This window comes from Terrapene carolina, unplaced genomic scaffold, assembly GCF_002925995.2.
Source record: "Terrapene carolina triunguis isolate 2854851 unplaced genomic scaffold, T_m_triunguis-2.0 Scaffold67, whole genome shotgun sequence".
Lineage (NCBI taxonomy): Eukaryota > Metazoa > Chordata > Testudines > Emydidae > Terrapene > Terrapene triunguis.
Window position 1 is genome coordinate 33,386,732 of NW_020664418.1, and position 110,039 is coordinate 33,496,770.

A 110,039-nucleotide genomic window follows, 5' to 3' on the forward strand; every position below is an offset into this window, starting at 1 on the left:
CCTGAATGGTGTTTGTTAAACTCATCCATTTTAAAGGGGTTTGAACCCAATCTATAACATTGCCAAATGTTTGACTATTTTTCTAGAGATAAGCATTTGTATTCAATGCAGCTTTTTTACCAATGAGTTTTCTAGCAGTCCATTTTTGAGCATGGGAGGCAAGGCCATCATCACCCTTTGGACAGTATTTTCTTTGTTTAAAACGAACTCAAAGTAACGTTATGCTTACTTATTTAATCACTGCTCTGCCTGTGAACTAGGAAACTAATCAGGGAGAGGGAGAGAGATTTTTGCCATTGACCATCTGTCCATTAATAGTAGCTTTTTTTTCTTTCCCGACTAAGCATTTTTGAAATTCAACAGTACTTTCAAAGTAATTAAGCTGATGGTGTAGACAAGAAGGAAGCCAAGTGGTGGCACAGGTCTATGGAGACACAGGCCTCAACTTTCTTATGTGCTGATCACTCCTGATTGTGAAGATTTTCTAGGAGACTGTTTATTCCTTTAGATTTGGTCATATTTCCTTTGGGATGTTGGGAGATTATATCTCTTACATTATAGACAGCTGCCAAACCATTCTGGGATTGCACTGGGACGACCAAACATGCAGCTGGAATGGCAACACTTGCTGTCTACATTAGCACTACATCAGTGAGGGTTGATACATGGAGGACAACATGGTGGTTAACCTTGCTGAGAGCAGGATTAATGCACATAGTGAAGCAAATGCCTGTGCACTACAAGCAGTCATGTTGTGTGTAGACCTGAGGTGTGCTACAGGCATCTATGCCCAGAAATAGGATAGTGTAATTTTTTTAACACTTGTTGCATAGCTACATGAAAGGTTATAAACAATTGGCTGTGTAGACAGTGTTCAGGTCTTGCAAAAGGGGGGCTACTCCTTTCACTCTAGTGTATATATTGGTTTTTGGTTTGGTTTTTTTAATTGGTAACAGACAGATTAGCCCAAGGAGCTAGGGAACACACATTAACTCCAAAATATTTCTCAGATGATTCAGTGATATTCTTTTTCTAGGGAAGACAAAGCTAGTCACTTTGATAATTAGCGAATGAATGCCAATTGGCCATAAAACCAGGCCTTTTGTAAATAAACACATGACTGGAAAAGGAGGTGGTCTTTGAGCTATATGCCAGCTCATTTAAGGACAACAAGAAAACCTTTGTCAGAAACCGGCCTTTCTTCAGAAAGAAAAACTACCAGCTACAGTAGCACTGCAGGGGAGCAAAGAGAAGTTGTAGAAAGTAATTCAAATTCACTGCTGTCATGAGTGGGCGCAACTCCATTGAAGTCAAGGGAGTTGTTCTTTCCTATGCCAGTCACGAATTTGACCCACAAACTCATCCTTTTATAAGCTTTATCATGTTCTTCAGTTTTGTCAGGCCTAAAAAACATGATTAATGGGAAACCTGTGCACAATTAATTGACACTTCAGAAAGCAGAAATAGATCTTTGAAGAACAAAACTTACTTTCAATTTGAATGAAAGAATACAAATGTATTAGTGTGTGTGGCGGATTGGGAAAGTATGGGCCAGTAGCTGCAAGTGTGGCAAAACACAACAAAAAAAGTGGCTCTATAAAAAGTGAGGCAGGAGGAGATCAACTTTGTTTTGGGACAATGAAGTGATAAGGCTGACCCATCCTAGTTCCATTTGACTTTCAAACAGAATACTTGTTTCCCCTAAGAGTGATAACTACTTGGCAGGAAATAAATCGATCTTGCTCACTCTTGCTGTAAATATGGATGAACCAATAATGCTTTTGGAAAAGATAGCAGCTAACTTAAAGTGAATCCTTTGGAAATGCAGTAAATTGACTCAAATATTTCAGCCTTTGACTGCATGTATGTTGGATTCAGTGGGGTCATCCAAGGTCAGGTTTTACAAAAATAACTGAATGGAAAGAGTGAGTGTATAAATGTTTCAATCTATGGGTCAGATTAATGTCACTTTGTTTGTTTAAGATCTGATTCTGTCTGACTTTAATTTGTTTTCACTCTGAATCTGGTAATATTTTCTAAAATGGAGAGGGAGAGGACTGGGGTAAACTATTAAACTGTTGTATCTCCAGAAATAACTTTATCTGTACTTTTTTAAACCACTTAAAGTAATATCTATCTTTTTGTTGAACATATTTGAGTTCATCTTTAGTTAGGTTACTTTGTATTCAGAACATGCTATTAATATAATTTGTTCAGGAAAAGTGGAGGAGAAAAATAAAAATGTGTTTAAAAAACAACAAAGCCACACATAGGATTATGAGTTTCAAAGTAAAAACCAGGTTCTTTCCAAATGTTTTTTTATTATTTCTGACCATATAAGCTTTTATTGAGATGACTTTTTTCCCCCTCCCTCCTAATATGGCAAAAATCTGAGTGTCTAGATATTTATGGATGAGCTTTTTTAATATATAAACCACCTGTTATTTCTTCTTTTACTTCAGAAAGGTGGTAGGAGTTAATTTATCTATGATTATATTGATAGAAAACAGTTAAATCAACAAAAATAATGGGAAATTGTTAGGGTGACCACTTGTCCCTTATTGTAAGGGACATCCTTTGGTTCCCTTATTTCACTGATTTATTGCATGAGTAAGGGAAGGCTGAATCAAACCTTTGCAGAGCAGCACTAAGCAATGTAACTGTTGATTTAAACCTTGTTTTCAGTGTAGAATTCAGCCTGAAGAAACCTAGTCTTTTAACAAAACCTAACCACAAAGCAAAAAAAAAAAGTTCTCCTTTTGTGTCATGCTAAGACTGCAGTGAATTGCACATCTGAAATAAAAATCATGGATATGGTCTCTTGTTTGAGACGCTACCTGTTACTTCTGAATATATAATATCACATTTTATCTCCACCCCAGGCCTCTGTTTTTCCACTTCTAACAGAGATAAGGGAATGCTAGGAAGAATTTAGAAAACTTCTGGAAAGGAAAAAGTTCATTGATGAACCAAGTAAACAGCTAATGCTTGCCACATATGGGCACTAATATGTTTTATTGCAAATGGTCATTGAGTACTGTACACAGGGGAAGGGGTGGGGCTTTGAAATATGGTAACTTCTGGCAGGGCCAGGCAGTTTTAAGCTGGAGGCTTTAAAGTTACCAGAGCTCTCTGGAAATTTCCCTTCAGGCTCAGCAGCCTATAAATCAGGGGTCGGCAAGTGGCTCACCAGGATAAGCACCCTGGCAGGCCGGGCCGGTTTGTTTACCTGCCGCGTCCGCAGGTTTGGCCGATCGCGGCTCCCACTGGCCGTGGTTCGCTGGCCCAGGCCAATGGGGGCAGCGGGAAGCGGCGGCCAGCACATCTCTCAGCTCGTGCCACTTCCCGCCGCTTCCCCCGCCCCCATTGGCCGCAATCACTTTTCCTCCTCTGCCAAGAGTTTCCAGACTACAGGAGATATTTCATTTTGTTACCTCAACATTTCCATTATTCAATACTATGTCCCCACAAGATGTTTAATTACCTACCTGTAGTTGAAAGGATCTTAAAAAGTTTTCCAGCTATTAGAAGTTACTTGTATAGATTTGGTGAGGATTGCCCAGTTACAATTTTGAAGGATGATGAAGATGGGGATGATGAAGAGATATTTAGTGACTAAATACTACTTATATTTTTTCATCATGTTCTTAAAACTTATTTTTTATGATACAGTCTTAAAATTAGAACAATCTGGTCATGTATGTGCTGGAGTCTGACATAACTTACTCTTCAATTAATGCATTATAACAAAGGATCGACGACAAATTCTTTAGTCATAAATGTAAATCTTATCTAAAAACAAATCATGGTAAAGCAGAAAGAATGGAAATGGATTTCATTCAGTGGTATATATTACCGGGGTACTTCATATTTTGATTTCAGTGAACAAAACCACCTTAATCTGATTCAGCCACTTTCTCAGAAAAAATGCTGACTTTTTCCAGGAAATTGTAAGTGTTATTGAAGAGTTGAAACTTGACAAAAAACTTGATATGGATTGTTTGTACAAGGAATATTGTGCACGGAGAGATTAGTGGAGTGTGTGTGCATGCTTCAGGAGTCTGATTGTATTAGAGCATTAGACCATTTCCTATATTCAAATTCTAGTTCTCCCAGTTTCTTAACTTGCAGAACTTACGTCCATTTCTACTTCAAATGCAGTAGTAGAAAAAATATTTTCCCTGTGTGAACAGACTTGGGCAGATTGAAGAAACCTGCTAAATATTGAGTCTGTTAAGGCTGAGCTTTAAATTAAAGTTAATTTCAATTGTGTATATATATAAATGTTTTATTAATTGATTTCAGAAAACAAAAGTGTTAAACTGATAAGTACCATTTTAAACATTAAATCGAAGCTTATGATAATTGCATTGTATAGACGAGGGCAGTAGAAATGTACATGTGAGAGAAAAATACATGATATGCTAAGGGAAATGGTGTGTCCCTGAAATTTCCCTTAAAATAAAGCATGGCCTCACATTTCATGTGGTTTCCCCTTATCTCTATCCAACAGACATGGATTGTACAGATACCATCATCCACCAGATTTTTCTGATTTAGTTCCAAGAACACAATTTGTCAAAGGAAAGAAAATATAGTGTTTGCTTTAGAGCTCAAGATAACTGCTCCAGTCTTTCAGTCAGAGTGTATGACTGCTCCATTCTTTCAGTCGGTCCTTTTTGGGAAAGTTACTGTAATTCATTTGTGCATAGTTATGTATAAAGTAAAACCCAGAATCTATAAGTAATGTAGATACATGTAAACATCTGAACAGAAATTTCTATGCAGGTGAAAAGCTGAGTTAATGTTCTGTTGTTGCACTGACAAATATGTAAGCATTTGTGTGGCTAGCAGTCTGAAACATGCCAGTGTTCTAACAGCTGAGGCCCTGCGCACCTGCTGGAGAAGTAAGAGATATAAAGAATTGTGTGTGTAGATCAAGAGAGATACTTACATAGTATCACATCCCTTGGGCAGGGATCTGGTGGTACAGAGGGGAATCTGGGATTGTAATAAGATCTGGTGGTGCAGGAATGGCCAGGAGGTATAGAGGATGGGAAATGGGACATGGAAGATCATAATTTTGTGTGGAGAACAAAGGGAGGGAATGTAAGACCTCTGGACATGAAATACAGGGGTCAGGCTGGAACACAGTTGTTCATGGGCTTTTGGAAGAGGGATCAGGTTAGGATTCAGGACTCCTTGCAAACCTATTTATGTTAGCTGTGCTGGTGTAAAAGGGCCACAAATCCAACTGAACTGGAAACCTAGGAATTCTCTCAGCATAGGGAAATTCCTGTATGAATCACAAAGGGGGGATAATTGTGTGGAGTCACTTGCAGGATAAAAGCCTAATACTATGTGTTATATTTTTGCTTCTTTAGCAATGAGTTTTTAAAATGTTTTGTTTTAAATGCAGAATATTTTTGCATAGCAAAATTAATTGTTGAAAATGCAGCAAAACATTTGACAGAAGAAAGACATGAAGAGCTATGAATGAAATTGCATCTACAACAGGATCTGAACTCATTATGTTTAGTGGCAGACACAGAGCCAACTCCTCATTCCTATTGAAGCCAATGTTAAAACTCCCAATTGGCCAAATCCTGAAGACTTTGCTCAGTATATACTCACCAGTCCTCACTCAGGCAAAATTTCCAGTCAAATCAAAGTAAAATGTAGGGACTTTGAGAGTTGGACTCACTGATTTCAGTAGGAGAAGAATTGAGCTGTTTAACCTAGTGGTTAACATCCATGAAAATTTGGCACTTTTGCCATCAGAAGGAGCCTATATTCACTACATTAAATTAAAACATATTAAACATTAGAAAAACTATTTTTCTCGAAAATAAGTACTACAGAGTTTGAACAAAATGTGTTCCCAAGCTATACAAGTATGAACACTTTTAATAAGGATTATACTTAATTTAATCTGTCATATGCCTCTTCAGTAAGTGAGATGAAAAGAACAAGATTTTTCCTACATTTTAGCTAAAAGGGTCTCCCTACACAAGGCACCTTTTGAGGTGAACTGTATGTTTACAACATTTGAGTGAGGTGGACTGTATTAAAAAAAAAAAACCACACACACACACACAAAGATCCTTCACTGTTGTATGTAACCTGAGACCATGCCTTCATAATATGAAACAGAAAAGAACTTTGTGTGTCATGGGGAAGGGGGTTGGTATTTTTGCATACATTTACTGATCCTCAAATTCAGTCTTGAATAGATAGTAATGGTAGTGCTCTTACTAAATTTGTCTCAATTCACTCGTTAATAACTCTGTCCTTCTGAATGTCTTGTAGCAACTTTTGGAATTGGACAATCAAGCCAGCAAGTAATTGTCCTTGTTAACTTTATCTAAGAAAGAGTTTAAATTCCAAGCTGTAGGGTTCACTTAACTTCACTTTCATGCTTTTGTTTTAGTTGGAAGAAAGCCTTGCCTATTCCTCCCATGGAACAATGATTTGGTAAATCTTTGACAGCAGTAAAACTAACTTGTTTGTTTAATCTTTTAAATCATATAGTTCACTTGGCTTCGGATGAGATTTCAGGTGTTGTCTTTCAGGTCTCTGGGACTCCTTTTGAAGCACAAAGGGGAAAGTTTTTAATTTGAGGACATAACAATACTTAATAGTGATCTGTAAGTGAAGACAAATATGTAGACTATTTTACCATTATTAATCACCAGTGCTGTTAATAAAAGTAATATTAAGCAACATTACATTAGAATACAGCACAATACATTAAAATAGGGGTGGGCAAACTTTTTGGCCCAACAGCCATATCTGGGTGGAGCAATTGTATGCAGTGCCATGAATGTAGAGCTGGGGCAGGGGGTTGGGGTGTGGGAGGGAGTGCGGGGTGTGGGGGGGGGTGCGGTGTGCAGGAAGGATCTCAGGGCAAGGCGGTGTGCAGGAGGGGTGCAGGGTGCAGGAGGGGGCTCAGGGTGCAGGCTCTGGCCCAGCATCGCTTACCTCGAGTGGCTCCAGGGTGGCAGCGGCATGCAGTGGGGCTAAGGCAGGCTTCCTGCCTGCCGTGACCCCGCGCCGCTCCTAAAAGTGGCCAGCATGTCCAGCAGTGGTGCCTTGGGGTGTGGTGGGGCAGGCGGCTCCTCCACACGCTGCCCTCACCTGCGGGTACCACCCCCAAACCTCCCATTGGCTGCGGTTCCCCGTGTCTGGCCAATGGGAACTGCGGGGGGTGGGGGGGTGCCTGCAGACAAGGGCAGCGCATGGAGCCCTCTTTCCCCCCCCCCCCCGGCCCAGGGTTGGCAGGGAGGTGGTGCCGGCCGCTTCCGGGAGCGGTGCGGGGCCAGGGCAGGAAGGGAGCCTGCCTTAGCCCCGCTTCACCATGGGGCTGGCAATCCCACAGGCTGGATTGAAAGCTCTGACGGGCCGGATCTGGCCTGTGGGCCATAGTTTGCCCTCCCCTGCATTAGAAGCAAGAGGAAGACCAAGGACAGGGTAAGTCCATTATTCAACGAGGGGGGAAATAGTAACAGAAAATGTGGAAATAGCAGAGGTGCTTAATGACTTCTTTGTTTTAGTACTTTGCCTAGGAAGGAGTACTTGGTGTCATAGTGGACCACAAGCTAAATATGAATCAACGGTGTAACGCTGTTGCAAAAAAAAGTGAACATCATTCTGGGATGTACTAGCAGGAGTGTTGTAAGCAAGACAGGAGAAGTAATTATTACACTCCACTCAGCGCTGATTAGGCCTCAACTGGAGTATTTTGTCCAGTTCTGGGCGCCACATTTCAGGAAGGATGTGGACAAATTGGAGAGAGTCCAGAGAAGAGCAACAAAAATTATTAAAGGTCTTGAAAACATGACCTTTGAGGGAAGATTGAAAAAATTGGGTGTGTTTAGTCTGGAAAAGAGAAGACTGAGGAGGGACATGATAACTGTTTTCAAGTACATAAAAGGTTGTTACAAGGAGGAGGGAGAAAAATTGTTTTTCTTAACCTCTGAGGATAGGGCAAGAAGCAATGGGCTTAAATTGCAGCAAGGGAGGTTTAGGTTGGACATTAGGAAAAACTTCCTGACTGTCAGAGTGGTTAAGCACTCACTGGAATAAATTGCCTAGGGAGGTTGTGAAATCTCCATCATTGGAGATTTTTAAGAGCAGGTTAGACAAACACCCATCAGGGATGGTCTAGATAATACTTACTCCTGCTATGAGTGCAGGGGACTGGACTGGATGACCTCTCGAGGTCCCTTCCAATCCTATGATTCAAATACCCAACTTTTTCCCTCGGCAAGTTCCTGAATGGCATCGGTGGGATAGGTACAGAGGGGCAGATCGGCTTCCCCTGGCGGAAATTTAAAGGGCCTGGGGCTCCCAGCAGTGGCTGGAGCCCCAGGCCCTTTAAATTGCCACCAGAGCCCTGCTGCCGGAGCCCTGGGGAAGCAGCGGTGGGGCTCCGGTGGCTATTTAAAGGATCCGGGGCTGTGGCAGCCGCTACTGCCCCAGCCCTTAAAATAGCCACCGGAGCCCCACTGCCGCCTCCTCAGGGCTCCGGCAACAGGGCTCCAGGAACAATTTAAATGGTCCGGGGCTCCGGTACCCGCTACCACCCTGGGCCCTTTACATTGTCCCCAGAGCCTGCCGGAGCCCTGGGGTAGCGGCGGCGGGGCTCCAGGGCTGCCCAGAGGATTCAGGGGGCCTGGGACAAAGCAATTTATGGGGCCCCTTCTATAAAAAAAAGTTGCAATACTATAGAATACTATATTCTCATGGGGGTCCCTGTGGGGCCCGGGGCCTAGGGCAAATTGCCCCTCCCCCCCCCCGGGCAGCCCTGTGGGGCTCAGGTGGCGATTTAAAGGGCCAGGGGCTCGGCCACCGCTACCACCCCGGGCCCTTTAACTTGCTGCCGGAGCCCCGCCGCTGCTACCCCAGGGCTCCGGCAGCAGGGCTCCGGGGACGATTTAAAGGGCCCGGGGTGGTAGTGGCAGCCAGAGCCCTGGACGCTTTAAATCACTGCCCAAGCCCTGCTGCTGGAGCCCTGGGGTAGCGGCGGCGGGGCTCTGGAGGTGATTTAAAGGGCCAGGGGCCCCCAGCTGCTGCTAACACAGCCCCGGCCCCTTTAAATCCTGATTTAAAGTGCCTGGGGACTTAAAGGCCCCGCCTCTTCCAGTAGAGGCCCCGCCCCCTCATAAGGACTCCGGAGTACCGGTAAGTCCTTTAAGTTATTTTCACCCCTGGATAGGTACTCATTGAGCCTCGTGGTAATCCGTACTGTGTGGTCTTAAAAACTTGTGGGTTGATTTGCAGATATAAGGACTTGTATAGCAACCATCGATCCGCTGGACCATAGTATACATGTAAGAGGTCTAGTCAGGTCCTGATGAATCTGCTTATGGCTGAGAAGCCCAATTTGAGACCAACACAGATTGTTACAAGTTTTACAGATCCATACATTGTCTGAGTTGGAATTCAAGATTACGGCACACTGCTTTCTTCTTTCTCACTTTGCTTTCATCCTCTGGATCAAAGCTGCTTCATGCTGAACTGCATCCAGTGCCAGGTGTTCCTTCCAGATTGAACAGGATTCTGTGCACTCCTCCCAGCTTTCTACATTGATGTTAAACAACTTCATATCACTTTTACACATATCGTGGTACTGCCATAAGATTCATGACGGCTCTAGAAAGCGGGATCACCCTTTATGAGGGTATAAGGAATTAATCCTTCCCAAAGATCCAAAGGAGATAGAGGCAGGACTCTTCGGGTCACTAGGGTCTTATTAGGAAGGAGTGGTTTCAAATAGCGTATTCAAAGCCAATAAGTGATTGATTAGATTGATGAGGACAGGCCACACTCATCCCACTCCTGGAAGGCTCTCTGCCTGCTCCTGACACACTCTGACATGTCCCCTGTAAAGTGCTTTGAAGCTGAAAAGTGTTGTATAAATGCAAGGTACAGTGGTCAAGCTTTAAAAAATTTGAAAAATTCGCCCATTTGAAGATTATATAAAATGGAGAATATGGCAGAAACTGCTAATAGCTTTCAAACCACAAGAAACTTTGTAAGTGCACCAACCTTATTATGACTTGAAATCTCTAATTAGCAATTCATCAATTTCTCAAAAGCATATGCCGTTTTAAGTGCCAGAGAGAGAAATTTACCTGTTCGTTGCCAGTGATTTTATCACAGGAGATTAGATCAGGCTTCTGCAAATTTTGTTATAACATTGGTTCCTTAACATATGGAAAAAAATCAAGCCTCTCCTGATGTAAATTGGAAGACTCTCCTGCCATATATATTCATATGTACTGTGTGAAAAGGCTAAATGGAGCGTTTTAATTTCTTATGCAGTCATTTGAACTTAGAACGCAGCAAAAGCTGCACTATCAATTGAATAGTCACAGTTCAGAATATTTCCTATTCATGAGATGACTTTTCTTTAATGAAAACAATCCATGAAGTGACCCTGGATGGAATTCATCCTTGTGTTGGTGCAGAGCATGAGGGGGGAGGGGAGCGGGAGGCAGTGGATAAAGGAGGCTTGCACCCTGCTGATGCTGGAGCTGCTGGGAGACATTTTGTCCCCTGTTGGTTGGGACAGCAATAGGGACAGCTGGCAAGGCTGTTTTAATTTGTGCATGACTGCTATGTTTCCTATGGGTCTTGTGACAGCTGGAGAATAGGCAGTTGGGGCACAGGAACACCCAGGCCACACTCATCCCATTCCTGGAAGGCTCTCTGCCTGCTTCTGACACACTCTGACGTCCCCTGTGCAGGGAGTATACGGAGCTAGGTCTGTGCCGCTTTAGGCCCCTAAGTCCAAAATCCAGATCCCCAAAACCCCTGCTTAGTGTCACCTAAACTTGTAAGTGCCTAAATTCTCTGGGTGCCTAAGTTTCCACTAATAAAGTCTCTTCAGCCACAGACTTTGAGGTGTCCTGGCATGTGCACAGCCATCTCAGTCCAGATGCCTAGCTCACACCTAAACCCCAATGGGATTCTCAAATTAGACATTGCCCCACCTGTCTCCTGCAGGGCCTGATCCAGTAAGGCATTCTCAGAGGCTGCCTAACAGATCAGGTCACATGTAAAATGCCATTAGTGGTGGTGCCAGTGTACATGCCCCAGGAGTTAGACCAGTCCCACAGGATGTGGGAGAACTGGGTTCAAGTCTCCCTTTGCCTAATGTGCTGTCGTCAGTTATCCCTTGATACAAGGATGATGTCTGCCAGGGAAAAGTTCATTGATGAGACTTAAGATGGCTGAGGAGTCTAATCTGTGCTCTGCAGGTTTTTCCACATATATGACCTTTAACTTTATGCCCCCCCCCCCCCCCCAAAAAAAAGTTATATTTGAAATGTTCTTACTGTTGCACTTTGATTTGTGTTTGATTTTGAAGGGTTGTGTATAGCTGGTTACTTAAGAATACTGGTTTGTTAAACGTACTTCCAAATACAAAGATTTTTTTCCCTTTGGTTTAATTAACTTTTTTTTTTAATTCTTTCATAATAATGGATGTATGGCAAATGGTTTTGTGAGTCATCATTGCATTTAACACAGAAAATCCTTTAAATAATGCTGAAATCATTCATAGGGTTTTGCAGAACCACATAGGGAATGTTAAATTTCAACCACCCACACACAACACTGCAGTGCTCGCAAAGTCTGTATCCCAACACTGCCAACCCCCTGCCCATGAGCGAACATCAAAATATGAACAGTAGGTATCCCTGACAGCATTCCCATGTGTTTGTGTTCTTTATGGGAGCTTTGCTGGCTGCTCAAACCTCTGAGCACGTCTCCACACCTCAGCCTCCCATAGGGTGACCAGATGTCCCGATTTTATAGGGACAGTCCTGATTTTGGGGTATTTTTCTTATATAGGCTCCTATTACCCCCCCACCCCCGTCCTGATTTTTCATACTTGCTGTCTGGTCACCCTAGCCTCCCACCCATTGATAAGGTTTTCCCTTTCGCGCTCATAAATATTGTGCAAAACACAACATGCAGTTATAATGGTTGGAACATTTTTTTTCTGTTGCTTCCAACCTATTCCATAAACAGAGCCATTTGCCTTTCAAATGGCCAAATGACTTAACTACCTTTCTGAAGCTATTCAGGTGATAGTTACAATGTTCCTTCTTTTTGTTCAAGACACTGGTGTATGGCTTCATTAGCCAGGGCATCAGGGGATAAGACAAGTCTCCCAGTATAACTGGACCAACCTCCATACCATTAATGTCTATAGTGCTCCTGCGAGCAAACAGTCCTTTCTGCATTAGTTTAAATAGTATTGAGTCCTGAAAGTTCCTAGCATTGTGGACCTTCACAGACCACCCTGCATTTGTTTGTAAACCTGCCATGGTAGTCAACCTATCTTTGGAGCACCATGGAGAAATAACCCTTTCTGTTTATAAATTAGGTGCCCTGACTGTATATGTGGGGAAAATGATAGGCACTGAAGATCCATCAGTTGCCACAATACAGTTTGGGAACCCCATACGTGCAAAGCCATCAATAATCTTCTGAGCCTTGTGACCCAGTTAGACAGCATCTTATCAATGGCATAGCAGATCTGCATGACAATAGCCCCAATAGTTGACCTCCCCAGGCCAAACTGGTTGGCTACAGACTGGTAACGTTCTTGGGGTGGGGGAAAAACTTCCAGATGGCAATGGCGACCCATTTTTCCGTGCGTATAGTGCATCACAGGTTGCTATGCTGTCACTGAAGCCCCGGGGTCAGTTCTCCACAGATCTCAAGGAAAGGTAGCTCTCCCCATCTTGAAGTTCTCTTGCCACTAGTGGTCACCCTAGCTCTCCAGAATAATCCTTTCCCACCAATCCACACTGGTTTCTTGGGTCCAGCAACTGTGCTGAATGGTGTATATGTGATCCAGGAATCAGTCCTCTTGTTCCAACAGCTCAGTGTTTCCTGCCTCATTCTGCTGCCAGGACTGCAGAGTATCCTCCTGCTGCCCAGGAGGAGCTGCTGCTGTAGAATATTTTCCTGTTCCCACATCATTTGCTCAGTGGTACAACAGGCCAACTCCAATGCAGAATTCATCCAGCTCTGAGTGTTGTAGTACCAACCAAGCAGCATATTTGCACTTGTCACCATAGCAACATGGAGCATTGTTGGATCCATACTGGCTGACAGCAATTTGAAAACAGCATGAGCCAGCCCAAAAAGGAAGTATGGGGCAGAGTATGAGGTAGTATGGTAGAGATATGGGATTTTTCTTTTAAATTTGAACCTGCCTAGCTTTGCACAGTTCAAAGCAAAAACAGTCCCAGGAGGATGCACACTGCTCAGCACTGAAGCAAAGGACAATGGGATGCCCCTGGAGAATACAATGCCCTCAGTTTGCAGCAAACACCTCGTGTTTAAGTGACGCAAATTGCAAATGGAACAAGCATTCTGTGGGAACACAATTAGTGCAACTTGCGTACCGCAAGTTACCTGATGTGCATCAAAAAGCTTTTGATTAGCAGCCGCCCCTCCCATGTAGCCATGACCTAAATCCCCTTTGTGGAGCTAGCCCTGGGGCCAACCACGCATTTAGCCACCTGTTCCTCATTTCCTTTATTCGAATTCCATAATGGTTGTACCTGACATGGCAATTTGCTGATATTACTTTTTTGAACAAACAAATTTGCTTTCTACAAATAATAATCTCAAAATTTAGTTTGCATTTGTTTTGGTAATTACAAATAGAAGTTTGTGAAGAGAATAGTGAGTTGGGAGAAAAATCTTAGGCCAGGACTACACTATAAACCTATATCGGTATAACTTCTAGTTATACTATATGGATGGGAGAGCTTCTCTTGTTGACATGGCTATTGCCTCAAGGAGGTGGATTAACATTTAACAACACCATGTAGTAGCATCTTCATTAAAGTGCTCCAGCAGTGTAGCCGTAGCACTGTACCTGAAGACAAGCTTTAGAGCAGTGATACACAGATTGTGTCTTGAGCCACAAGCGGTTCTTTAATATGTCTCTTCTGCTCTTTGCAACACATGATATTAAAACATGGTGTGATTTTAATTATTAACCAATCAGGATGCTTTTACTGTTATTAACCAATTACACTAAGTTACTAATGTAAGTTGATAACTTATTTGCTGTGAGACTATATAAAAACCTAAATATTTCCCCTGTCATTCATACTAATGTGGCTCTTCTTTTGAGCAATGTTGATTGCTAATTTGGCTCCTGAACCACTGTCTGAGTATCCACTGCTTTAGAGGACGCCATAGAAACCTATCCCCGTCTACTGAGAAAATAAATAAAGGATTCAGAAGACTCTCTCTATTCCCCATTGCACTTTGTTTGTTTCTGTTTCTATGTGGAGGTCTGTGATGGTTCCACTACTTCGTCTTCCAGGGGGCAGAGCATCCTGAGCTTCCACTGCAATAAAATGGAGTCTGAGGGGATGCCTGCAAGACTCATGTACAGGGCTGTACAGCAAAGGACTGTGCTGCTGACATTTGAAAACTGGACCTTCCCCAAGACCTGCGATACCGTCAACTTGAAACTCAATGTGTCTGAAAACTGCATCTGCTGTAGTGACAGGCGACACCCACTCTTAGTGCTGGGCCTTGGACCACCCCATCTCCCGCTGTTGCTAAGGGTCCCGTCCTAGCAACCAGCAGCGTCAGGTGACTGACTACCTCTCTGGGAGCGGGGTCACTTCCGGGCTCGGCTCCCATCTACATCCGGGGTAGTGGACGGTTCCCCTCTCCGAGCCCAACTGCGGTGTCGGGTTCTGTGGTCAGGAGGGGCCGAGGCGCGGTTGCCTCAGCGGGTCGGAGCGCCGCGGTGCCGGACTGCCCCCACCCCACAATACGCGAAGGCGCGTTAGGTGGGCCCAGCCCCCGCTGCGCTCCCGGGTCTGCTGAGAGCCTCCCCTACCCCCGTCCGCTTCGCCTTCCCCGCGCCAGGCCCTCCAGGGTCTAGCCGAGGAGCCGCTTCCCACCAGACACCGGGGCCTGCCCCCCGCCGCACGCGACTCCTAGGGGCGGGCCGACCCCCGTGGAGCCCCGCCCCCTCAGCCAAATTCCGGCCGGACCAACCTCTCTCCACGGGGCGCGAGCGATGGGCTCTGCCCCGGGGTAGGGGCCGCGAGCAGCCGGGCGGGGAGCCTCGGTGCCCCCCCTCGGGAGGAGGCAGCGGCGGCCGGGGATCGCGCTCATGCTGCTGTCGCTCTGTGCCCTCAGCTGGCAGCGGCGAGGAGCGCCATGGAGCAGCCCGAGGGGAAGGAGGGGTTCCTGCTGGAGGCCGCCGCCCCGAGGCAGACGGGACCCGCGCTGGGTATGTGAGCAGCGGCCACACGGAGCTCGGCTACTAATCGCTGGCATCGTTCGCGGTGGCCCCTGTATTGTATGGTGCAAACCTTGTTATTCTTGTCATGGAGATTGGGGGAGGAGGGGTCTTTTTGCCTGGCTCGTCTCTAACGTTTGAGCGTCCAAATTGGGAATTTGAACTCGGGAAGCTGCACTCAAGTGGATATGCTTCCATTTCTTGTGTATGTTTGACTTCTGTGAGGGAAGAGCATTTGGCATGTCTGAATTGGTTTACCTGATTTAGAGCGGCTTGTATGCACAGTGTACATTTTTGTTGAAATCTCACCCCTCTGCTGTATTCTGTCATGGCATGATTTTGCAACTGAAACCTCATCATGTAGGGAGGTGAAAGGAGCATTGCTCACTTGATGAAGTGCAAGGAACTGCAATTTACACTCCATTGCTGAGACTCCCAACTTTTATTTCAAAATAGAAAATCCGTTAGTACTAACAGATAAAGGGATTGCAATAGTTCTTAGCAGTTTAAGATTGCTACTTCTTGTTACAGATTCCTGTGAGGCATCTCCAGATGAGGGACTAATAGAAGATTTGGCTATTATAGATAAGAAAGCTGTGGAGCAACTAACTGAAGGATTGATTTCTCATTATTTACCTGATCTTCAGCGATCAAAACTAGCCCTCCAAGAGCTCACGTAAGCAAACTGAAAAAAGCAACGCTTTCTAATATATGCATTTCCTCTCTAGAATTTCTTCAGTCAAATTCCCTTCTTCTGTGTAAGTGGAATATATTTTCCTGTAGTATAGTTTACATATAAAATAGACTTTTCTGTGCTTTGAGTGCAGCACTTTGAACAGTGAGTGTATATTCTGCAGATTATAAGTATAATTTTAAAAGAATTGCCAGCCACGTAACCTACCAGCCGTTAAGATGGACAATTTTAAAATTAAAGCGCTGAAATCCATGCACCCAGTCACAGCAAAAGACACATCAACTTTCTAAGTGCTCATTCTTTTTCTGGAGAGATGTAACCTTGTGTTGTACAACTTTATTTGGAGAAAAACATCCAGAATTTGAGATGTTCTATTAAAACGGTGATTGCAAGAAAGATATTTTTAAGATTTTTCTTGCATGTATGAAACTCCCAGACTCTACTTTTAATTAGCACACACTGTTCTGTTTCATTGCTTAACATTTATAAGGGTCCCCTCTGTGTGCATTGCTCTAAGACACTGTTGGGATTTCCAGCAAATGTCTTTGCTGTGCTTAGAATTTTCCAAATAGTGCACAAGAACATTTTAGTAGCAGGAAGAGAGATAGCAGAGTCCTTTATAACTGTTTAATTAGAATTCATTTAAATATCAGTTTTAAAAAAAAATCTGCAAAGACTCAGTTCCTTTATCTACTTCTGTAGGTTTCCTGATTATTCCTGATCTACTAATATGGGAAAAAAGCTATTTAGTACAACCGAAATAGTTAATCTGAAAAAATTCTCTTGGAATGTTGATTTTTATACAACTTATTTCTGGCATTATATCCTCATTAACAATCAGTATGTTAAGATTTCAGTGAAGAGAACAGTAGTAAAACTCAAAATTGTGAGTACTCTTTAATAAATCCAACACAGTCTATTTAATCCAGTGGTTCTCAAACTGTGGCCGCCGCTTGTGTAGGGAAAGCCCCTGGTGGGCCGGGCCGGTTTGTTTACCTGCCCCGTCCGCAGGTCCGGCCGATCGCGGCTCCCACTGGCCGCGGTTCGCCACTCCAGGCCAATGGGAGCTGCGATCGGCCGGACCTGCGGACGGGGCAGGTAAACAAACAGGTCCGGCCCACCAGGGGCTTTCCCTACACAAGCGGTGGCCCCAGTTTGAGAACCACTGATTTAATCTGACTTCTTAAGTGTGTCTTAAAGTCTTTGTATTTTTGTTTCAGACAGAATCAAGTAGTGTTACTAGACACATTAGAGCAAGAAATTTCAAAATTCAGAGAATGTAATTCCATTCTTGATATCAATGCTTTGGTAAGTGTATTCTATTATAAGTTTGCCTATGTTTTAACAAAAAATTTTATATGCACATGTATTGTTTTTCATCCCCAGAGAAAATGTTATAAACAGACTACTAATAATCATTACATCAATAAGTCTGTTCTTTGTAAATTGGAAAATACAACAGAACCAACGTGATTCTGTTAAATGGAAAGAGGAGAACATGGAGGACTACTCAAGTCTGTACAGGTATGTATACACTGCAATAAAAGACCTGCAACATGGCGACTTCTGGCCTGGGTCAGCTGATGTGGGCTTGCAGCGCTTGGGGTGTGAAGCTATAAAATTGAAGTGTAGACTTTCAGGCTTGGCCTGGAGCCTGGGCTCTGAGACCTGCCCCCTCACTGGGTCTCCGAGCCCAGGCTCCAGGCCGAGACCAAGTGTCTACACTGCAATTTTATAGCCACCAGGCCAAGCCCTGTGAGCCCAAGTCATCTGACCCAAGCCAGCTGCGGCCCTGCCATGGGTCTTTTACTGCAGCGTAGACATACCCTTACTGGCCTGCAGATGAGGGATTAGCAGGCATAGACAGTGGGTCCAGCTATATAAATCTAGAAGCCAAAATCAGTGCATAAAGATTGCATATGCTACTGAGGCTCCAGGAGCAGCCATTGGGTACCCATGGTACTTTGTGTCCTACTCCCCAGGTTGGTGGAAGGATTCTGGTTCACTCTCGTACATTTACTCAGGCTGTGCACAGGGACCGCATTTGGTCCTTTAATTTAGTTGCATATTTTTTGAGTTTGAGTTTGTTAGTGGTAACTTGAGGGAATATTCTAACAACAACAACAAAAATTCACAGCTGTACTTCATGATTGCCATAGTTTAAGGCAAATGACAGTGTCTTACAGAAATTGCATATGCAGTTGTGGCATATGAAGCTAACTTTGTGTTTGTAAGAACTTTAGGAAATTATAAGGTAGGCTTGAGAATTAAGTGTGGAACCATATAAGAGCTTGAATTTTATGACTAGCGCTTGCTAAGCTTCAGCCACATTGGGATATAAAACTGAAAACTAATGAGCATGCAAGCGATAAAATGCTTTCTTCTACCTTAATGAATATTTAAATACTTATAGTAATCTGTACCCTTTGATACATAGTAGTTTTATTAAAATTGTTTTAAGTGTTTAGAATTAAGACCCTAAAATATTCAAGCCAGTCTCAAACTGACTGGTCTTCAGCCTGTTTTTGAAGTTGCTGTTTTAGGGCATAGCTTTATACTCCAGGCTAAGAAACATTTTGATCCACTGAATCTTACTATTCAACTGTCTTGTGTTTTTAAAGTTTTCAGAAGCTAAACATTATCACAGCAAGCTAGTGAATATTAGAAAAGAGATGATGATGCTCCATGAAAAGACATCAAAGTTAAAAGTGAGTGGAGTGAGTTTTGCTTCCTTGTTTCCGCTGCCTATCAATGTAGAATTTTAACAGCATACTATCACATACTCTTAATCAGTATTTTTAATATGTTAGGAATTTGTAAGAAAAACCTGGTTCTTTATATCCCCTTTCTTTGTGTAAACTTGTTTACCTTGTATTTCCAGTGGCATTGAAACTAACCATGGCTGTTTTTAACCTTCACTTAAATTTCCTTATGTTAAAATATATTTGTACACTGGCATCACTGGTGATGTTGAACTATTAAGAAAAGCTAGATTCTGTCTTAAAGCTGAGGCTGAGAATTTCTTCTGCCTCTCCATCCTTTAGTATAACACCAACAATGGCATAACTTCTACCAACCTGGTGGGCTGCTGTATATAGCATGTCTGACTTCATTCAGCTGTTAAATTTGGTCCCTTAGTCCTTAGCCAACAAAAAATTAAGTCCTCTGTGGAGGCAACAACTTGCATAGTATATACTCCTCTGGTGTTCTTAAAGAGCAGTGATAGTGGGATTTGGAGGAATCCGGTTCGTCCCTCCCCTAAATACATCATCACGATGCAGGGCCTGGGGTAAAGGACAGGGAAAGAAGATAGTAAGAAAGAGGGAGGTGTCCTCTGGATTAAGAGGGCCTGAGAGGGTTTTGGCAAGATCTCAGTCATGTGTGCATGTGTCTTGCATTTAAGTTAGGTTCCAAAAACCACAGAGCTTCTGATTAATTTTGTTTTTTTTCTGGTTCAGAAAAGAGCACTCAAACTGCAGCAGAAGAAACAGAAAGAAGAACTAGAACGAGAACAGCAACGTGAGAAGGAACTTGAAAGAGAGAAACAGTTAACAGCAAAACCAGCTAGAAGGACATGAAAGCTGAGCATACATCAACTTGTCCAAATTAATTATTTTTAAATTCTCTGGACTTGTTAAGACAGACTCTGTTATACTGGTGAGCTAAAGTTGTTACTGGGGAAAGAGTCTCTTGTACAGTATTATAAACTCCAGAATGCTAAGAACCAGTTGGTAAATTGCCGCTTTTCCATTTCAGCCATTCAGGATGCCTTCTTTTCTAATGCTATGCTGTTTGATATTAATCATAATGTAAATTTAGTTTTGATATATGCAGGGGAATTTAAACGTCATAATTTTAATTACATATCTGTTAATTTTCCATTTGTTTTTTCTGATGTTTGAAATATTGGCTAAGAAATAGTAGGCTGTGTATTCTTTCAGACAAAATGTTGAATGTGGTTGGTGCAGTTTGGGAGTTCAGTTATGATCCATGGACATCCGCAGCTCTGTACCCTTCTGAGGTTGCTTCAATCGGATGTCTTTGTCTTCTTGTTGAGTCCACAGGTCACAAATATCTGTGCCAGTTAGGTATAGTGGATCTCCCTCCCCCAATTGCTATATAACTGAGTGTTAAAGCCATATGATATTACTGATCATGTGTGAGAAATACAAATGACCTCCTTATGTTGGGACTCTTTCCTCCTTTCTTCCCTCCTCCCCCCACTCCCTCCACACACTTAGGCTGATGGCCCCAGTTTATTTGCGTGAAGCTCCCTTTATTTCAGCAATCTTCCTTGGATCTTATAACTACATGGTTTGAGATGATCACCTCTGACTATTCCCCCAAGCCCGACAGAATGAATGTGAAAAACATGTTAAATTAAGATTGGCATAACTAATGCATGCATGGTACAAGAGTGATCCTATAATGGAATTGCCAGCCCTTGTGCTTGGATAAATGCTTTCTTGGATGGCCGTGATTCAGACCAAAATAATTGAAACTAAGGTACGGGTTAGAGAGGGAGATTATGAAGCCAAGTCAGTTGTATTGTTAAACAGATCTCAAAGGATTCAAAAGCTGTAGATTTCATTGCTTTCTATGTAATAGACGCTATTTTAAATTCATTTACATCTTCAGGAAAAATTCTTGCAGTGTAATATTATTTCATGCAATTGACCCAGTTTTAACTCTTAGACTTAAATGAGAGAAACTGCTTCACATGGTTAAATTTTTTCAGCAGTGCTGATGACAACTAGTACTGAAAAATTGTATCGGGGATGCTCTTAAGTAAATGTGGGGTGGGGATTAACTTCTCTGAATGTGTAACTGTTTTCTTATAGAATTTGGTACAGCCTCCTGTTCAAATGAATATATACACTGTTTAACAGTCTAGATAAGCTTTTAACTATTTCATTTCTGCAGTCTGACAAAATAGTTATTTTACATCTGTACCTTTTGAATCAATATTAGTAAAATAAATGTTGTCACCTGAGCTGACATGCTTATCAGGAAGTAAGTAAGATTAAGTGTAAACTTTGTGTAAGCTATTTATAAAAATGGATGGCAAGACATTTAAAGGGACGCCAACTTGAAATTGAATTGGTTTTTAAAAAATAATTAAAAGTAGTTTCAAATGCTACATACGCCTGCCCTGATTCCTCAATATTTATGATGTTACAACTAAATTTTCCTATTTTTTAAATGGTTTTCCTTTTTCTTATGTGAATGATATTCTCAAACAGGGAAATAGCAAAACTATATGTAAAGTGCCATCCAATTCATAGTGTAAACAGAGGAGGTGAGGGGACAAAACTCTCTTAATTTTTCAGTTGCAGTAATTAAGTAGATACTCGTAGCAATAATAGATTAAAAAAATTCAGGCAGGTGTTTTTGTTTGTCTTTTTTTAATTGACTTTGCAGGAGAATTGTTGACCTATACTGTGTGGGTTTTTTTAATGCATTTCTAAAAAAATATGTACAAAAATGCTAAAATCTGTTTTTGAAACAGAGTGTAAATAAATTAAGTAATTTTAAATATTAACCTCTTTTTTTATTTTGTAATTAAATGTATTGCATAATTAGATTTTGAAAATATACTTTAATAAGAACTATTTTTATAGTAGGAAACTAGATGCGTCAGTCACACATCCAAATCAAAATTAACTTCCTCTGCTAAACATTTTTTTTTTTTTTTTTGCTCTCTAGTAGAGGGGAAAAATACATTGTTTCAGGCTATGGTAGCTTTCTAATAGTGAAGAATTGTTTAAAAAATTGTGATTGTTCTCTATTATGCAGAATAGAGAGATCCAAACATTGAAATTAATGAGTAAGCAATTTACATGGTTCATCATTTTGGATTAACTTGTCATCTGTTGAAGAAAGTTAACTTGACAGTGCTTTATTGAAGAACTTCAATTGCACTTGGATAGAGGAAAAGTAAAAATGTACTGGACATCCATCCACTGCCAAAAAGGAAAAAAGCAGCAAATAAGTAGCTGAAACTTTTTTTTTAAACAAAGAACCCTGATCTAGTGGGGTAAATAGGATAAATGGAAACTTTGAAAAGTGTGGAATTTGATATAACTTTGGTTACATAGAAATTAAAAACAAATAAGATCCTAGTCAGAGCTGTAACTCCGATCCTGTAGAGCAGAGAATTATGCCTCACAAAATTGCATCTTTGCAGGGAATATAATAATTTTTGCCCAGACTTCTGTAAAATCTCTTTATTAATGGACAGGGTTTTCTTTTTCAAATTGTCCTGTTGCAGTTAAACCAATATGACAGAGAGAGGAAATATCCAACCTAACCATTTTTTCTAGAGCTCAGCCTTGCAAAATTCTACTTGGCTGGAGCAAGAAACTTTCTTTCTATAAGCAAGTAAAATTCTAATTAGTTTTTTCCATCATCCTTATGGTAAGAGTGTGTGTGCTGGGTGTCTTTTTTTCTCAATTGCATCAATGGGGATCATACTACTTGACTACCTCACAAACCTGTTGAGATTAACATTTGTGAAGCACTCTGAAGATGTATAATTGCATGTGTTGTGGACATTGTCTAAACACAAAGTTGGACTGATTTGTAACTTTTGATTTCTAAATCAATACAACCCCATATTGTGTATGCAGTTATACTGATTACTTGTTTATATCGAGTGTGTTTTGGTAAAATCTGTATTGATGAACACCTTTTTATTGGTATAAATGTGAACCTGCTATGCTAGGGGGATACAACCAATTTAACTATCTTTTTAGAAACCCATACTGTTAAATTGTTGCAACTTGTGTGTATACAAGGCTTTTATTTTATTACTGGCCCCAAGTATCCAATTTGCTTTTTAAACTGCTAATGCACATCAGGTGCATGTCTTCATTCCGCTATTCAATTGCTCTTTAGCCTTTATCTTCTGAGGAGTCCATACATTTAGAGAGTATCATCACAGAAGCGAATGGTAGACTTAAAAAATTCCCTTAACATTGCTCCTATTTACCAATCCCTAGAGTACCCCACTATTCTCCTTTTTTGCTCAATTTCTTTTTTCTTAATCAATTTTTAATTCACAACTAGACTTTGCACTTTGTCTCCTTTCTTTCCTTAAAGATAATTAAGGGAAACTGATGCTTTTTTAAAATTTAGGTAAATTATCCTCACTTCTTTCCTCTTAATTACAACTTTGATATTAATGTAACATTTGTTTGCAAGGTTTCAAATAATTTTTTTTAAACTGCTCAGAATTTCAGTATCTGAGAAGGTACTTAATTCATAATGCTTCTGTAAACAGACTTTACTGCGACGTAGTGAGCATATGTAGTACTTCATGTCCTACCATTGCTGTGTCTTCTGTAAGTTCGTTCTAAAATTCAACAGCTAGGGCCCTGGTCCTGCAAAAATCTATTCAGATGCTTAATTTTACTAATGTGAGTAGTTTCATTGACTTCAGTGAGTAAAATTAAGCACATCAATAAATCTCTGCAGAATTTGAGGCTAACAGTGTGTGCATGCAAGACCGTAGGAGAGAGAGTAATCAGATAAACTAATGGGACTATCCATGCCAGTAAGAACGGTTTAGTAGTAAGTGTTAATATAGAGCCTGATCCTGCAAATAATGTCACCAGACCAAGGAAGAGAATAGAAAAGGTGTGAGTTGGCAAAAGAAGAGGAAGGAAGAAAAGCTCTTACGTGAGTGGTTATTTTGGTATAGCTCCTTTGACTAAATGCATGTATTGTATTTTTACATAAATCAAAATAGAGTAACTGTCTTTGGCTCTAGGGAGCTGTAATTTATATATATTTTAAAGTACACAGTATTTTAAATTCCCGAAAATCTCCCCTTAGCCAAAAATAGCCGAGCAACAAAAAGAAACCATAAATACTTTTATAAACCTGCCAATTTCCCAGTGTTGCCTCTCAAATAATCAGAAACCATGCATGAGGCATGTGCAAAAATCATGAGATTTAAAAAATAATAAAGGGGGTGTGTGTGAGGGGGTGTTCTGGGTTTTGATCTAAGATTTATATTTTTAAGTTTTCCTCTACAACTATCAGAGCTAAACATCTTTTTTTAAAATGCTGAAAATTTTACAATCCCATGACTCTAGGAGCTGGGGTTTCATGGAAAACACCAAATATCATAAGATTGTGATACAATTACTGAATTTGTAAATTTTGACTTCCATCATAGTTATTTGGTAAGTTGGGGTGAGTGGCAGCTGACAATTGAGGGTGGTGGAAACTAGCTGAAAGAAAATGAGTTTTGATGATGGATTTGAAGGAAACTGATGAAGCTATTTACTTTCTAGGCATATAGGGTGGCATGGGGGAAAAAATTACAAAGGTGTGAGTGAGTAAAAGAGACTAAGACCATCCCCAACAACAGGTTCCATGTGGGAGCAGGGGCCCTCCCACACAGAACCAATTTCTGAATAAGAACTAAAGAGAGCTGTAATGGGAAGGCTGGGGGGAATACTACGGGGTGAGGACTGAGATGTAGGCAGGGACAGAGTTTTGAAAGCCTAAAGAAGGAGTCAGAATTTGGAACAAAAAAGAAAGGATACCCGTAAATAGGTTGGGATAGCTAGATAATTTGTGCTGCAGCATTTTGGATGGAAGGATGCATGGTGGGAAACTTGGAAGCCGGAGAGGAGGAGATTGTAACACTTGAGGTGAAAAATGACTGAGGTATGGACAAGAAGGGATTGTAAAGGAAGAACTGATGGGAGCTACATTGGTATTGTTTCAGATGAGTTAGAGATAACAGAGAGAGAGAAACATTTGACTCCCCCCATAATTCACAGCAACATTTCCCCCCAAAATAGTGTACTTGAAGGCAACATGGAGGCAGTGGTATGCCTGCTCACAATGCAGTGTGCTTTTGCTGATGCAACATGAGCTGTGTGGCCACAAGGGGCAGAGTATGAGCGCATTCTACCAAAATAGGTTTGTTGTTCTCTGGTACGGTGCCACTGTTCTGTTGTCATAACTTTCTAGTGTAGACAAGACCTCATTATCATTCCAAAAAACTTGTGACTCTAATAGTCACTGTCTAATCTCAGATCCCCTGCCTACAGTACATGTAATTGGAAAAAGCTGTTTACACATCAGCCATAATAAAGCACCCTTCCTTGGGTTTTTCCTCTTTCTAAAGTGGTATCTAAGTTATTCATAAATGTACTAATTCACTCAGTTCAATACTGAGGTCATTCCTCAGTAATATGTTTTTGCTATAAATGACTGGTATTCATTATTACTATGAGACCTCCATCATGACGGTTTGCCTTTGTCCTGACTCTGGCTCCCTCTTGCAGTGTTTTTCAAAGGGTTTCATATGTTGATTCTAGAACAAACGTCTGCTAATAATTGGAGTGCCTCAAACATCATTAACAGGTTTTCTTTTCCAACTTTAGGTGACTTATGTGGCACCATTTGGTCTGAATTTCTGGGCCCAGATCCACAGAGACACTCAGGCACCTAAGGCCCTGTCTACACTTTTGGTGGCATGTAGGGTACACGTAGCTACATTCTGCAGTGAAAAGCAGCCTGCAGCCACACTGCAGTGTGTAGCTACACGCTGCAGTGAAAGGCTCTGGCAGGCAGGAGGTAGCAGGAATCTGCCAGAGCCTTTCCCCGCTTCCTCCCCCCACCCAGAGCCTTTCCTGGCAGCTGGAGTCTTTCACTGCAGTGAGGGATGTTACACTGCTAAAAATAGCAGTGTGAATGGGGGAGGTATTGCTTGGGCATGTAGAGAGACATGAAGGGTATATACCTAGGGTTGTGGTGTGCCTGTACTCTACTTGCCTAACCAGTGCATCATCAACTACAGTGCTATTTATGCCCATGCTAGCTGAGCATCCAGTGTCTGTACTCTACATGCTACTGTAAGTGTAGATCTACCCTAAATCCCAGTTTTGGCCCCACAGCAATCCACAAAACTCCTGCCAAACTTCATAGGCATCTAAACTCAGCCAGTGCCCAGGTTTTCAAAGTAAAAGTTCCCTAGGTATGTATGTTTCCAAGCACCTACACTGCTGCCTCCCTCAACACCTATCTCCTGCCTAAGCCCAGGCCCTAGAGTGATTCATGAACTAGGGGAAGAAAGGCATTCAGCTGCCTAAATTGTGGGCAGGGCCCAGGCTGGTAGATATGCTCAGAGGTGGTCTACCAGATTGGGTCCATTCAAAATCTAGCTGGTGGAAGAGGAAGAGAAGGCACTGCCCACCTTATAACTTTTAGCCCAGTGATCATAGCACTTGCCTGGGATAAGGGAGACCCAGGTTCAATTTCCACTTTCCTGTGAGAAGGGGAGAAAGGATTTGAACTGGGGTTTCCCTCTTAGCAAGAGAGTGAGTCAGACCAAATCAGTCTTGCTTTCTGGCCCAATGACTGTTTCAGTGTGGGTAAATACTTAAATAGTCATTGAGTCAGAGAGCAAGACTGATTCGGTAGTCCAATGGTTAGGGCACCCCCTGGCTGGTGGGAGACCCTGGGTCCAGGACCTCTCCAAAATGCTAAATACTGTACTTAGGATGGAAAAATCAAATGCACAAATATAAAATGTGGGCTAATTGACAAGGCAGAAGTACTGCTGAAAAGGATCTGGGTGGATATAGTGGATCACAAAGTGGCTAGGAGGCAATGATGCAGTTGCAAGAAAGGCTAATATTCAGGGCGGGGGAGAGTGTTATTAATAGGAATGTTGTATGTAAGACATGGGAGGTAATTGTCCCTCTCTAGTCAGCACTGGTGAGGCCTCAGCTGGAGTACTGTGTCCAGTTCTGGGCACCACACTGTGGACAAATTGGAGAGAGTCCCTTTTGAAGTCAGTGGAAGTTGACATGATTTGGCAAAGTCTAAAGGACTTGGCCTGGGGAAAAGTCTCCAGGATTTGGCCTGGAGTCCTGTGTCCAGTTCTGGGCGCCACACTTTAGGAAAGATGTGGACACATCAAAGAGAGTCCAGAGGAGAGCCACAAAAATGATACAAGTTTTAGAAAACCTGACCTATGAGGAAAGGTTAAAAACCAAACAAACCTGGGCATGTTTAGTCTTGAGAAAAGATGACTGAGGGGAGACATGATAAGTCTTCAAGTATGTTAAGGGCTGTTAATAAAGAGGTTGGTGATCACTTGTTCTCCATGTCCACAGAAGGCAGGACAAGAAGTAATGGACTTAATCTGCAGCAAGCAGATTTAGGTTATATATCAGAAAAAACTTTCTACCTATAAGGATAGTTAAGTACTGAAATAGGTTACAGTGGAGGGTCCTAGATATACTTGGTCCTGCCTCATCACAGGGGGCTAGAATAGATGACCTCCCAAGGTCTCTTCTAGCCATACATTTCTATATAAAAGGCACTGTTTGTTACGTGAACACTAGGATGCCAGCAACTTGAAGCTAATACCCCAATGCGTAAATGTGAAATCTAAAATATGTTGTTTGGAGATTACCCTGCTCTCTCATTTACTCTTCCTAATTATGATTGATTTTACTGAGATTTTAGTAGCTCTTTTTCTCAGATGACCCATAAGCATCAGCTGATGTAATAATAACCACAGTCTCCATTTAAGAAAGTGATGGCTACAATTGTTTTTCAGCAAATACAGTCATCATACAGGCCAGTATGTGGGCAGATAGGGTGTAACTATAGATTTTAGGGGTTCAATAACCAGGGCCAGAACTTGAAACTGAAGCCCTTCCCTAAGGTTAAATATTTAATAGAGTTAGAGATCCTCAGGCTGCTTAACCTCATCTATTCCCACAGCAGGGATTTTATATTTTGCTGAGTCCAGAATTGTGAGTTCCACAGCTTCAAGATATATTAATTAGCTGCTCCGCATATAAATACTTCTGTCTCATGGCATGTGTCTGGTTCTCAACAGATTCAGACCCTGCAGTAAGCCCACTTGTATTACCAACTGCCTCGTACTACTAGTCACGTAAGTGCATTGATCAGTCATTTGTATTTATGTGATGTTGACATCACATGTTCAGACAAGTTAGTTGAATATCAACAAAATTATTACATGTTGGACTTGACCCTAATCTCATTTTAGTCAATCAGAGTTTTGATATGGATTTAAGTGGTAACACGAGCAGGCCTATACTGCGCTATTAATGAAATATGAGACATGAAATTTTAAAACCCACTAAAGCTGTAGTTAATCTTAAACCAAGTTCTGATTTCTTTGTGTGTGTTACAATAGTCTCTAGTTAATGAGCATCAAATATTCTGAAAAGCCCAGTAATTGTTTATTTTAAAATTATGCAAAACTTGTTTTATCAATGAAATTTTAATAGATTAGTTGATCTGAGGTTTGTTGTCAGTTTGTTACTTTTGTGTGATATAGCATTTCACACACTGTATAATGTGGACCACATGGTTAGAGGTAAAAGGAAATGATTTCTGATCAGATTACTCTTCAGTTACTAAATATGCGTGTATAAGTATTCTGCAGAGAGATAGATTCTGGGCCTTTTTTTTCCTTGTGGAGTTTTTTGGTTTTTTTGATGTTTAATTTGTTCTGATTTCTGCTTTATAATTGCAGGTTAAAATGATTTATAGATGGTGTAGAAAAGAGATGTCTTAGTTAATCTTTTCTTATAGTAACTGTAGGACATGAATGATTTTTCAATATTTTTAAAGTGCAGTTTAGAGTGCAAGTTCTGTTTTATTGGTGGGAAGAGGGTGGCTCACATGGAAGAAATTCCAGTCAAAGTCTAAGTGCTTAAGAGATTTAAATTAAGGAAATGACTCACAATTGTGGCAGATATGGTGGTTTTACTACTGGCAATCTCTCTAATTGCTCCTGAGTCTAGTTACAAATTTAGGAAAAATAACTACAAATAAAATATACCTCACATGATCTTTCATACCTGCATGGAGAAATTTAACTGCTCACCCTTGTTTGTTGCCCTCCTAAGCTTCAAAAGTGGATGGAGGATGGCATTGGTAGCCTGCTTGGGAACATATTTGTTACTATATTTTATGTATTTTCCTGATTTGTCTGTTTTGTTAGTTCTACTTTTGATGGGGAGTTGCTGCAATTTAGAGGCCTCCAGGAAGAAGTGTATTTTAAATTTCTCCATAAAGAAACAAGACTTGAAGAAATCAGACATGACTTCACAGTTGCTTTTCTTCTCCATTGCCTATCTCCACCTGTTGTTGTAATCTGTTTATGGTAGTGCTTGCTTTCTGCTAGGCACTTTCCAGAGCTCACAATTTAAGCTTAGACTGACATATACACAAGTAGACATATTTAGGAATGGGAAATAACACATACTTTTCTCTCCCACTTCTGTATTATGGACTGGCACAATTTATAACTATTCATGTTAGAAAATTATACCACAGGGATAGGCACATGTTGCTGAGAGATATTTGGCTGTGCAGATCCTGAGCTGTCCCTGAGAAGGTAGGACTAAAGTGGGATGAATGAGCCTCCTGTGCTCAAAGATTGCATACTCCTATGGGGCAGCATCTCAGATCCAACAACATTTGCAACAGGTGGTTGCAAATGTAACCTACCATCTGTTCATAACTAAATTGAAACCCGTTTTTCCTAAACCTCACCCAGTTTTTCTATGGAACGGGGTAATACAAACATCAGGCCAGTCAGTCTCTTTGGGGTGTGTGGTCTGGACTCCCTAGGAAGGCAGAAAAGGGATGATGAACATAGTCTTAGCCCTCACTTGCAGCTTTAGTCAGGGGACCAGTCTCTGTGAGGGAGTTGTCCAACTGCAGCCAATCAGGTGCCCAGACAATGTAGCGGTGTGTTAAGGCCAGACATACATCAGTCTTTCCCTCTCCAGCCTGCACACTAATCCTGCTAGGACACTACAACTGCCAGCCACTTCTGGCAACACTGACTTGCTGCTGGAAGAGTTTCCCTTTACTGCTAGAGGTAAGTGTTTTCTTCATGCTCAGCTTACATCTGCTGCTTCTAGAAATATTTTGATCAATCAGAATAATTAACATACCAATTTGAAATAACTTGTTTGTTAAGATAGTAAAATGCCCAGTGGGAAAATCTGTGGGAAAACCCTCACCCAGGTATGGGGGGGGAGGCACAGAATAAAAGACTTAATTCTCAAACTATCCTTGTATTGGGGAAATTAAGTCTTTTCCCAATAGATACAGTTGAAGATCAGTCCTTTCGAACCAGAAGGCAGAGAATGACTACCTTTTCAGTGACAAGGTGGGTGAGGTAATATCTTTTATTTGAACAAGTTCTGTTGGTGAAAGAGACAAGCTTTTGAGACTTATAATTGTGTCTAAGCAGACACAGGCATCTTACATTCCTAGTCTAAGGGAGAGGATGGGTGTGTGTGAACATTTCCTCTCTCTTTTTCTCAAGTGTCTGTTAATGAAAAGAGTAAAATTAGTGAAGGCATAATTGATAAATTCTGTAATAATCATTCATTTTACATGTACAGTGATTCCACTGCAAATGGTTAAGGGTACAAGGTGCTTAACCAATTTTAAAAAAAAACTGTCAAAGGTTCTTTTTTGAATTTATCACAAGGAAAGGCTTAGAAACTTGTGCTGCTAAAAATGTTCATTTTAGACTAAAAAGGGAGCAAGGGGAATGCATGGGGATAGAAAACTAAAACCTGTAAAGTTTAAAACAGATAATATATCAGCAAAGTAGAAGAGATTACACCGTCTGATATTTTGGGGGCAGGCGATACTTTTGTAAGCATTGTATTGCTCTTATCAAGAAGAGTCATGCATTGGCTAGAACTAGGGATAGTTCAATCAGCTGAAAAAAGGAGCTTATTGTGCTTAAAAAACAAAAAGCCCTGCAAGAATTTGCTCTGGTTCTAGTAGGTACCTGAGGGAATGCACACTGACTATTGGGGGATAAGGGTTTCATATGGGAATCATACACTGTAGTCCTACAGTTTAATAGAACCCCAGAATCTTGCAAAAGATCAAAGAAATACAAAATACAAAGAAGGATGGTCAATTGCAAGTACAACTTGTATTCCATCAAAATTAATAGCAACTTGATATAAATAAAGATGTTTATTTCTTTTAGTTTTTGCTAAAAAAAATCCCATTTACTAATTTTGTACCATATGGGTTTATAAAGCAGGCAAAATTGCAGCATATCAACCAAAATCTTTAGTGTTACAGCTAATCACAGACGTCCTCTGTACCTGGCAGAGAACATTCATGAGAAGAGGAGTACGCTGTTTTACTTAACTTTGCGATAACTGGTTGCAGCCATTAGCTGTGACAAGCATCTGGAGCCTCCTTTCTACAAGTAGAAGCTCAAAGTTACCAAAAATAAGATACAAAGTACAAGAAAGGTATATCTCCATAGTGTTCTGAGCTCTATCTCATAGAACTGGAAGGGACCTTGAAAGGTCATCGAGTCCAGTCCCCTGCCTTCACAACAGGACCAAGTACCATCCCCGGCAGATTTTTGCCCCAGATCCCTAAATGGCCCCCTCAAGGATTGAACTCACAACCCTGGCTGCCCACATGGGAGTGACACAAACTGCAGTACTCCTATGTACCAGATGTAGTTCTGAGATGAAAAGGTTATTCATGTCCTATAGCAAAAGCTGCGTCTAAATATGCATAAACCACAGATAATCGGGACATGTGCCTGGCTCCTTTTTAAAATGCCCTGAATTTACATGTACAGTGATTCTACTGCAAATGATTAAGGGTAGAGGGTGCTTAACCAATTAAAAAAAACACCTTTTTTTCATACTCCTCTCCTCCAGCTCTTAATCTACCCCTCTTCCAGAAGCATGAGTAAACTGGAACAGCCCTATGATCTCTGACCAGTTGAGGCCTGCCTCAGTGTTACATTCGCTGTATCTCTCCCCAGCCACGCTTTATTCATCTCTAGGCTTCAATGCAGCAGTTGAACAGACTCTAGACAGAGGGCAAAAACCTAGCACCAAGAGGGGAAGGTCAGAACAATACTGAGGAGACAGACTGACATCAGCTTAGGGCCTGTTGGTTGCTTAAGGGGTATTTTGCTCTCACATGCTGATGAATTATCACTTCCTTACATATTAGGCCTCCCCTAAACTTTTCTGGCTTCCTTTTGCCCATACAGTTAAACACAACTGATTGATTATTATAATTTCATAATGTCTTGACACTACAGAGGTATACAGAAGCAAGTCAAAGGAGACAATGGGGCAGAGGGTAAGAGAAGAGCTTCCTTCAATTTTAGAAGGTGTCTTTTTTCAAATGTAGACATGCCTGGCAATAATGGGCTTCAGTAAAATGCAATGTCAGCTTACAAGATGCATCCTCCCCTCAGCTCAAAGCTTCACAGTACAGTTTTTAACTTAACAGGGATTCTGGTTAATTACAATTTAGATCTTGCTTTCCCTTAGGATTGTAGTTTCTTGACACTTCTTATCAAGCTTAATTCATGTATTTTACCAAAAGGCATGATGGGGTGATTCATTTAAAGGTTAGAGCCAATGCAAGACTGAGGAGACAACAGCTCCAGCACAAAGGAGCGTCCAGGATCGTTAGACTATAGACCAGCTGGGAATAACCTCTCCAAAGCTGAAGTGAGTTTCACCGTTGAAGCATTTCAAAGCTGTGTGGTTGTAAGGGCAAAAGGAAGCCATGAAAGCAGGGGCGGAGGAGAGAATAACTCCGATCTGCTCCTGAGAGCAAAACCCCTCCTCCAGTGATGGTCAGTTGTATTTTATTTAAGCACTTGCAGGGGAGAGGGGAGGTTTTTCGCAGGAGGCGGCGTGCAGCGGTACTGGAGAGCACGTTGGTCAAAGGCTCAGGGAGGCCCTGGCAGTTGCTCGCGCTGCAGCTCTGCTCTATTACCCTGCATTATACTCCTTGCCTCCAGCTGTCGCACTCCGTGGGTCGCACCTGCCACCGCGGACCCCAAAGCACTTGACAACTGCTGCGGCTGCCCGCCCCCACGGGCTCGCTCCTGGCTTTGGGGCCGCTTACCCGCTCCCTGTCAAGGGCCCGTGGGCTGAGCCAGGTGGACGCGCTGGCTCGGGGCCTGGGCCTGTTGGATTCACGTCCTCGCCACCCCGTGCAGGGCCGGAGCGTTGGCAGGCAGCGCCGCGGCCCGGGTATGAAATGCCTCCGCGCACCCGGGAGATCCTGGCCCGGCCCCTCCCAGCTGATCGCACCTGTTGCGCAAGAATAAGAGGCGATCGCCGCTGGCGGCAGCGGAGAACGAGGTAGAAGCTTGTCGGCGCTGCGCAGCTGGGGCGGGCATCCAGGGCTCCTCCAGTGCCATAGGCAGGCGAGTCCCGGGTGCGGGGGGGCAGGGCGGGGTCAGTGCCGCTAGGCCAGGGGCTGATGGGAGCCTGTGTCCGGCGCTGGCCGCGCTCCAGGACTTGGCCCCGAGCGAGCGAGCGCGCAGAGCTGCGCGGAGCGCCCCCGGCCGGGGCTGGCGGGGTTATCGCCACGGGGGGCTCTGGCTGCAGGGGTCTGTGCTGCCCCGTTCGCAGCTGGGGGAGCCCCGCTCTGCCGGCCGAGCCCGCTAACGCTGCCCTGGAGAAGGCTGTAGTCCGGGGAAGGGCTCCGCTCGCTGGCACCTGGAAGTTGCCCAGGGTGGAAACTGGAGCTGCTTCCTCACCCTCCCCCAGGGCGCCGGGCTCCTTCCCGCTCAGGCCGGGTGGGGTCGGGCCCCTCGCCCAGCCCTGCAGCCGCTGAACTCGCTGCCTGACTTTGGAGGAAGAAAGCGGCTGCGCCACCCCGGCCTCCTCCGCCCGCCGTGCCTTGAGTGGCCGCAGGCTCCGGGGGCGCTGCGAGGCGTGCGGCGCACGCCCCTCGCCTCCCCACGGGACCCGGCCTGAGCTGCAAAGGAGCAACCGAACTGCCTGGGGAAGACCTGACTCCGCAGAGGTCATGGCGTGCAGAGCCCCGTGTGCCACTCGGCCAGCGCCCTGCCCTGCCCTGCCCTGCCCTGCCCTGCCCTGCCCAGCAGCGTTTGACTCCCAGCCTGGGGCATTAGAACTGTTTGAGTCAGAGGAAGCGTTGGCCAGGATTGTATCTCCTCCCCCCAGCCTCAGCAAAGTATCCCGGGAGGGGTAATTTATTGTGAAATAACTGCCAGCCCTGGGCGGGCGGGGACTAGGGTTGCCAGTTTGGGTAGGCTCTATTCCTGGAGGTTTAATTACACGACCTAATATTTAATTAAAGATTTATCTTTAATTCCTGGAGACTCCAGGACTGTCCTAGAGGCTTGGCAACCCTAGCAGAGACCTTGGTGTGTTGGCTCATTGGGAGGTTGTGGCTGTGAGATTATTACACACTTTGAATGTGTAATATCCCTATTCAGGCCCATAGCTCCTGAATGGGAGGGGGGGGGGGAGTCAGTTATCAGGACTGGAAGAGTAGCTCTGTTGTTCATCTTTAGCCTTCCCCGGTGCTGGCTCTTTCAGACTACCACCCATAAATGTTTATGATGACCTGTATGTGACTAGGGTTAAGTACCCCAGCTGTAGAGAAAACTCTCACATAGAGCCAGGTTTTAGTATGCACAAGGTTAATGAATGTTGATAATAGGAGTGTGCCATGTACAATTCAGTAATCTGAGCTGAGTGTACAGTGTAGAATCAGCATTCTGTCCGAACAGGGTTAATCAGTGGCCAGCTGTTAAGAGAGCACTCCTTTCTAGCAGGCTCTTCATTGTGCAGCAGATCTTTTCATTTTGTTTCTGAATCAAGCTAGTGCTTCTATTTTTTTTAAATTGACCTTTGGTTGCCCAACATAAAGTAGTAATTCTTCTGGTGCATAGTCATCCCTGAGTTTCCCTGGATTTCACAGCTTGCTTCAGAAGTATTTGTTCTGTGATGGTGTTTGTTAGCTGTTGTGACAGACAGTGCCCACGCAGTCTGTTGTGAAATTTATCCACTCTATAAATATGATGATTTTACGCATTTTGTATTCTGCATGTTCTGTTTGTTGCTGGAAGATATTCCTCGGTCCTGAGATAGGACTCCTCTAGCAGGGTTTCTCAACCACTGGGCCATGGACTGGGGCCAGTCCCCGAGATTTCCTTGACAGTTTACATTTCTCGGCCTTTTTGATACCAGGGACCGGTTTGCTGCCTTCCTAAAGGACCTATCTCTGTTTATTATCAGGGGGTAGCCGTGTTAGTCAGTATCTACAAAAACAACAAGGAGTCTGGTGGCAGTCTTTAAGGTGCCACCAGACTCCTTGTTATCTCTGTTTATATGATACTGAATTAATACCAAACATGTTGTTTAGAGTTGTTCGCTCTTTGGTGGATTAGCTAGTGCATATGGGGTGGTGGTGGAGTACTAGGGTATGTCTACACTACAAAATCACTCCGATTTTACAGAAGTTGATTTTTGGGAACAGATTGTATAAAGTCAAGTGCACACATCCACACTAAGCACATTCATTCGGTGGTGTGTGTCCATAGAACCATGGCAAGCGTCGACTTTTGGAGCGGTGCACTGTGGTAGCTATCCCACAGTTCCCGCTGCCCATTGGAATTCTGGATTGAGCTCCCAATGACTGGTATGGGGCCAAAAACTTGTTGCGGGTGGTTATGGGTAAATGTCGTCAGTCAACCCCCACCCCACCCACCCCCGTGAAAGCAACGGCAGACAATCATTTTGCGCCCTTTTCCCTGGATTGCCCGAGCAGACGCCATAGCACGTCAAGCATGGAGCCCGTTCAGCCTTTTTTCACTGTCACCATATGTCTACTGGATGCTGCGGACAGACACGGTACTACAGTGCTACACAGCTGCAGCTTCTTGCCGTTGCAAGTTAGCAAAGACAGTTACCAGTCATGCTGTACCATCTGCTACTGTCATGGGTGCTCCTGGCCAGCCTCCGTGAGGTCGGTCGGGGGCGCCTAGACAAAAATGGGAATGACTCCCCAGGTTATTCTCTTCTTTAAGTTTTGTCTAATAGAGATTCAGTGCTGCCTAGAATATCGGGCAAGCCTACTAAAGAACCACAGATGCAAGCGGCTGCTCCGGGTCAGAGCCCCAGACATCCAGCAGAAATGAGCTGCATGCCATTCTAGGGGGTGCCCGTACAATAACCCCACCCGTTGCTTCCCTCCTCCCCCACCCCTCCCAGGCTACCTTGGCAGTTATCCCCCCATTTGTGTGATGAAGTAATAAAGAATGCATGAATTTGAAACAACGTTGACTTTATTGCCTCTGCAAGCAGAGATCAAAGGGGAGAGGGGAGGGTGGTTGAATTACAGGGAAGTAGAGTGAACCACCATTCTGCACTTGCTCAGCCTATAGTCTGTCCATCATGGCCTTGGAGATTTTTTTTTTTTTTGAAAATGTTTTGGCATTCTGTCTTTTGGAACGGAGTTCCGATAGCACAGATTCGTCTCCCCATACAGTGATCAGATTCAGTACCTTCCGTACAATCCATCCTGGTGCTCTTTTTCGATTCTGGGACTGCATGGTCACCTGTGCTGATGAGCTCTGCATGGTTACCTGTGCTGATCAGCTCTCCACGCTGGGGAAACAGGAAATGAAATTCAAATGTTCACGGGGCTTTTCCTGTCTACCTGGCCAGTGCATCCGAATTCAGATTGCTGTCCGGAGTGGTCACAATGGTGTACTGTGGGATAGCTCCCGGAGGCCAATACCGTCGAATTGCATCCACACTAACCCTAATTCGAACTGGCAATGTCGATTTCAGCGCTACTCTCCTCGTCAGGGAGGAGTACAGAAATCGATTTTAAGAGCCCTTTATGTCGACAAAATGGCTTCGTTGTGTGGACGGGTGCAGGGTTAATTCGATTTAATGCTGCTAAATTCGACCTAAACTTGTAGTGTAGACCAGGCCTTAGATACAGTATTCAGAATACCTATTAAATGGCTGCATATGTCTGCAAGGGGCAGACATAATGTTTAGCGTAAGCTGATAGTATTATGCGAGTGTGAATATGTCCCTTGATTCACTGTTAAGATAGCATTTGTGCCCTCTGCCCCGCTTACCTTTCGTAGGCCATGCTTTTGCCTTGCAAAACGATGGAAGGAAGAACTGCTAGGGCCCAATCCTGTAAACCTCTGTTCCTGTGAATGACCTCGGTGGGAGTAGTTCTGAGACTACCATACCGTAAGGGTTATTAGAGCACTGGTTTTGTAAACCAGGGGTTCTTTAAATAAACAAAAAACAAAGAAAAAGCCACACACCAGTGGGGTCTAGATAATTTTAATTGGAAGTGTTGCCTAGTGAATAGAGCACTACACTGGGATTCAGAAGAGCTGGGTTCTGTTCCTGACTCTGCTGCTGGGTGACCTTGGGAAAGTCACTGCATCTCCGTGCCTCAGTTTCCCCATCTGTAAAATGGGGTTAATGATACTGACCTCCTTTGTGAAGTGCTTTGGGATCTTCTGATGAAGGCCTAGGTATTTTTATTACTCCCATGAGTAAGTTGTATCTACACCAATAAGCGTTTGCAGGATCGATTGTTTAGTCTGTTTCCTCTGAAAACCAATTGCTGCAGCACTAAGAGGCTACCTCCGTTTCTGTTGTGTTGATAGCAAACCTTGTCAGGCAGCAGGAATAGGCCTAATGTTAAGACATTTTTGGGGTGGCCAGACGTGGGATCATTTAATCGGAGCAATTTTAGAGGAGCTTGAGATGTAACAGTTTGGGAGAGATGTGGGTTGGCATGCTGTAGCCTTGGGGAGGCCCATACGGTAACAAACCCCTTTTCCTCCATGGCACTTGTGAAATCTGCAATCCTTAGAACACAGAGCGACTTTTCTAATGGCAAATAGAGTCCAATTCTCACAGTCATGATCTTATTTTCCCAGTAACTAAAATCCTGAATATAGATCAATTGCCCCTTTCTGCTCCTCTCAAGACCTGAAAACGCATTGCCGTTTAACTATTCATACTGTCTTAGCTCACCTGTGGGGCTTTCAAACATTAACTTTTTATGGAAGTTCAGCATATCCACTGAGCTCTACTGTCTTCTGGTGGTCAGTGCATTCCAAAAGCCTGTAGCTATTTAAGCAGTGCAGACACAAATGTCTTGTTTCCATCAGTCATATGAACTAGCTTCTCTTAGACTCATCCCTCTTGTTTAATTTTGTATCATAAAATTGGGAAACAAAATACAAAACTGTCAAGGGGAAATTTATTATGGTACATCAGCAGCATAATTAAGCTTTAAGGAATACTTACTGTTTTGAGATTTCTAAAAGTCTGTAGAAAAACATTCCCAGGAGCACATGCCAATGCTGTTTAAACATTTTTGTTAGTACAACTATAGTAGAGCTTACCAGAAAATGAAGTTTTAGTATACAATTCAGATTGTGACCCAGATATTGTAATGGTTCTAAATGTGCTGTATTTGAGTAAGTGACAAAAAACATGTCAGCAAAATGACAAACTACAGAAAAGGCAGGAAAGACATTCTAAAACCTTACTAAAAACATTGTTAAAATAGATCTTCATTTTTCTTAGAGTGACAGCTACTTTAAAACTGGAAGTATAAAGCAATGAGTAGTTTCTTTTACTAGGCAGTTTTGCACTATAAGGTGCAGAAATAGAATAGCTTTATCTAAAATTGAGTTTGAAATTAACTTTTAAATATTTTAGATACTGCGTTCTTGAAGGTGCAGATTAAATTCTGGTGGGGTACATAAATCGTAGCTTTCTTGATGTGTTGTGCAAAGCTGTTTTAAAGTTGAATATTTTGTTTACAGTAGCTTATTTCAAATTGTTTTTAAAACACGCAGATTAAAGGATATATTACTATTTGCTGAAGTGTAAATTTCCAGCTCAGTAGGTTTTAAGTAGTCTGACTATTATTGCTTTAGTTTCATCTGTCTTATGTGTTGTGCAGTTCCTCTGTTTCGTTGTTCACCACTAGTTTCTGCCAGTGTTCTAATACTAGGGTTGATATGTTATTAGCCAAGGTCTGTTTCTGCAGTTCCTTCTGGAATTTCTCCCACATTCATTTATTCATGAACTCAAATCTTTTTAGACTCTTGATCACAAATAGCATCAATGGATTTGCACTTGGTAATACACAGTACATACCTATGGAATCCTCTTCTATTTATGGTCTCTATAACAATATGAAAATATATTAATATTACATTTTAATCTAGTAGGACATGTGTGACTAAAAGTAAAACACTTTTTTTTTCTTTTTTTAGAGCTAGAAAAGATTTTGGGGGGGGGGAGAGATTTGCTTCTCCTCCTAAACTTCATTCAGCTAAATAGAGGGTAACACTATCATTACATAGCATCTTACATAAATTGATCTTTTCCCTGATGGAAATCTATATATTGTATATTACCACTTAACAAATATATCCAGCAAACCCACAGCTACTATTTGTGTACAAGGATCCTAAAAAATGTAGAGAGTCTAAATATGCTGAGTTCATGATGTTCCAGAAACAGGATTCCCAGTTTAACTTCCTGATAGAATGCATTTTACAACTTGTTTTCCCTGTAATCCTCCTTGGTGACTTGGAGAGAACAGGAACTGCCACTGCCAGGTGGTAATCCCTTTTTTTTTTTTTTTTTTTTTAGGCTTAAAACAATTTGTCCCCTTTACTTGGGTTGTTAGTCCATTTTTTTTAAAATTTGTTATTTGTGCCATATGCACAGGAAATAGTCCTGTAAAATGAAAGTAGGGTTTATTATTCCAGTGAATCTCTCACTCTCTGAGGCCTGAAAATCTTCTGCAAATCAGACTCCTAAAATATACCACCCAGTAGTAACTATGTAGTCCCTGAAATCTCCCAAACCGAGATCTACAGTACTTAAAGTGAAAATCTGAGATAAGATTTTGTTATTCATGGGGAAAATCTCAATTTCCTTCAAAAAAGTAGCATATTTTCAAGGGCAAATAGATCAGTGAATCTGTTTCAAAACTATTAGCACGCGGTGTTATCTCTTGCAGACTGTGACTGGATCAGTATTGCCAATTCCAAGCATTTGAAAGTCATGAAATATTAACCCAACATTTATTATATTTTTTTCTATTTGCTTTCTGGGTTTTGAGCCTTTGGGGTTTGTATTTTCAAGCTTTTCTCTGCAACTCTGAGTGGCCAGAAACATACTCCTCCTGCTCCCCAGCCCTCCCCCCCCCCTTTTTTTTAAATGAATGCTGAGATTTTCATCTTGCGACATGACTTCAGGAGCTTTTGCTGAGGCCGTTGCACGTTGACCAAGTACTTGTGCTGACCACATTTGTTGAAAATGGCTTCCAGAGAAACTTGAAAACAGGTGCTGTTTTCATCGCTCTAACAGCGGCGTATGACACGGTATGGCACACTGGCCTGCTCGTGAAGGTATCACGAGTCCTGCTACCTTGGGTCACAGGCATCGTTGAACTCCAATATGTTAGGGCGGAAACACTCTGGCGCAAGGAATGGATATCTGTTATAATCCCCAATTGGTCCCTCGTCACCGACCCCACAATTTGCCTGCCTGGTTTTGACCTGCCCTGTCAGTGGTCCCTGTTGAACAGGTTCTGGACCGGGCAAGGTCTCTGCAGCCAATCAGCGGTGGCCTAGAAGAACTGCATCACGCCACTGAAGATGCCATCACTTGGCTAGATAACTGTGCACATGCTAAATAAATAAGGAGCTGGGGATATATTTATGAATAAATATTGAGACTTGTGATTAAAATTGTAAGAGTTGGCAACACTGCTGTCACCAACTTTATGGCTTAGAATAGCAAAATGTTTCCTACTAATATGCAGAGCAAAAAAAAAAAAAAGTAAATTCAGTTTATAAATGATTGATTAAAATTTTTAAAAAGGGGTTTCCCCCCATTTGTTTTTACTAGATGCAAAATATCAAAGGGTGTTGCACTTATAGGAAAAAAAAAAATCCTCATAGTTGGCTTTTTTTTCTCAGTTAAAGTCATGTATATTGATATTGGGTTAACTGCAATAAAAGATCAGATAAATCTTGGTAATGCTTTATAACTTGCTATATCTTTAGACTGGAACACTGTCTTTTATGATTCTGATTCACATTTGTTTTAGTCATTTCAGGGGTGGATGGGCACAGGTTTGAACTTTGTATCTGGTAACATTCATCTCAATAACTTGTTGACCTAGATGCTAAAAAGTGATTGTAGACAGGGAACTGAATCTTTTTAAAATACATAATAGGTTTAGGATCTTAAAACAGATAAGGGCCACGCTGTCATTCCACTGAATTCCCTCTGCTTTCTTCATCGCCAAGACCCAAGCTGAGAGTGTTTCATTTCTCCTGCAAGAGTTGATAGCAACACACACATCCCAAAAGCAGCATAAAAGCAGAAATTCCCGCTGTAATTGCTTGTGAAGCCTGAACAGAGTCTCAGCATGTAAGAAAAAATAAAATGCTTGTATGTTTTTATTTGGTTATTAAAATATATATTCTGTGAGCACCTATCCCATGCTCTGGGTGGTGCTTATAATATTTAAAACAACACAGTCAATTATGGTGAACTGTAGAATCCACTACCAACCAAGGATAATTCATTTCCTCGTTTCTTTTCATTCTCACCAGTGCCTTTCCTTATCTTGTAGATTCATACTTACTGAAGATGTCAAACATGGGAGTGATGTCCACCTGCTTCTGTGTCCGTTCTTTTGTACACCTGCTTAGGCCGGGAGTGCAGAAAATGGGCTATTTCCAACTGCACACTGCATCCAGGTGTGCTGCTAAGAATCACTACGAAGTGCTGGTGCTCGGCGGAGGCAGTGGTGGAATCACCATGAGTGCTCGGATGAAGCGGAAAGTGGGAGCTGACAACGTGGCTGTTGTTGAACCAAATGAGGTAAAAATCCTTTTAAAATTAGAGAATGAAGTACTAGCTTTCCTTAGTTGAGAAGCTGGTTTGTGTTTGTTCTTGCTCCTTCCCTCTGTTATGCAATTTAGAATTAAAATCCTCACAGGTCTCCCAGCAGGAGAATACCGTGTAATGCACCATAAAAAAACTGCCTTTAGCTATGATGCATGAGGTGACATTTACAAAGTACATATCTGTCTATACAGCTTCTTTCATTAGTAACAAAATGTGACCGACCTTCTAGGTGAAGGTTCAAATGATCAAAAAGCAACATATTGTTGCTTCAGAGAGGAAGCCTCGCACCTAGGGTGACCAGATAGCAAGTGTGAAAAATTGGATTGGGGGAGGAGGCCTTGGGGGGGGTAATAGGTATTCTATATAAGACAATGGTCCCAATAATATCAGGACATCTGGTCACCTTACTCTCACCCTTAGGGCTAGGTTGTGCAACCAATAGATTGGTGGGCAACTACTCAATCTTGCCCTTATGTTTATGAACTTCATGACCTGATTGAAGAGTTTATCTTCTATGAAGTGAAATATCTTTTTGGGTTCCATGGCTACATGCCTAATGCACTGCATCACAGCCAGCCCTTGTCTGCTCCAGACTCCCTCCAAAGGCAGTCAATACCCCTATCACTATAGGGGATCATCAGAGGCACTTTGTCCTACTTTCCCTTTTCCTGGGCCTCAGTGAGCTACCTCTGCAGTCCTGTCAGCTGTGAAATGGAGGCCGATTCACGGAGATGAGTTTTCTTTCAGAAACATTACTATCAACCCATGTGGACGCTAGTTGGCGCTGGTGCAAAACAGCTGGCAACATCTGGACGTCCGACAGCCAGCGTGATTCCTTCAGGTGTAAAATGGATCAAATCTAGTGTTACAGAGTTGGATCCAGACAAGAACTGCATCCGTTTAGCGGATGACAAAAAGGTAACCGTGATAATGATGGATATCCGTGAGCCTTAAGATAGTGTCAGAAAAACTTCCTTCTGATTTCCCACTCCAAAGGGCTCCCATAAATACAAAATGAATTTCCCATCCTGTATGGGTGCCATGAAAAGGATACTCTACACTATCCAACAAGTCCTGAAAATGTACTGAAAACACTTGTTACACTGATAGTATGATAACAATTGCTTCTGTGGGTTATTTATTTATTTAAAACAAAAACCAGGACAACAAAACCCTCCAGATCAATAGATGCTTTTCTCTCCAGGTAGCAAGTACCAGCATGTTTTCAGCACTCGTTTTAATGAATTGAATACTGCAAAATAAGGAGTAATTACCTTGCTGAACAATGGAGTAAATGTTTTGGATGTTCAGTGTATTAGTTTATTTCATAATGATGCATTTTTAATCATTCCACATTTTAGTATTTACCTCATATGGCTTATAATACATGGCTTGATTTGCTTTCCATACCTTGCATTCTCTCACAGTTAGTGTTCATTATTAGTTGTCAGATTGTTTAAATTAACCTTTTGAGGCAAAGTTCATTATGTATAAATGACATCTGTTGTTTTTTTTTTTTTTTTTCTTTATACTATAGATATCTTACAAATATTTGATAATTGCCCTTGGGCTTCAACTGCATTATGAAAAGGTATTTGCTTTAAACCAAATACATTTTTACTGGTGTTAATTGCATAGAAATTGCACTATATACTTTTGTGATCCTCTAAATTTAGTGGCTTTTCAATACAGTATATAAAGTGTGTCTACTAGTTCTGGCAGTAATGAATGAATATTAATGTCTTTCTGTCCATAGAGGCTCTAAATTGCACTGGATAGTAGGGGCTCCAATTTGGGGCCATTCTCAAACCATTCAGCATAAATGACCTCTCGCTAATCACATAGCAAAGCTGTCATCTTATTTATCCATTGTGCCTTTCCACAGAGATACGTTTTCTACACAAATCTGATCACACACACACAAATAACTCTTGATTGGCTGGCTGAATAAACTGTAGAATCCTAAAAATGTAGGACTGCAAGGGATCTCAAGAGGTCCAATGATTTAATACAGAAAAGAGGCTTGAATCGCAGCCTAGCTTCTATCAGCAGCACCCAGCCTTCAGGCCCCTACTGGCAGAATTTCTGCCTGAAGAGGAGGTTTGCAAGTGGTGCAGTTGCCTGCAACTCTGTTTAGCCCGGGCCAGATGTGGAAGATTAGCAAGGCCTCCCAAGCAAGACATTGATTCATTGCATTTTGGGGGCAGTTTCTGCTGATGGGGGGCGGGGAGGGCCCACCAGAGAGCCTATTCTGGAACTTAAATCTGCCCTCCATAGTGGAGCATTGGGGAAAGTGGTCGTGTTAGGGTGCAGTAGTTTCCACTGGTGCTGGTAACAAATCTGGTGCAAGGACTTTCTCCGGTGCCACTTTTTCTTCTTAAAGTTCATTACATTGTATCAGGCAAGCGCAGCCTAAAGCCTTGAGTCCCCTAGATACTGGGGTGGGAGGCATATGTGGGATCTGCGTCAACTGTTGTCCTAAGCCTGGGTGAGCATGTGGCGTAGCTTCTGATAAATGGGAAAATGCTATTCTATGGAGCTCTGGTAGTTCTAAAGGCACAGTGGAAACAATTACTTGAGCCATCACTTGTGAGTGAGAAGCAGCTTGTTGCTTATCTAAAGTCAACTACCTCCTATGGAGATTAGGTCTATTGAAACCAAACTGCACAGTATTTAATGATTGTCAATGTTTGCTGTTAGCTCTTCTATAGCACAACCTGATAAAGACAAGTACAATGAATACCCAGGGAAAGCGCAGTGTGGCAAAACCAGTCACCACTTGTTTATAGCTAGATCTCAAACTATTTGGGTTTAAAAATAATAAAATCATGATTAAAATTAAAGCCCACAAGACAGGTATGGGTAGGCCCCTATCCTGCAAGGATTTGTGTGTGGGTGTAATTTAACACACTGCAAGTGGTCCCAGGGAGTTGATTGCAAATCAGAGTGAACATGCATGTCGTCTTGGCATAGGTGTCAGTGCTGCAAACACTGATGCACATATGTAACTTTACTCGGGAGAGTTGTCCCATGGAAATGCCCCAGCCCCTTCTCTGTAAACAGGGAATAATTCCCTTCCTTGTAAATGTGTCATGAGGATAAATACATTGATTGAGATGCTGATACAGCAGTGATGAGACATTTCAGGATACAAATAGTTTACTTTAAAAAAAAAAAATGCCCAAGATTTCTTTAGTTCTGCTACAAATAACCATCAGATGACAAAAACTGAAATATTTTAAAAAAATCAGATTTCCTTTTCACTATTTAAGCTGTTTGTTTTCATTGTCCAAACTGAGTGAAATTGAAAAGTAAACAGCTCAATCCTTTTCACTTCCAGCCAGGCTCTGACTGTGCACGAGCCCAGTGATACAGTATTTTATATAACACACGCACTCTGCTGGCAATGTTTATGATTACAACTGTTATACTTTTTTTAAAAAAATCATGGAAACATTAATACTGGGCTTTTTGCTTTGTACAGCTTATTTTCACAAAAACTAGTTTTGGGGATTCACCCCCTGACAGAGCCCCTTTTAAAAACTAAGCAGTCTATGGGTGCAGTGGAAAATAGCTCTACCTTCAGCTAAAACTTTGGTTTCCCAAATTATCTATGTTATAGATTACAAAATATCTGAAGACAAGGGAAGATTTTCCATCAATTTGTTCCAGCTATGTTTTAATAAAAGCTTTGTTTTGTTTTGTTTTGTTGTAGATTAAAGGTTTGCCTGAGGGTTTTAATTATCCTAAAATAGGTTCCAATTATTCAGTCCGCACAGTAGAGAAAACCTGGAAGGCTTTGCAAGACTTCAAGGAAGGAAATGCCATCTTCACTTTTCCAAACACTCCAGTGAAATGTGGAGGGGCTCCTCAGAAAATCATGTACTTGTCAGAGGCCTACTTGAGAAAGGTACGTATCTCATCACATCCCCTACTGATGATGCCTGTTACCACTGCTAGAGATCAGACTTATTTTATGGGGATCATGTTGTAATTATGACAAATAAGCCCTGAGGTGAAAAAGATGTTGTGACTTAAATCTTAATAAAGTAATTGGTTTACAGATCAACTTTTCTGAGCGTCTGTCAATATGAAACAGACCATTAGGGCTCAGTGCAGCTGAGGAACAAAGGATGCTCTAAGCTACCGTTGCGGCTCCATGTTTCTGTGGCTAGCAGAGATCCAATTCAGTCCCCAACGTAACGTACAGCAGTGTCAGGATTGCCCTAATCTGCACTGGCTAGTATGGGCTCCAGTTTGGTACCTTCTAACTGCCTGGAATAGATGGAGTGCAGAAGCACTGTCACCAGGCCCCCTTCCACTCAGCCAGGTTGGTGGCTGAGAGGGAGGGGTGGTGTAGAGTTGGCCTGGTGACTTTCCCATGCTGTGGGAATACTCAGCTGGCTAGTAAAGTAAGCTTTGTGGTACCAAAGGGGCTATTGCAGGACAAGGATCTTGTCTGTAATGTTTGGTACATAGAACAGAGATTTTAAAGATTTAATACTGTGTATTTATATAACACTTTTCCATGCTAAGGGATTCCAAGAGCAGTGTGCATACTACACACACACACACACACACACACACACACACACACACACACTCTGACAGGAGCCACTAAATGCACTAGCTATTAAAAATACACAGCTTAGGAAGTAAAGCAAACAATGTGATTGTACCCAACTGAAAGTACAAGGGGAATCTTATGTAGACAGAATGCAATACCCAGATAGGTGTTTGGCCAAGACATTAAGGCTAACAGTGCCAGGGGACCTTTAATAGACAAGTATTTAAACCCTCAGTTTTGCATGTCGTCCAAAATGCTGTGCTCCCTTTTTCTGTGCTAGGGCACTTGCTTAGTTCTCAGTCAAATAATAGTGATACCCAATAAATGACTGCTATCCCACTTCACATGGCACCAATGTCCTCCTGGGAGGTCTCACCCAAAGAAGATACTTACCTAGTTTCTGACCAGATAACTGAGAGGATCAAACCTTGAGATGGTGTGGCTCCAATACACATTTTAACTGTTTGAATGTTAATATATGAAAATTCAAAACAGCTGCTAGTTACACAGTATATGATCTCATTTACAATAGTGTAGTGTTGCTATCCAGTTCTACTACTTTTGTACTCTGTTCACTGTTAGAAATTAATTTCTTTCTACCCAGACAGGAAAACGATCCAAAGCCAACATCATCTTCAATACTTCGCTTGGATCAATTTTTACTGTTCAGAAGTATGCTAATAGATTGCTGGAGATAATTAAGGCTAGGAATATTGTTGTTAACTACAAATGCAATCTCATTGAGGTTCGAGCAGACAAACAAGAAGCTGTATTTGAGAATTTGGACACACCTGGAGTGACTGAGGTTTATCAGGTCAGTAATAGAAGCTTTCAGGCCTTTAGTTTGGTCGTCTTCTGTTTTTGCCATCATTATTTACTGTCAACTGAAATACTAAATACTGAGATTTCCCCTCCACCTCCCGGAATGTAGAAAACTGAGTAACTTCAAATATGGAAACAAAAACTGGGGCTATCCCAGCTAAAATGGTAATATTGTCATTTCCCTCAAAACTCTGAGCAGGATCTGCACTCTCAGCAGATGTAGCTGAGTGGTTAAAAGAAGCTCCGCTCTGACTAAAATTGTTTGTGAATAGCACAGCTGGAGTGGATCAGTAACTGGCTAGCGATCTTAAAGCATGTAGCAAGGACGCACTCAAAAATACTTAGAAGCTGAACCTTACATTTGACTGTAACAAGGGAAAAGAGCCTTTTCTCCCCCACTCTTTTTAATCTTCTCCCCCTCATCCCTGCTATAATAAGGGTATCAATTTTAATCCTGTTCATTGAATTCCATTTATCTAGCTGTTTGTTTCTTTCTCTGCCCAGTATGAAATGCTTCATGTCACACCACCTATGGGACCACCTGATGTACTCGTTAACAGTCCTGTTTCAGATGCAGCTGGCTGGTTAGACATAGATAAGGAAACTCTGCAACACAAGAAATACCCCAATGTGTTTGGTATTGGAGACTGCACCAACCTTCCAACATCAAAAACAGCTGCAGCTATAGGTATAGTTCAGTGTCTTGTTTTTTAATGGTTAAAGGTAACAATTTAAAACAAAACAAAACAAAATTAACTTGCATCTTCCAGCTGGACCATTTTTCAGAAAACCAACTTAACCCTTGTGGTAAGAGAAACTTCTGACAAAGTACAGTTGGCTTGTAGTGATTAAAAAGTTTTGTTTATTTGCAAAGTAACAATGCTGTTTCCCAAAACTTACAATATGGACTACAGATAACAGGTTTCAACTGTCCTTAACATGCAATCCCAGCACTCTCATACCCCACACCTCTGATCTGAGTTTTTATTTGTGTGTCTGGCACAGAGATGGAGTGTGACGAGCTATGGAAAATGAACATAACACTAATTCACTTATTCCATCCTTCAGTTATGCAACTTTTTATTGTATCTCAAAGTACATGCATATGCTATCTGAGTGCTAAGACTCTCATAGTCAAATGATCCCATGTTCTGTTCTTGCAGTCACTGAATTTGAACTGTACAAAAATGGACATTAGGCATATGCCTATCATGGTTAAAATTTGAATGTTAAATACTGTGGCTATAGAATATGGAAATACAATAATTAAATGGATTAAGGCTACTAAAATTGTAGTTATTGGTATAAGAAAAATGTGCACCTAAAATGAGTGGTGTATTGAACTAACTCAGCACAGGCAATGTTGCCATAGCTTGTCACAGCTCCCTTTTTAACATTATACAATATTTTTATATAATCGGCCTGCTGGAACTTTAGTATGAAACTTCTCTAATTCCAAAACGTTTTAGAACTCCCCCTCCCTTTTCCCCAAAACATGAAGTTCAGACTTCACTAACATGCACCAGTATCTTATCTGTTGTAGAAATAACTAGAAAAAAAATTATTAAACAAATGTGAAGAAGTCCAACTAGATTATTATACTGGAGAATATACAACCTAAAAAAAACCACACCTGAATTATTCCCATTCTACTAAACAAACTGAATTGTACAATAGTTTCCACGTACTGTATTACTGTCATCATATTATAGTGTAAATACTATTTATAGCAGGAAAATGCTTCAACTGCAATGTAGCCAAAGTTGTGTAACTAACTTTTTATCTCTTATGTAGCTGCCCAGTCTGCAGTGCTTGATAAAACAATTTCTTCAGTAATGAAGAGCCAATTGCCAACTAAAAAGGTATTTTAATGTTTCTAAGAAATTGCCTTATTAGAATTATCCTCCAGCAGTTTATTTTTTTTTTTAAATAATAAAAGTGGGTAGAGAGTATTGCTTATATTTTAGGTGTTTGTACTCTTAAAATACAGCAGTTTAATTGTTCATGTGCAGCTTAGTTTAGTTATATTTGTCCCCGTCTTCAGTAGCAGGTGCTGAAGAACAGACAGGTACCACTCTTCTCCATCCAGTCTCACAATTCTTCACTCCTGAATTTTTAAGTTGACTTTCTAAAGGAGAAAGGTACTGAAGGAAAAAACTTAGTGTAACTTCAAAACCTTGTCAGTTACCCTGAAACCACTATTATGTTAAGCCTTTCTGGGAAAAGGATACTTAAGATTATGGAGAATCCAAGAAAACTGAAAATAATTAAGGGGACTTATTATTTGATACTAAAACGAACTAGTATTTATACAAGAGTCTCGTAATTTGGTGTTTTTTTTATTTTATTTTATTTTTTAAAAAGGCTTACAAGCTGCATAGGGGAAGGGGGAAGAAAGACCCTTTAAAAAGAAATTGACAATAATACGTGTTAAGCTTAAATTTTCCCCCGTGCACAAAGCCTAGTCTAGCCCCAACGATACAATTGCTTTGCTGACTCACTAAGTAGGAAGAATGAACAAAAAAGAGATGTCTGAACTGACCAATAATTCTATTATACACAGTCAAATTGTTGGGCAAAAGTCAACATGGTTTCTGTAAAGGGAAATTGTGTCTTACTAATCTATTAGAGTTCTTTGAAGGGGTCAACAAACATGTAGACAAGGGGGATCCAGAGGACATAATGTATTTGGATTTCCAGAAAACCTTTGACAAGGTCCCGCATCAAAGACTCTTACGTAAATTAAGTTGTCATGGGATAAAAGGGAAGGTCCTTTCATGGATTGAGAACTGGATAAAAGACAGGGAACAAAGGGTAGGAATTAATGGTAAATTCTCAGAATGAAGAGGGGTAACTAGTAGTGTTCCCCAAGGGTCAGTCGTAGGACCAATCCTATTCAACTTATTCATAAATGATCTGGAGAAAGGGGTAAACAGTGAGGTGGCAAAGTTTGCAGATGATACTAAACTGCTCAAGATAGTTAAGACCAAAGCAGACTGTGAAGAATTTCAAAAAGATCTCACAAAACTAAGTGATTGGGCAACAAAATGGCAAATGAAATTTAATGTGGATAAATGTAAAGTAATGCACATTGGAAAAAATAACCCCAACTATACATACAATATAATGGGGGCTAATTTAGCTACAACAAATCAGGAAAAAGATCTTGGAGTCATCGTGGATAGTTCTCTGAAGATGTCCACACAGTGTGCAACGGCGGTCAAAAAAGCAAACAGGATGTTAAGAATCATTAAAAAGGGAATAGAGAATAAGACGGAGAATATATTATTGCCCTTGTATAAATCCATGGTACGCCCACATCTTGAATACTGTGTACAGATGTGGTCTCCTCATCTCAAAAAAGATAAACTAGCACTAGAAAAGGTTCAGAGAAGGGCAACTAAAATGATTAGGGGTTTGGAACGGGTCCCATATGAGGAGAGATTAGAGGCTAGGACTTTTCAGCTTGGAAAAGAGGAGACTAATATGATAGAGGTATATAAAATCATGAGTGATATGGAGAAAGTAGATAAGGAAAAGTTATTTATTTATTCCCATAATACAAGAACATGGGGCCACCAAATGAAATTAATAGGCAGCAGGTTTAAAACAACTAAAAGGAAGTTCTTCACACAGCGCAGTCAACTTGTGGAACTCCTTGTCTGAGGAGGTTGTGAAGGCTAGGACTATAACAGCGTTTAAAGAGACTGGATAAATTCATGGAGGTTAAGTCCATTAATGGCTATTAGCCACGATGGGTAAGGAATGGTGTCCCTAGACTCTGTTTGTCAGAGGGTGGAGATGGATGGCAGGAGAGAGATCACTTGATCATTACCTGTTAGGTTCACTCCCTCTGGGGCACCTGGCATTGGCCACTGTCGGTAGACAGGATACTGGGCTAGATGGGCCTTTGGTCTGACCCAGTACAGCCGTTCTTATGTTCTTATGTCTTAAACTGCTCATTACTGTAGTATGATTGCCTACAAGCACTGCATTAAGCTACAGGCTTATAGACTACACAACTATCATATGTTGTTTGCTCTATTATCCACTCCCTGTGGGAGAAGTGTGAGCAATGGAATACCTTGTTTTGGTAGGATTTACATTATTTTTGATAGAATATACAAGTTGCTATATGTTGATGTTAGAAGGCAAAGTCAAAGACATGCCTGTTGCATTTGGGAGGTTTGTCAGTCTTCATTAGTGGCCAGCTGCAGCAGCTTCAGCGGAAGGTGTAAGATTCCCACTATAGGCAGCTGTTAAGCTGCTGCTTCCCCCTTCTCCCCTCTTTTCCCCCCCCCCCCCCATTAGGTCTCATCCTATTCTCTAATAGTCATTATTTATTCCGCTTATTACAGTAGTGCCTAAGGGAAAACCAAAGAAGGGGGTCCATGTGCTGGATACTGTACAAACACAGAAAAGACAATCTCTGCCCCTGAAAAGTTTAGTCATGTTTCTCAAATGCGGCCATGAGGGGCTTTTCTTGCAGCCACAGCCTCCTGGGGTGTGATTTTTGGGGGGCAACAAAGCAGCAGCCTCTTCCTCTCCCTGTTGCTTCTGGATGCACTACCTTGGTGTTGGTTGCTAGGGCTGCCAGCAGGGGTTGGGCTCTGCCCCCTCTCTGGATACAGCTGCAGGAGCAGACAGCTGATGAGTTTCCCCACCTTCCCGGGATGGTGGGGCTCAGGCTTTGGGCTTCAGCCCCAGGCACCAGTTCTCCAGACATGCAGCTTGGGGCTCTGTCCCCCAGCCGTGTGGCTTCAGGCTCCATCCCTCCCCCCATCCAGGTCTTAATTTGTCCCCAGACTTGCCAGGGCTCAGTAAGTCTGCTGTGAAAAGTGATACTTGTCTATTTTAAAAAGTGATAAAGACTTACTAGGTAGGAATAAATACATTACAATTATTTGGATGTTTACATGTGCATAAATTGTTTTTCTTAAAGCTAATTAGGAATTTTAGGAAAACAGTGTGAAAACAGCCATCAGCAAGAGTTGGCGGCCAGACTGAGGCCAGCAAATAATTTGTCTCAAGAACCCTAAATAGAGATCAGCTTGTGCCTTCATTTCAATCTAAGACCTGAGATTTAATACCCTTCCGAGATTTGTTAGCATTCACCATATCTCTCTGGATACTCTTGTTCTCCATATAAATGTCACATCTCTTTTTGAATCATGCTAAAGTCTTGGTCTCAATGAGTTCAACAGTCTAATTACCTATTGGACTGGAAAAGTATATCCTTCGTGAGTTTTGAATTTGCCACAGTTACATTTTATGTCCTCTTGTTGTGTGAGGGAGAACAGAAGTTCCTGTCTAGCGGCCACTGGCTCAAGTTCGTAGTGAGGGAGGGAAAAGTAGTTAAATATCCTCATAACCACAAACATGCTGTCATTAACTACATACAGTTTTTTGGCAGCACCAAAAGGACTGAATGGTTCCTGCTCTAGATCCAGGGTTGAGGCCTGTTGGTACAGTGTTATAGAGAAACTTGAATTGCTGCATCTGTTATGATTTTGAAAACTACAGTTTCTAGTGCAAAACTACAGTTTCACAAGCTCATTCATTTTGAAGTGGTTTTTGGATAAACCCTCTTCAGGTAGAGCTTGCTTGTAGCACTTTGTGTAAAATGTACATGATGATGAGAAGATACCTTTCATTGTAGTACGATGGATACACTTCCTGTCCCATTGTAACAGGCTACGATAGAGTGATTCTAGCAGAATTTGACTACAATTCTCAGCCTCTGGAAACGTTTCCCATTGACCAGAGTAAGGAGAGACTACTCATGTACTACATGAAAGCTGATCTAATGCCTTTTCTTTACTGGAATGGATTACTAAAGTAAGTACTCCCAATGTATACAAACTAACTTTGGCTCCTGAGGTGATCCCATTCAAAACATACACATAATACCCATGCAGTAGGTTGTACTGTGGTTTAAAATGAGCAGATTATGTTCATCAGAATGCTTCCATTTCAGGTCACCACCATCTAACACAGGGGTTGCCAACCTGTGGCTCCAGAGCCACATGGGGCTCTTCAGAAGTTAATGTGACTCCTTGTAAAGGCACCGACTCCAAGGCTGGAGCTACAGGCGCCAACTTTCCAATGTGCCATGGGGGGCAGAGGGGATCACTACTCAACCCCTGGCTCTGCCACAGGCCCTGCCCCCACTCCACCTCTTCCTGCCCCCTTCCCTGAGCCTACAGTGCCCTCGCTCCCCCAGAGCCTCCTGCACATGAAAGCAGCTGATTGAGAGGGAGGTGGAGGTGCTGATCAGTGGGGCTCTTAGAACTCTCCTTAATTTCCTGCTCATCTATTTGCAACCTACTAGTAAACCCATGAAACTATATCCAAAACGACCCCTGTTCCCTGAAAGAAAACTTGAAGCATTGTATTTGTAACGGGTGTGGTGCTAGCTAGGAACAATAGTAAAGTTTACTCAGTTACAATGAAAGAGGTGGTCTAATTTATGTAGTATACAGTGGCTAAAACTTTTTTTCCACCCCTTAGGGGCTACTGGGGAGGTCCTGCTCCTGTAAGAAAGCTGATGCATCTTGGTTTGAAATGATGATCCAATCAACTTTACTTACTGGCCCGAACTAAGTCTAAGAAGAGGAACAATTTTTAAAGCACACACCTGTTCTCTCAAAAATAATAGCACATACTTCTGTGGATATTGTACTTGATGTATCAAAGGCCAGGTTTCTCTTGTGGTGAGAATTAAACCTTGAATTCAAAAGTAATGTAAGATGTCCTGTTACTAAAATGTCATTGGGGTTAATGGTGGAACAGTAGGGTGGAAATGATAGCAGTTATCTTCTACTGATGATAAGTACCATACCAGAGTATTGTAACACAAAGGAGAGAGTCTGAACCCAACTCTAAATAACTGGTGTCTTTTTAATAAGATCCCACTCTATATAAGTTTACTTACTAAAGCCTATTGCATCTGATTTGTTACTTTGTACACTTAGTCAGCATGGAAATGATGGGAGCTACATAATAACTGTGCAATATACCTTCCAATATTAAATGTATCATTTAAACTTCTGTTATTGTAAGACATCTATTAGTCTACATATGCAGACTAGTGATCTAAATGGTGTTTCAGTTCAAAACACTGGCTCTCTAATTATCTAGCATAGAATAAATTACCTATTTTCAGCTAAGTGGCTTAGTAGTTGTCATTCACCCATCAGCATAATCTAGTTCCTATCAAGTTAGAGGAAGTTCTGGTTTCAGCACTAATCATAGAACAGGCCTCTCTGCCTCTGTTAATCCTGACTGGAGTTCAGACAAGTCTAGAGCCAGACTTAAAAACTGACAGGAAAGGGGAAGTTCAGCTATGTGTGCAATACTGATGGATGAGAGACTTCCTTTATTCATTAGTTGCTCATGGCATTCATGGTTTGGGCAGTACTAAAATGGTTACCTTCCATTAATTTAAGTACTTTTAACTAGGGCATGCATGCTGCTATGTTGATAGGTCAAACTTACTGCACAAAGCAGGAGCTTCTTGCATTCCTCCATTTCCCCCCTGTCCCCCCCCACATGCCAGGAGCTCTGTTGCTGCTTTTTCTCCAACCAACACAGTAGGTTTTGAAGCAGGAAGGAATCAATCTCCCTCTCACTGATCTGCCCCATAGGTGTCCTTGGGGGAACCATTTAAGAACAATTACACCTCTACCTCGATATAACTCTGTCCTTGGGAGCCAAAAAATCCTACCACCTATTAGTGAAACTGCATTCTATCAAACTTGCTTTGATCCGCCAGAGTGCACAGCCCCGCCCCCCCCAGAGCACTGCTCTACCACGTTATATCAGAATTCGTGTTATAGCAGGTCACGTTATATCTGGGTAAGGAAAGACAGCAGTGATAGGTATTATGCTGGAAGGTGATTGTGCTGATAGATTGAAGTGGTCAATGGCAATTTCAGAGCAAGTGCTAAAGCCGTGGCTGGGAAGAAGGTCAGATGTCACCCCATCAATAGGGTTCTGGCCCATACTGTGAAATATTGGACTTAATCTGAGGTGGCAGTTGATAAAAGCTACCCTGGATAGACAACTGCTAAATTGAGGGTGAGGTGTCAAACTCAAGCCCCGCCCCTCAAAGTGTTTTAAATTTACATAATACTAATGTTCCTTAATGTTTAGTCTAATTTAAAACAAGGGAAGAATGGGGAATGGATTAGAGAACAGACGGCTGATTAAACTGTTAAGGAGGGATCTGAAGACAACTGTGGTAGGCAGTAGTATGAATAAACATCCAGAGCAAACAAGAATAGGGCAAGAAGGAGGCCATAAAAAGGACAAGAATCTTGTACTTCATGCACCCCGTGAAGTGGAGAATGGTAGAGAGAAGACTTGTCAGCTGTGTTTCAGATATAACAGAGGAGGGAAAGTTAAGAGGCCAAAAATACTCCAGGTAGTCCAAATGAGATGACTGCTGCATAAAGGATTAAGCAATGGTGATAGCAAGACAGTTGTATATCAATTATCTTAAAACAGCCCCAACTGGCAGGTCTTGGTAAAAGACTACATAGGAGGGAAGGAGAGCTAAGACCAGAATAACAGCAATTGCAACACTAGAAGACAATAAGGATAGAGTTCTATTGATAGTGCTTACACCAGAATGAGCCTCTCACAACAGTCCTTTGAGGGAAGGAACAAAGATTAGGTGACTTGCCCAGCGTCAATCTGTCATGGAGAAGAGACTTGAATTTGGATCTCCCAGTGCCCACATTAGCATCCTCACCAGTAGAGCATTCTTCATTTCCAGTTGTCAGCTTGGGCTAAGTGGAAGAAGTTTGAGATGATAGACAGCCAAGAGCTGCAGCTTCCAAATCTAGGAAATGTGATCAGAAGTGATAAAGTCATGAAATGGATGAAATCAGAGGAAGAGAACTGAGGGATGCTAACCTTCTCCTCCACTTGTTCGCAACACAAAATGCTGTAGTAATAGTCAGCAAGGTAGGAGAAGCAAGCCTTGAAAGCAAAGAAATGCAAAAGCAGCAAGTTACAGATTAAGAATAAAGAAAAATACCCCCTGTATTTGAGCAGGAAGAGGCCATTTGTGTTTCTTGGTCAGTGTAGATCCCCCTAACATGGGAGATTCAAGGGGAAAGTCTAGACAGTATGTATCAGATAGAACTTGAACCCAAATTCTGATCTCATTTACACCAGTATTTGGCAAATCCATTTAAACCTGACGTGGACTGGTGCAAAAGATGAAAATGAAGCTCTAAATATCAGGGGAGAGCAAAGGCAAAATAAGGGACACTACTTGTGGAAAATCCACTGTACTTGTGTAGAGTGTAGAAGATGAACTTATATCTCCAAAAAGAGTGCATTTCTGTCACATTAACCTTTTGCTCTTACCCTCAATGGAAAAAATGAGGGACTATACTGTTTCATAGAAATGTAGAGATGGAAGGGACATCAAGAAGTCAAGTCCAAGCCTCTCTGCAGTGTCAGGACCAAATAAACCTATGCCATCCATGACAGTTGTCCAAACTGTTTTTAAAACAAAAAAAAAACCTTCCAATTAGGGAATTCCACAACCTCCTGTGGAAACACATTCCAGAGCTTAACTAAACTTATCGATAGATATTAGGAAAATACTTTAACCTAGGTCTTCCTTGCCACAGATTAAACTCATTATTTCTTGTCATACCTAAAAGGACATGGAAAACAATTGATCACAGTTCGCTTTTAAGATATTTACATATTTTAAGTCCCCCCTCAGTCGTCTTTTCTCAAGGAACATGCCCAGGTTTGTTTGTTTTTGTTCTCCTCCCCTGGACTCTCTCCAATAAGTCCACATTTTTTACAGGGTGGCAGCCAGAACCGGACACAGTTTGCATCTATGGATGTAAGAGCCAAGTCTCTTGACACATAAATTGGGACTTTTTTTAAAAATAGGAGTACTTATTGAGAGTCAGAGCACAGAAAAAAGTACACTTTTCTGTAGGCTATATACTACTCTAAGGAAGCCAGGAAATCTGAGGGAGCATACCATAATACTAAACAAGTGTAATATAGTTTAAGTGTTAATTAGTATTTACTTTGAAAGTCTGTGCTGGGAGACTAAGTTGTAGTAGGTTTAGATGGTCATCAATTTCAATCCCTTCTGTCTGTTTTACCTGTTATTTACTTTAGGTGTTCCTGTGCCACTGAAAATGGTTTTTGCTTAAACCTAACACCTTCCATGGCTAACCTATTTGGTCACTTCTACTCATGCTAGAATTTGATAAAGATGTCAAACTAGTTACATTTTAGGATCCTGCTAGCCTTTGCTCCTATAATACATTCCCATGTAAGCAAATGGGAGGGGAGGGTTGTATTATAAGGATCAAATAAGATGTATTACAAAAACTCACCTTATTTTCTCCATTTCTGCTTTTCACAACAGTCCCATTCTTTAATCCAAGATAAAAGCATCTGCTAAGTGTTGTTGGGTTTTTTTGGGGGGGGGAGGGGAGAATCACTCCATTTACCCTAACCCCACAACTGAGTTCCATTTCATCACAAACCATTTTTTAATCAGTGAGAATTTCTTCAAGTTTACATGCCTCTATCACATTCAATGCTGAAGGAAAAGGCATAAAAATAATCTGAAATGACAGTACACTTGAGATTCTATTGGTCAGCATTGAATGGGAAGTGTTAATAGTGGAAAGGATACAGCTGTAACTTAGAGTATGGACTTATTGACAATGGCAGTGCCATTGTACTTCCAACTGGCAAGTGTGCTACCATATTCAAGAAGTCAAAAAAGTCTAAATAAATGCATATAAATTTAAAATACAGGCCCATTCCAAGGACAACTACTTTTCTCCATATCTGGGATATGGAAGCTTGTCTCAAACTTTAAGCATGAACTAAACTACAGAGACTTCATGGAGGGGAAATGCTTTAATCAAGGCCACATTTAACTCCATGAGTTTCAGGTGAAAACTGAACGAAGTCCAATTTTAAAAAGTGAAAAAGGAAATCTTAACAAGCTGAAGCTTAACTGCCAAAGTCTGGTACGCATAAAAAGTAAGTTAGTGTTAACAGGCTTCTTTTTAGATCATAGGAATCCATCGGCTGCTTGTCTATCTCTGTAAAACGAAGGAAATTTCAGTGTTTGACATTATACATAAGAGGCTCACTTACAATAGTGTACACAATTAACAGCTTTGTTTTCCTGTCTGACAACACTAGTAGTCCCCCTTCTACTGAGTACAACTACCAATCACTGAGTTTCTGAAAGAAGTATTTAAAGAGTCACTCTTGTTCATTTTAGAAACATTAAGCCAGTTTGCCATTGCAGTGAGGTACGCTTCGTTTGTTTTTTACCTGCATAAGCAGCAGTTTCTCAATCTTGTTCTGGATCTGTTCATAAACTTCATTAAACAGCTCCTTCTTTGATTTTGTTCCATCCAATTGAACTTAAAAATATTTTAAAAAGTTAAAATTGAGACATTTCTGAATGAAGACAAAAACATCCTGATAACATCCTAGAATTACAATCCTATCAAATCTCTAGATTTTTTTTATAAACATAGGCCAGGAACTAGACCAATCCCAAAGAAATTTAACTACCTTAAATACATCACAAGTAGCACTGGTTCAAATCTACTCACTGAATTAAGTTATTTAAATTGTACCCTCTCTCCCAGAGCAGACAGTAGAAACAAACTTCCCTATACACTAGTCTTGAGCTTCCACCATCCAATATACTTACCCACATCCACTTTGAGGTCCTCCATTATTTTCTTATGTTTAACATACATGGGCCAGACATGGCCATCAAACAATCCAGGAGGATCTGGTACAGTGTAGTTCCTTGACCTAGAGATTATAAAGACAGTGATACATAAGTATTTCTTTTTACAAGGTAAGAAGTTTAGATACAGTGCACTCAATCTCTTTACCCACCACCAAATGAAAACTAGTTCTCTTGATGTTAATTCTCTGAATTTTTGTCAAAGTTGATATGTTATGTATCGGCTGCAAAAAAGATTGAAGACAAAACAGAATAATGAAGTGTGATATGACAGGTATGGCAGGTTGCAGAAATGACAGATTAAGATTCTCAGAACTCTACATCAACTGACCTTACTTACACGATATTAGTTCATATCAAGAATTGCTGTAGCTTTTGGACATCATACATTAAATTATGGCATGAAACAGAAGAGAAACTTTCATGTTTTGAACTTCAAAAGTGGCCAGTCCCTAGCAAAGGTAGGCCAAAAAGCTGTTTTCACCAGTGGAGCATAACCTGCTTTCAGGAAGGGGTAAGCTCCACCAGTGCAAAGAGTGCTTTACCTTCTTACAGGAGTTTGCACCAATACTGCTATACCAGTGGCTGAAATTTGGTCAAATCCCACATGTAAACAAGGCCCAAAAGCTTAGTTTCTCGTAAAGCAGTGAAGGGAAAAGATAGCGGAGTACTAACTGGCAATTTTACCGTTAAAGAAAACTCTTCTCATTTAGGCAATTCTTAAACCCTGAAGACACAATCATGAAGACAATGTCAAGAGATTGTCTAGAAAGCCATATCCCAAACAATTCAGACCTCGCAGGTTCTTTTGCATCTCTCATCCTTTGAGCTTTAGGGCCCATTTCAGTTATATATTGGCTTTTGATACCAGCTAGTATATTTCTAGAACTTTGCAGGAACTTCTCAGATACCATGGAGTATGCAACTAAATGACTAACCCAGTAAATCTAAGACTCTCTCAAGCATCCTCTACTGCTGCCTGAACCAAATAAAGCTTTATAAATAAAATGTAGTAATTACCAGATTACCTTATTGATTACTTCATTTAAGAAAAAACAAAGCCTACCTCCTCCTTCTCTTGCATTCTTCATATGGAATGGAAAGAAAGTACCGATGGTTGAATATCTCAATCAATGGTCTGAAAAAGAAATTCTGTTTTTTGTGTATTTTACAGCTACTCTATTTGATCTGCATAAGAACTAAAGGTGCACCATTAGTAAGAACATTAGTGGAGATTTTTTTACACCTTCCTATGATTTCTGATTGGCAATTGTCAGCAGGATACCCAGTTGCATGGGCTGTCTGATGACGGTATGACAATTCCAATAATTTTAGGTGCCGCTTTAAAAAGTTAAGCATATAAATTGTAAGTAGAGCTGAGTGAATTTTTTCCAGACATGGTTTATTAATAAAAACTGCAGTTTCAGTCAACCTGAAGCTATTTGCAACTTTAACAATAATATGCCCAAGAGTTTTGGCCAAAATCCTCCCTCCCAGGACTTAGATGCAATTCACAAAATGGTCAGAGCAAGACCGGGTGGTTCAGTGGTAAGGGCACTAGCCTAGGACTTGAGAGACCCAAGTGGCAAGTCATTTAGCTTCTCTGTGCCTCAGTTCCATCTATAAAATAGAACTAATACTTCCCTAGCTCACGGGCATCGTGACGAGAAATAGAAGCTGATGAAAAACACTGTGTAAGAGGTAGGTATGTTCTATACCTTTAGCTTAGTGGTTACGATTAATGTATTTGTCGTTCATAATGACAATAATTCGTCATTGAGGTAGGGAAAGTGAGAATTACCCTATAGTTTGGTGGCTGTGGCACTCACTAAGGATGTGGGAGATCAACATTCAAGACCCTGCTCCAATGACCACTTACAGGAAGTGGAACAGTTTCAACGGGAGAGACTGAGAAACCTGCCACCAGCATATCCTATAGCCTGAGGGTCAGGAACTCTCCTGCAATGTGGGAGACCAATGTTCAAATCCCTTCTCCACATCAGGTAGAGGGGAGAATTGAACCTTGCCTCCCACATCCCAGGGGGTTCCCTAATCACTTGACCAAAGTTTATAAGGGGGATCCACCTTTTTTTGACCCATTTCATGAATCTAGCCCTTTAAAAATGCCTGAAACAATATGTTCTGGGACAAATAGGATGTTTTGTTTGACCCAATATGGATTTTTTTTTTAATTTGCCAACTATTTTGCAATTTTTAGATTTGTTTCAAACCAATTTTGTATTTTTCAGAATTACCAGCAAACAGAAAAATCAGTTATTTGCCCAACTCTAGTTTTAAGAATCACAGTTTGACTTCCTGCAACTTTACCTAATAGAAAACAAAATACATATCAAGCCAGAATTACTAGTTATCAGACATATTGTAAGTCTTTAGTTACCTGTAAGTGTAAAGAAGAAAGCCTTCTACAATAAGAATATGGATTGTTTCATCTCTCTCTTCTGAATACTGTAATATTTTGGCATCCAAGGTGTTATTGATGCCATGTGAGCGTTCAAACTTAATTGGGTTTTTCATCCAAGCATTGATGGTACTCATCATAGCTTCCATATCCAAGGCACTAATAACTAAGACAAAAGCCCAGAAGAGTAATTAAGTGCTATGACTATCAGAAGAGTTACCAGAAGAAAAGCAACATGAACAGGATAGAGAACAGATCCTGTTAAGAGTTACAATTTCTACATGGATGGTTCAACAAGCAGGGCCTTACCATCATACTGTTTAAATCCATCTTCAACTTCTATGTCGTCCTGGGGCTGAAACAGTGATAAAGAGAACAGCTTTAGTCTGACCGGCTACTGCAAAGCTCAACATTCATTTTAAAGCAAGATTAAAGATCTGAACTTCACTGGAAAACATCCCTTTGCATGTGAGTGTTAGGGGGCTTATTCCTTCACCCTCTCACTTCCCTGGTCCTTCTTGCATGAACAGAGAGCAACAATACCCGAAGTCCAAAGGTGCAAACAATTTGATGTTTATTGGGGTGAACTTCCAGCAAGCATGATTCGAGTTTCCTTCCTCAGTGTCCTCCTTCCCAGCTCTTGACACCACAGAGCCTTGCCTATGTCCCTGTTCCCATTCCCTCCCCCGCAGCGAAACATGATTCCAATTCCCCCATCCCCCCCTTACTTCCTGATTGACTGTAGACTATATAGTAAAACTTGAGTTCTGTTTAGCTATACCTTAACCAATCATTTTACTGAAATTTAACTAACCAATCCTAACATACTGTAACATGGCTATTTAACCAATTATATCCCACCACCTTAATTGGTTTACACCCAACAAAATTAATTATACAGCAGACAGAAACAATCACAGAACCAGACAGAGATCATACAGACAAACAATAGGGAAGTGGAGACTACAGTGATAGAACAATACAGAAATGAGGATTTCACATCCCAGCTATTGATAAGTGAGTTCTTGCCAGACAGGATGCTATCAAACTGTGGCCTGGTCTACACTACGAGGTTAGGTCGACTTTAGCCGCGTTAAATCGACTTAAGCCTGGACACGTTTACACTACGAAGCCCTTTCTTTCGACTTAAAGGGCCCTTTAAACCGGTTTCTTAACACCACCTCGACAAGGGGATTAGCGATAAAATCGGCCTTAGGGGGTCGGAATTGGGTTAGTGTGGATGGAATTCGACATTATTGGCCTCCGGGAGCTATCCCACAGTGCTTCATTGTGACCGCTCTGGACAGCACTCTCAACTCAGATGCACTGGCCAGGTAGACAGGAAAAGCCCCGCGAATGTTTGAATTTCATTTCCTGTTTGCTCAGCGTGGAGAGCACAGGTGACCATGCAGAGCTCATCAGCACAGGTAACCGCGATGGAGTCCCAGTCCCAGGATCGCAGAAGAGCTCCAGCCTGGACCGAACGGGAGGTACAGGATCTGATCGCCATCTGGGGAGATGAATCAGTGCTCGCCGAACTCCGAAGCAGTAAAAGAAATGGCAAAACATTAGAAAAGATCTCCAAGGCCATGAAGGACAGAGGCCATAACAGGGACGCACAGCAGTGCCGCGTGAAAATTAAGGAGCTAAGGCAAGCCTACCAGAAAGCCAGAGACGCAAACGGAAGGTCCGGGGCTGAGCCGCAAACATGCCGCTACTACGCGGAGCTGCATGCCATTCTAGGGGGTGCAGCCACCACTAGCCCAAGCGTGTGCTATGAGTCCCTCGCTGGAAACAGGGAAGCGGGTTCGGCGGACGAGGAAGATGAGGATGGAGAGAACATAGATAGCTCACAGCAGCAAGGAAGCGGAGAAACCAGTTACCCCAACAGCCAGGATATGTTTGTCACCCTGGACCTGGAACCAGTAACCCCCGAACTCACCCAAGACCCTGAGGGCACACAGGGGACCTCTGGTGAGTGTACCTTTGTAAATATTACACATGGTTTAAAAACAAGCGTGTTTAATGATTAATTTGCCCTGGCAATCGCGGCCAGTACAGCTACTGGAAAAGTCTGTTAACGTGTATGGGGATGGAGCGGAAATCCTCCAGGGACATCTCCAGAAAGCTCTCCTTCATGTACTCCCAAAGCCTTTGCAAAAGGTTTCTGGGGAGGGCTGCCTTATCCCGTCCGCCATAGTAGGACACTTTACCACGCCAGGCCAGTAGCACGTAGTCTGGAATCATTGCATAACAAAGCATGGCAGCGTATGGTCCCGGTGTTTGCTGGCATGCAGACAACATCCATTCCTTATCGCTCTTTGTTATCCTCAGGAGAGTGATATCATTCACGGTCACCTGGTTGAAATGGCGCAATTTTATTAAGGGGACATTCAGAGGTGCCCCTTCCTGCTCTGCTGAACAGAAATATTCCCCGCTGTTAACCACGCGGTGGGGGGGAGGGGTGAAGTGACCATCCCAGAGAATTGGGTGTGTGGGGGAGGGGAGTTAGTTGGGTTTGTGCTGCATGTTAAACCTGAAACCGCAGCCCCTCCTTTTACATTGCAAACCCATTTTAAATGGCCAACCCAACGGGTGCTTGGTATGGTTAATGAGAGCAGTACTGTTTTAAAGCATCCCCACTTGTTAACAAGGTTAAAAAAGCCAAAAGACTGTGTCTTACCATGGCTGCCTGCAAGCTGAAATCTGTGGCCTGGCACTGCGTGAGTGATCTCTCACACCAAACCGGCAGGCCCTCAATATAAGAGGAAAAATGCGACCTTGTAACGAAAGCACATGTGCTGTGTGATGTGAACAGCAAAATCTAACGTGAAAGAGTGTACCCATTGTTCTCTAAAATGTATCTTTTTTAAACAACTCTCCCTTCTCCTCCACCAGCTGCAAATGTTGCACCTTCACAGAGGCTAGTGAATATTCGAAGAAGGAAGCGAAGGACGCGTGACGAAATGTTCACTGAACTACAGACTGCCTCCCACGCTGACAGAGCACAGCAGAATGCGTGGAGGCAGTCAATGACTGATTTTAAAAAAGCCCAATATGAGCGAGAGGAGAGGTGGCGTGCTGAATCGCGGGCTGAAGAGGAGAAGTTGCGTGCTGAAACGCGGGCTGAAGATGAGAGGTGGCGTCAACTTGTACTCAGAAAGCAAGAGTCGATGCTCCGGCTGCTGGAGCATCAAAGTGATATGCTCCTGCGTATGGTTGAGCTGCAGGAAAGGCAGCAGGAGCAGAGACCGCCGCTACAGCCCCTCTGTAACCAACAGCCCTCCTCCCCAAGTCCCATTGCCTCCTCACCCAGACGCCCAAGAACACGGTGGGGGGGGCCTCCGGCCACACAATCACTCCAGCCTAGATGATTTCCAGTGCAATAAGTTTTAAAGTGCACTGTGTCCTTTTCCTTCCCTCCCTCCTCCCCCACCCATCCAGGCCTACCTTTGCAATTATCCCCCTAGTTGTGTGCTGAATTAATAAAGAATGCATGAATGTGAAGTAACAATGACTTTATTGCCTCTGCAAGTGGTGCTCGAAGGGGGGGAGGGTAGTAGGGGAGGGTGGGGTGGTTGGTTTACAGGGAAGTATAGAGTTAACCGGGTGGGGGGGGGGTGTAGGGGCGGAGGGTTCATCAAGGAGAAACAAACAGAAGTTTCACTCCGTAGCCTGGCCAGTCACAAAACTGGTTTTCAACACTTCTCTGATGCGCACCGCGCCCTGCTGTGCTCCTCTAACCGCCCTGGTGTCTGGCTGCGCGTAATCAGCGGCCAGGCGATTTGCCTCAACCTCCCACCCCGCCATAAATGTCTCCCCCTTACTTTCACAGATATTGTGGAGCACACAGCAAGCAGCAATAACAATGGGGATATTCTTTTCGCTAAGGTCTGAGCGAGTCAGTAAGCTGCGCCAGCGCGCTTTTAAACGCCCAAATGCACATTCCACCACCATTCGGCACTTGCTCAGCCTGTAGTTGAACAGGTCCTGACTCCTGTCCAGGCTGCCTGTGTACGGCTTCATGAGCCATGGCATTAAGGGGTAGGCTGGGTCCCCAAGGATAACGATAGGCATTTCAACATCCCCAATGGTTATTTTCTGGTCCGGGAAGAAAGTCCCTTCCTCCAGCTTTCGAAACAGAAGAGAGTGCCTGAAGACGCGAGCATCATGTACCCTTCCCGGCCAGCCCACGTTGATGTCGGTGAAACGTCCCTTGTGATCCACCAGGGCTTGCAGCAGCATTGAAAAGTACCCCTTGCGGTTTATGTACTCGGTGGCTTGGTGCGCCGGTGCCAAGATAGGGATATGGGTTCCGTCTATCGCCCCACCACAGTTTGGGAATCCCATTGCAGCAAAGCCATCCACTATGTCCTGCACGTTTCCCAGAGTCACTACCCTTGATATCACCAGGTCTCTCATTGCCCTGGCAACTTGGATCACAGCAGCCCCCACAGTAGATTTGCCCACTCCAAATTGATTCCCGACTGACCGGTAGCTGTCTGGCGTTGCAAGCTTCCACAGGGCTATCGCCACTCGCTTCTCAACTGTGAGGGCTGCTCTCATCCTGGTATTCTGGCGCTTCAGGGCAGGGGAAAGCAAGTCACAAAGTTCCATGAAAGTGCCCTTACGCATGCGAAAGTTTCGCAGCCACTGGGCATCGTCCCAGACCTGCAACACGATGCGGTCCCACCAGTCTGTGCTTGTTTCCCGGGCCCAGAATCGGCGGTCCACGGCATGAACCTGCCCCAGTAACACCATGATTTCCACATTGCTGGGGCCTGTGCCTTGTGAGAGGTCCATGTCAATTTCCTCATCACTATCGTCGCCGCGCTGCAATCGCCTCCTCCTCAGCTGGTCCTGGTTTTGCTTTGGCATGTCCAGGAGGCTCTGCATATACTCCAGGACAATGCGCGTGGTGTTCATAGTGCTCATAATTGCCGTGGTGATCTGAGCGGGATCCATGATCCCAGTGATAGCTATGGCATCTGGTCTGAAAAAAGGCGCGAAACTAGTATCTAAAGACCAGGGGAAGAAGGGAGGGAGGGAGGGGCGAGTGACGACATGGCATACAGGTACAGGGAATTAAAATCAAGAAAGGTGGCTGTGCATCAGGGAGAAATACAAACAACTGTCACACAGAATGCCCCCCCCCAGAGACTGAACTCCTAAGCCTGGGTTTAGCGGGCCGTTGATTTGACGGAGGGAGGGGGGAAGGAAATGAATACAGAACAAATCTATTTTTTACATCTTAAGACGACAGTGCAGCATGACTGATAGCCCTCGGCATTGTCTGGGTGCTTGGTAGCAATGTAACCCTACGTGTGCCAGCCACATGTCTGCCAGCACCCAGATCGCCCTCGGCCTTTTCTGGGTGCTTAGCAGACAATACTTGGCAGAAAATAGTATACTATGACTGGTAGCCATCATCATCCAACGAGGACGGTTAAAGGCAAGGGGTTGCTGCTGTGTAGCAATATATGCTGTACAGTATCCAGAAGGATCGGTAAAGGCGCTCAGGCTACAATAATCTATGACCATTTCAGGCAACATGTAAATTTGTCTGACGAGGACGGTTACCAGTCGTAATAAACCATCTATTGCCAAAAGGCAAGGGGCTGGTGCAATGCAGCCCTACGGCTGCCAGCCCCACAGCTACCAGCATCCCGATCGCCGATGAAGGCTACCAGTCATGCTGCACCGTATACCGCCAAAAGGCAGTAAGCTGCTGCTGCTGTTTAGCAATGCAGTCCCACGTTTGCCGGCATCCGGAAGACATATGGTGACGGTGAGCTGAGCGGGCTCAATGCTTGGCGTGGTATGTTGTCTGCACAGGTAACCCAGGTAAAAAGGCGCGAATCTATTGTCTGCCGTTGCTGTGACGGCGGGGGAGGGGCCTGACGCAATGTACCCAGAACCCCCCGCGGCACTGCTTTGCATCATTCGGGCATTGCGATCTCAACCCATAATTCCAATGGGCGCCGGAGACTCCGGGAACTGTGGGATAGGTACCATAGTGCAATGCGCCGGAAGTCGACGCTAGCCTCGGTACTGTGGACGCGGTCCGCCGACTTCATGCACTTAGAGCATTTTATGTGGGGACACACACAATCGGCTGCATACAACCGGTTTCTATAAAACCGGCTTCTAGAAATCCGACCTAATTTTGTAGTGTAGACATAGCCTGTGTTTCCTTTTACATCTTCTAGGCTTTTCCCTTTCTCTGGAGGTGATAGGAATATCAGGACAGAATTGTATTCCTAACAGCCCAATAGCACCTTATTTCTATGTGACTAGTTTGGAATGTGATGCTGTGACCGTTCACTTCCCAGATTATGGCTGCCTGTGCTGCTTAGCCAAAGGCTTAGCCTAAGAACAGAGCCTCAGACGGTCACAGTACGAGACGGCCCTTACACCGGCAGACAGTGATTTTGATTCTTTCTTTCTTTCTTTCTTTCTTTTATACCGCTATAACTAGCTAAGTGATCAGAATACACCTAAATTCTTAAAGTATAGGCCTTTGCAGACAGGCCTGAATATCTATATCCTAACAGTGAGTGCCTTAACCCATCACAGGGTTTGTTTGTGGCAAGATAAGAAGCAGTAACAAGACTGTGATAAAGCGGTTGGCTCCTTTATCTTCCCACTAACGTAGAGTGCTCCAAGAAAGTGGAAAGTCATCAGGACACTGCCCAGGAGCTTATCCACCAGCCACACAGCTGGCCCCAGCCCAGTCACCCCCTGCCAGCAGCACAGGGTGCGCCAGTGACAAGCACCTTTGGCCATGAGCAGGAAGCGGAGCGGGGCGCCCAGGAGTCCTGGGTCACCTCATGTACAGGCTCCCCCACAGGCCACTCACCTTGAAGAAGTCATCCTGATGCACCACGCTGCAGTTGGGCAGGGCCTGCATGAGCTTGTAGGTCAGCGTGGTCTTGCCTCCATTGGTGACCCTAGGGCAGGACAGGGACCGTTAGACGGCGCTGGGCTCCGCAGGCCACGGGCACCACCAACCCCAGCCCCGTGCGCTGACCTCGCCACCTCACTGGGGCAGCTGCAGCAGACCACAGGGGGGAGGAAGGCGTCACCAGGGGGCTCCTCATGAGCGTTCCCTCCCGCAGCCCCCTCCCGGCCGCCCACCCAGCGATTTCCCTACACACCCCCGAACTCCCCCATCCCCCGGCTCTCACCCGCCGATGCCGACGATGATGTTCATGGTGCGGCAGCAAGCCGCCCGCGCTTCCCTTACAGCCTGTTCCTATGGGGGGAGACGGAGAGAACAGGGGGTCCGGGAGCTGCCGCTCGTCCGAGCCGGGACCCGGTGGAGGAGAGAGAGAAGGAGGGAGGAGAAGAAGCAGAAGAAGGTGAGTGGGGGGGGGAGAAACAATCGTCAACTACAGAGCAGCGCCATGGTCCCGGGAGGAGGGAGCAGCTGGGCTCGTCGGGGCCGCACCGAAGCGCTCCGCAAAAGGGGCAAACAACCGCCGCGCCAAGATTCCCTCACGCTGCCACACGCCCATTGGGCAGCGGGCCCACTCCAACACACCGCGACTACTCAGCCTATACCCAATCAGAGCACAGCACCGTCCACGCTACACCACCCATTGGCTGGCGGGGCCCCAGCTTCCCCTAATGGTAACGCCGCACAGATCCCGCAAAGCCCACTGGCCTGGCCATCTCGCTCTTCGTCCAATCAGAGAGCGGAACCGCTTCGTTCACGCCTCCGTGAGTTAGAAGGGCACGCCTTGGCCCCCCTCCCCTTCAGGCCACGCCCCCAAAAGGGCAGGGAGCCCTACCGGGTGGTGAAGTAGCTTGCTTAAACCGTGCCCCGAGCTGGGATGGAGGGTCGGTGGCTGGGGGCAGCTGCGGGTCTGGGGAGAGGATAACTGATTTGGGGACCCCACAATGCCAGGTTCATGGGGACTCGTCTGCCTTCCTGCTGGGTGTGTGTGAGGGGGGCTTTGAGGGCTTGCAGAACAAGGACCCACTAATTCCAGCCACAGGAGGAACCTGGCTCCCTAGGCAGTGCCTGGGGGATCTGTGAATAGGGTGACCAGATGTCTTGATTTTATAGGGATAGTCCCAATTTTCAGGGTTTTCTCTTATATGGGCACCTATTGTTCCCCCTCCTGATTTTTCACACTTGCTATCTGGTCACCCTAGAGGGGAACCCCCAATCCCACCTGCATGGCAGAGCTAGGCAGAACTCACCCCACTATGTCCGCTGCTTGCCTCAAAGAATTACTATTAGTACTATTATTTTATTCCAGTAGCAACCAGTGTCCCTAGTCAGTGTTGGGTCTCGAGGGTGCTTAGTAGGGTACAAACAAATCAGAGAAGACCTTGCCACTGACCTAAAGGGTTTACAATTTAAGGGACAGGTGGCAGGGTGAGGGAGAGATCCACCCAGCTTCCTAATACTAATGTTAGCTCTGACTATGGCCTGGGTACATTCCTTTGTGTATCAGGTATAAAATGAGGATAATATCCACCACCTCGTTGGCACTGGGGTATTGTGAAGATTAATCAGTTAATGTTCCTGCAAAACAAAAATTAAATCTTACTACCATCATTATCACTTGTTGCTAGAAACACAGAGAGCATAATTCCAAAATACGTTGTAGGGCTGAGCAGAAGCATAACTGAATTCCATAAGTCACCATGCCATAAACATACTCCTCTTCCAATATTAAGGTACTGAGTTAATCAGTCTGTACAGCAGTCTGAACTTTCTGCAAGAGTCTTAAAAATTTATACTCAGACATGACTTTAAGAGAGCCACAAATGTATACTTTTAATAGCAGTGCACACATCTATCAGAGAATTCCATTGCAAAGATGCCAAGAACCATTCCTACATTACTATCCCAGCAAAACTCAAGTGATTGTTACTACTAAACAAATCAAGTTACCAATTCAGTTCAACAGGAGGAGAAAATGGAACCCCTAATTCCCAACACAAATGCAAAACTGTATCATCAGATTGTCATAGAAATTTCTGTCCGTTCCAGCTGAGGAATAAGGAGAGACGGACACAGCTAGCCAAGCAAGGAGCCCCGGGAGGGGAGATCCGTTTATTTCAATTGCAATTGGGTTCGAGCTCATAAGTCAGCAAGAACAAAGAAAACACTTACACCAAAGCATTATATGCAGTTGCTTATGATAATCTATCGCTCTATGATTGGCCAAAATTTGCCATCATTACCATACATAATTAGCAAGCTACATGTATCTGCCCCCTTATGACTCCTTATTGTTCATCTATTTGCCCCCTCCTCCTTGCTTATTTTGGAAACTAAGCGGTTAGCTATCTACAGGACGCAGGCACAGAAAGGTCCATTGTCTCCAGGTTTGGAGTTTGGCTACATTTCCTCTTGAAGGAACTTCCTGACTACCTATAGCTGACCCTGCATTTTGTCCTTCTTCTTTCTCCCATGTGTACATGACAAATTTGCCCCCTGGCAGTTAAGCAGAATAATTTTATATCAAGATCAACAGTAACTCTTAAGTTACAACCCAAATAGAGCATACGTAAGCAAGAACAGAAGGAAGCCAGAAACTGCCCAAAACCCAAAGTTAGAAGGGAAAAAATGAACACTTGCACAAAATTAGAAAAATCCAATGGAAAGTATCAAAGCAAGAAATATTTATCTAGAAGTGTTGTAACTGAGGCTGGAACAACAGAAATAACTAGCTCAGTAAAACTGTTTTTATTATTGGGCTTGAGGAAAACATGGTGCAGGTGCAGTTCTCAGTCAGACCATAAATTTAACAGACAGAGTTTTTGTTTGTTTGTTTTGATGCCAGAATGACACCTACTGTTTTCAAAATGTGCAACATGCTGACAAAGGTAAAAACAGCATAACACTTTCTACACCCTGGGATAACATTTGTGCGAGGTTGTTAAATGAGCACTTAAGTACACTAGCAATATGACCAGGAAGCAGACATGGTTTAGAGTGCTTAGCTCCTATAGAATCATAGAGTTAGAAGGGACTACAAGGGTCATCTAGTCTAACCCCTTGCCAAAATGGGGATTACAGTCCTGAATCTTAAATAAATAAATAAATAAACCATTGAATAGGAGAGGATATAGAATGTGGACATCAGTGAGGTTCTGTGGCAGTTGGAGTTTGTCACCTGGATTCCAATAGTCAGTTCTTGGACTCTTGGGTTCTGGAAGCTGTGCAGGGAGGGGAGAGAGACTGTAGAAGGCAGGGGTTAGCTTTAAGTTACACCCTCTTTTTAGTAGCTTTTTTGCTACTCCTGCAGCCCTCTCAATGTACTCATTTTGTACATCGTGGATGGGATTTTAAACAGCACTTGTGTGATTTAAGAGCACAAGTCGCATGGACTTTCAATTGGAAAGTCTTTGGGACTTTTACTTTTTGGATTTTCACTTTTGAAGTCTACACAGCTATGAAATAGCCCCACAGCCCAAGCCCCACAAGCCTGAGTTGGCTGGTATGGGCCAGCTGTGGGTTTTTCTTTGCTGTGTAGGCATACCCTTAATAGCCACACCACCATCTTTCCTTTCTTCACACTCCTATTTACATCTCTTGACTATGGTGGGGCACTGATACCATTCTGGTAGACCAAGTTACAGGTGCCTGAGCATAACTGAAGGCAGGATTTGATCCTCAGATTACTTGATTACATTATGCTTTTTATCATTAAGCTATAGCAAGGAAGGCTGGTTTTGTGGCCAACGCATAGGGCTAGATATCAGTCTATGTAAATTATTCTTGTGCTTCAGTTTGCCCATTTATACAGTGGGGTTAATGATACTTACTTTTCTCACAGTGAGTTATGAGGCTTCATTTACCAGTGATTGTTTAATTCTCAGATACTATGGTGATCAGTACCACGTAAATGCCTACAAATAACATAATACGTAAGGGTAGCTCCTTAAATTAACCTAAAAAGGGTTCTAGTCCCATTTTAAATTGTGTAGAACAGGGATCGGCAACCTCTGGCACTGGTGAGGCCACATCTGGAGTATTGCATCCAGTTTTGGGCCCCTCACTACAGAAAGGATGTGGACAAACTGGAGAGAGTCTAGCGGAGGGCAACGAAAATGACTAGGGGGTTGGGACACATGACTTATAAGGAGAGGCTGAGGGAACTGGACTTATTTAGTCTGCAGAAGAGAGGAGTGAGGGGGGATTTGATAGCAGCCTTCAACTACCTGAAGAGGGGTTCCAAAGAAGATGGAGCTAGGCTGTTCTCAGTGGTGGCAGATGACAGAACAAGGAGCAATGGTCTCAAGTTGCAGGGGGGAGGTCTAGGTTGGATATTAGGAAACACTATTTCACTAGGAGGGTCGGGAAGCACTGGAAAGGGGTTACCTAGGGAGGTGGTAGAATCTCCATCCTTAGAGGTTTTTAAGGCCCGGCTTGACAAAGCCATATAAATCCCTATAAATATCAGTTCTGAGGCCCCTTTTTGGCCTGCTCCTATTTTAGGCCCCAATTCTGCAGATGACTGCAATGGGACTCAGCAGAGGTGCAGGGATCTGCAGTCACAGAGCTCAGTACAGCACTTGGGCCATAGACTTCTTCATCACCTTATGAAAGGCCAGCATCCAGACACCTGCATGGTCCACAGTCCATCTGCTCTGCATTGGGGTATAATGGTAAGGACCTTAGGGTGGATGCTCATGAGCTAGGCTGCTAACATCTAGTGAAATCAATGGCATTTAAGGGCTTAACTCTTTTTGAGCATTTGACCCTTTGTGAGTATATTAAATGAGGTGGGAAATAATAATTAAGACAGATAAATAGTATTCAAAGCACCAAAGATAAAGTTAAGGCTTTGCATTCTATAACAACATACCATATAGAACATTGAAAACTAATGGGCAAATAAGATAGATACTGTGAAAAATGAATGACAGAACATTCAAAAAGAAAAAAAATCAGAAGTGTAAGAAGAAAGGGATAAAGTGGGAGGAGTAACACAGGCAAAGGTGAGGAAGACAAATGTGATAATTGGGTAATTGTAGCACTATATAAAGAATGCTTGTGGCTGATTATTGTTACTCTGTTTCCTGATGAAGGCTGTTGGGTTGGTTCAGAGTGAATGAAGTTGCTTGTAAGCTTCTGTTTACTCTACTTTTTTTGTAAATTAAAAAGTAGCTGTGATATTTTTGTTATCTAGGTGACCAAGATACAGGTGCTACTGTGTGGATTATGTTATTCTATGGCTCTCTGTAAAGTTGTTTGGAAGAGGGATGGGTTTATAACCAAATAAGCAAGCATAATGTGGGAGTAAATAAAAGGCAGACTATGCTGTGGCTCTAAGGGCTATTTTCAGTTAACTTCTTGTCTATGACCCTAGTTCAGTATTGTTTTTTGTTCATGTTCTTATATACTCTAGTGAGTATATAAAACTAATGGTGACTTGCTGACTTTTTTCCCCCCTGTCATAAAAAGCTTTTCATTGCAGTTATAAAGGGTGTAATCTATTCTTCCCATCTAGGACTAGAATCAGAGGTTTCTCTGAGACTTGAAGTTTCTGTAACTATCTTATTGTGAAAGGTAAGAAAGGGATCTCTTTCTTGTATCATATCTATATTATCTTCTGAAGAGGTTTGAGTTTCCAAGTATCTAATCTGTTCTGTTCCTTTCTATGAAAACTATTCTAACACTCTTTTAGAGGCACTATGTTTAGAACTATTTCTTCTTACACTCTCTGTTTTTGTTCTAAGCCTACTGAAGCCTTTATTGCTCAGTAACTGCTATTTAACAGTATTCTGGTACTTCTTGCATATATCACTAAAAATAAACATACTTGTTAAAAATTCTGTTAAACATGTGTAATCCACAGATGTTCATCTGACTTGGCTGCCTTCTGGGTATCTACTAAAGTAATTCCTTTAAAACTCCATTTTAGGAACTGGTTTTTGTGTAGAAGTGGCCTCCTGGTTCCAGTGTTCCCTTTGATGTGGCAAGATCAACAAGCTAACAAGACTTCATAACCACCTTGTGTAGGGAAGCTACTGAAAGACACAATGACTGAGTTCTTGGTTTGCTTTAACTGGTGCAGTGGTGAGCAGCCCCAGCCAGTAAGTACATGCATGCATGGGATTTTTAAGATGCTTTTGAATTTACAATGAGAGCTTTAATCTCTGTGTAGCCTTTATTCTTGTGATCAGCTACACTAAGGAAAGCAAAATATAAAAACTGATAGGGGAACCTTATCTCTAGTAAAAGGCATGAGCTCTATCAGAAGATCTGATATAACACTCATTAGAGTTGCTATTTTCTAGCTGCATAGGAAATTAATTGTCTAACTCACATTAGTGTTGCACCTGTAAACTTTCCCTACATTGAGAAACACAGCTGTTGAATACTTATTCTGCAATTAGGATGTAGTTTCATCAGGACTTAGCATAGACTGCACCAGATGGGAGGCTACAGGTTCTGTTAATGAAACATGACATGGGTATATTTCAATTCAATCCTGAATGTGATGTCTTGTAAAGATGTGATGGAAGTCAAAATAATTAAACCCTGTGAATTGGGGAGAATTCTTGTAATAACTGTTCTTTAAGGACTGTGTCTGGTAAGAAGAGTTGATGAGAACTCTAGAACCCTTAATATAGCCTCCGGAGGCCTACCTATGGGCTATTAATGGAGACTAGGAGGGGAAAAACAAGGATACATAGCCACCCTTAAAATGTATACAGTCAGTGGAGTTTTCTGGGGGAGTGGATTATTTACTCAATATGATAGCTGCCATTTTTGCTATAACTGAGGATTCAATAACACTTCAATTATCAACCTCTATCTGCAGTTTTCATACTTGGTGTTTTTAAAAACTTGAAGCAGGATCTAGATACGGGACATACCCATACAGTTGTGCACAACTCTTCTAATGTGTTTTATTTAAAGTTCAGTTCCAGACTGGGATTGGGGAAGAGAGCTACAGAAGTCTTCCATGTCTGATAACTAATCATTGAGACAAATGTGTTTTAGCTTACACTCCTGTTTTCTTTTAATTGTAATAACAAATGGTTAAAAATTGCCAACTCTGCAAATTCAGCCCGGACTCACAACATGGAAACTCTCTGCAGGCCAGATTTTGCCCACAGTGACACATGGGCAACTAACTGCCTTCAATGGCTTTGCATAAGTTTCAACAGGTCAAAATCTATTGATGCAGAAAAAGGACAAGAATTGGCTCACTCTTAACTCTGCTGCCTCTTCAGGGCTAGAGAGTAAAAAGCAGTAAACTTGTCACCAAATCCCTGATGCTGAAACTGGATCTGTGGGTGGCCTCTTGTGCCTCTGCAGAGGCACCCATGACTTCACTGGGGCTCGGGGCTCCCCATGCAGATAGAGTTCCAGATCTGGAGGTTCCTTGGTTAGCAGACTGGACTAGGAATAATCAAGAACTAGATCTAAGTTAAAAGGTGCAATTTAGGGTCTCCAGAATAGAACAGTACTTCAAATATTGGAGTGTACCAATAATTCATAATATATCTGCACTGCATTTTACTCTAAAACCAAACTGCCTTTGAGGTGTGGCTACAGCCTCTGGAATGTAATATTTGTTGTAATATTTGAAAAGGTTAACATCCTTCTTGGTTCTCACTGAAGAACATTTAAACAACTGTCTCTAGGGCTGAACTTTTCAGTAGAAGTACGCAAGCGACCCTTAGCTTCTACCTGCAGACTTCAAAGGAGGGAGACTGAGATATATTTAGTGCTTCTGAAAGTACCCTTTCTTTGACCATTACCCTAAGGGCTCTGTAAATGCTCCCTAGTCTTGACTTGGTCCTAGACCACTATTGACTAGAGACAAGCAAACTGGCTTTGTGATGCATATAAATGGAAAGTAAATTGTGATGGCAAATCACATATCTTGACGTGAAGGGTTAATATACTACTTTGTGGTTTAAACCAATATGGCTACATAGAAAACATCCCAATAACCACATCAACATGCATTGGTTATAAATCATTACAGACCAACCCCGCATCTGTCACACCAACTCAATCACTGGCTAATGTACTTGTGTGGCACAAGGATAAACTCTCTGGTCTTATAACTAACTTGATACTGGAGAATTCCCATAGGACATCACTCTGGCAAGCCTTGGGTATCTTGTATATCAGGAAGGTAAGTCTTGCTACTGCAATATATTCCCAGGAATATGTAACACTACAGGTGATACTGTGGTAGAAGCAAAATGAATACTTGCCCTCCTTTATTTTTGACTGTCCTGCTCTTCCCCTACATGCTGCCATGTGGACACTTGACCCTCTCTTCCTCAAAAGTGCTTTTAAAAACTAATATAAAGGCTTACTGGGTATCTCTGCTCCCAGTTCAGTTGCATTTGATTAGGTAGGGAGTGGTCTGTCCAAAGCAGCAGCAGTAATAGTTCTGGGAATGCCTATTTATGTACTCTGCTTCCCTGATAGAAATAACTTCTCTCATCTTGCTCTACACTCAGCATGCAGATCCCATAGCCTTCTGGCAAAGGAACTGAAGAGGATTCTCTTTTGGAACTCCTCAGTACCCCCCAGGAAGGATTTTCTAATCCCCAGAGGTAGTGCATATTTTTCAAACAAAAACAAACTTCTAACAAATACTTGTTTAGGGTCCTCTGATCTCAGTAAGACCATTTTCTTGGGATAGAGAAAATTCTCGGGAAAGATGCTGCATGCAAATTGTTGCAGCGTGACCAGCAGCACACTGTCACTCAGTTGATTATTGTTCCACCAGCAATTAAGGTTTCCTACCCTAGGAGTCTCCCGGAATTAAAGATTAATCTTTAATTAAAGATTGTCACATGAGGCAATCTCTAGGAATTTGTCTAACAAAAGTTGGCAACCCTACCAGCAATATTAAGCTTTCTTAAGTCATCCCAATGCAAGACAGGAGAAAAACTGGGTTTAACTAAAACTGACTCCTGGAACCTTGACTTCGTTCAAGGACTGGCTGAGACGCTAGCTTAAAAAAATGCATAAATGTCCCTTATTGCATTTAGCATTGTGGTGCATAGATTTCTAACCCAAGAGGCCTAGACTCGCAAAAATGCATCTGCAAATGGTCAGTTAGACATAGTCAAAGGTGCAAAACAACTCCTATTTAGACTCTCAAATTAAACGTGCAATCTTCAGACCCCCATCCTGGAAACTAATCCGAAGATGGAACCTCTTGACTACAATGAGGCTCTTTGAGGGTGCAGAGTTCCATAGAAAGAGGCCCCAGTCTTGCAACTGGCTCATCTGACTATAGTAAGAGTTTAAAGTTATGTAACTTCTCTATAGCAGTCCTGCTGATGGAGTAAATGTCACATTGAGTCCTCTAGTGCTCCTAATTTGTGGTGGTATCAGACGAAAAGCAAGTGGAAATGGCAGAGGCAGTGTCTAGTCTAAACCACATGTAAGTGCCTTTTTTTATAGGTTCCTCAGTTATGTTGAGTGAAAGACTACAAGTCTGTTCCTTTAGTGCTAGAAAACAGCTTTTTAATGCTTGCTTCAAATCTTCTGCTGACAAACAGATTCATATGTCAACAAAAAACCTTAGTACATTCTGCTCTTTTTAAAAAACAACACTGAAACGTGTTGGTTCTGTTTCCACTAGGAGTCACTAGAAGGTTCTTATCAACTGGGCAATAATTCCCAGACACAACCCTGACTGTCTTATAAGTGCTTAAGCAGAAAATCCTTTACATATTTTTTTTCTCTTCTCTCTTAAAGAAGAGACGTCGGAGGCTAGACCGAAATATGATTGGAGAACCAATGAACTTTGTCCATACTGCCCATGTTGGAACAAGAGATATGAATAGTGGTTTTACATCTGTAAGTATGTACTCTTCAAGATGAGCAGAAATGTGAGACATGCCTAACTGCTAAGACTAAATGTTTAAAGTTGTGAGCATCACTTGCCAGTGTATGGAGAATGAATGCAGCAGAATAGTGTCAGGACAGACCATAGTCTTCTACATCCTACACACCCAGAATAGACTTATTTTAGGTCATTTAACTTGACACTAGTTCATAACACTTTCTCACTGACACACTGCAGTCCTGGCATATACAGTTGTGGGGGGGGAGGGATGGAGTATGTCAGTACTCCATGAGGCCTCATTCTTCTGTCACTCCACTGAAGTACCAGGACTTGCACACCCATTTAGAAAGAGCAGCATGTTGCTAATCTCAGTTTTGTCACTGATACCCTGGGTATTGACATCCCTCCATATGTGGATAAGTATGTCTTGCCGATTAGGATTAATGTTTGAAGTACTTTCTCTTCCTTTCCAATTTAAGACTTAATGCTTTGACAAATAAATGGCATCTACTAATCTACTGTATTCTTCTCTAGGCTGGGTCAATTCAGGACCATATGAAGTCAAAAGGTGGCTACACAAATGGTACTCCTGCAAGTGCACAGCTATAGAAAACTCGAAAGGAGACTGATGCACCAATTTTTGGTATGCTCTGCTCTCTGAGGGCTTCCTAAAGTTCCATAAAAGTTATGAGCTAGCAACTGGTAGGGAAAACTCCAACTACATAATGTAGTTGAATTCAGGCTTCAGCCTTCTTTGTTGAATGGCTTGTATACAAATGTATGGGGGCTATTATAATTGTCAACCTGGTATGGTGATGGTGCAGTACCAATTGGAACACCATCCTAGGTCCCCTTCCAAATGGGAAGACCCCAACCCTATCCCAAAGAACTTAGTGTTAGATTGTATGGCCTTTTTTTTGGTAGGCATTGTTACTAGTCTAAAAGCACTTGCATAAAAACAGTCTTGACTTTCTTCTTTTCACAGAAATTCTGGAAACTGATGTTATTGGAAGACCTCACTTGTTTACACTAATAGTAAAAGATATTCTACTGGGGAATGGAGTATTTCATAGTAATGAACATTTCTCTGAATCTAGTAGTTGGATGCCCACATTCTAATTCATTCTTTGCTGGAACTGTACACTAGTGTTGCTTTTAACTTTATAAATTAGATCTTACTTTTTTTTTTTTGTCTTAAAGCCCAGTGAAGTCTCCACAACACTAAGGCTTTTGTGATGGATACTCTTACAAAATAACTGGGTTCTCCACCCTAAAGTAGGTCCAGGTGACTGGAAAAATAGCTGTTTTTCCATCACTGAACTGTAAGTGCCTAGCATGTTCTCTCCCACTATTATAATAACTGCAACAGATCTTCACTGTGCCAAAGTCTCTGAAAGAGGCTAGGTAATGCTGGATGGGTCTCAACAGAATGCTCAAGACTTTCTTTAGACTTACTTAAATTTATGCAGCAGCAATTTACATTACCAATTGAATTTTAAACTCTCATCTAGAGATGATATTCTAGGTATCAAGCAGTCATGTAGCACTGTGGTGGTTGTTGGGTGGGCTTTTTTTGTTTGTTTTTGGTAGCTGATTGGGTTTTTTTTATTTATTTCCCCCCCCCCCCCCACCCCCATGGTAGTGATGCCAGATCTATCTAACTACAAGTGACAGCCTGTCTTCCAGACACTTAAAAAAAATAAAACCAGTCTCTGATTACTTTGTTTTTTAAATGCATTGGAAGTTCTTAGATTTTTTTTTTTTTAACTGAAGTAGGTGATGTAATGGCCTAAATGAAAGAGAAAATAGACTAGTCTTAATCACTTCTCAAAGAAACATACCACATTTGACACTTAAATGCTAAATTGTATTCTGGGTATATTTGATATATGTATAGTGCTGGCATTTTGAGATGTTGCTTTTGTTAAATAGTCATGAAGGCCAGAAGCACCAAGTTTAAGTATCCCTTGAAGTGACTAGGTCCATAATCACTGTCACAAGTGCATCCATACCCTTTTTTATCTTGGGTAATAGACAATTGTCCTCTCAAACTGTGCAGTTGGTATGGATGCAGCAACTTAAAGTGGTCATAACTTGCTTCCTTGACTTCACTTAAGTTCATGAACTTGAATTATTGCCAACTTTAGAGCATTAACAAGACAACTGGTAAGTTAGTGGAACTCTCATTTTATTTCAACAGGAGTAGCATCAGGCCTTCAGGTTTGTCTTTAAAATATCTTTCAACACCGTGTGATCTGACCACTGTCATGCGACACTCCTATAAATTAGGGGTCTTCTGTGACTGAAATGTGTCAGTGTATACATATTGCTATAAGAGCTGATGTGAAGGCCTAAGATGAGGGGCTGTTCTGTGTCTCTGTACACTCAGAGTAGAGAAACAGTCTTCTTTCAAATGAATTGAACACTATTTTTACTGTAATTTTCTAAAGTGACTGTGCAGTAACTACATAAAGCAAAGATTAATTACTCTTTTTGGCATGTGTATATCAGATTAGAATACATGCCCTGTTTTTAAATAGCAAACTATAGACTAGCATGAGTATCTTATCTGTAATTCTAACACAAGATCTGTCATACTAAGTTTTTCCAACTTGGTTTTTGATCATAAATACTGTAATTGTTCAATAAACACCACCTTGCAAACTCAACTACTTCTGCTTGTATTTTATACACACTTGAAAAAGAACCTTATGCTCCCTTAATAGCTTGGCGTGAGCAGGTTCTAATGAACTTATTAGCCTGAATTAACATTTTGTCTACCACACCTTAGACAAAGGAGGAGGCATAACCAGTTTCAGAATTCTAATAGCTGTGATAAAGAACATATCTTATTGTTAGTGGTGTAAAAACAAGGAACTCAGGCTGACAGCACTTAATCTCTACTGATCTTACAGGCTGAGCAAGGGTCCACTCCCCTCTCCCCACCACTATGCTATTAAAAACTCCAAGGGATTTGAAAATATTTACAACAGCTCTGCTGTAGCTGAATTTAAGCCCTAGTCTTGAGGGAATCCACACTTTCTAGACAAGCTAGCAGGGTAACGTTCATTCCCTCTAGTCAATGTAGTGTAAGTGTCCTATGAGTAGCGGAGATACAGTGCCCTGTTGATAACCATGGAAGATGGCTAGCTCTGCTGGCAGATTCATGCTGTCTAAATGGCCAACTTCAACTAGTCAAAGCTGTACAACTTTCTTACCACAGAAGCAAAGTTAACAGCCTTCACCTTCTTGAAGACCAGTTTTAACATAGTATGCTGATAGCTGAAAAAACAGAATAGTGCATCAATTCAACACTAGTGTAAGCAGAGTCAGGATGAGCTCTACCCTGACATCTGGTGGTGAATTATGGCAAGTGTGGAAAAGAACTCCAGGGGCTGATCTTGTTTGCATAGGCACACCCACTCGCCTGGCATGAAACACAGCAACTGAAAGTGGTTACTTTGGCTGGTGTGGGATCCCCAGTTTCTCTATTATTGGGGCAGGAAGAATAAAGTTTTGTTACCCTGATTCTGTGAGTCAAGGCCAGTGGAACTGTTGTATGACAGAAGGACTGAGTGAGTCCTTCACCATTACCTAAGTAGCACTTGCTTGACAAGGGGCATGGGTTACAAAACACAGTGAATTGAGAGAGGATGGGGACAGGTATTTGTACCTGATGGTATGGGCCCCCTCTGAGGGTTTGAAACACCAATTGCACTGCCTCCTCTCTCCACTGTTTGAATGTCAGAGCTAACTTTGATTCCCTTAGGAGTCTAGTTACAGGCTGCTGAGCTGAATTCACTTTGGGCCAATGGTGCACCAGCACTGGGGCTCCCCTACTATACTATGAGCTGGAATTGCTAAGAGCTGAAATCACAAAAGAGCTGATGTTGTTAAGAGCTGAGATCACTGAGTGCTGTGTTAACTAGTGGGGGAGCCTGAAGCTATATTGCTCAGCAGCTGGCGGAGCAATTTGTGGGGACGACTGGAGGAGCAGCGAGCGGCGTGGAGCCTTGCGGGGCCGGTTGGAGTGGCCCAAGGAACGGCGAGCGGAGCTGTTTGCGGGGACGGCTGGAACAGCTCACAGGTCGGTGAGCGGAGCAGCTTGTAGAGCGGAGCAGTTCGTGGGATGGCAGGAAAGTGGACTGGCTCGTGGTAAAGGCTGCGGCGGAACCCCCACGGAGAAACAGACGGCTGGCCAGCCTCGGATCATGTAAGGTGCCCCTTAACACCCTGCGTGCCCCCCCTTTTACTCTGGGGCTGCACTGACCAGGGACAGAGACTTTGGGTGGTTGCTGGACCCAAGAGACTTTGGGGATGTTGGACTTTGGGGACTCTGGGTGATTTTTGGGTTGCTGGATTCAAGAACCAAAGGGAAAGGACACAGCCCAATTTGCTGGGGTGGGTTTTGCTCATGGTTTGAGTTATGAATCCTGTTTGTGGTGTTTTTCCAATTTTATGCTGATGTCGTTTACCTCATGTTATTAAACATTTTCTGCTACACTCAGACTCCGTGCTTGCGAGAGGGGAAGTATTGCCTCTTAGAGGTACCCAGGGGGGTGGTATGTAATTGTCCCAGGTCACTGGGTGGGGGCTCGAACCAGTTTTGCATTCCGTTATTGAAACGGAACCCCTAGATACAGAACCCGGCCCTTGTTGCTGCCAACTTAGATGGGCAGAAGGGTTACACTAGTCTTAGAGGGTGTAAATTGAGCTTTTTTTGTAATCCTGTTCCATCTGCTACTTATCCATACCTCCTTACACCCCTCTTCTGTGTGACCAGCACAAGCAGGCAAATGGTTGACAGGGAGGGGCTTAAACACCAGGCTTCAACTTTATTAATTTATAGCTGGGGAGGGGCACTACATTGCCCATCCCAGCTTTCATGTACCAGCCATTTATCTGGTTACAGGGTTTCTACTGTAAGCCCCACACAGTCAAGGTAGACCCTCCTTGGTTTATCCCACAGACTCATTTCACTTGTGAAACCTCTTCCCCCTCATGTAATGAGGGGTAATCTGACAGAGGCCACAAGGTAGGGCAGGGAATCTTCAGTCCAAAAAGGTTTCAAGTGCCTCTCTTATAAGCACAAGATCCAACTGGGCAATTTTGGTTCTTTTTAGCCTTTACCTGTACTGGCTAGAGCAAGTGCCAGTGATTTAGTATGGATGCACACCACACCCACCATGCCTGGTACCCCCATCTCCTGCCTGACCCTATCCTTAATGCCATGGAGCCAACTATCAGCCCCAGCATCTACCAAACTCCATCCTTCTTAAAGAGCTCAGTGCCATTGTATCAGATATCACTATCTTCTCCCTCTTCCCACTCCTCCCAAAAAAATTCTCAATTATCCTGGCTACCTCATAGCTCACATTCTTTCTTGCTCTGTTGACATGGGGTGGCTCAAGGGCTTCCCCCAAACTCATCTTATGCACATCCCTGACTAAACTAATGGAGGGTGAGGCCAAACTATCTAATAACTCCACATCTCTCTGTAGCCTAGTCCTTAAATTTAATTCAATGCACTACCCAAGATCATTTTCACCCCAGTGAATAATCTCAGGACACCAGGTGACTGTAGCTTTGCCATCTACGAGTGCTGGACTTGCTCATGCCCTGCCTACCATACCATCACAGGCAAATGGCTTCAGCGTTGAAGCTCAGTTGTGATCCACCAGTTGATGTCCAGCCCATAATTGCTTAAGCCAACATTACAAGCAGCATCAACAAGCACTGGGACCAGCTCCAACCTTCCCTCAGTGCCATAACATTGAAGATAAGTGGCTTCAGCCTTGCAGTGTAGTGATGATCCACCTCATGCCTGGCTGAAATCTGGCCACAATTAATTGCTTAATCAACCCAACATCCGTGAACACTCGGACCAGCTCATACCCTATCTGCCATAAAAAGAGCTGCTCCCCTAGCATGCCTCTCCTGTTGAACTAATGAATCTGTATAGCTTTGGCCTTGAGGCCCACCAGTGATCCACATGCAGATGGGGTAAACTCTCAGAATCTGTTGCCTGCAAGCTAGCAGGTGAAGGGTCCCAGCTGAGGTCCTGGGTCCTATACACCAAGATCTCCTCAGTCCAGGATGAGGTGTCTGTTCTCCAGTTCACCTCCTCAGAATAGTTGGCTTGTCATGGTTCCCATCTGCTCTAAAGTCTTGGGGAAACTGAGTCCCTTTCTCCTTAGGGAATGGTGATCCTAGGGCCACAAATCCCCAGCAAAGCTGTATAAGGAATCCTTGCTGATTTGAGGCTGCCACTCTCCGTGTGTTCATATGGGCCAGACTGGAGATCCTCAAAGGAATGAAAGAGGATACTCCTGCTTAAGCTTCTGATTGCTCCTACATCCTTCCTTTTTGTTGTAAGAACTCAAACCTCTGCACCAAGGAGCAATCTTTTCCCTTCCTTTAGTCCTAGTCTCCCCATCCACACACTTCAGGTTATTTTTAAATTTGCCTAGGTGAAGTATGGTCAGCCACAAACTAGATGTAAAGAGCCTCATTCTTTCGCTCCTTTGTACCTTGTATACTCACATCTGTACAAAATTCTGACTTGGTAGTATTTTATACTCACTTTTCACAGGTGTAAGGAATAACACAATGTATAAGGGAGAAGAGGATCAGGCCCTATGTATATAACAGTGCCACAGTCCTAATACTAATAGATTTCTTCAAATGAATCAGAGGTAGCTGTTTTGAATAGTTTCTATGTTTTATACGATGGGTGTAAGAACTAGATATAGTGGGGAAGCAAAGCATAGGTATCATTGCATCTAAAGTCTAATATGGCAGGTTATCCAAAAATCCAGACTCCAATACTATTTTCTTTTTCAAAGTATTATCAGATACCTCCTGTAAGCATTTAATACCACTTGCATAGTGCTATGCTGTGTTTTTTAATGAGATGTCAGCATATCCTATTATAGGATAATCTTTAACACAGGAACTAGCTTCCCTTTTATAGTAATTACTGTACTACTGCTGCAGGTCAATGACTGGACATAGGAGAATATGGTAATCGGTTAAGTTTAATGTCCATTCTGTGGGAATGGAGACAAACTATTTCAGAAAACACTAGATATTCTTCATACTTAAATCAGTGTTTTTAATTTAGCGGTACAGTAAAAGTTCCTTGTCTATCGTTGCTGAGTCTGAGGGCAGGGATGGCAGGGGGATTCTTAATTTACTTATATAAAATATAAGTTATTAATTATAGTAATTCTGGAAACATAGATTTTATTTATTTATTTATTTTTAGCTGAAGATTATAATACCTGACGGTTTTGGGTTGTCTTTGGACATTACTTTGATCTCAGTCTTGTGGAATTGTCATGAAAACTTAACAGTCCAAGATCAAATGTTACTTATCTGTGCTTCATAATTGCTGTTGGAGGTAAGATTCATGGGGGGCAGGGGGGTGGAGGATAGGGGGAGGACATGAAGCTATTTTACTCTGCTGTCAAAGCTTTCTTTCCTCTGGGTTGTATTTTGCAAGGTTTCCAGATATCCTGCACTGACAAAATATTGTTTTATACAGCTGCACTAGATTATTGGCTCTTTGAAGGATTAAACATCAGAGTGCTTGCTTTGAGCAGGGTTTCAGCTCCTGTACTTTGCGATGTCGTTGTCCTTCTAAAAATTTCTCTTTTCAATAGATCACATTGTTTAAAAGCACTGATAGAGCTCCCTTCTAACTCTTCAACATGTTCCACTAGTCCATAATTGTAGCCTTTAATTTTTGAAGGTAGAGTCCTTTAGCCCTAGACAATATAGGAGAAATGACTCCAGCATTAAAGAGTTAATGTCAAAGGAGTGGAGTCCTGAAATAGAAAGCTAGTTGGCTCATTAGATTACAAATTGGCTTTAGGGCAGGAAACAAAGAGTAAATGCAGTGGAATGTTTTTAGAGAAGCAGAGCTTTTTCCCATAACACTTTTTAAATTAATGCTGCAACTGTTATTTAACCTTTTAGGTTACGTAGGCTGTAGGAAGACTCATGCTATCTACCATCAGGGTGGGGTTAATGCATAGGCATTACAGACCTGCACCTAGCTTCATGGAATTGTGTGATTACATCAGAATCTTAGCTTTCATTATAACAGCATGCCAGCACTGTCATAGTTAAAGCTGTATCAAGACATCTGTTAAAAGGTTGACTATTCTAAGTCCTCTAAAAATGGACATGCTTAGTTGGATTTGTTTGAAATTTAGTGAAAAAATTAGTGGAAAAATCTGAGAGTGGGGTTCTGGAGATATGAGCTGTGGAAAAAATAGCCTTTTTTTTTTTAAAAAAAAAAGCTTCTATGTGGGGTGGGTTGGTTGGTTGTTTTTACCCAGTGTTAGAGTTCAAACTATTCATTATTAGTTGATCAAAATGGTATTCCCAAGGTAGTGCATGAATCCCACTAAATTTTTAGGAGACCCAAAGTGACAATATTTAAGAAAAAGTACATTTTTATACTGTACATGTGCCAATACAGAAAAACAGCTAGAATGTTTCCATTCCTGCCATTTAGTATGCTTTGAAGCTCAACTCTTGGAAATGCTCTAAGATCCAAACCGTTAATCAGATTGTTTTGAAGTTTGGGGTGCCTCAGAGGGTGACAGGGTAGCATTAGTGACCCAGATTTCGGGTTATTTGACCAAGGGGCTCCTTAGTTACAGACCCACCACCACAACTTGTATCCTTCTATTGTTCTGTATTGTTAAACTGATAGGTATGAATGACTGAATGAATTACAGATCTTGAGATGGCTGTGAACTTACCCTGCCATAACATAGCTAAGGATAAATTAATCACCAGCCCTACCTGTGACAAAGAGAGATTTGGACTGAATGGAATTAAAGTATTGTGTGTGTGTGTGGGGGGGGGGGGGGGGGTGAGGCGTGATTTTGTCGGGCACAGGGAGGGGCATGCGGGGGCAGAGGGGGGGGGGGGGGGAGAGGGAAAAGAGCAGTTTGGGGCTGCAGTGAAGGGAGAGGGCTTATGGGGAAGGGGATGAATGGTGAGAGAGGTTGAGGGCTCAGGTGAAGGAGGCATAATGCCCCCAAGCTCTGCTAGTGTACTCCAACCCCCCTGCAGCCCCAGCTTTGCCAGTGCACCCTAAAGATCCTGAATCCTCAGCTCTGCCAGTACACCTCACCCCCTGCAGACCCAGCCCTGCCAGTGAATCTGACACCCTGTACTCCAATCCCCTTGCACGCCACAGCTGTGGCAGTGCACTGCAACCTCCATGCACGCCAACCCCTCCCCTGTGCCCTCCAGCTGTGCTGGGTGAATTGTGGGGTTGGCAGAGTACAGGTATGGGGGTGAATGGGGCATATTAGGGCATTGTTGAATGAGGGCAGAGTGAAGGTTGCATGAGCAATCTTACCTCTTCATTTATGGGTTTTCAGAAGTTCGGGTTTTACTCAACGCAATGTTCTGGAAGGGGACAACTTACCACTAAGCAACTTTACCTCTCCATTAAGATAATTTCCAGCCATTTAATTGATTTCAAAACAAACAAAACCTAATCTGAATGTAACTGATGCAGTGATATCTACCTAAGTCTGCAGAGAACCTGAAGCGATGCCTCTGAGAAGTATGAATTGCCCCATGCATCTCAATGTGGTATTAATTCCAAGGCCTACTGCACTTGGGGCCCTCTGCCAGTACTGGTCTAGCAAGGGAAAAGGTGTGCAGTGGGCTAGACTGGCTCATCCAAGAAGAGTTGGGAGTGTAAACTACTGGGAGGTGCATCCCTGTTGCCTGGCCTCTCTGGGGGACAGAAGGTACCCAGCTATTCTCAAGGTATGTGGGGGGGGAACACCTGCTGCTCCCCAGGGACGTGCATCCTAGACCACAGCCCCTCACTCTCTGGGAAGCGATGGGGGGACCTATTGCTACTGCCACTCCCAAGTCAGGGGTGGGACCACAGCCCAGAGACAGGGCTACATGGACAGAGCCATGAAGGGCCTTATGCCATGGTGTGCCTTGGGTCCTGGATTACCTTGATCCAGACCTGAAGACATTAATGAATACTGTGACACATCTGGCCCTGTATTATTAATATTATTTATTGGAATTACCCATAGTGCCTACTTCATGGCTGTTCATGTTATACACCATGGCCACTGAAAACAAGTGACCAAAAGGCTATAAGTCTGCTCCAAAAGTGTAGGTCCTTTCTACTTGAGCTAAGGCAGAATCTCCTGTAGCTGTTAGTGTGACATCTGTTTGTGACTAGCTCCAATTCTGCAACCTTGGTTGCTTCACAATCCTTCGCTGTTGTAACTTCCAACTTTGGGTCACTCATCATCAGCCTGCCAGCATGCAGGTTACACCCTGAGTGTCTGTGTAAAGCCACAGTCTTGGTCCAGCAGCTCTGACCCCAGCAGCGTGTCAGCAAATACCAGCCACACTGGCTTCCAGCAGCCTTTGTTACTATTTGCAGGGTGACCCCAAGACATTCTCACTCCTGAATTTTCCCCAAAAAAACATGTTTTGCACTGTCCAGTCTTCTCCTGAACAGTCCAGATACACTAGGTCTGTTGATCCTCTAAGGGGATCAATACTCAACAGCTTGCCACCTTAAATGAAGTTACCAAAACAATTCACAACACTGGATTACTTCTGGTTAAAGAACAAAACAAGTTTATTTAATAACAAAGAGATTTTAAGTGAGTACATGTAATGAGGTATTAAAGTCAGAAATAGTTACAAGAAAAATAAAGATAAAATGCTTTCTAAACTTAACAAACTGAACTTTGCTCAAATCTGTTCCACCTTGTATTTAGCTGTGACAGTCTGATTAAGTTTCCCAGACTTGAAAGACTCAAAAGCTTCTCTCTCACCAATAGAAATTGGTCCAATAAAAGATATTACCTCACCCACCTTGTAGCTCAAATTCTGTCTAGTAGAAGGCAGCAGTCTATGTACACAGGGGCCAGCTCTGTGTCCCTAGTCACCTATCTAAAATGTCTCAGTAATTACAGGCTTCAAACCTGTATTCCAAATATTCTAATTACTAGAGGGTCTGGCTATTGTATTTTAAAATAATTTTCATGAAAATGTAAGCAAGAAGCTCTTCTAGATTTTTTTACATTGACTAATGTTAAATTCACCTATGATACTTCTATATAAAACTAAACTGGACAGGCAAAAAGGTTATGTGGGTAGATTATTACTAAAGGAGTGGGTAAATTATTATTACCCACTCCTTATTCAAGCAAAGCTCCCATTGAAGTCATGCCCTTTAATGCTAATTTCCACATAAGATGTTAAAGTAATAACATACTTTCCTCTAAGGGTATGTCTACACTACGAGAGTAGTTCGATTTTAGTTAAATCGAATATGTGCAATCGATATTAGAAAGTCGAACGTGTGTGTCCACACTAAGGACAGTAATTCGACTTTGTCAGTCCACACTACCGGGGAAAGCGTCGACATTGGAAGCAGTGCACTGTGGGCAGCTATCCCACAGTTCCCGCAGTCCCCGCTGCCCATTGGAATTCTGGGTCGAGCCCCCAATGCCTTCTGGGGGAAAAAAATGTCTCGAGGGTGCTTTGGGGTAACTGTCGTCATCCAGTCGTCACTACCGCCCTCCCTCCCTCCTTGAAAGCGCCGGCGGGAAATCAGTTCGCGCACTTTTCTGGTCAGTGACAGCGTGGACGCCACAGCACCGCGAGCATGGATCCCGCTGCGACCATCGCTGCAGTTGTGACCGTTGTCAACGCCTCGCAGCTCATCATGCACCTTTCACAGAGGCAGATAGAGAGAAATCAGGTGAGGAGGCTATGGCAGCGGAGTGAGGACCTGAACTCCGAGAGTAGCACACGCCTGTCAGAAACCACGACACCCAGCGCCGAGGACATCACGTTTGCAATGGGGCATGTGGATTTTGTTGAACGGCGATTCTGGGCCCGGGAAACAAGCACGGACTGGTGGGACCGCATAGTGCTTCAAGTCTGGGATGAATCCCAGTGGCTGCGAAACTTTCGCATGCGGAAGGGGACTTTCCTGGAACTTTGTGAGTTGCTGTCCCCTGCCCTGAAGCGCAAGGACACCCGCATGCGAGCAGCCCTAACTGTCCAGAAGCGAGTGGCCATAGCCCTCTGGAAGCTTGCAACGCCGGACAGCTACCGGTCAGTCGCGAACCACTTTGGCGTGGGCAAATCTACCATGGGGGTGGTTGTCCTGCAAGTAGCCAAGGCAATCGTCAAGGTACTGCTGTCAAAGGTAGTGACCCTGGGAAACGCGCAGGCCATCATAGATGGCTTCGCCGCGATGGGATTCCCAAACTGCGGTGGGGCTATAGATGGGACTCACATCCCTATCCTGGGACCGGGCCACCAGGCCAGCCAGTACATCAACAGAAAGGGGTACTTTTCAATGGTGCTGCAAGCACTGGTGGACCACAGGGGACGTTTTACCAACATCAACGTCGGATGACCGGGCAAGGTTCATGACGCTCGGGTTTTCAGGAACTCTGGTCTGTTTAGACGGCTGCAGGAAGGTATTTACTTCCCGGACCACAAGATAACTGTTGGGGATGTGGAGATGCCTACAGTGATCCTCGGGGACCCAGCCTACCCGCTAATGCCCTGGCTCATGAAGCCCTATACTGGCGCCCTGGACAGTGAAAAAGAACTCTTCAACTACCGGCTGAGCAAGTGCAGAATGGTGGTGGAGTGTGCTTTTGGCCGTCTCAAGGGGAGATGGAGAAGCTTACTGACTCGCTGTGATCTCAGCGAAACCAATATCCCCATTGTTATTGCAGCTTGCTGTGTGCTCCACAATCTCTGTGAGAGCAAGGGGGAGACCTTTATGGCGGGGTGGGAGGTTGAGGCAAATAGCCTGGCTGCTGATTACGCCCAGCCAGACAGCCGGGCGATTAGAAGATCCCAGCGGGACGCGCTGTGCATCCGGGAGGCTTTGAAAGCTAGGTTCCTGAGTGAGCAGGGCAACCTGTGACTTTTCAGTTTGTGTACAGAAAAGCTGAACCTGCCCCGTTCATTTTGACTATCCTCTCCAGTTACATACCCCCTTCCCCTTCCCAAAAAATAAAATCAGTTCTATTTTGTTAATGAACACCGTTCTCTGTATTGCTGTTTTCGCGGGAATGTTTTAAACCGGGGACGCAGACTGTGGCGGGGGGCGGGTTTAGTGTTGTGATGCAAATGATGCTTCTAAACTCCCGGAATGACAGGCTCCGCACTGGTGCACTGGTTATTTCAATGGAGCCTGCCAGCACTCCTGGGGGGGACTGCGTGTATGTGTCGGCTATGTGACTTTCTGGCAGGGGGAGTAGGGTTACAGATCCCCTGCTGCGTGGATCTGTGAGCCAGGATAAGGACCGCTGCATAAGATCTGTAACTGCCTTCCCCCGCCACAAAGTCACAGAGCAACCCCCCCCCCCCCCCCCAGAACATGAAAACCACCTCCAAGACTGACCAGGGTAACCAGTGACCGCACTGTGTATGTGTCCTAATGCTGCACCTGACCCCGCCTCTGTACCCTGCTAAAGGTGACTGTCCTGTCCAATTACCAAGCCCCTTCCCCCCCTTCAGACAGACTCTCCTCCAAAAGAACAGGATGGAAACAGTAATGATCAGGAACAAATCTTTTATTATGAACCACACATTAAACGTGGGGGGTGAAACTTGCACGGGGGCTTGTGTGAGGTGGGTAGGAAAGGACTTTTCAAATTTTGGGGAATGAGAGCATTCTAGTGCTAGAGCAGTCTGCAGGGGTGGAGTGAAAGTTTTAACGGCCCTTGCCGCCCCTCCTTCTTTGGACTTTGGGTGAGGGGGGTGTGGGACTTGGTGGCGGGGGAGGGCGGTTAGAGAGAGACTGCAGCGGGGCTCTCTCCTCCTGCCTCCGGTCCTGCAGAACATCCACAAGGCGGCGGAGCGTGTCCGTTTGCTCCCTCATTAGTCCAAGCAGCGTTTGAGTCGCCTGCTGGTCCTCCTGTCGCCACCTCTCCTACCGTTCCATGACTGCTCGGTGCATTAGTGACAAGTTCTCCCTCCACTGTGTCTGCTGGGCTGCCTGGGCTCGGGAGCATCCCATTAGTTCAGCAAACATGTCTTCCCGTGTCCTCTTCTTCCTCCTCCTAATGTGCGCTAGCCTCTGGGCAGATGTGGCTGTGGGAATTGGAAAAAGGGAGTGAATTCCTGAGATAGATCAATGTATCTGTGAACAGAGAACATAGTCTTTCTCTGTGAACAAGACCATGCAGAGCACCTATCACACGCGCACTGAGGACAAGGTCGAATTTTCAGCCCTTGCCTACAGTGCCTGCGGTCTTGCTGTGGCGAGCTGAGTAGCGGGGCAGGACACCGGACTTTGTCTAGCTGGCAAACATGGTAAGCCGTAGACTTGTGGCTGCTTAAAACTTTAAGAGTGGCACTGGCCTCCTTTCGCATAGAAAGCAATGCGAGTCTCTGCTGGCAGCAATCCTGCAAGCATGAACTCTGTCCCTGTCCCACCCCCTCGCGGCTGTAAACCGCGTGGCTGTAAACCGGCGGTTGCAGTTCTGTAAAGGAACAGGCAAGCAGTCCCAATACTAACTGTCCCCTACCTAATTCAAAGCAGGGCGTCATGCCAGACATCACCCTCCTGAGGGTCTCGGAGAGCCAGAAGGAGAAGATGCTTCGGGACAGCCTGCAGAAACCGGGGCCATTTGCTGCTATGCTCTGCAAGGCCATGATCCCCGAATACCTGCTGGCGTTGTGGCATGGAAACGTGTCATACCACGGGGGGCCTAATAAGCTCTCCCTGCCCAGGAACCTGATAGTTAGGCTGGAAAGACACCTTCAGGAGGCCTATGAGGAGTTCTCCCAGGAGGATTTCGCCTCTATCCCAGGACACATCGACCAGTTTTTGGGTTAGGTGCCCTTGGAGGGACAAAAGAGTGGAGCGTCTTGGGCAGTATAATCATGAAGCGGACATTGTGAAATTTTTTTAAAATAGTTCAGACTATATATTGAAGCGCCCAAAGACAGACTAATCATGATACCCTTTCTTCAGATTCCCGTTTTGTTGCACTTTACTCTTTACATGTTTTGAAGCACTTTACCCATTGTTAATATTTTAAATGTTCCTGTTCTGTTATAAATAAATGTTTACATGTTTACAGCACTTACTGCTTGATCCTTCCCCTGATTCTGTGTCCGGGGTAAGGGATGGGGAAGGTTGGTAGGGGATCTCTGTGAGGGTGATGAAGAGCTCCTGGCTGTCGGGGAAATCAGGGGTGCCAGCGCTGTCGACTGCATCGTCCTCCTCATCTCCTTCTTCATCTTCCCCGTCCGCTAACATGTCCGAAGAGGAACCGGCCGAGGACAATATCCCATCCTCAGAGTCCACGGTCACTGGTGGGGTAGTGGTGGCGGCCGCACCTAGGATGGAATGCAGTGCCTCGTAGAAACGGGATGTGTGGGGCTGGGATCCGGAGCGTCCGTTTGCCTCTTTGGTCTTCTGGTAGCCTTGTCTCAGCTCCTTGATTTTCACGCGGCACTGCGTTGCATCCTGGCTGTATCCTCTCTCTGCCATGGCTTTAGAGATCTTCTCGTAGATCTTTGCATTCCGTCTTTTGGAGCGCAGCTCGGCAAGCACGGACTCATCTCCCCACACAGCGATGAGATCCAAGACTTCCCGATCAGTCCATGCTGGGGCCCTCTTTCTAGTCTGGGATTGCACGGCCATCTCTGCTGGAGAGCTCTGCATCGTTGCCACTGCTGCTGAGCTCGCCACGCAGGAAATGAGATTCAAACTGCCCAGACACGAAAAGGAATTCAAATTTTCCCGGGGTGTGGCTGGTCAGAGCATCCGAGCTCGGACTGCTGTCCAGAGCGTCAACAGAGTGGTGCACTGTGGGATAGCTCCCGGAGCTATTAGCGTCGATTTCCATCCACACCTAGCCTAATTCGATATGGCCATTTCGAATTTAGCGCTACTTCTCTCGTTGGGGAGGATTACAGAAATCGATTTAAAGAGAGCTCTATGTCGAACTAAATAGCCTCGTGGTGTGGACGGGTGCAGGGTTAATTCGATTTAACGGTGCTAAATTCGACATAAATGCCTAGTGTAGACCAGGCCTAAGTGAAGTAATGCTGGAATGTCTTCATCTACATACATAATCAATAGTTTATTAAGAATATGTGTGCTCTACTTTAATTCTGGGATTGCTTTTCTGTACCTGTCCAAGTGGCTGACCTAAAAAATATTAACCTACTGCCCCTGCCAGCACAAAGGGGATCATCTTTCTACTTATTTAGAGAGAGGGACAGAGATTCTGATCTCAGTTACAGTTGTGTGAATGGGAATAGCCGCACTGATTTAACATGAAATTAGTAGGGTTACTCTGGGTTTACACTGCTGTAACTAAGGCCAGAACCTGATCTGAAATGTACTCAATTATCAGGAGTGGGTTTTGGTACCTGAAAATATCTCCCTTGTTAAAGCTGACATTTGTAAGAAAGTCAGCACTACAACATACCAACAAAAATATGTGAATGGAAACCACCCAGATTCTTCAACAAAATTAATTCATAGATTCCAAGGCCAGAAGGTTCCATTGTGATCATCTAGTCTGACTTCCTGTATAAGACAGGCCATAGAACTTCCCCAAAATAATTCCTAGGGTATACCTTTTAGAAACACATGATCTCTAGAAAATCCAGTTTGAACAAGTCATACATCCATATTTTTCCAGGGGGAATGATTTCAAAGGCTGATAATGGAGGAAGTTCATTACCACCCCCCTCCCTACTAGAGAAGGTACATATAATGCCCCAACACCACCTGCACAATTGCATTTTCAATACAAAGTATCCCAACAGTATTAACCCTAATTCAGTACAGTTTATTTTAATTCCATAAGGTTTGTTCAGGATATTGTCAGTCTGTCGTAATGTCTCATTACTTCTCACTGTTTAAGCATGCTAAAATGGGAGAATGGACCACTTGCAGTCTATCTGTTGCTGACACAGGAACAAAGTTCTGAATGTTACTGAGAAAAAATGCTTGTTTGGCATAGTCAAAGTAAAAAGAACTTCTGTAGATCAAAATAGTAATTATTTACAGAATTACATTTCAAGATGATTCAAGTTCCTAGGGCCAAAATGTGATTTACTGTAAACTTGCAACAATAGGGTGAGGAATTGCCTCTGGATGCTACATTTTTATTTCTATTTGGTTTTTAAATCCACCATATGCAATGAGGGGGAAATCACATGCACACAAGCTCTTTTCCCTCTCCCCCTTCCCCCATAAAACAACTAATAATCATTGTTTGTTCATGAATACATTAGTTTTATAAATTTGTTGAGTTTGTTCCCCAGTTACTTCACCTTCTTGAAACCAATATACAAGCTGATAGTATCAATGATTTTCCCTGGTTTTTTTTCAGTGTTGTTGCTATAAAAGAAATCTCTACCTTCATCAGTCATCATTCCTATTACCATATGATGAAACACATTTGAAAAGGGTTTAATGAAGAGTCATATATGCTCATCAGAAAAGATTACAGGGATCTTGGGCCTGATGCTGAGAGGTGCTAAGTGTCCTTGACTCACACTTCAGCAGGTGCTGAGCATCTGGCATGATTGGGCTTTTTGTTTTCAGTTTTGATTAGCTCCATACAACTATAGTGATGTATAAAGAATAAATAAGAGTTTCAGAGCAGTTCTATTAAAAATGAGTAACAGACAGGCTATTAGTTTATTATCCAGAAATTGTCAGGTGCCACAAAGGAAAGGCAGCACATGCTGAGATATACATCAGGGACTTGATGGCTTGGAATATTGGTAACAGACAGAGCTTGTCATTTTTAGGTCACTATTTCATATGCAGTTGGAGTTGGAAACTAGTGTCCAAAGTTGTGTTCCTCTGGAACCATTGCAACCCTGATCCAAAGCTCTATGTAAAGACTTGGTGGCCTCACTCCAGTGGCTAGTATAAAAACAATTTTCATCAAAGAGCCAATGGACTGATTGATTTCATACCAAGTGCTCTACCCTCCCAACTCTAGCCATTTTCCCACCCTCCCACTGTGCTGAGTGTAATTTAATCCCCTTTTAAATTTTTGTCTGTTGTTTCACTTTTTCCCCTCCCCTCTTTCCATAGGTGCTGGAACTAGGGGTACTGCTGCACCCCTGGCTTGAAGTGGTTTCCATTATATATGGGGTTTAGTTTGGTTCAATGGCTCTCAGCACCCCCACTATACAAATTGTTCCAGCACCCCTGCCTCTTTCACAGCCCTTGTGAGTTTTGGTGGGATTCTACAGCAACACTTGCTGACCAAAGCCTTTGAAAAGAGTTTCTCTTTCCCTTTCTGCTCTGTCCTTGGCAGGAAAAGGAGTAAACACAGAGATCAGTCTCCCACGAAGAAACCATTGGAATATGCCATTATCCTTGTAGGGATATAGAGTTACAAACTTATTCTTTAAAAATTAAAGCTGAGAATGTCATGTTCTTACTTGAGTACTGGGACTTTAAAAAAAGCATCAAACAGTGGGAGACAGAGCTATGGTGTGGAGTGGGAGGCACATCAGCTGTTTCCCTAATTACAGGAGGAGAGTATAGAGACAGCAGTAAAGGAAGGAGCCTCCAGAAGGGAGCAAAGTGTGGAAGGTAGTACAGAAAGCCCAGCTTGAGTGTATATGTGTTTGAGGGGGCAGTGAAGGCCACCTGCAAGCTCAGCAACAGGCTGGTCCTATGTTTGGCAACAGAAACTGAAGCCATCACACAAGCCCTTTGCATGCTCCTTGTTTAATGGTGCAGCAGCAACACTCCAGAGGGATGCTGCAGTTGTCAGAAGAGGGAAACACTCAATTGGGAGTAGCAAGCAGGATGGAGGGGGCCTGGCCTTGTCCAGGGCCTTAGAAATGCAATGCAGCAGCCAAACCCTTTGCTGGAGGGCAATAGGGACAACAGTTCTGCCCTGGTTCACCAAGGACCGGCCCCGTCATCCCCACCCTCGTCGCCTAAAAGCTTTGTCCTGAGTTGGGGGGGGGGGCACAGCAGGGCTAGGACCGTGCGGGGCCTCGCTCCCCTGCTGGGCAAGGCATGCTCAGGGCAGCCCGACGCTGCGGGGATGGGCGGGCAGAGCGGGACGAGGGCTGGCTGCCGGACAGAACCTGCCCAGGAGGAGGAGGCTGCCCAGTGCTCCCGGAAGCGGGGGAAGGGCGGTCACATGTCCGCGCTGGCAGCCCGCTCCTACCCAGCCGGCTGAAGAGGAAGTGCCGCGCGCTCTGGGGGGGGGGCTCAGTCGGCGGCGCTGTGCAGGTTCCGTGTGCGGGCGGTGGCGGGCCCGGGAAGGCCGCTGGCGGAGGGCGAACCGGTGCCGGCTGCTGCCCCGGCGGGCGGAGGAGGAGGATCAGGATGAGGCGCGCCTGGCTGCTGTGGGCCGCTCTCTGGGCCCTGCTGCTCCCGCGGGTAAGGGGCTGCCGTGCGGGCGCTGCTGGGCCGCCGGCCCCCGCGATCGTGGGGAGGGCAGTCGGCGGGGCCGGCAGGGTACTAGGGAGTGAGCCGCAGCGGAGGTGGGGGCTGTGGGGGAGAACTGGGGTGGGGGCCGCCAGGGTGCTGTGGGGAGGAGAGAGGGGAGCAAGGGCTGTGGGAGAGAAGTGGGGGGGCAGGGGCTGTGGGGAAGGGGCCACGAGAGTCGGCAGGGGGGTAAGAGTTGGACCTGTGGGGGGTAGGCCGGCAGGGGGCTGTGGGGAAGGGGGGCGAGAGCCGGCGGGGAGTTTGGGGGGGGAGGAGCTGGGGGTGGTGGTGAGGGCACCGGCAGGGGGCTGTGGGAAGAGGGGGGCGAGGGCTGTGGGAGAGAGCTGGAGCTGTAGGGGGAGGCGAGGGCCGGTGCAGTGGCAGGGAAGGGGGGGCAAGGGCTGGCAGAGGATGTGGGAAACGGGGGGCGAGAGTCGGCAGGGGACTGTGGGGGCGAGGACTGTGGGAGAGAGGTGGAGCTGTGGGGGGCGAGGGCTGGCGCGGGGGTTGTGGAGTGAAGGGGGGGGTGAGGGCCGGCAGGGGGCTGTGGGAAGAGCGGAGGGGGGTGCGAGGGCTGGGGGGGGGAGAACTGGAGCTGGGGGGGCAAGGGCTAGCAGGGGGCTGTGAGGGGAGATGCAGTGTGGGGCTGGGGTGGTAGACCTGGGGGGGGGGGTGGCGGCATGATGTCATGTTGAGGAGAGGTTGGTTGGCATCATATGGAGGGTGGTTGAGTTCACAGTCCTGGACTGTGCAGTGTGAGCTGCAGGTCACAATTGCAAGACTGTGGAGTAGGGTGATGAGATGGTAGTGGACATGGGTCCTAGTCATGTGGGCTGGTGTGAATGGGTTTGGGTGTAGGACTGCTTGTGTGAGCTAATATGATTCTGTGTCAATTCTGCTGTGTGCAAAAGGTGTCTTTCTATCCCAGCTGGTGAACTGGTTGTGATGAGAACCAGTCATTTTCTCCCCTGTTGGGAACTCTGCTCACTTTCAGAACCAAACTCAATCACAGCTTGTTTTGTTGAAGATCTGAAATGTCTGTCTGAAAAAGATGGATTGGCTCTTTTGGGTTTTCCAGTTCCTATCCAGGATCAGAAGTAAAACTGCTTTAAACATTATGACAGAGGCCATCCTGGTAGTATTTCTAGCTGGGCCTGAATTGTCAGGGTATTTCCAGTCCAACTCTGCAGACTAAAGGTCAGAAAAATGTCAGATAAATATGCAATCTTTCAGATGCTTCCTAACCTCACACCTGATCTTTTGAGGTCCATTCTATCCATAGGTCAGTGCTGATTGGCCTCCTCCAACAGGAGGAAACTTTTTATAAACATACCTATTGTTGCTACTTATCAGCTCCATAGCGGGCACCTTAGTATAGCTGGTGTTTTGAGTACAGTGTTGTATTGACATGCTCTTAGTAGGATTATGTAACATGCTTAAAACACTGGCGGTCACCTAGAGCCTGTATACATTAACAATGAAACTATGGCTACTGCTAATGGAAGTTAAATGGTGATAGCAGTGTTGGGAACGTTTAGCAAAACAATGTAGTGTAGTGTTGAAGAACAAGTGATCACTTCTTTAGAAAAAAGATTACTACTGATGAAAAATTAGCACTGCAACTTTCATAACACCATATTTATTTATACCTCTCTCATTCATACACAAGAAAGTTCCAATAATGGAAGGGGCTAATGTGAAAGCCTCTAGTTCTTGCTGCTCAAACTCGCTCCTGTCTCCATTTGAAGTAAGATGATCAATATCATGACTTTTAATTGCCAGCAGTTTATATTTTTAGATGAATGGGCTTAGTTTAAGAGGTAAAGATTGGCATCTCTTTTGCTTATAGTAAATCATTAAATAACTCTTCAAAATCTGTCTTAACTTTATCTAGTAACTGAAGGACTGTACCTTTAAAATACTAACAAAATGTGGCTATTTTCACACTTTGCTTTGTGAGCAGATGTTCACTCTCAGAGCCTGATAAAATGGGTTGCTTTTAATAAGAATTTTTGCCATTCAAACAGGACAGACCTAGAACTCTGAAACAACTACACAGGAGCACCTCTTGCTTTTTTTCTCCTTTTATCCCAAGGTCTCGTTTGCTATACGAGATGGTTAATGCCTTTCAAAGAAGATCACAGAGAAATACAAGCTATTAGTGAACTTCCTATATACATGGCAGGCATCAAATTCCAAGCGTCTCTTTTTCTACCTCTCTCTTGGTTATTAATATTGCTTAAGTCTATACCTGGCAGATAACAAAAACAAAAAGAAATCTAAAACCTACAACAGGGCTTGCCGACTCCTTTTGCTCTATTAATTCATTCCTGATGTTAAGGTAAGTGCCTCTTTCAAGAAGAGTCAAGATGACCAGCTTTAAATTATGGCATAATTTTCCTTAGTTCCCAGTCAATTACTTTCTTCTGGCAACACCTAACTGAAACAAGAAATGACACCTTTTCTTTCATTAGTCACCTTCTAGATATCATTTTTTTAAATTATAGATCTTTATCTGGAACATGGAAAAGAAATGTTACATATTTCCTTTATTGTGGACAAATTCATATAGTGCCTGACTATTTTATGAGTCTGCATTTGTTTTATATTTAATCACGTATGTATCAAACTGGGAAATTAAGAATTTAACTTAAAAAAAAAAAAGGCTTTTAAGTATTTATAATAAATATAGTTTCAGAATCCATCCTCTAATGTGCCCCTCCAACAATCTTGCCAAAAGACTGTTGGCAAGAATTGTGAATAATATATTCATTTTTAAAAAAACATAATTATAGGAATTGCCATACAATAACATGTCCACAGCTGGAGTTCTTCTTTGTTTCTGTCAGTTAGTGGCCAGCTTTGAGAAATACAGGTGAAAAGTGCTATATCAGAAAATTATTATGAAATTTGGTTACTGACCACTTTCAGAAATCAATTTTCAGACGTTAGCATCTTAATTTTTCTTCTGTGCCTGCACACACATACAAGGATTACATCATGGTATAAACTATAAAATCCTGTCTTAAAAATCCTATAAAATCAGGATGGATAAAAATCAATGATTTAAAAAAAATAAAAAAAATCTGATTTTTTTTCTTTAAATCAGATTTTTTTGATATAGCTCAAAGATATCTCATTATGGAATAGGGATTATAAATTCTAATTCTGTAGTATGAGACAATATATTCATGTAATGTTTAAAAAAAGTTTTGTAAATGAGTTCCAATAGTTCATGGATTGGGGACCCAATCTCATGGGGCTCCAGGAGCTTCTGTATAGATTATTTAGGTTAATGTTTCTGTCTTCCCAATGGGACTCAGTGCTCAGTCTAGAACAGGGGTGGGCAAACTTTTTGGCCCGAGGGCCACATCTGGGAATAGAAATTGTATGGCGGGCCATGAATGCTCAGAAAATTGGGGTTGGAGTGCAGGAGGGGGTTAGGGCTCTGGTTGGGGGTGCAGGCTCTGGGGTGGGGCCAGAAATGAGGAGTTCAGAGTGCAGGAGGGGGCTTCAGGCTGGGGCAGGGGAGTGGGGTGGGAAGGGATGCAAGCTCCGGTTGGGGGTGCAGGCTCTGGGTTGGGGCTGGGGATCAGGGGTGAGGGGTTCAGAGGGTGGGAGGGGGATCAGGGCTAGGGCAGGGGGGTGGGGTATGGGGAGAGGCTCAGGGGTGCAGGCTCCAGGCAGTGCTTACCTCAAGAGGCTCCCGGAAGCAGTGGCATGTCCCTTCTTTGGCTCCTACGTGGAGGCACAGCCAGGTGACTCTGCACGCTGCCCCGTCCGCAGGCACCGCCCCTGCAGCTCCCATTGGTGCGTCAGAGGGGGGGCCATGCTGCAGCTTCCAGGAGTCTCATGGAGCAGCCCCCAACCCTGCTCCCCGGTTGGAGCGTCAAAGGGGGGTCATGCGGCTGTTTCTGGGAGCCGTGTGGAGCAGCCGCCAACCCTGCTCCCCGGCTGGAGTGCTGGAGTGGGGCAAGCTTCAGACCCCGCTCCCCAGCGGGAGCTCGAGGGCCGGCTTAGAACGGCTGACGGGCCGGATCCGGCCCGCGGGCCATAGTTTGCCCACCCCTGGTTTAGAAGATACCATCAAAGATGCTTAGTTTTGCAGTTCTCAAACTGTGGATTTGTGTCTCCAGAGATAACGTGCTTGTTAACAGCAAAAATGTTTTTAAATAAATATATAGAGGTGAGAAATAACAGACCTCAACCCTACTGTTCCTCTGCAAATTTGTGTACACAGAGTCAATCCCTTATCTCTCTCTAAAAGTGCAAAGTTTCAAAAAATTTCAAAAGCTTGAATGTTTAACTAAATTCAAAAATTCATATGCTGGCTTTGTTAAAATATTATATGTTTGCTGTTTAAGAAAAAAATCCAGAATACATAACGTTGTTGTTTTAGTTAAATAAAACAATTTAAATGTCTGTCTAGTGATCTCCTAATACAGCATGGAAAGAAAATCCTCCAAATATTATTGATTAACCTGTTGAATTGGAGATACTTATGAAGTCATTGGGAGGTGAACTATCTGCTTCAATTACCTTTGGTAAATGAAATAACCAAACAATCATTCATTTTCTGATTATAGCTGTAAAACTCATCTGAAAAGTTTTCAAAATAAATCACCTTAAAAATGTATAGTGTACACTTTCTAAAAATGAAACCTACATCTATCTCTGAGTTGTGAAGAATATGTATTAAGGTTATAACAACAAACAAGCATGCACTTTTATGTAGAAATCCATGATTAAATCGAGTCTTCCTGACTAGTGATTTAAATCAAATCCACCCTGTATAAAATATAGCTTCTTTGATTTACAGGTGCCCAAATAATTTGCAACCAAGTATTCCCACAATTTAGAATTAAGTTTAAAATTTAAATTAAATATGGGGTGCTGTGTTTATCCTCCCTTCTCTCCCATCCCACAAAAAAAAGAAAAGAAAAACACCCCCAAACCAACCAGCAAACCAAAACTTCCAGGCCAAGACTGAATCTTTAGAATTGCTGTAACTCCAGGAAAAACATAAGGCTTAATCATACATCTACTGCTCACAAAAGTAAATTTATATGAGCATTCCCAGTGAGGACTATGCACATGAGAGAAGGTATTTAAGATGGGGGCCCATGACTTGTAATATAAATTTGTACACCACATCCCCTATGCTTGCTATATCAGTTGTGTTTTTAATAACCTTTTTTTCCAGTTTAAAGGGAATGTAAAATCTTGTGTTTAGAATGTAAGAATGCTTTCCTGGAGGTTTCTGTCTCTTTAGGTTGCTCTTCACAGGTGTGTGTGTGTGTGTGTGTGTGTGTGTGTGTGTAAAATGAATATGCTGCATCTGAAATGTACTTGAGCATCACTGTTTCCTTGCTATGATTAGCCATGCAAACGCTGATCAGTTTTCCACTTTTCTACCTGCATTACAGAATCAAAACCAAGTTGTCAAGGTTAATCTTGTTACCTGTTCCATTTCTTTTTTGGATATTGAAACTTTTAAGTTGTCCTATTCTTATTTAGAAGAATATTATTTGTCCACTGATAGTGTAAACTGTGTTGTCTAATGCAGAAACTTCATATTGTAGGTAAATGCACAGGAGGGAATCCTGCATGCTTCTGGAAATGGGATACCCCCATTAACAAAGGATTACTGCATAAGTTACAATCCTTCATGGGTATCTCTTCCAAATACCCTGGATAACATTGTAAGTAGTTATGTAACTATACTGTCTAAGAATTATAAAACCAAGAACAGTTTTGGATCAAGTGGAATTTCTAGGAGAAATTACTGAGTAAAATCAATGCTATGTTAAATGTATATCCCAAATTAAAAAACATAGAGGACCAAAAAAGTGCCACCGTGGCTAAACAACTAAGAAACGGTTAGAGGCAAAAAGGCATCCTTTAAAAATTGGAAGCTAAATCCTATTGAGGAAAATAGAAAGGAACATAAACTCTGGCAAGTCAAGTTTAAAGGTATAATTAGGAAGGCCAAAAAAAGATTTGAAGAGCAACTAGCCAAAGACTCAAAAACTAACATAAAAAAATTTAAGTACATCAGAAGCAGGAAGCTCGCTAAACAATCAGTGGGGCCACTGGACGATCGAGTTGTTAAAGGAGCACTCAAGGAAGATAAAATCATTGCAGAGAAACTAAATATGCTTTGCATCAGTCTTCACTGCAGAGGATGTGAGGGAGATTCCCACACCTGAGCCATTCTTTTTAGGTGACAAATCTGAGGACCTGTCCCAGACTGAGATGTCATTAGAGGTGGTTTTGGAACAAATTGATAAATTTAACAGTAGTAAATCACCAGGACCAGATGATATTCACCCAGAGTTCTGAAGGAACTCAAATATGAAATTGCAGAACTACTAACTGTGGTATGTAACCTATCATGTAAGTCAGTTTCTGTCCCAGATGCCTAGAGGATAGCTAATGTGACCACCAATTTTTAAAAAACGTTCGACAGGCGATCCCAGCAATTACAGGCTGGTAAGCCTAACTTCAGTACCAGCCAAAATGGTTGAAACTGTAGTAAAGAACAGAATTATCAAACACTTAGATGAACACAATTTGTTGGGCAAAAGTCAATATGGCTTTTGTAAAGGGAAATCATGCCTCACCCATCTATTAGAATTCTTTGAGGGAGTCAACAAACGTGGACAAAGGTGACCCAGTGGATATAGCTTACTTAGACTTTCAGAAAGCCTTTGACAATGTCCCTCACCAAAGGCTCTTAAGCAAATTAAGCAGTCATGGGATAAGAGGGAAGGTCTTCTCATGGATCAAAGATTAAAAGATAGGAAACCAAGGATAGGGATAAATGGTCAGTTTTCATAACGGAGAGAGGTAAATAGTGGTATCCCCCAGGGGTCTGTACTGGGACCAATACTGATCAACATATTCACAAATTATCTGAAAAGGGGGTAAACAATGAGATGGCAAAATTTGCAGATGATACAAAATTACTCAAGATAGTTAAGTCCAAAGCAGACTGCAAAGCGTTACAAAGGGATCTCACAAAACTAGGTAACTGGGCAACAAAATGACAGATGAAATTGATAAATGCAAAGTAATGCACATTGGAAAACATAATCTGTACTAGACATACAAAATGATGGGGTCTAAATTAGCTGTTACCACTCAAGAAACAGATCTTGGAGTCATTGTGGATAGTTCTCTGAAAACATCTGCTCAATATGCAGTGGCAGTCAAAAAAGCTAACAGAATATTAAGAACCATTAGGAAAGAGACAGATAAGACAGAAAATATCATAATGCCTCTATATAAATTCATGGTATACCCACATCTTGAATACTGCATGCAAATCTGGTTGCCTCATCTCAAGAAAGATATATTGGAATTGGAAAAGGAACAGAGAAGGGCAACTAAAATGATTAGGGGTATGGAACAGCTTCTGTATGAGGAGAGATTAAAAAGACTGGGACTTCAGCTTGGAGAAGAAAAAAGAACTAGATAAGTTCCTGGAGGATAGATCCATCAATAGCTATTAGCCAGGATGGGCAGGGCTGCAACACCATGCTCTGAGTGTCCCTACCTTCTGTTCGCCAGGAGCTGGGAGTGGGCAACAGGGGATGGATCATTTGATGATTACCTGTTCTGTTCATTCCCTCTGGGGCACCTGTCACTGGCAACTGTCCGAAGATAGGATACTGGGCTAGGTGGACCATTGATCTGACCCAGTATGGCCATTCTTATGTTCTATGTTCTCATTAGGATAACTTCTAAATGGGTGCCACTGCTTATTTGCTGTCAAAAATAATCATAAAAAAGAATTTTTTAAATTTAGCACTGTGAATATATATTTAAGAGCCCAACTTCCACAATACCCCAAATGATACTGTCATGCTGTTTAGACACCAAATTTTAATGTTTTTAAAAAACCTTTCAAAGCCTAATATTGAAATGCATTAATGAAAGTTGAGAGAAATAAAAATCAGCAAAGTTTCATGTTTAGATTTAAACACTCATCTACTCCCCAAGTGTTCATAACTCTGATATTTTAGTATCAAGTCAGTTCTTGGCAAAAAAAAGTTAAAATGGTTATAAAAGAAAGTGTAATTGACTTTTGTTGTTTTCCAGACTGAATGAATCTCAAAAAAATAAATGTCAAAATGGAGAAAAATGAACTAGATTTTAAAAATATTTTAGTTAAGTGTTCTTGGAGACACTTTGAGTGAAGTGATTTTGTATGTAATACACCGTATTTTAGAACGTGATCTGTTTAAAACAAGAATTGCCAATATTGATCATCATATGCATTTGGGTAAAATATTAAAATATATATGTTAAAATATATTTAATTGCAAATGGGTTTTCAGGTGGCAGTATTTTAATGATTATTTGGAATTTATATCGCCATGCCTTACTCTTGGTCAAAACTTCTCCTTGAGCCAAGATTAGAAAAATCCCACATATACATGTTAAAGCAGTTTTTTTTCCCTTTCCTTTTGCTACCCTTGATGTGATTGGTAAATGCTATAGGTTTGGAAATAATCAAGAGAAATATTCTTTCCCTTGATTGGCTTGCTAAACCCAGGGTTGTGAGTTCAATCCTTGAGGGGGCCATTTAGGGATCTGGGACAAAAATCTGGGGATTGGTCCTGGTTTGGACTAGATGACTTCCTGAGGTCCCTTCCAACCCTGATATTCTATGATTCATAAACAAGGCTGACTCTGTACAAAACCAGAGGAAGTGTAACAGCCATTTTTCTGTCAAGGACCTACTGTGGCCAAACATAACTTGACTAGCCAAAGAAAACAGCTTGTTTTTTTAAATAGGACTTAATAAATGTTTTTAAAACTAAAATTAAATATACAGAAAAATTATTTAAACTACTAGTACTTTGTTTTAGGGCTAGCCTACTGTCTTGGTGTGAGTGTTGCAAGAGAACCAGAATTTGGATATGTATCTGAGTCACTGCTTCTTTGGCTGGTGAAACTCGTGTATGACATAGTTGGATTCTTTAGAGAGTTGCTGTCTGCTGCTCATCATAAACATATTCTGAAGACTAGTTTACAGAGTAGCATTGGCCTTGGAATAGGCTGTAAAACGTTTAAGACTGGTTCAGAAATCTCAAATATACTTAGTTGCTTATTTTTATACTTTTAAATTGTTTTTGTGATCTTAGTATTGCAATGAACCCACATGAACATGTCCCAGAAAGTTTATTCCTCTCCCCCCTACTGATTTCCTATTTTGAGTCCACATTGCTGAGTCAACTATCCCATTATATTTCTTAGTAGGTCTATTTACTCCCTGTAAATAAATGTTTTTGTGTTTATAAATAAATGGGAGAAACCATATTGGAAACTAATCTTTGATTTTTAGTTTTAACTTTTATATAACTTTTGATTTTTGTAGGCTTCCAGTAGTTTGGAGAACTTGACCTCCAAAGTGTTCTGCAGTAATTCTGAAGTTCCTTCTACTCTTGTAATAAAGGACAAGGCAGTTGTAGTGATGAGGGGAAACTGCACATTTGTGGATAAAGCGAGAACTGCTCAAAGTCATGGTGCTAAAATACTGCTGATTGCCAGTAAAACTGGTCTAGTAAGTTCTAACATTCTATGGCTTAATCTTTGTTAAAGTGACATTCTTAGTTGCATTTATTGTATTTTGACCTCTGTGGTCGTCTATTTTATGTACTCAAACTACTAGATGAAAAGGGTTATCTTTGTGGTTTTCTACTAATTTTAGTTGCATAATCTTTTAAGTGAAAATTTTACATTATATTAAGCATTAATATAATCCAGTACCTGTACACAATCATTGCTACAGAAAACAAAATCACTAAAAATATCAACTAATACAGAAGAACAAAAAGAGAAAAGTCGACAGTAACAACTGCAAGATAAGAACAGTTCTTTTAGATCATGTCTTATCACTTTGCCAGACATGCATGTCCTATTTTTCTTGCTCTTTTAAAATATTGGATATCTTTTTATGTACATTATTCTTGCAATTGCAGTTTGCGCAAATACATTTCTATACAGCAAAATACAATATTAATAGTATATCATCATTGATAATTGTTACTTTAAAAAAACTGAGTTAAACTTGTTCTAAAAGGTGGGTTATCCGAGTCAAACTATTGAGTTTTGATTATCTACATCAAAGCATAAGACATTTACCAGAACATCTCTGGGTCTATAATGTCAGCCTTTCAGTGTCTGTAGCATAGTTTTCCTTAAAATGTCTGAGAGTTTTTCTCTGTAGCTTTGAATCGTGTCTGCTGATTTTTGTTTGTGAACATAAATACTGGCATTCAGAGGGTATTCTGCATATAGAGTTGTGTTCTGAAATATGCTATCAAGTCCTCTCATATAGGTTTTTTGTTTTAGTCTTCTCTTTCAGGTAACAAGACTGATGTACAAAATGTAACCATTCCAGTTGCTCTTGTAAGATATAATGATATAATGGATATGCAGCAGGTAAGTGACTGATACAAATCATAAGTGATTACAGTATTTTATAATTTTTTTCATAATTACATTTATGATCTATCATTATTTGATGATCTGCCCCAATATTTTTATCAGGTAGTGCCCAGTTAGGCATGCATATTCTCTTTTTTCCTTGATTCAAGTGTTTAGACAATATCTGTCTTCTATCTTCATTTTCAGAGAAAGGGGATTGAGATTTCAGTCATGAAAGCATTAACTCGCTCTTTGACTCTTTCAGGCTAATCTGTAAGAGTGTTCCTTCAGCTTATAGTATAGAGCAGACTTTATTTCAGTTGTCCACTTGTTCATGCACTGTGATCTGTTTTTACACTTTATTGAAATGTACAGATTAGAAAAAGACTGACACTGAATTAGAAGAGAATATAGAACTGAAAATGTCATGACCAATAGCCAGCAACTCTTCCTTTTGACATATGGGATGCTGTATAGGACAAAACAAACATTACATGTGAATTACTTTTATTATAGTGTGACAATGCAATATATAATACTAATGTTCCAATAACAGATAGCAGTTGACTTTTCTTTCATGTTATATACAACCTTGATTATCTGAAGCTCAGTAATTCAAAACAAGGTAATTTTTTCTGAGTTCTATTAACTGCATCAAAAGTTACTTCAGATTTCCAAATGTATTCAATGCCCCTGTGATGTTCAGATAATTGAGATTATATTTTTCTGAAATTTGTGATATTTCTTGAATAGAAAGTAAAATAATCATCAATATGTTGCTAGCACACTCCATTCATTCGCTATTGAATCCTCCCTTCCTCATCTCCACTGGCAACTCCACTTTACAGTAACTCCTCACTTAAAGTCGTCCCGGTTAATGTAGTTTCGTTGTTACGTTGCTGATCAATTAGAGAACATGCTCGTTTAAAATTGCACGATGCTCCAATGTCTGGCAGCCGCCGGCTTTGTCCACTGCTTGCAGGAAGAGCAGCCCGTTGGAGCTAGCTGGTGGGGGCTTGGAACCAGGGTGGACTGGCAGCCCCCCTATCAGCTCCCCATTCCCCTAAGTTCCCTGTGCCGCAGCCACCTATCAATTGCTGGCAGTTCAGCTGTCCCTCCCCCCACTGCCATGTGCTACTCCTGCCCTCTGCCTTGGAGCTGCTTTCTGGAACCCCCTGCTTGGGGGGGGGGGGGGGGGGGAGGAAGGCTAATGTCAGGGTGTCCCCCCTCCTTCCTGCTCCTGCACCCCGCTTACCCCATTTCCAAAGAGCAGGGAGGACACATGACAGGGCTCAGGACGGAGGGAGCTTGCTGGCAGGAGCTGCTTTCTCAACTTGCTGATCTATTTAAAAAGGCAGTGTACTTAGAGTAGGGTCAGCGTACTTAAAGGGGCAATGCGCATCTCTCTCTCTGACACAGTGTGTGTGTCTCTGTCTCCGTCTGTCATGCTGTCTCCCCCCCCCCTCCATTCATGCTGCCTTGTAGAGTGTGAGGCTACATTAAAAACAATGTGTTAAGCCTTGAGGGCTCAGCTGATTGCTAGTTCATCATTTAACAGTAAGGCATTCCCTGAGGAATATCCCACCCTCTGACTTCACCACCTCAGCCAAGCTTCACAATCATCATTGCTGTGTACCAGTATTAAATTGTTTGTTTAAAACTTGTACTGTGTGTGTGTTTGTGTATATGTGTGTGTGTGTGTGTGTATATATATTTATTTATTTTCCCTGGAACCTAACCCCTCCTATTTACATTCATTCTTATGGGGATATTGGATTTGCTTAACATCGTTTCGCTTCAAGTCGCATTTTTCAGGAACATAACGACAACGTTAAGCGAGGAGTTACTGTATTCCCTGTGGCCAAACTTGCTTGTCATGTTCGGTTCCTTGTTCTTCTCCCACATCCAGGGCCGGCTCTAACTTTTTTGCTGCCCCAAGCAGCAAAAAAAAGCGCCGAGCCCCCTCCCC

General features: G+C 42.9%; 5 protein-coding genes across 9 annotated transcripts in view; 4 read left to right on the forward strand and 1 right to left on the reverse strand.

Moving 5' to 3' along the window:
* The first annotated feature begins 14,751 nt into the window (after nucleotides 1-14,751).
* Nucleotides 14,752-21,005, forward strand: BLOC1S6 (biogenesis of lysosomal organelles complex 1 subunit 6). 2 transcript variants are annotated; one of them, XM_024193903.2, is made up of 6 exons: nucleotides 14,752-14,840; nucleotides 15,196-15,289; nucleotides 15,830-15,974; nucleotides 17,213-17,300; nucleotides 18,614-18,700; nucleotides 19,451-21,005. In XM_024193903.2, the coding sequence occupies exons 2-6, from the start codon at nucleotides 15,217-15,219 to the stop codon at nucleotides 19,568-19,570; spliced, it is 513 nt and encodes a 170-aa protein (XP_024049671.1). In that variant the 5' UTR covers nucleotides 14,752-14,840; nucleotides 15,196-15,216; the 3' UTR covers nucleotides 19,571-21,005. The 2 variants fall into 2 exon arrangements, with proteins under 2 accessions (XP_024049671.1, XP_029766646.1); XM_029910786.1 differs by lacking the exon at nucleotides 14,752-14,840 and having other exon boundaries at nucleotides 15,116-15,289.
* An 11,919-nt stretch (nucleotides 21,006-32,924) lies between these two features.
* SQOR (sulfide quinone oxidoreductase) lies at nucleotides 32,925-72,836 on the forward strand. Of its 2 annotated transcripts, XR_003899769.1 has the most exons (11): nucleotides 32,925-33,175; nucleotides 41,502-41,752; nucleotides 42,527-42,697; nucleotides 43,317-43,370; nucleotides 45,495-45,689; nucleotides 46,951-47,160; nucleotides 47,673-47,856; nucleotides 48,963-49,030; nucleotides 52,828-53,006; nucleotides 53,679-53,881; nucleotides 72,819-72,836. XR_003899769.1 is itself a non-coding variant. In XM_024193898.2 (10 exons), exons 2-10 carry the CDS (start codon nucleotides 41,519-41,521, stop codon nucleotides 53,734-53,736), a joined length of 1,353 nt encoding a protein of 450 aa, XP_024049666.1. In that variant the 5' UTR covers nucleotides 32,925-33,175; nucleotides 41,502-41,518; the 3' UTR covers nucleotides 53,737-53,911. The 2 variants fall into 2 exon arrangements, 1 of the variants encoding a protein (XP_024049666.1); XM_024193898.2 differs by lacking the exon at nucleotides 72,819-72,836 and having other exon boundaries at nucleotides 53,679-53,911.
* On the reverse strand, nucleotides 58,068-68,848 carry LOC112102546 (nicotinamide riboside kinase 2-like). The gene is made up of 8 exons (XM_024193901.1): nucleotides 68,545-68,848; nucleotides 68,217-68,307; nucleotides 61,667-61,712; nucleotides 61,337-61,523; nucleotides 60,005-60,076; nucleotides 58,897-59,003; nucleotides 58,509-58,600; nucleotides 58,068-58,270 (listed from the first exon to the last, which is right to left on the reverse strand). The coding sequence occupies exons 1-8, from the start codon at nucleotides 68,568-68,570 to the stop codon at nucleotides 58,265-58,267; spliced, it is 627 nt and encodes a 208-aa protein (XP_024049669.1). The 5' UTR covers nucleotides 68,571-68,848; the 3' UTR covers nucleotides 58,068-58,264.
* A 1,327-nt stretch (nucleotides 72,837-74,163) lies between the features above and the next one.
* Nucleotides 74,164-79,341, forward strand: LOC112102537 (CDC42 small effector protein 2-B-like). Its single transcript, XM_024193886.2, has 4 exons — nucleotides 74,164-74,419; nucleotides 78,066-78,167; nucleotides 78,691-78,799; nucleotides 79,142-79,341. Exons 1-3 carry the CDS (start codon nucleotides 74,366-74,368, stop codon nucleotides 78,763-78,765), a joined length of 231 nt encoding a protein of 76 aa, XP_024049654.1. The 5' UTR covers nucleotides 74,164-74,365; the 3' UTR covers nucleotides 78,766-78,799; nucleotides 79,142-79,341.
* An 18,046-nt stretch (nucleotides 79,342-97,387) lies between these two features.
* SPPL2A (signal peptide peptidase like 2A) overlaps nucleotides 97,388-110,039 on the forward strand; it is a 56,438-nt gene continuing 43,786 nt past the window's right edge. For 2 of the 3 annotated variants that reach the window (XM_024193895.2, XM_024193897.2), the window contains exons 1-4: nucleotides 97,389-97,585; nucleotides 103,216-103,335; nucleotides 107,019-107,204; nucleotides 107,996-108,085. In XM_024193895.2, the coding sequence (XP_024049663.1) occupies nucleotides 97,532-97,585; nucleotides 103,216-103,335; nucleotides 107,019-107,204; nucleotides 107,996-108,085 (450 nt within the window). In that variant the 5' untranslated portion in view covers nucleotides 97,389-97,531. Of the gene's footprint in view, nucleotides 97,586-103,215; nucleotides 103,336-107,018; nucleotides 107,205-107,995; nucleotides 108,086-110,039 lie in introns of all 3 variants that reach the window. The other variant, XM_024193896.2, reaches the window with a different exon arrangement.

Excerpts from the sequence above, each read along its gene's own strand:
- SQOR (XM_024193898.2), top strand. The coding sequence starts at position 41,519 with ATGTCAAACATGGGAGTGATGTCCACCTGCTTCTGTGTCCGTTCTTTT. Across the intron at positions 42,698-43,316 it reads GTTTAGCGGATGACAAAAAG|ATATCTTACAAATATTTGAT; the intron begins GTAACCGTGATA and ends TTTATACTATAG. Across the intron at positions 45,690-46,950 it reads CAGAGGCCTACTTGAGAAAG|ACAGGAAAACGATCCAAAGC; the intron begins GTACGTATCTCA and ends CTTTCTACCCAG.
- LOC112102546 (XM_024193901.1), bottom strand. The coding sequence starts at position 68,570 with ATGAACATCATCGTCGGCATCGGCGG. Across the intron at positions 59,004-60,004 it reads GAATGCAAGAGAAGGAGGAG|GTCAAGGAACTACACTGTAC; the intron begins GTAGGCTTTGTT and ends TATAATCTCTAG. Across the intron at positions 58,601-58,896 it reads GGACCTCAAAGTGGATGTGG|TTCAATTGGATGGAACAAAA; the intron begins GTAAGTATATTG and ends AATATTTTTAAG.
- BLOC1S6 (XM_024193903.2), top strand. The coding sequence starts at position 15,217 with ATGGAGCAGCCCGAGGGGAAGGAGGGGTTCCTGCTGGAGGCCGCCGCC. Across the intron at positions 17,301-18,613 it reads TTCTTGATATCAATGCTTTG|TTTTCAGAAGCTAAACATTA; the intron begins GTAAGTGTATTC and ends GTGTTTTTAAAG. Across the intron at positions 18,701-19,450 it reads AAAAGACATCAAAGTTAAAA|AAAAGAGCACTCAAACTGCA; the intron begins GTGAGTGGAGTG and ends TTTCTGGTTCAG.
- LOC112102537 (XM_024193886.2), top strand. The coding sequence starts at position 74,366 with ATGACTGAGTTCTTGGTTTGCTTTAACTGGTGCAGTGGTGAGCAGCCC. Across the intron at positions 74,420-78,065 it reads GTGGTGAGCAGCCCCAGCCA|AAGAGACGTCGGAGGCTAGA; the intron begins GTAAGTACATGC and ends TCTCTCTTAAAG. Across the intron at positions 78,168-78,690 it reads TGAATAGTGGTTTTACATCT|GCTGGGTCAATTCAGGACCA; the intron begins GTAAGTATGTAC and ends ATTCTTCTCTAG.